General features: G+C 36.2%; 1 long non-coding RNA gene across 1 annotated transcript; it reads left to right on the top strand.

Moving 5' to 3' along the window:
• The first annotated feature begins 29,526 nt into the window (after nt 1–29,526).
• Nucleotides 29,527–93,241, top strand: LOC129058421 (uncharacterized). The gene is made up of 3 exons (XR_008523487.2): nt 29,527–29,677; nt 77,212–77,328; nt 92,584–93,241. It is a non-coding gene; the product is annotated as an uncharacterized LOC129058421 (long non-coding RNA).
• The last annotated feature ends 50,938 nt before the right edge of the window (nt 93,242–144,179 follow it).

Raw genomic sequence — 144,179 nt, 5'->3', positions numbered from 1 at the left:
CTTTTTCTCACTGTTGCTGGCAAGTTGTTGATCTTGAAAATGAGAAACTGCATCACAGCCTATTTTCCAGACTTTGTTAATATTTAAAATTATTTTGAGAGAAATTTACGAAATGAAACATGTCATAATATTTAAAGTCATGCAAATTTCACAACTTACCTCCAGCCTATGCATTTTAATTGTTCTATTCAGGGTTTACTGCTCAAAACCCCCAGGTCTTTGAACTTCTGCAACTGTTGCCTTTGGTTATTTCTTGGTGTTCTCAGGAAGTTCGTTACACATGCTCACTAACAGACCCTATCACACTGAACACCACGGTACCCACCTTTTCTGCAGAGCCTTTGCCTCCTTAGTGGGACATCAGTGTCAGCCTCGTGTTCTGTCACTGCTTCCAGGCATTGGCCTTGACTTACTCATTGGTCTGTCCTATCCAAAGTCGGGAGAATGTCTTTTTCTCCTTATTTTGAACCAAACTTTGGTGCTGGGGACATGGTCAGCACGTTGACCCATGTTTCACAAAGCCCCTGTTGAAACCAGATTTGTCATTGTTTCCCTTGGGAAAGAGACTCCTGCTTCTTCCACGACCCCTCTTGGCTTTGCCCAGTGGGGTTTTGGGCCACAGCAGTTCAGACTTGACAGAAAAAAAATATGAAATTTCAGGCCATGAAAACCCAAATGAAAGGAGAACCAGAATCTTCTAGTACAGGCAGAACTCATTATTATTAGTTGTCAATGTTACAAATACATTATTAATAGCCGTCTTTGTAACATTTGAGGTTTCAGGATAGCAGAAGAAAACTGTAAATCTTGTCCTCTCAACCTAGGTCTATTAGCCACTGCCTTGTAGTTTTTGGCCTCCTGACAATTCAGACTTGAGGGAAGAGACCAGTGGTGACAAAGATACATTTCCTTAGTTCACAGGAAATAGATCCAAGACTGCTTAAAGAACATAGATAATTGGTAGCTTCCATGAGTCTGTTAGCTTTTGCTACATAACAAGCCAGCCTGAAATTAATGTCTTAAACAAAAAGTATTTACTTACGGTTTTTTTGCAGGTCAACAACTTGGGTTGGCTCAGCAGGGAGGTTCTTCTAGTCTTAGCTGAGTGCATGCTGCTGGGTTATCTCTGGGGACTGACTCATATAGGATAACTTCTGCTGCTATGGCTCATTTCTGCTCCAGGTGGTCTCTCATTCTCCAATGAGCTTACCAGTGTGGTTATTTTTTTATTTTTATTTTTTCCCTTGGTGTCTAGTTAGGATTCCAAGAGAAATTGAGGAAGTATGCAAGACTTCTTGAGGCCTAGGCTTGGAATTGACGCATCATTACTTCTGCTGCATGCTATTGGCCAAAGCAGATCCATAGTCTGGTACAAATACAAGAAGAGGAGAAACTGGTTCCATTCTTTTTTTTTTTTTTGAGGTGCAGTCTTGCTCTGTTGCTCAGGCGATCTCAGCTCACTGCAACCTCCATCTCCTGGGTTCAAGTGACTCTCCTGCCTCAGCCTCCTGAGTAGCTGGGATTACAGGCTGTTTTGTATTTTTAGTAGAGACTGGGTTTCACCATGTTGGCCAAGCTGGTCTCAAACTGCTGACCTCAAATGATCCACCTGCCTGGGCCTCCCAAATTGCTGGGATTATAGGAGTGAGCCACCACATCCGACTGGTCCCATTCTTGATGGAAGAAGGTGCAAATTCAATCACAAGGCATGTGGATTCAGAATGGAGTGAAGGATTATGTCATTTTTGCATTTTACCCCAAGATATATCTAAATACAGACGCATATAATATTTCTGTGGATTTTTTTTTTTTTACAGCAAACAATTCTCAAATTTTGTTGTTGTTTTATTTTATAAGTGTAGACCTGGTACACTTCTTATCTCCAAAAGCCCACAGGATAATTTTGCCTGGACCTCATCTTGCAATTTACTGCATTACTGAGTATGGAGATTATAGAGATAGGTTCAAAAATAAATAAGAGTATAAACAATGAGCAAAAGAGAGGGATATGATGAAAAGTATTACATATAAAAGTAAAAGTTATGGAATTTTCATGTCTTACCTGGGCAAAACAAGGAGGGGAGGAGAGTGCTGTCTTAATTTTGAGAAGGACTGCTTGGGGAGCCTTTTGAATTATACAGATATGAGGCCACTGAGATGTTTAATATTAGAATAATGTAAGAAAATATGGTGTTATATATATTGATTTTCATGCACAGTTCCTGGTTCATAACTTTCATAACCCTTGTTACAGTCTTTTGTCATAAAGTTGGGTGAGTTAGGTTTCAGGGGAAGGCCTCAGGAAAGAGAATTTCTCTGACCTTCTCCTATCCTCCTTTCACCTGCCTCAAGGCAGGAATCAAATCTTCCCCACCTTTCTGATTGAAGGTTTTAAGACCCAGAGAGGGTCCTGCCCTATACCCTGGTAGAAGGAATGCTGATGTCATGAAGCTTCCATAAAAACCAGTGACGACTGGGTTCAGGAAGCTTCCAGATAGCTGACCACATGGAAGCTCCTGGAAGGTGGTGTGCCCAGGGAGGGTATGGAAGTTCTGCCCCCTTCCCTCCATACCTTGCCCTACACATCTCTTTGTCTGTAGCCTTTGCAATATCTTTTATAATAAACCTATAGACATAAGTGTTTCCCTGAGTTCTGTGAGCCATTCCAGCAAATCAAACCCCAAAGATGGGGTTATGAAAACCCCAACTTGAAACTGGTTAGTCAGAAGTTCTGGAGGCCTGGACTTGTGACTGGTGTGTGTATAGGGAGGCGGCCATGGGGACTAAGATCTCAACCTGTGGTATCTGGCCTATCTCCCAGTAGACAGTGATGGGCTTAAATTGGAGGCCACCCAGCTGGTGTCCATTGCTTAGTGTGTGGGGAAAACCCCCCACACATTTGGTCACAGAAGTCTTCTTCTGTGTTGATTGTAGTTGTTGTGGTGTGAACACATAGAAAAAATGGTTCGAGAGTTTTCTGAAACAAAATATAAAGTTTTTTTTTCATTCTATCATTGAAGGTATCATTGTAGAAATTTTAAAAAGTCATATTGATTGTCCATATATGGAAGAAGGGGCCTAGGACTTGAGGGAGAAGAGAAGAAAAAAAATCTTATATTTCATGGGTTTGCTTATGAATTCTTTCAAATATTCATTCATCCATTCGACAGGTATTTATAGTGCCTCTCCTGTATGCCAGGCACTGTGTTAGGTTCTGAGGTTTTAATATAGTTCAATCCCCCAGATATGATCCACACCTTCTTAGACCCTTTAGTTTTACCTCTATCCATGCTTGGGGGGTGAAGAAAATTAGAGAACAGGCCATAGAAAGTTAAATGTTTCAGAGAGAATCCCATGAGATCCTCGCGGGATAGAAGCCAGGGCAGGCTGTCACTCTAAAAGACAAATGGTGGCAGTCAGAAATAAACTGTGAAGTGCATCAAAACTTACTGGGATTCCTCAACATCATAAACAACAAAATTGAATAGACACAGATTGGATAATGACTTGGACTATTATAGTTTGTACATTAAAGGAAAAGTGATGCAGAAAACTGGTAGTTATTCATTTACTTATTTACCTGTTTCTTTCCTCCTTACTGACCCTCCCACCCAATTAGGAGACTTGAGACACTGTCTTTCAATTCTTTTGTTACACTATTCTAACGGCTAGCACACTGCATGCACAAAGTCTGTGTTAAAAATTGTTTTCTCTAGGAACAAATAAATAAAAAAATTTAAAATCACCTAGGCTAAAGCTTTTGTTTAGCTACTGGATGTCTTTGGATATCAAGGGGTTTTGGGAATTCAGAGAAGAACACATGGTGAATTTGATAATTTGAAAAATTGGGCAAGAATTTGAATAGCACAGTGAGAGGGATGGGCACATAGTGGGGTTTTTTGAATGTGCAAAGAAACTTCATAGGCCATACACTTTTCCTAGAAAAATCTCTCTCTAACAACAACAGCTAGCATTTATTGAGCATTTACACTGCAGAAGTCACTATCCCAAATATTTTACCTGAATTAACTCATTTAATCCTCCCAGCATCACAGCCTGACTTTTGTTCTATTATTATTCCCATTTCATAGATGAGAAGACTGAGGTATGGGAAGTAATATAGCTTATTGACTATAACACAGTCAGCATGCACCACAGCTGAGATCAGTGTGAAGAGCCCACACTCTCAAATACCACAAGATGTTGCCTCCTTACACAATACAGTGTGAACCACGGTGGACAAAGTTTCTCATATAGTAGCATGGAGCACAAGAAGTCACAAATACTCCTTGAAGAAGGAGTCCAAGGAAGTAGATCCTCTTAACCCTGAAAAATCTTTTTCACAATTATTCTAGTGTATGGCCTGAATGTTTGTGTCCCGCTAGAATTCATATGTTGAAATTCTAACCCCCAAGGTGATGGTATTAAGAAGTGGGAAATTTGGGAAGCTGTTAGGTCCTGGGGGCAGAGCTTTCATGAATGACTTTAGTGCTCTTGTAAAACAGACCCCAGAGATCTGCCTTTTCCTTCCCACTGTGTGAAGACCTAATGAGAAGGTACTGTCTATGAGCAAGCAAGCCCTCACTAGACCCACCAAATGCCAAATCTGCTGGTTTATTGATCTTGGACTTCCCGGGCTCCAGAAGTGTGAGAAATAAATTTCTGCTGTTTATAAATTATCCAGTTCATGGTATCTTGTTCTAGTAGTCCAAACTGACTAAGACATAGAGAAAAACTGACTTGATTTTCCAAAGATTGACTAGGAGTAATCAAAATATAAATTGACACTAAATTTAAAAGACTAGAATTTATAGACTTCTTGGTGGAATCCAGATATTGATTTAAAAGTTGTACTCTTTTTCTTTAGGGGAGAAGGAATGAGAGGAAAAGAAATAAGAAGGGATGTTCAGTGGCCTCTGGTTTGAAATAAGTAGTTTATTATTCCTGTTGGGTTACTCCACGGAGAGGTCGCTGTCTCTTTGCATCAGATGGTCCCAAATGGCTCCCATGCATATGCTGTGGGATCTGCATTTGGGCTTTCATGTGCATTTTCAGAGTGACAGAGGCTGTATTTATTTTTATTTTTAGTTATTTATTCTTTCCTAGGAAGTAGACAGTACACATTATGTTTTTTCCTCTGGATTTTATGAATTTGGGCTGATACATCAGTTCAGATGTTATCTTCAAAACATAAGCCCTAAGATCATGAATCACGATGTAGTACTACAAGGTAGCAATAATTTGATCAACTGTTTACAGTTGATTTCTCAGCAGGTGGCCCCTTTGTCACTCAAGAAAATGACAAAGCTTTGGATGAGGTTTCATTTCAGGGGCTTGGAGGTAACTTGGTGTCTAACACCAAGTGGCAGGAATGTTTTAAGCTAAGACTCAAGTAAGAGATTCCCCTGAGGCAGATGCTGATGCTTTGTTTAACAAAGCAAACTATGAGTCCAAATTATTCATTACCATAAATAATCTATTTAGTAAGATGGTATGAAGATAATAATAAAAACAAATATTGAATAAAGCTCCTTCCATGTCAACCTTTCCAGCACAAACAGTATGTCAGCTCATTGTTAGTCTGGAATAAATGGTTTAAAATAATGAGTATATCTCCTTATTTCTAGGTGAGATGCTAAGTAATTGGAAATATGTAGCCAGACTTCCCATGAAAGCTGTCTTACAAAAAAATGCTGGGTAAAGAAAGAGAGTTTATATTCATTTTTAATGGATTTGAGTATTGAAAATGTATGTATGTGGTTCTCTTGCTTAAATGTAATCATAATTTGTATTTAAACGAAAGGAATTATCAACAATATTTGCCAGTATTTTTCTAATCCTTTCTTACTTCTCTCCATTCTTTGTTGTTTATATCTCCCTTTTTTATGATATTGCACCTAGAGTCTGAAGGCAAGTTGCAAGCAGTAATCTGGTTGCACTTGTTTTTATATTCTCTTGATTTTATACCCTCCTTTGTGTTTCAGATTATTTGAGTAATTATTGTGCATAGCCTACTGCCATTTATAGCTATTCAAGAAGAAATATAAATCTGTTCCATTTTTGTATGCTGATTACTAACAGTATTTTAACAAGGTAGTAAAGTTCTTGATCCTGACATGTTAGCACAGTGAAAGGCTATTTGCTCGTCTTGTAATCATCTCAGAAAAAGCTGAACTTGTTTCTCCTTGGGAAAGAATGAATAGAAACATTTGATTTATTCTTCCCTTATGATCTTCATTTTATAAAATTGGGAGAAAATGATGATGCGATATGAAGGGAATCTCTGCAGTCATAAGAACAAATCTTTATGAGGAAAAGTGAATTGTTGTCTTTGTTCTTGAAAGTACAAAGTGGAAAGGGGTTCAGTAGGCTGCTGAAAGAAGGCCAAGAAACCTCTGTTGGGGAAAAAGAAAAGTCTGGAAAGTAAACTAAGTTCTGTTGGAAAAGGAAAGCATTCTTAATTCTTCAAAGAGGGTACAACTACGATCAAGGCAGAGGAAAACTAGTTTTCCTTGATTATAAAATAAGGGACAGAGAGAAGCAGGTGTCCCATGAAGATAATGATGCTCCAGGGAGGGACACTAGCAATGCATTTTCATAGACACATGCCTTTTTATTCTTATTCTTAGAGAAGGCTCTTTAAATTGTATAAACCACATAAAACCGGGATCTGCCTTTAGATGCAGTGTTTGAATGACCAGTGCCCTTAAAAACACAAACAAACAAGAGTTGACTTTGGATAAGGAGGCCAGACAAACTAGCGGCAAGTTCTAAGTACTGAATATATGCAGAGTACATTTACAAACTTTTGAAGTTCTTGTTTCATTAAAATTTACTTTATCTGTAAATGAACAATTTAAATATGCTCAGAAAGCTTCCCTCTGAAGTAATTTAAATTTTTAAAAGCTGTGAATTTGATTAGTCAATCCTTTTATTTTTAGAGCTGTCAAGGAAAAGATTTGTTCTAAGTGCCAAGAATCTGAGCCTATGGAATCTGTATTAAAGACTGTTTTAACACACTTTCAAAATGTATCTTTATTTTAGTTTTTTCTTTCACTTATATATTCATAGTTATGAAGTACATGACAGAGTTCTGCTGAAGATCATATATTTACATCACACATGGATTAAATCCTGATATAACAAGTTATCAGTGACAAGGTTATTACATGTGAGCCTTAATGCTCATTGAGCCTTTGGAGTTTTAAATGGATTTGTTCTGTAGGTTGGACAAAAACAGATAAAATTGAGTCTTCTGTTAAGTTTTACTTCTTTCTTATTGCAATTTATTGCATGCATTTTTGATTTTCTTTTTTTTTTTTTTTTTTTTAGATGGAGTCTTGCTCTGTTGCCCACACTGGAGTACAGTGGTGTGATCTCGGCTCACTGCAACCTCTGCCTCCTGGGTTAAAGTGATTCTCCTGCCTCAGCCTCCCAAGTAGCTGGGATTACAGGCACCCACCACCACACCCAGCTAGTTTTTGTGTTTTTAGTACAGACAGGATTTCACCATTTTGACCAGGCTGGTCTCGAACTCCTGACCTCAAGTCATCCACCCACCTTGGCCTCCCAAAGTTCTGGGATTACAGGGTGAGCCACCGTGCCCGGCCTGCATTTTCAAATTTTTAACTAGGAAATAGTACATGTTCATTATATAAAAGTCTGATCACTATAGAAATAAGTATTAAAGAAAGTTCCTATAATCTCATCCCTAGAGATAACCATTTTTAAACAGTGCAGTTTTCAGTTTTTCTATAATTTTTTAATATTATTTTGTAAAAAATTAAATCATGGTATAAATGCTAATTTGTAACTTGCATTTTTACTTATATCCTATTTAAGCATAGTTGTTTGTAAAAGTCAACTTTAATTTTCTAATGGCTATATATATATATAATATATATATGTATACCTCTGTTTAACCAATCTTCTGTTGTTGGTATTTCCTTAATTTCTCTCTATTACATTTTTCTAATGAATATCTTATGCATACACCTTCACTCACTTGTGGGAATATCTCAGGTTTATAGAATTCCCTAAGTGAAGCTGATGAGTCAAATGATATGAACCATCATACATTTTTTGGTAGATATTGTAAAATTGCCCTTCAAAATGGTTGTACCCACTTACGCTTTTAAAAACAATGTATGATATTGTGTATGAGTATTTCGGTTTCCCCATTTCAGTGACTGACAATTGGTTAGATTTTTAAAAACTCATTGTTTTGATTTGTTATTTGTGTATTTTGCGATATATATATTTTTATATAATTTCATTAGGCTATTGGTTTATTTAATTGAATTGCCTCTTTACAACTTGACACATTTTTTCATTACTGGACTTGATTTGTAGGAGCTCTATGTCTCTCTCTACAAATATATGTATATTTACATGTATGCATATATGAAATTATGGTACATATTGCAGTTATTTTTATACTTTTCATTTGCCTTTTAAATTAATTCGAATTATATTTTATAGATCTAAGTTTCAAATACTTATGAAACTAAATTTATAAATTCATTTTTAAAGATCTCTTCACAGTTGCAGAGTTTAAAAAATTCTGATTTTTTTAATTAAAAAAATCAAAATCAGATTGATATTTTTATATTGAAATATAATACTTTTGTGGTTTTTACTTTATCTTTTGCATTAAGACTTTTTATTCATCTCTAATTCAATTCGTATATGATATTTTCAAGTCTAGGCACTATTTATCTTAAATAATAATATTTGAACATTTACATTTACAAAATAAATGGAGATTTAACAAGATTTTTTTCAGTTTAAACTCTAATAGTATATCTAAAGTATAATTTGCCAAAGTCCAAGTTATATTTAACTTCTAAGAACTGCATATATTGCATAATTTAAGGTATAAAGAAACTCCCATAGTTTCTAGTTTTATTGCTGTTTTTTATCCTTCGTTTTTGACACTGGCACTTTGCCGTCAAAGACATAGGGCTATTTCACATATTTCAAAAGGTATTTTGCCTTTATAAGTTTCAGCAAGAAGGTGGAAATTAGAGATAAGTGAGGGTAGAAGATGGAAGAATAAAATATAACCATAAAAGTCTCATTAACCCAAGGAATTGCTGAGAACCAGCCAGGCAGCCAACCACATTATCGGCATCTGTCACTCCCTGGTAACATATGACATAGTATTGTGTACAGGTTCTACTAAGAGTGAAAGGTTACTTTTTAAAAACAATTCTATAAATTCACTAGAAATAAACAAGAGCAAATTATCTTGCTGCCAATTACCATCAAAAAAGCATCAAATTCCTATTGAAAGGGCTTGTTTAGGTCATTTTTTTCCCTATAGCTAATATAAGAAGCTGGGCACATTAAACATGAATTGTGTTTGGGAACTTGCAAAAAAATGCTTGTCTTCACAGTACTCTATTTCAATTCTCTTGATGGTTCAGCATTATTAAAATAAACACAAACACATACAGCTTGTCAAACACTTCTGGAAGTTTCTCCTGACTCAGGCCTTCAGTGGCAAGAACACATTGTAAACATTATAGGCACTCTTCATTTCAAGAAATATGTACTACAGGAAAGTTAAGTTTAGAGAATCTTTGAATAAATTGAGTAATGCTTTTCCCTTGACTTTGTATTTTCCAAGAGAAAATATTTAGGACACCTATGAAATACTGTCATTTTAATAATGGTGATGAGTATGATGATAATGTTAATAATGAAGTTGTTGGTAATTATAATATTATTCCATCACATTTGAGGAGTTCTGACATTACAAGACCTATCATTTATCAAAAATTCTGGTTACAATGCTGTGCAATATATAACTCCAGTATTTAATGGTATAAAACAACCATTTATTATGTTTATGGATTCTCTGGATCAGGAATTTGGAAAGGGCACAGTACAGATGACTTTCCTCTGTTTTGTAATGTCTGGGGTCTCAACTGGAAGACTCCAAGACTGAGAGGTGGTATGATCTGAAGACTCATTCACTCACATATCTGGTGGTTAATGATGGCTATAACTAAGGCCTTAGCACTTTCAGCTGGAACACTATTTTTGACCATTCAGACATCACCTGAGGTCAGCAGTTTGAGTTCAGCCTGGCCAACATGGCAAAAACCCAACTCTATTAAAAATACAAAAATTAGCTAGGTGTGGTGGTGCATTCCTGTAATCCCAGCTACTTGGGAGGCTGAGGTGGGAGACTCGCTTGAACCTGGGAGGTGGAGGTTGCAGTCAGTCGAGATTGTGCCATTGCACTCTAGCCTGGGCAACAGAGCAAGACTCCGTCTCAGAAAAAAAGAAAGGAAATGTATTGCTCACAGTTTTGGAGGCTGGAAAGTCTGATGTGGGTTGGTAACAGCATAGAGGTAGACAGAATCACAATGGATGTGACAGAAAGTGATTAGTCAAAAGCAGCACCTCATAGACAGCACCTGTTGCTGTGTCCTGACATGGCAGAAGGAGTAAAAAAGCTCCTTCAGGCATCTTGTATAAGGGAACACATCCCATTTTGTTTTATGGGTTCTGCCCTCATAACCTAGGCATGTCCCAAATGCCCCACCTCTTAATACTAACACATTGAAGATTAGATTTCATCACAAACATTTTTGAGGAACATAAACATTTAGATCACAGCCAACACCTACACGTGGGCTCTCCACGTGTCCTAAGCGTTCCTACAACATGGTGGCTGAGTTCAAAGGGAGAGAGTTTTAAGAGAGTAAAAAGCTGGCAGAAGCCATATTGTCTTTTATGATCTTTATTATTTTATTTTATATTAAGCCCCTTCGATTTTAGTCTTTATGATCTTGACAGAAGTCAAGTAGTGTCACTATTGCATTCATTGGGTTGAAGCAGTTACAAAAATTTACTCAGTTTCAAGGGGAAGTAGAATCAACTGTTTGATAGAGGAATACCAACTATAAGAACTATAAGAAGACATTGTGGTATGAAACTTTATAGTATACATTTTCTAGTCATTTTTAGAAGGTATATATAGCCTATCCATCTTTAGAAAATATAATTTTCTACAATATTATATTCTACAATGGACAATTAATGGACAATCTTTTGTTAAATACTATAAATGCAACATTTTGTTTAAACTTTACAACTATGACACTGGCTTCATCTCCAGTTTACAGATAAGAAACCTGAAGATCAGACAGGTTAAATAACTTAGTGAAAGTCACACATGTTAATAGAAAAGTCGTAATTTGAATTAAAGATGTTCTATTTCAAAGGTAATGCACCCACTTACTACATTAAAAGTGATCGTTTGTTGGTAAGTTTTCAAAAATAATTCTCAAAATGAGGAGTTATGTTAAGGAGTTAGATGTCAGGAATCCAGATATGCTTGGAAAACTTTGGGCAATAAATCAGAGGAAAGATGTATTGGAAAATAAGAAAGAACAGGAACCAGGCTCTACAGTTTTAGAACTAGTATTCTGGATAAATAGATTCTTTTTCAACCCAAAATAATAGTTATAATGTCCCAAAGGCAGCTCTAGAAGACTGTCCTGCTTTGGACTAATTGCTTTCTGTCATCTCTATTGTGATTCTGTCTACCTCTACGCTGTTACCAAAAAACAGCTGACTCAGTGACTTGTCTACTTTATTGTCTGAATTCCTGTTTGTGTCTCACAAACTCTGAAAGAGGCTCTGATTTGATGTAGTGGTAAAAATCCCACAAGGCCTAGAGGCCTTTACTGGTCAGCCTCTAGGGGCCGGCATCCACTCCTGGTCTATTCAGTGGTTGCCAGTATTTCAGATCACATGAGAAAATCCTGACCATCACTTCTAAAGGACAAGCCCTTAGCTCCGTTCTCAGATGGTGGCTTTTGGTGGGGTTAGCTGTCAAAGCATCATGGACTATTCAGTACTGAAACTTTAAATAGACGGAATTAAACTGTTCTATATCCTTCTAACCTCCAAGGAAGCAAAAAAGTTATTATGTCGTGTATTTTTCTGGACATACCAATTTATGGACATTTTTTGCCAAGAAGTTCTAGGCAGTAGTCTTTACTGGAGTGGCTTATCGTAGCTGCCTACAATAGACTCTACACATTGTTTCTGGGTATCACTCAGAGAAACCATTGTAAACCTGAACTAAGACCCATCCCAGGTGGCACTACAATCACCCAGATTCTCCACTAAAGGCCCTGCAAAAGTACTTACAAAATTACCTACTTGTGGGTACCGGAAGGAACCCCTATAGGAAGTAGCTGGATTGTGAAGCTTGAGGGTCACCAATCTCCTCTAATATCCCAGTGTGATTTTTTTTTTGAGATATGTAATTTTTTTTGAAACAAGGTTTTCCTCTGTCACCTAGGATGGGGTGCAGTGGTGCAGTCACAGCTCACGGCAGCCTTGACCTCCTGGGTTCAAGCAATCCTCCCATCTCAGCCACCTGAGTAGCTGGGACTATAGGAACACTCCACTATGCTTGGCTTATTTTTGTGTTTTTTGTAGAGACAGGGTTTTGCCATGCTGCCCAGTCTGACAGGATGAGTTACTTTTATTAGCATGAAAAAGGAAAAAAGCTCCCCCAAGAATTATTTCAAGATTCTCTCATTGCAGGTATGACTAGCTCCCTATTAGGAAAGCTAATAAGTTATTCAGATATTTTGGGACGAGGATAAAGCACACACTGAAACTAAATTCCGTTTCATCCCTTAGAGTGTCTGTGGGGTGCACAATTCTGGAAAGAGTTAATAAAATTTTGACTAATGGAGGATATATAAACTAAAGCCAAATAAATGCAGAAGCTGGAAATATTGGGAATGGGTTACTTAACAATAAATTGATTCTGTTGTTATTTTTAATTGATTAGGCTTGAAACCTCACTTCTTATGAATATTTTTTAAAAAGTTACCAGAAGAAAATAGAATAAAATCAATATTCAATTCGCTTGTCACAAATAACTTTGTTGCCTTCAGTTACTAATCCCATTTATCTCAAAGAGGTGAGCAGACATCGCTGAAAGCTCCCATTTACCAGTGACAGAAGACAGGCATAAAGCTGACTTTTCTATTTGTGGTTAGAGTCCAAAATGCTGAAATAGACTATAAGAAAATGTGTTTTGTTCCTAGAAAACAATGCAGCTTGTGTGACTCTTTATGCACTACATTTTTTTTTTTCCTTCTCCCTTCAGGGATTTTTCTCAAACTTAATTCTCAGCTACCTAATACTGAACAAATCTCAGTAAATTATACCACATGGTAGCTTGTTAGTGAGTTCAGAAAACTGGGATTCATATTTGACATATTTTTCTCACCACTTTTTCCATATTGTATTTGCCACTAAGTCCTCCTAATTTACTTCCAAAATGTACCTCAATCCATACCTTTTATATCCATCTCTGCTGCCACCTTTCTAATGCAAGCCAACATCATCTCTTATCTGAACCATTGTAGTAACCTCCAAATTCATCTTCTCATTTTCTCTCTTGACTCTTTCCAATCTATTTTCTGCAGAACAGCCAGAGAATTATGTTTAAATCATCAATTGAATCCAATGTTATTTCCCAGCTTAAAAACTTTAAGTGGTTTTGCATGACATTTAGAATGACGTCTAAACTTGTAATTTTTGGCTACAAGGCCTCAGTGGAAATGTTTTCCCTACTAAGACTATGTATGATGAACAATTTTGATTTGTGTCTGCTGATCCAGAAATCTAGGAGTAGAGCGATTTCAGGGCATTACCCACTCAATTCTCTTTCTACAGTTGGTTGCCCTAGCTTCTTTTGGGTGGGCAACTAGTAACTTCACATTCTCATACTGCTCACTCTCCTTTAGGCCCAGGAACAATAATAGTTTCCAGCTGTTGCTAGCTCTGGAGTTACTAAATCTTCATTTATTTTTTCTTTGCACTTCATGTCCACTTCTTAAGTAGTCTTTTATTAAACTTTTCACAAATTAGCCAGATTGCATGTGCAATCTCTTTTCTGCAAGGGAATTGACTAATAAAGTATCTGGTGGTAGGTGTGACCTAAGAAATTGTTTCTTGAATTGAATAGCTCCACACATTTGAGGAGCACATAGATAGTCTTCTTAGAAGTAGGGATAGGACAGTAGTAACCCATAATATAGAGTTTTTATAATTCCTCAAATTTTCACTTGTGTGGCACAGGCTAAAGAGCAGTTAGAAGGTGAGGGACTGGAAAATCCAGTGCTGTGGCATTTGGTTCTATAGTAACAATATTGATTATAATGATTGTGGATCACCTGGCTATTTCCATAGGCTCTAGAGATCATACATGGTAAAACGGACAAGTTTTAGATAATGAAAATACAATCCAGAACACAAAGAGGAAATCTGAAATGTTCAAGGGCATCTTTGAGGAAGCCTCTCATTTCCTGTAGTCACATGACAGATATGGCTGAAAACCATGCCTAGGATCTGACTGTAAGGATTGCAGAGTTACAGTATCAATTCAAAGCTTAATCTCCTGGGCGTAGAAGAATCTTACCTCCCAACCTCAGCTAAGTGAATAAGAATTCCCTTGAATGAAACTTTTAATGACTGCTATTGGTGTGAATTGTCTCACAAAGAAATGCCAATTCTCTTTGTTACCCACCTTCACTATCCTTCATTGCTTTCATGCCTATAATGGAAGTTGGATCTCAACATGGCACAGATGGAGACATTCAAGATCTACTCTGGAAAAATATAGGTTGTACGCCCAAAGGTTTGTAGGACCACCCCAGTTTGTGTTAGCAGGAATCAGGAACACGTATAAGATTGGATTCTGTGGGTGTTAGACCAAGGAGGATGAAAAACATTGTTTGATTGGACAATGTTGGATAAAATGATTGATATGCCCAAAAAGATCACAGAATTTAATGTGCTGGCTTATGCACCTACAAACGATTTAATCAATTAGGTTGTCTAAGTATAGGTGAGTCATTGGTGGCCTACCATCAATAAGGTAGAAATACTGCAACTTCCATGGCATAAAGTAGAAGGAGTTAAAAGGTCCAGGGAGATAGCCGTGTTGAATTCATTTAATATTGCAAACTGTTCAGATACTTCTCTAACCATACCCGTCCAGAAGGAGACAAAAACTCTCTTAATTAGGCGTTTAAAAATACCTTGGTGAAGGGTCATTAGTGTCCTTGAACAGCTCTGTGGTAGGTACCCTCTGTAGGCTGGAGATCATGGTGTGAATGCCCATTAGCTCATTCTCGTTAACTAGATAAATCCCAACTTTGTACTCTGTGGATTTCAATATTAGCTAACCATTAATACTCTGAATGGGAGATTTAAAGAGCAGAGATTAAAATCCCACCTCCAATATGCAACATCCTTGTAGTACTCACTCTCGTTTGACTGAAGGTTGTGAGTCAAAAGCCTTGAAAATGAAAAATAATTTTATTGATTTTAAACAATTTGGTGATTTTCTTCTTGTGTCTTTTCAGTCATAATAATTCAAAATTTTGTTTGTTTGTTTTTGCTTTTGAGCTTTTAAAACCTTTCTTAAAAACAAAGTGTATACCCCCCCACACACATGAGTGAGTATTCTTAGTGTATACATGTAAATTGCAAAGTATATATGTATATAAAGTGTGTATATATATGTGTGTATCTGTGTGTATACACTTTGCAATATTCATATATATAAAGGGATACTCAATCTTTTCATACACACACACACACAGAGATTGAATATTCCTTATCTGAAATGCTTGGGACCAGAAGTGTTTCAGATTTTGAGTTTTTTTCAGATTTTGGAATATTTGTATGTACGTAATGAGATATCTTGTGGATGGGACCCAAGTCTAAACACAAAATTTATTTATGTTTTATATAAACCTTATACAAATAGCTTGAAGGTAATTATACAAAATATTTTAAATAATTTTGTGCATAAAACAAAGTTCGCCTACATCTAACCATCAGAAAACAAAGGTGTCACTATCTAAGGCACTCACGTGAACAACCTGGTTGTTTGGCATCACCCTCATTCCTGAATCTGAATTTATATATGACTGATAAGCAATCCTTTTCTTACACTTACACATAAGTACATAAGGGTAAAAATATGACATACCATTAATACAATGAAAAAATAATATGTTCAAGGCAACTAAGCAACACAGTAGCATCTCCAGAATACTTGTATCAGCTGTGAAACAACAGCAACAACAAACAACAACAGGCTTTCGGTCTCCATATATGATGCTGCAATTTGATTAAACGGTTACTGGACACTGTATTTTATTTTTTTAAGTGAGAAGAAACATCAGAAAAGTTAAGAGACCAGGAAGGGAGTCTTCTAGGGATAAGGAGGCATTCTGCTGGATGGCTTTGTAAGTGTTTCCTTCAGAGTCATTCACCTCATTAACAATGTTTTTTTTCTTAGAAGTCTCTCTTTGATTTTATAAACGGACAAAATTTCTTGTTGTATTATGAATATACATTGCTTTTGTCCTTCAATAAGCCCATCGTACGTTTTCAACATGTTGTCTGTAGGCACATTTTTTGCAGTGTTAACAATGTTATCTTCATCATCACTATTATTATGGTCACTTTGATTTGGAACCATTTTGGCTATTTCACCCGTTAGTCAATGAATGAACAATGGGAGCCTCAATATCTATGTTAAAAATTTCTTCAAGATTCACTTCTTCCAGCTTACTGATGGACTCTGAAAGTAGATTTTTTTGTGTGTATGTAAGGAGGTCACACATTATGTTTTTTGTTTTTTGTTTTTTTTTTTTGAGACGGCGTCTTGCTCTGTCGCCCAGGCTGGAGTGCAGTGGCGCGATCTCGGCTCACTGCAAGCGCCGCCTCCCGGGTTCACGCCATTCTCCTGCCTCAGCCTCCCGAGTAGCTGGGACTACAGGCGCCCGCCACCACGCCTGGCTAATTTTTTTTGTATTTTTAGTAGAGACCACATTATGTTTTTTAACTTAACATATAGAATCCTTCAAAGTCGCCATCTTGCTCATCATCATCAATGAATATAGTTGCAGGCCAGAGGTTGTGCTGGGCACGTACAACTGTGTCTTTAGTGATTGTATTCCAAGCGCTGGCAGCAGCATATCTCGCATTCTTCACGCAAAGCTCCTTTTGAAAACCTCCCACGCCTTTGCCTCTGTTCACTCCTGCTAGCATGCTGTTTTTGTATTTACTCTTCATTGGTCACATAGCTGAATTAATGAAGTCACTTTTAGGAGAAGGTATATGGAATAAATATTATTTTTGATGAGCATTTCAGAAGGCAGATGAGTTAAGAAATAACAAAATCTTGCAGTCATCACCCAGTCCAGCTTCTCTGCAGTAAGCAGGAGTCACTGCTACAAAATATTTGTAAAACAATCAGAAAAGATGTCTCTAGTGATCCATGCTTTTTTGTTAGCATAGTAATGGGCTTGTAAGAAATTCACTCCTTGGAAACAGTGAGGACACAGCGTTTGCCTATCACAAGTTTACACTTATGTATACTTGCTGCATTAGCACATGTCAGTACAGTTATTCTGTCCTTGGGATCCTTAATTCCTGTAGGGATACCTCTAGCTTTAATCAGTGTCTTTCTTGGGCAATAATGCCCAAATATTGATTTTTTAAATCAGAATTATAGACTGGTTTTGGAATCAACTTTTTGCAGTGATGACCTTGGCAAACTCGTTAATGAGTTTCTTTTTGTTTGTTTGAGACGGAGTCCTGCTCTGTCGCCTAGGCTGGAGTGCAGTGGTGCGATCTCAGCTCACTGTCAGCTCCGCCTCCTGGGTTCTCGCCATTCTCCTGCCTCAGCCTCCCGAGTAGCTGGGACTACAGGAGCCCGCCACCCCGCCCGGCTAATTTTTTTGTATTTTTAGTAGAGACTGGTTTTCACCATGTTAGCCAGGATGGTCTCGATCTCCTGGCCTCATGATCCACCCCCCTTGGCCTCCCAAAGTGCTGGGATTACAGGTGTGAGCCAACGTGCCCGGCTGTTAATGAATTTCTTAATTGAATTTCCCTATGATCAGCAGATGCATTATTACCACAAATCTTAAAAAAATTAATGTCGTGTCCTTTTTAAAATTTCCACAACCAGACTGTTGAATAGTCGCAGCTTCTTTCAATTTTCAGTTCATCATGATCTTTGCTGTTTCATAGTCAGCATACCATTAAGTGGCTTGTGTTCATTGCAAAGCTGATAGATCAACTCTTTCATTACACAATCAGGATCTCCATTTTTAGCTTCATGTGGTGTTTTTCTACTTTTTATTAACTTCTGTTCATCAACTTCAGCACAGAGCTTCGGCAATTTATCCTTCTGTTTCTTCAGGTGATTTAGGCTGGTCATTCTGACATTATGCTCTTCTGTAATATGTTTCACACTTACACCAGTGTCTTGTTTCTCCAACAGCTTGACTTTCTGTGCTTCCTCTTTTGCTTATCACTGTTACCCATAGGGGTATCTACAGGTCTTTTTGAAATTTTCAATAATACTTTTACACCACAGAACAGAGAACAAGCAAAGAAACATAGTATTTTGTGTTCTATTTTGTGAGTATTGCTGTAGGTGATGGCCTCATCTGGGGTACCCTGGGGAAGCTGCTGTGGGCACATCCCACCTGTACATGTGCTATTTTATTACCCTTTGTGGGTGTGCTTGTGTAGGGGAATCTGTGCATGCACAAAAAAGCTGAAGAGGGCTGGGATGGTCTTTTTTCCCTTAGGGATGCTGAACAAACTTCGTTGTGTGTCTGCATTTTGACTGCAACTCTTCACATGAGGTCAGGCATGGAATTTTCCACTTATGATGTCATGTCAGCACTCAAAAGGTTCGGGATTTTGGAGCATTTCAGATATCAAATTTTTGGATTAGGGATACTCAACACGTGTGTGTGTGTGTGTGTGTGTTGGGGGGGTGTTTATGTATAATTTAATGAAAGTTAAAAGAGGAATGTGAATAAGCATGAGGAAAAAATTAAGGCACATGATTGGAAATCCACTGGTCAAAATGATTGGCTTATTACTTTTAGAATTGCCCTTAATTATTCAGAAAGAAAGGTGATGCGTTACTACTATCAGAGGCACTGCATCCTCCCCATAAATAATATTTAGTGGCTCAGTAATTGCTTTAGTCAATTCCTTAACTACCCTGAGATATGTGTTTTCAGGATCTGATAATTGGCAGGTGTTGACAAAAGAAAGTTGCTTTTTAAAGTATCCTGTTTTTTCTTTCGCTAAAAGCCTAGTAAACTAAAAGTGGATTTTAAATTTATAATTTTTTTTATTTCTGGGAAGAAAGAACATGCATAGTAAGAAAAATACTTAATACTATGATATTATAAATAGAGATTAATAAAATTTACCAAACTTGTGAGTGATGATTTTCTCAGGACAATAGATTTAAGGTCACAGGAAAATCTTCACCACCTTGCTGGAAATCAAGTTTTCAGAGGTAAATATAACAGCAATAACAACAAAAAGATAACTAACATTTGCTGAGAATTATACACTAAGCCCTGTGCATTAAGTGCTTTATATGGATAATCTTTTGAAATCCTTAGATCAAATTACTATCCATGTGGTATGGTACACAACTTCACAAATGAGGGAACTTGGCTTACGGAAGTTAAGTAATTTTCCCATGGTCACGCAGGCAGTAAAAATGACTAAGACAGGATTGAAACCAAGGCGATGTTCTTCAAATCCAGTCTGTGTTAAACTGTTTCCCACTTATGGTGCTTCAAAGGAATTACAATTATGGTACTGGGTGGGGACAGCAGAACTAAGAGAAATTTGGGGGTTAATATTCTGAAAGAAGTATAAAATTCGAGGTGAAAGAAAATTTAGAATCCATATAGTTAAACCATCTCCTTTTACTGATAAAGAACATGAGGCCCAAAGAATATGATGTAGAACCCAGATTGCCTGGGTTCACCTCTTACAAACTATGAAAATTTGGGCCTCTTGATTCTTCTGTTTTCTCACCTGTAAAATGGGGATGGTAATAGAACCTACCTCAAAGGGTCATTCTAGGATTCAATGTCCTCTATAATACATGTATCTAGCTTCACCCATTCTAATGTTTGTATATAGGAACAAAAGAATTCATTAAGTATAAGAGTTAGGAGGAATGACTAAATAAAAGATTACTTACACATGTCACTTTATTTTCTAATTGTTAGGGATATTAGAATAGAGAATAAGGAAGCATCTGGCCAGAAGCATATAGAGCAAAATCAAAAATCAAATTCAAATCATCAGCAGGAGTATGGGTTATATTTTCTTTTGGTTTCTTGGGACTAATGTATAGACAGGAGGTTTACTATCTATCAGAGTACACCACTTAAAAAGTAACAGAAAACTCTATCAACATTTGACTCTCCAAACTAAACAGTTATTACCTTGGTTAAGAAAAAATACTTAATAAGCAGTTGTTGGCATTGGTTTATCTATTTAATCATGCCAAGGTTGCTGTCTCTGCAATTTTATTGCCCTTTCTCTCGTAGTCTCAAGATGGTTATTGGAGGTCCAGAAATTATGACCTCAGTCAAGGCAGGAAGAAGGAGGAAGGGAATGGTGTTAACCTCTTCTGTCCCTTTATCAGGAAAAGCAAAAGCATTTCTAGAAAACCTCAGCACACACATGTGAATATCTCATTTGCCAGATCCAGGGTCACCATGTTATCCAAGTCGCTTTCTAGGGTAGACAGGCAATGCAGAGCGAGTTGTAAATGGATTTTGGCTAGTCAACAGTATTATTTTGTTTGATGCTTATTATATTTAGGCCACATTTATACAGAAGCTAGGGTATATATTACTGGAAATGGGTAAAGAAACTGCCACTTGCAGAGTAACGATGAACTTCAACACTGTATGTTAGGCACTTTATGGTCATTATTTTATTTATTCCCCAAAATACCCTTTGAGAAAATAAATAAACTGAGATTTAGGAAGATGAAGCCTCTTACAAAGATTTTATACATAATACTCTTTGAACCGAGGTCTGACCAACTTGAAAGTCTGTGTTTAAATTGAAACATAAAACAATGAAGAAAGCTGTAGAATAACAGCCACCAGTTAGTGAATGCTTACTAAACGTCAGGCATCACCAAAGCTAACACATTTAGAATCGAATTGCCACATTTATCCTTACAACAACAATCCTGTGAGGTATTCATATCTCATTTTATAGATGGATAAATGGAGTCTAAAGAAGTTGGCTAAATTGTCCAAGGTAACTCAGCTAAACCTTTAAGGCTGGAGTTAGTATCCAGGTTTTGTCTAAATCCAAGCAATTTGTTCCCAACAGTGAAAACAATTTTCCATTTTCATCTATACTTAGGAGAGTGTTGTCTAATCTGCCATCTTAACATGATGATTCTAAAAGTATACAAAATATAACCATGTAGGTGTTGGAAATGTCCAGTTGGATGTTTCCACACTTAACTGCTACATATGTCAGGATAAAGTCCCAGGCAAATGGTCTCAGGAGAAGGAAAATGGATGTACCTAATTCCAGGGAAGTCTGGCACAAGTACTCTATCTTACCGATGATCTGGAATAGCCTTGAGGTTATAAAAGACAGTTAAACAGAGGAAGTTGTGATGAAACAACTTGTTCTACTCCTATAAACAGTGTCATATAGTCTTCATTTAAAGCTTTTTTTATTATACTTTAAGTTCTGGTGTAGAACGTGCAGGTTTGTTACATAGGTATACATGTGCCATGGTGGTTTGCTGCACCCATCAATCCGTCATCTACATTAGGTATTTCTCCTAATGCTATCCCTCCCCTAGCCCTCCGCCGACCGACAGGCCCCAGTGTGTGATGTTCCCCTCCCTGTGTCCATGTGTTCTTATTGTTCAACTCCCACTTATGAGTGAGAACATGCGGTGTTTGGTTTTCTGTTCTTGTGTTAGTTTGATGAGAATGATGGTTTCCAGCTTCATCCATGTCCCTACAAAGGACATGAACTCATCCTTTTTTATGGCTGCATAGTATTCCATGGTGTATATGTGCCATATTTTCTTTATCCAGTCTATTGTTGATGGGCATTTGAGTTGGTTCCAAGTCTTTGGTATTGTGAAGAGTGCTGCAATAAACATATGTGTCCATGTGTCTTTATAGTAGAATGATTATAATCCTTTGGGTATATACCCAGTAATGGGATTGCTGGGCCAAATGGCATTTCTGATTCTAGGTCCTTGAGGGATCACCACACTGTCTTCCACAATGGTTGAACTAATTTACACTCCCACCAACAGTGTGAAAGAGTTCCTATTTCTCCACATCCTCTCCAGCATCTGTTGTTTCCTGGCTTTTTAATGATCCCCATTCTAACTGGTGTGAGATGGTATCTCATTGTGGTTTGGATTTGCATTGCTCTAATGACCAGTGATTATGAGCTTTTTTTCATGTTTGTTGGTCATATAAATGTCTTCTTTTGAGAAGTGTCTGTTAATATCCTTTGCCCACTTTTTGATGGGGTTATTTTTTTCTTGTAAATTTGTTTAAGTTTTTTTGTAAATTCTGGATATTAGCCCTTTGTCAGATGGATAGATTGCAAAAATTTTCTCCCATTCTGTAGGTTGCCTGTTCACTCTGATGACAGTTTTCATTTAGAGATTTTTAAATACAAATAAGACAGTAGGAATAAAAACACACAAGAAACCCCCAGCACCTTAACATCAATGTTTCTCAAAAGGTCAAACTTATCATTCTCTTTGGTGTGTTAGAACATTCCAGTACTAGCAGCTATATAGAAATGAGAAAAGCCAATTATGAGACATTGCCTTTGCTGATGATGTGATAATAGTTGTATATGCTTATCAGGATGTTTAGACTGGTCACTCTGTGGAGGTGAAAGGATAAAAATGATGTTTTTTTCCTGTATAAATTGATTTTATTTATTTATTTATTTTGAGATAAGCTCTCACTCTGTCACCTAGGCTGGAGGTCAGTGGCACAATCACAACTCACTGCAGTCTCAACCTCCCAGGTTCAAGCCATCCTCCCACTTCAGCCTCCTGAGTAGCTAGGGCCACAGGCAAATACCACCATATCCGGATATTTTTTTTTTTTTTGAGAGATGGGGTCTCCCTATGTTGCCCAGGCTGGGTCATGTACTCCTGAGCTCAAGGGATCCTCCCGCCTGGCCTCCCAAAGTGCCAGGATTATAGGCATTAGCCACTATGCCCAGCCTGTAAATTGACTTTATTTAATGGTTCTTTGAAGTCCTAAACTCCTTTACAGGCAGTCATAAAGGGTTTCCAAAAGAAATGTTTCAACATCTTCCACTGTGCAGACTAAAAACATTTGCCTTGAGGGCATCAAATACACAGGAAAAAAGAGCACATACAATAGCTGACCACAACTTCCAAAGGAAAAAATAATAAAACAAAAAAAGAATGAGATTTTATTGCCAGCACAACTATGATGAGTTTACAAAATATATTCTCTGCCATAGGTATCCAGCCTAAACATCTGAATAACCTTATATCTCAAGGTGTCTGTCCATTGATCTGATTGTTATTGATTTGGTCAGTCCTTGTGGGTGAACTGTCCCCTCTAATGATCAGGAGAAGTCACTTGATGCAACACTAATCCCAAAGAGGAGATGATTAGGCATTTTGAGTCCTTCTGGTTCCCTTCATTTAACAACCATTCCTTTCTGTAGCTTGAAGCTATAAATGCATGACATTACATTGCAATGTAACAGTTTTTTCCCTTGTTACTATAAGACAAACACACAGATATTGAATCTTTGTGTTTTTCAGAATAATTCAAATATATAGAACTCCACTCTGAGATTCTAACAATAATGCTTTCAATAATGGTGTGGCCTCTTTAGTCTAATGATAATAATTACAAATAGTAGTCATAACTAACATTTATTGAATTATTGTTAAGTACTAGACTCTAAATATTTTATTAGCCTTGGGAGGCCGAGGCAGGTGGATCACGAGGTCAGAGGTTCAAGACCAGCCTGGCCAAGATGGTGAAATCCCATCTCTTCTAAAAAAAAAATTACAAAAATTAGCTGGGCGCAGTGGCAGGCACCTGTAATCCCAGCTACTTGGGAGGCTGAGGCAGGAGAATTGCTTGAACCCGGGGATCAGAGGTTGCAGTGAGTTGAGACCACGCCACTGCAATCCAGACTGGGTGACAGAGCAAGACTCAATCTCAAAAAAAGAAAAAAAAAAAGTATTAGCCTAATTTTACTTAATCCTCTCAGCAACCTTATAGAATATGTGCTCTTGTTATTTTTATTTCATAGATGAACAAATGATTCCCAGAGAGATAAATAACTTGTCCAGGATTGCACAGCTTATAAGTGGAAAACTCACCTGAGTCCAGAGGCTCAATATATAATAATGACACTAGAGATTGTGCAGAATTTAGAATTTTAATTTTAAAATTATCAAATGACATTTAATTATTATAATTTTCTGATGAGAAAGTGGGAGTGATTATGGCCATTGCTTCTCAATTTATTGCAATGCCTTTTACTTAGCTGGTGCTCCAGTAAATGTTTGATGAACGAAGAAATGAACCAATAATAAAATACAGAGGAAGTGCTCGTGCTTGAGTCATTTACAATAATTGTATTTCCTTATTGTCTTCAATTATATTAAAGCATTGCCATGCAGATATTTGCTTATCTACGGAGTCTGATTTTAACAATTTGCATTGTTGCCTATTAGTACATGGATCATCCATGTTCCATGTTATTTTTTTCTATTGAAAACGTGTTTGTGCCACCTTTGGTTTCATTCACATCCTCTTGACAGATAAACTAGTTAAAGGGCATGGAATCAAAGCCCTGAGCTGACTGAGCAGAAACAAACATTCACCTGGGCAGCAGGATAACTCCTTCAAGAGGCAGTCATCTTCTCTGCTTGCTGTCTGGAAGAACAACTTTAGAACCTGCTGTCATGGAAATTTTTCCTTAGGAAATCAGGTCGTGGTCCCAATTCAACAGTGCGTCTTTTACAAGGATTTGGGACCAGTGCTCCCAGGTTTTACAAATAATGAGAATATCTATTTTTCCTTTAGGGTAATCAATGAAAATAACGGCTGTAAAAAATTAAACTGCTTTCTCTTTGAGATTTGGAGAAAGTGAATTTACAAAACTTTAGTATATAGTATCACATTCTTTGAAGAAAATGAATACAAGACTGATTACCATATCTGTTTCTCATTGTCTAAATTCCAAACACCTTGGTTTGGTATTCAAGGCTTCCAAGCTCTAGCCCCAATATTATTCTTAGTCTTAAGTCCACCTTCTTCTATACGCATGTTATGCAAGACCAAAATGGATTATACATTGATTCCTGGATATTTGCTATATTTTCAGTTCTTCAACTCTGCTTGCAGAAATCCTACTTATTCTTCTAAGATGTAACTTCCTTTATGAAGTACTGATTGATGACTCCAAATAAAGATGATCTGTTCTTCTTCTGAATCCCTTAATACTTTGTGCTTCTCTTATAATACTAAGTTCAAGATAAACCAAGTTCTATTTTTACTGTAAATATTTATATATTTGCCATTTGTAAGTTCCTTGAAGGGCAAGAGAAATAGCATATCCTTCTGGAAGGAGACTATGCTGGGGAGTGTTAAATTGATCTGTTTTGGAATTGTGGAATTAGGTCTGATGAAAAAGAATAAGAGAATAGAGGGTTCAATAGGATAATAATTGGCATTTTAGCAAGGCTAATTAAAGTTAATTCAATTTAAAAGAAGACCAAAATTTCATAAGTAAATGCTATTAAAAATTTGGTTATCTTTGGATGTGAAAGTAAGTTTATTTTTTCTTACATTTAATATAATTTATATTTGAGTATACTCTATTAGAATGAATAAAAAAAGTTCAAAGAATTTTCCTTTTAACTTTGCAAAACTATTCATCGATTTTCCTAAACATTCTCTAAATCTCTCGATATTCAGATTATTCCTTTTAAAATTGCAAATAGCATTATTACTCTTGAAGACATCTCATCTTCAACTATTAAATGTCTAGACTTGGCCATTTCCTAATTTGTTAGTGATTGTTCTTGTGACTCAAGTAATCTCCAATGTCATTCTCATTAATTTCATAATATTTTAAATATTTTACTAGAAATGTAATATCTTTTTAAAGTACTTAGTATTACGTTTGCATTTTAGGCTAATACTCATTGAAAGACTGGTAGGCAAACATGTTGAACTAAAGAGCTGTGGTAGATAATGTCCAATGGGGAAAAATGTTTGAGTACAGACTAACTGCAAGTGATCAGTTTACTGTGCATACTTTTATGTTATTCTCCCTACTAGAGCATTGGACAGTGAACACTCAGATGAGACTCATCTCCGTTATATGTTTGAATTGACTTTTTCTTCCTATTTTTTTCCTTGGCATTCTACTGGGGATCATTGCATATGAATGTGCAGTTTGTGTCTGTAGAAGGTGCCAAACTGAGGGCAACTGGGCAAATGCACAAATGCCCCTTGGAGAAGAGATACCTTCTTTGCACAATTCCATGCTCACCTGTGGCAAACCTAAGGCACCACATACACCAAAGCTGGCCCTGGTTCCATAATTCTCTTCCTTATTCCACTTCAACCAGCCATGTCATTTTGCAGGTTCTGCTACGTTCCATGCAAACTACCTCCACAGGGCCTTCAGACTTACTGTTATGTTCCCCCCGACCCTGCCCCACTGCCTTTTTGTTTTCTAAAACATTTGAAAGTAAGTTGCAGACATCATGCTATTTTACCCTAAATGCTTCAGCACATGCCTTATAAGAACAGCATCATGCTTCCACAGGAACATTAGTTTTCATATCTGAGAAACTGAACATTAATAATATTATTCAACATGCAGTTCTATTCAAAGTTCTCCAGTTGTTTTATGTGTTTCCCCTATAAGTTGTGTGAATATGGTTTTTAATATTTTTACTTTTTAGAATCTAACCAGGGATCACAATTTGCCTTTGGTTATCATGTCTTCTTAGTTTCCTTTAATCTATAATCATCTCTTTTGTTTTGTTTGTTAATTTGTTTGGCCTTTCATATCTTGACAGTTTTGACAAATTCAAGTAAACTGTTCTGGAAAATGTTCCACAATTTGGAACACATCAGGTTAAATATTTTGTTCAGGAATAAGACAGCAAGGTGGTATTGTGGCTTCCCATTGTATCATATCAGGAGGTACGTAATGGTAATTTGTCCCATTATTGGTGATGCTTACTTTGATCCCTGGGCTAAGATGCTCACACTATTGCAAAATTTCCCTTTTTTTCCTTCATAATCCATAATAATCTGTTGGGTGAAATGCTGACAATGTGGAGGTCATTTTACTCCATGTTTTTAAGTAATATTGGATGATTTGTTGCCTAAATCAATTCTGAAATTGTTTGCAAAATAGTTATTTTCTAATTGTATCATTTCTTCCACTTATAGTAGCTGGCATACTTTTTTTGAGGTTTTTTTTTTTTTTTTTTTTTTTTTTCTGCTATCCCCTCTATATTTAGTTGACTTAAAATGCAATATGTTATGATTTTTTTTCTTTAATGCTCAAATTGTCTCAAATTTGGTCAGCTGGATCTTTCAAGCTTGTCCTTATGCCTTTTTATTGTGTCCCCATTAATCATTGAGGACCTTCTTGTTTTCTGACATTATAAGAACATTTAAATTCATCAGTGATATTTCTTGCCCTCAGCCATTTTTCCAAGGAACTCAGGTTCCTTTGTGGGGAGAATGGTGTTTAGAAACTAAGGTGTTGGTACCAGATGAGCACATCAATGTTAGGGTGGGCATGACAAACTTCCACTTCTACTATATCTGGTCCATTTCCATTCCTCCTCCTCTTGTTCCCACTTATCTAATTTTGGATTTTATGCAATTAAAGCATTTCCTTCCTTTGTGTTTTCTGTAGGTAGGCAGTTAATTTCATGTGTTTCTACCCAAAATTCTATGTGATTCCTAAAGATTGGCAAGTGGTGAGAATCCCTCCGTCTTCATCTGACAATGAGAAAGCTCTAAAATTCCACACGTTATTCAAGTATTTCGCAGTCATCTCTGTTTGTCTTTCATCTGATTTTTACAGATGTTCTAAAGTTCCCAGAATAAATAGAGGTAATCAGTGAATCACAATATCCAGAAGATAAAGCAAATGCTTACCTGTTTGCTTTGCCATCTGCTCCATTTTAGATTGGATCAGTACATATTCAGTCTCCCCAAACGGCATGCACTTCTCAAATACCCATGGTGACTGGCTCCAATTCCATCTGGTTGTTTCTGATTATTTCATTTCAGCTGTTCAGATTTATAAACCCAGCAATTAAAAGAACTTAGACATGTTAATACTTATGTAGCCCTTAACCACCATGCCTCAAAAGAAAAATTAGGAAAGGTTTTATAAGACATTGTTTCATTGAAGGGACTGTTATTAGTTTAATGAAACATGCTACACATGCACATTATTTTTAAAGATTTCTTTCTTTCTTTTTAGAGTTGTCAAGCCTTCATTTACAAATAGAAGATTAACTATAGTTTATTTTCATTGTTCCAAATTTTACAATGGGGAAAAGCAACAATACAAATCCCAGATTTTTTTTTCCCTAGCAATGTTTCTATGGGAAGATTAAGAGTGTCTGCAACTTGTTCTAGAGTAATAATTTCAATTGGCTTAAGTCCATTAACTGCAGGGAAAAACACCTGGCAAGGCGGTTGGTAGCAGCCCATTCTTGTTAACCTTTCAGCCTTCACAATAACTATCAGCAGGCACTGAGTCAGGGCCTCTAATAAACTGGCATTAAAACTGCTGACAGCTAATAACTTTTTATGAGTTTCCAGAACTAAATAAAAGAAAATTCTGATTAATTAGAATCAAACAATTTTCAAATTCCATAACCCCAGAATTAAAAAAAATTAGACATATAAAATAAAGTAAATATTAATACGGCCTTTCAGAAGACATTTTTAGCATAAACAAAATAGATTTTAAAGTACATTATTTTAGCTATTTTACTCCAGTTTAACTTTCTGCTACCATGATCTTTTTTTTTTTAGTAAAAGAGAAAATAGCCAAGAAATTGAAAACTTAGCATACCAACTATAGAAATAAAGTTTTAACTGAATTATTTCAACATGTCAAATAATTTTGCAAGTGAATTGTAGAAACTCTTTAATCTTCAATAATTGTGGAAGAGTAGCACTCAGGGGAGACATTTTAAGGAGAGTATTTAAAAGCTTCACACACATCAATTTTCTTCTTTTTGACTTCCTATAAGAAAACCATTCTGCAGGTGGACTGTGTCTGTAACCTGTTCACCACTGGTTAGGTGGAAACTAAGGTGGTCTTGAGGAGTTGCAGGAGGAAACCAGAGTCGAAAAGTTACGGAAACACTATGGTTCTTTAAGAAAATAGACAGAATTTATTTTCTTTCTTGAGCCAGATAGCTGATGTTCAGTTGCTAGATGCAACTCTGGTAGAAAGAAGGCATGGGTTGAAATTGAGTAGGGAGTCAGTTTATATCACTGACGACTTTAAGCAAAAACAATTGAGAACCCTCATTGTACCAGAATGGAATGTGTGAGGTTTCTTAGGGGCTAGATTCAGGTAACTATGGTGATAGGAGGATAGAGAAGCTGTACCTATACCCATGGCTCAGCTCCTGTAGATGGAAGAAATAAAGTTGTTTCTGAGAATGGAGAGACACCTGAGACAGTGAGTGAAGACGCAATACAGTGAGGTGAAAACTTCTCTTAACTTCTAAGCTTATAACACAACCTTGTAGGGTGTGGTGAAAACCATAGATGCTATGGTTTGAGTGCTTGTCTCCTTCCAAACTCATGTTGAAATTTAATTGCCATTGTAACAGTATTAAATGATGGGACTCTTAAAAGGTGATTAGGCTATGAAGGCTCTACCGTAAAGAATGGATTCATGCTGTTATCATGGAAGTGGGCTCATTATTATGCAAGTAGATTCTTTATAAAACTATAATTTTGTCCCCCTTTTCTGTCTCTCACCCTCTTTTTGTCCTCCTCTTATGTTATGACACAGCAAGAAGCCCCTCACCAGATGCTGGTACTTTGATCTTAGACTTTTCAGGCTCCAGAACCAGGAGAAATAAATTTCTGTTTATTGTAAATTAACCAGTCTGTGATATTTTGTTATAACAGCACATGACAGACTAAGACAGTACCCATGGCTGTTTGCATGTGGGAGTTAAGATTCTGTAGAAACAAATTCAAGTAAATCTTCACCTTTTTAGCACGGAGGGAGCTTTGGAATAAGGAATTTGTTAAAGAATTCAAGTATTTGCCAGTGAGAGAAATGTAGTAGGATAATACTGTGAGATATGGACTGTAGTTCTTTATAATCTTTCTTCTGGAGAAGGTAGCTAAAATAGTCTACATTTATATTTCATGGAATAAATATGACCAGAATCAGAAACAGAGAGAGAGAGAGAAACAAAACCCCAACTTTTGAAAGGCCATTTGAAAAGACTTTTAAAACTCCTAGTTGGGTGAAAGAAAGACTTTGGAATTTCTAAAGCTTAAAGTTAAAATAAACAAAAAATCAAGTTGGAAAAACTCATGATCAGAGAGAATTAGTATTTCCCATCCCTAGTGACTCAATAAAATTTGCTTGGACTGAGAAGAAAGAAGTAATCAGAAGATAAGCAAGAGTGTTTATGTATGGCAGAGCTGCTGTGCTCTGCGTCTCCATACTTGCTTGAAAACTGGACAGGCATAGACAAATCCCAGATTTGAAAGCAAGATCCATTCTCTTCTTCCCAGTGAATAACCAAGAAAATCCCAAGACCAGACCTCTCCCTGATGCCCAGTAGCATGTGAGAGCAAAAGGAAGGCTTCAGTGTCATGTCTGAAATGAGAGAGCGTAGAGCAGCCCCACAGAACTTCTCACAACTTACAGTGGCAAGGGAAAGCAGCTAGTTGTTTTCTCTCCCTCTGAGATGTTGAAAACATCAGAGACAGAGAGAGAGAGAGAGACAGAGAGAGAGAAACAGAGACAGAGAGTGCACCACACCTGGAGAGTTCCTACAGGAGGAAGCAAGGGAAAACTTGAAGGCAACTTACATCGGTCATTAACTATTAGGTCCTAACATGTTTATCTCAGAAGATGCAGCAGGAGGAGCTCTTGAATAAGGAACAATAGCATCTCCTCATTCCCTTATATTGAGGCATCACCTAAGAACCCTCAATTTATGACAAAACCCCTGGAACAAAGGTGATTATCTTGACTTAAGATTTCATTTTGATCAAATGGGAACCAAAAATACAAAATTAACTTAAGATATAGAAAAACAAACAAACACTTTTTGCCCACCTGAGTTTTGTGGAATGACATTCATACCCATTACAGTTTATGTCTTAGTCCATTTTCTGCTGCTATAACAGAATACCACACACTCAGTAATTTATAAATTTATAATAAAATAAATTTATAAATAAAAGAGACTTATTTGGCTTATGGTTTTTGGGACTGGGAAGTCCAAGATCAAGGGGCTGCATCTAGTGAGGGCCTTCTTGCTGTTTCATAACATGATGAAAGATATCACATGGTGAGAAAGGGCTAGAGAGGCAAAAGTACTTGAGACAGATAGAGGAAAAGGAGGGCAAACTTCTGAGATAATGGCATTAACCCATTTATGAGGGCAGAGGTTTCATGATCTAATCACTCCCTAAAAGTTCTACCTATTAATACCATCACAATGGCAATTAAAGTTCAGTGTTGGTTTTGGAGGAGACATTTAAACCATATCAATTTGTATTTAAGTATTTGTGTGCCAGCTTTAATAAATCCTATTAGATGGTGAGTTTCTATAGGACAGTGGTTGCCTCTCTTTTTCTGATTTCCAGGCATCTTAAAAATATTAGGAACTTAATATATATTTGTTCAATTGTATTGAATAGCTTAATCCAAAACATTCCCACTAGTCAATTGTCTTGGTAACCACCTTATTCATATATTATTATTAGCCCTGGTGCTCAAGTACTTTTACTCATTCAGTGAGTCATCTGATATAACCAACTACAATGAACATTAGCTAATACAAAGAAGGCATAATAGAGAAGCAAACCATAAGGCCATCATGACTTGAGCACATAGAGAACCAGTTTCAACAACTGTTGTCACTACTTCTTGAAGTACTATCTTCACTTGGTTTCTAAAACACTCTATTCATCTAGTTTTCCTCCTATTTGTCTAGTCCTACTCAGTCTCTTTGCTGACATCTCCTTCCTTGATCTTATTCAATCATTAGGCTATAAAATTCTTCTGTACACTAATAACTCACACATTTATATACACATCTATCTGCTCCACACTTCTCTCTTTAGCTCCAGCTGCCTACTTGACCACTGTATCTAGGTGTCTAATAGGTTTTTAAAACTTAACATATTCAAACTTGAGCTCTATATTCTCCCCAAAGCCAATGCCTTTATCAGTTTTTTCCCATATTAGTAAATGACAATTTTCTATTTCCAGTATCTTAGGCCAAAATCCCTGTTGTCATCCTGGACTACTAATTTTCTCTTGGACCTCACATCCAAGTCCTCAGGGAAACCTAGCAGCTGAAACTTTAACTATATCCAGGACCTGACCATTCTCAATACATCTACTGCTGTCACCCAGGTCTAAGCCACCATCATCTCTTGCTTCCTATCTGACCTCTGTTTTTACCATTGCCCTTCTATAGCCTTGCAATGGACTCAATGTTTATGTTCCCCCAACATTCACATGTTGAAATTCTTACCCATAGGTGATGGTATTAGTAAGTTAGGCCTCTGGTAGATGATTAGGTCATAAGAGTGAATCTGCCTTTTATTAATGCCTTTATAAAAGAGATCCAAGAAAGCTTGTCTGCCCCTTTCACCATGTGAGGAAACAAGAAGAAGGTATCATCTATGAACCAGAAAGTGGGCCCTCACTAGAAGCTGAATCTTCTGGTGTGTACTTGATCTTGAACTTCCCAGCAACCAGAATAGTAAAAAATATTTTGTTATAGCAACCTGAGAGATAAAGACAAGGCTGTTATTAACACAGTGGCCAGAGTGAGCCTTTTAAATTATAATCAGATCAGGTCTCTCCTCTGGACAACTATTTCCATAGCTTTAAAACTCAGAGTAAAAGTCAAGATCCACACTATAACCTCTCTGCATGTGATCTGGCCTGCTGTTACCTCTCAACCCTCATGTCTTCCTCTGAGGACCTCAGCAACTCTGTCTACTTACTGTTTCCCCAGCCTATCCAACATACTCTCAAGACAAGGGCTCTGTACTTGCTGCTCTCAAAGAACATTCAATAGAATGTTCTTCTTTATTATATTGTCATGGTTATTAATATTTACTTCCCTCACTTTCTTCTGATTTTTATTCCAAAGTTTTGTGGGGTTTTTTTTGTTTGTTTTTTTATTCGTTTTGTTTGTTTGCGACAGGGTCTCACTCTGTCACCCAGGCTGAAGTGCAGTGGCTTGATCAAGGTTCACTGCAGCCTTGATCTGCTAAGCTCAAGAGATCCTCCAACCTCAGCTTCTGAGTAGGTGGGGCTATAGGTGTCCCCGACTAATTTTTTCTTTTTTGTAGAGGCAGAGTCACTATGTTGCCGAGGCTGGTCCCAAACTCCTTGGCTCAAGTGATCCTCCCACCTCAGCCTCCCAAAGTGCTGGGATTACAGGTGTGAGCCACCACACCCAGCCCAAAGTTATATTTTTATAAGGACTTTTCTGTCCATTCTATCTAAAATTTCAATACCTAAGTTCACATTTCACAGAGCTCTTTCCTGTGTAATAATTTCTGTTTTTTTTTTAGCACACATCAGTTATTTACATGTTATATATTTTACTTATTTATTTTGCTTATTGTCTGTATGGTGCTTGACAGTGTCTTGTTCACTATATTATATCTGGTCCTACAATAGTGGTTGACATACGGTAAGTCCTCGACAAATATTTGTTGAATGGTCATTGAGCAAGTAAATGAGTATTTACTAAACTATCAGCAGATTATTTTCTAGTTTTATTTAATAATTTATGGTCATATGAAATAAAACTATTCATTAACAAAATGTTTAGAGTGCATTCTATTATTTTTCAGTACCAAATCTAGTATTTCTCATCCATCATCCTGCAGATGGAAAAATATCCATTGTTAAATTGCTTCTGTAACACAAGTTTGCATACAATAAAAGTATAAAATATTTTTCAACCCAGAGTACAAGATAAAGTACTTTTCTCCTAGTAAATACACTTTCTAAACACAACGCTATCTGTAAAAAGTCCTGTTAGTAATTAACATAAAGGTTATTTTGCCTCACTATAAATGGTTTCTTAATCTTAGAATGGTTTCTGAACCAAATTACAGAATAAGCATTATGCTTTTGAGTGAAGGCAATGTGTCTGTAGACAATGTTATGTTTGCTTTCTTCTTTGGTTATAATGTTCTTTTTCAATAGAATTTTTAACCTTCTCATTTCTGCCCATGAAAACCCTGTATATTAGCTCACTAATTTTCAGGTTATAGCTCCAAAAATTACTACACCTTATATATTAAGGTGCAAAATTACTACACCCTTAATATATAGGGTGTGGTAACTTTAATACTTACTGAAGTATTTGCTTATTAGTTAGCTTTCCACAATTTTAGCATCAAGAAAGGGAACTGACAATGCTCTTCCTGAAGAGAGGAGAATATGATGTTGGCGAATACTGTAATAGAATTTGTAATCTACCTTCTAATGTTTCAAAGCCCCAGAGTGAGGAGGAAGTTCCTTGCACATGTAGATAGAAAACTAAGGCAGAGGGCCTGCAGCCTTGCTCAGCATTTGGTTCTCCAGTAGGAAAGTGATATTCAGAGCTTGTCTGGCCAACCTGAAGCAGCAGACCAGCACAATTCAGAGAGCAACTGGTTTGGTCTGATGGAGAGTAGATCTCATTTACATCTGTATGTTTCTTTCAATTCCAGAGTACATGGACATTAGACATGGACATTAGTTTAAGGACATTTGTATGGTGGGAACAACCTGAGAATAAAGATGAGATGGAAGGTGTGGCAGAGACTCAGGGGTTTGCAGAAGCAGGGAGAAGAGACGAAGCTGCATTTACTTGGAGGGGTAAGGGGATGGACCAAGCTGAGAAATTTTGGATCACGGGGTATGACCACACAATAAATAGGCTAACAATGGCTGAATGATCACCAGCTAACACACCCAAAGATTAGCTTGAAGCTACAGAGTCTCCTTCTCGTAGGTCCCAAGATCATTCAAATATCCACACCAAGAACACGATATACCCAGGGGTCAGCCAATTGTAGTCCACAAGCTGAATAGTGCCTGCTGCCTCTTTTTGTGTGTCTTAGAAGCTAAAATGTGTTGGTTATTTTTTTTACATTTTTAAATGATTGAAAAACAATAAAAATATTTTGTAACACTTGAATGTTGTGTGAAAATCAAACTATATATGAGGTATCCATAAATAAAGTTTTATTAAATCATAGCCACACCCATTCGTTTACGTCTTTACATCTTACCTTTGATTGTTTTCCTGCTTCAACAGCAGAATTGAATAGTTGCAATAGAGACCATATGGCCAATTAAGACTAAAATACAGTATCTGAGTATTTATAGAAAAAGTTTGTCCACTCTTGTAATACAACATGTTAGAAAGTAGCCTAGGGAGAAACAGAGCTATAACAGAGCCTAGGGAGAAACAAAGCTGGAGAATGGAGCTATAACCTGAAAATGAGTGAGTTAACCACAAAGAGACCCTTGAATTATTGAATCCACTAAATTTAACTAGATTAGACAAAAATTAGGATTAGCAAGGAATTGCAGATGATGCCAATTCTGCCATATGTTCCTAAATGGCTCAGTGGGACATCCTCAGTTATGTGGTATCTCAGATGGTGGGCGTCTCTTGGCCCTCAATAGACACAGCACAGATTTACTCACACCTTATGTGAATAAAATATTTTACATCAAGTTTCAGCACATAAAGATTTTACTACAGCCCAGGCTTATGAAACCTCTAGGCAAAACTGTAATACAGCATAGACAGAATACAAGAAAGAATATACATATATATTCTTTATATATGTATTCTTTTTATATATATATATTCTTTATATATATATATTTTTATATATATTCTTTATATATATATTCTTTATATATATATTCTTTATATATATATTTTATATATATATTCTTTATATATATATTCTTTATATATATTCTTTTCTTTATATATATATTCTTTATATATATATTCTTTATATATATATACATATATATATATATATATACTTTCTTTCTACTTACATATCTGTTGGCAACCCTATTTCCATGCCTGCTAAAGTACCAACCTCACTCAGGCTGTTTTATCGATGTCTTGTGTCACTCTGGGCTGTCCTCCCTTGTTCTCCACAAGAGAGTGGAAACACCTCATTTGTTTACATTGAAATATGAGTGTTTGATGGTTATGAATGTGTTGTGTCTCACATTTTGAAAACAATGGTTTATTAATGCAAGAGACACATTCCTAATGGAAGAACTGGAGCTATAATATTTAGTTATGTGCTTTCAGAATTTAAGCTGTAGATTCATGCTAACACAATAGGTCAATTTTTAAGGAAGCACATGTATATATGTGCTATTTTGCTTTATTTTTTGAATTTGCATTACATACTCCAATTTTAAAGGAGAGGAAGTGGAAATACATAAAAATATGTTTTTATGTTTTTATGTCATAGCTAAACTGGGCCATGTAACCTTGAGCTATGATATAAAAAAACCATATTTTTATGTTAATTGAAGACACATCTGGATTTATAAGACAACTGGGAAGGAATATGGAAGTAATCACCTATTCTTTAAACTTAATCTTCAACTTAAAAATTATTTAGAGGTTGTCATTTCTCTTATTAGTTAAATAACAACTGTACCATACATAAAAACTACCCTCCCTCATTTGTTATTTTCAGTGTTAAGTAGAACTTTTTATTTTACTCTATGCCCTCAAATAACTCCGTGAATAGATATTACAATCTCAATATTACAGGCAAGGGTAGTTGTACTAGTGAATTTAATCATTCACCCACCTCAAAATTATATCGCTTGTAAACAACAAAACCAGGATTGAAGCACAAGCTTGTATAACTTTAAAGCCTGTGCTCTTAAGAATAAGTTTAAAATCCTAACCACTACTTGACCCTACTTTCTGTGTTTGAAGTACATTTTTTGCAAACCATTTAGGTTTTGTTTTGTTTTATATTTGCTGAGTTTTCTGTACATGTGTCTTTAAAGACATTTGTAGCCTATTCCTTTGTTTCTCTAACCCTCAAGGTTAAATGGCCCAGTTTCGCTATGACAGCATTCTTCTTGGTAAAGGAGATATGGCAAGGTAGCAACTGACTGTGCAGAGTTAACCTTGAAGTTATTTGATGTTAAATCAGTTTTACTTAGGGATGTTTTTTTCACCACTAAGGTCTCTTTTATTCTGTCATGCAATTTGCTGTCAAACTAAATGATGCATTTAAATTGAATGACCAAAGATAATGACTGTAACAAGGGAGAGACCCGTACAATTGCTGTTGTAATGTCATTCTGATCTGAATGACCCTGTTATGTTGGAGTCATGATACAGTGGATGTCAAGTCATGATAACCTACTACTGTTTCTCAGCCAAATAATGGAAGTTTCTCACGGGGTGGCATTAAAAATAAAGTTGCCCAAAGGGTATTTGTTATTAGAGACGTTCAGAAATGATGGCAACACTAACTGGAAGTAGAATGTAAGAACAATGTACTCAATTTGATTATCAAACTGAACGACATTAAGATCTGTTTCTTACTAGAGTTATATAGTATGGTAAAATAATCAGAACAGTGTGGCCAACAAATTGGCTTGGCTACACTATGAAATAGAAAGAAAAATTGGCAAAATGTCTTTTTCAAAGACAATTGGGTTCATAAGTTAGATTTTCTGTAGTGGAAAAAAAGCAATTGCACAGCTTCTAGACTACATGACAATCTAGCAGAATAATATGCCCTCACTCTCTCCCTCCTTTCTTCCCTCCCTTCCTGCCTCACTCCCACCCTTCCTTCCTTTGCTACAGCATGAACATCATAGAGGCTAGTGTTATTTGGCTTAATTGCACAAAGAGGGCTCTATGATTTTACTTTTATCTTTCAGGTTTCAGTCATTTATATTTAGCACTTATATATACTTGATGTATTTAATCTCCAAAAGAAATAGACTATATCCCACAACTCCTTTCTGAGATTTCTTTAATGCATTGTTGCCCATGTTTTTTCATACCATAAGCCACAAGAGAGAGACCAGGAAGTTTTGTTTCTTAAAAATTTGCTCAATGACATTCTATGCATTTTCTCAATTATTTTGAAGTAGAAAGTCTTGTAATCTTCCTCATAACTCTTCTTTTTTCCCCATTTAACATATGATATAATCTTAATGCTCTAGTTCATGGATTTCACCTCATGAATAGGGAGTATATTGAGACTAGATTTTGATTTTGTGATCTTTATATGGCCTTGGATATTTTTCCCTTATAACAAGAATAACGTTTTTGTTTTATAAAAAAAGACACATTTAAAGTATATCTTTTTCTGTATCAAAACTCATTAAATAACCTAAATGGTGCCGGGAAAACTGGCTAGCCATACTCAGAAAACTGAAACTGGACCCCTTACTTACACCTTATATAAAAATTAACTCAACTTAAACATAAAACCCAAACCATAAAACTTAAATGTAAAACCCCAAACCATAAAAACCCTAGGAGAAAATCTAGGCAATACCATTTGGGAAATACGCATGGGCAAGACTTTATGATGAAATCACCAAAAGCAATTGCAACAAAAGCTAAAATTTATAAACAGGATCTAATCAAACTAAAGAGCTTCTGCACAGCAAAAGAAACTATCATCAGAGTGAACAGGCAACCTACAGAATGGGAGAAAGTTTTTGCAATCTACTCATCTGACAAAGGTCTAATATCAAGAATTTACAAAGAACTGAAACAAATTTACAAGAAAAAAACAACTCCATCAAAAAGTGGGCAAAGGATATTAACAGACACTTCTCAAAAGAAGACATTTATATGACCAACAAACGTGAAAAAAAGCTCATAATCACTGGTCATTAGAGAAATGCAAATCCAAACCACAATGAGATACCATCTCACACCAGTTAGAATGGGGATCATTAAAAAGCCAGGAAACAACAGATGCTGGAGAGGATGTGGAGAAATAGGAACTCTTTCACACTGTTGGTGGGAGTGTAAATTAGTTCAACCATTGTGGAAGACAGTGTGGCGATCCCTCAAGGACCTAGAATCAGAAATACCATTTGGCCCAGCAATCCCATTACTGGGTATATACCCAAAGGATTATAATCATTCTACTATAAAGACACATGGACACATATGTTTATTGCAGCACTCTTCACAATACCAAAGACTTGGAACCAACTCAAACGCCCATCAACAATAGACTGGATAAAGAAAATATGGCACATATACACCATGGAATACTATGCAGCCATAAAAAGAAATGAGATCATGTCCTTTTGTCATGGGTGGGTCTTTGTTCTTAGAGCTCCCAAGGTGGTGGCGGCTGCTCCCAAGATGGCAGCAAGTCTTTTGTTCTCTGACCTGGGATTCCTGGCCTGACGGATTCCAAGGAATGGAACCTTGGGCCATGAGGTGAGTGTTATAGCTCTACTGGAAGTCGTGGGTCATGGAAGAGAACTGTGGAACCCAGCGACTAGAGTTCAGCTCCATTAGGAAGAACCTGGGCACTTAGCCCTGCAGGAACAATGACGAGCCTTTAGCGTGATCTGGAACTGCACTGGGTGCCTCACTGGATCAGAAGCGCAGCAGACACCCTGTCGCATCCGGAGGGGTGGAAGTCAGCAGCAGGTCTGTGATGGCAGTGAACAGCAGTGGTGGATGGTAAGTGAAAGCTCAACTTGAGCTGGAAAAACACAGACCAGAAGAGTGTGCAGTTGCAAGATTTAAGAGTGAAAACAGAGCTCCCATACAATGGGAGGGGACCCAGATGGGGTTGCCCACCCCTGGCTTGAATGCCTGGGGTTTATATCGCAATCACTGTCCCTCACACTGTGCTCTCAGGCAATACATGACTGACTATTTCTTTATCTCATGCTTTTAGCCTAATTGGTGTTTTAGTGAGCCCTCTTTACTATCTGATTGGCCAGGTGTGAACTGAGTTACAAGCCCTGTGTTTAAAGGTGGGTGTGGTCACCTTCCCCAGCTAGGCTTAGGAATTCTTAGTCGGCCTAGGAAATCCAGCTAGTCCTGTCTCTCACTTTGCAGGGACATAGATGAAGTTGGAAGCTAGCATCCTCAACAAACTAACACAGGAATATAAAACCAAACGCTGCACGTTCTCACTCATAAGTGGGAAATGAACAATAAAAACACATGGACATAGGCACAGGAAGGGGAACAATACACATCGGGGCCTGTCAGGCAGTTGTGAGGAGGCAGAGCATCAGGACAAATGGCTAATGCATGCGGGGCTTAATACCTAGGTAATGGGTTGATAGGTGCAGCAAACCACCATGGCACATGTTTACCTATGTAACAAACCTGCACATTCTGCACATGTATTCCAGAACCTAAAATAAAATAAAATAAAATTTTAAAAAACCATGATTATAAGGAGGAAATCTATTGAAAGAAAATACATATTGCCAATAAAAATATAGAAATCTTTCTGATCATTAGGGAAATGAAAATTAAAGCACCAATTAAGAAATATTTTTTAGGCTATCATATTGGCAAAAATTAGAAAATTGATAAGATTGAAGAGTGCCAAGTATATGGAGAAATTCATGTCCTGTTAGTGAGAACAGAAAAGCTCGCCACAACATTTTTGGAAAGTAATCTGACAATACCTATTAAAATAAAAATGTATGATCCATTTGTCCTAACATTCTCAATTATGGGATTCTAAAAACAAACAAAAAACTTATTTAGTAACCACTTTGCATGTCCTTTGGTCAATTATATATCCTTTTCTCAACAATGGATTATGTAATTTGTTGCTACTTACCTGTAATATTAATCACAACTTTTCTTTTCATTTTGATATTTATAATTGTTATTTTTTATAATTAAAGGAAAATAACTGAAGTATTATCAACAAAACTTAAAACAATTTATAAGAAAAAAATCCTATATATAGGACATTTGAGAAAGTGGGCTTAAATATTTAATAGTAACTAGTGAATTGCAACTAAATGTCAGAAAAACAAAGAAGGAAACATGTATCTCTTCTATTTGGTGACTTCTTTGAATCGATGATATTCCCAATCTTGCTTAAAGAACTAAAGTAAAATTTAGCATAGCTCCTCCTAATTTTGGCACAGCTGGTCTTCTCTACTCTCTGAAAAGTAAGTAGATTAAAAAAAAAAAAAAGGAATTCCCACTCCTTCCTTAGAGCTCAGTGTTCTCCATTCTTTTCCCATCTCTTTGAGCTCTTCTCTGGCTTTGTCTTTGCCTTCTGCATGCATAACAATCACAATAGGATTCCTATTTAAATAAACACAAATTTTTTTGTCAGACTGAGGGCAGGCCTCTTAAAGTGAAGTCTCTTAGTGAGGAACCCAAGAATATACCTTGCAGCAAATTTTCTCTGAGTGAGCCTTATGCACAGTAAAGTTTGAGATTTGTTACCTGAAATGATGAGCTACTTCAGGGTTCCTGCATACATCTGTTTCAGACACACCAAATTTATCCCTGCTGTTGAAAACGGCGTTGAACTTCTTCTGGTCTCTATGTTTTGAGTCAGTTCCAATCTCATTCCTGACTCTCAGACTTTTATCTCCCCTTGGAGGACTCACAAATACCTCAAAGCCCCTTGAGCCTACTCTTCCTCCTGATTTTCCTCTTTCCGTGATTGGTATTGCACCTGACAGCTGCCAGAACCAGAAACTGGGAGGTAACCCCGATTTCTGTTCTTTCCCACTGTATTCATTCACTCATGAGCTCCTGTTTATTCTGCCTTCTAAATATCCACGTTCCACTCAATTCTCAATAGTACCACTGTCACTAGCCTTAGTCTGGCCCACATCATCTCTCATTGAAATTATATTATAACTGTAATTTTCATATTTCCCCTGTCTCTATTAAAGTCCCATTGTAACTGAGTACCCCCATTTTTCTAAGAGGAAGAGAGTGAGTTATTTTTTAAATTAATTTCTTCTCTCTTTCCTTGTTCTCCCCTGTTTTCCACTTCCCACTTAGCTCTTTAGAAATGCGATTATAACTTTACTTTCCCTTCACCAGACACTGGCTACATGGCAAGCTTACCTAACTATGGGCTTACTTAGAAGCTCCAGAACTGAAACTCTCTCTGCCCAGGAGATTGCCTCAGCTGATGGCAGTCAATTTACATCCTCAAGGATGCCCATGACAGAACTCCATCCCACCTGGAGAGTATCTCAGATTATGGCCACTTTAAAACCTAGCACTACCTGTGGTGATGCCAGCTGGACCACCTGGTAGATAAGGCACTGAAGTGAGTCATATACGCCCCGCATCTGCTTGTTTCCTCCCTGCATGCCATTCATGCCAAGTTCCCCTTTAAAAGCTGCTGCATTCTGCCCCCAAAATGAAGTGGTACCCTTAAAGGCAGGAGCCTGTACTACTTCCCCTAAGCTAAGCTTTGGAATAAAGTCATTTGTACCAGACGTCACTCTTGTTAACGGGAGTTAACAAGTGGTGAGTGACTGAACCTGCCTTTTGGTTATACCATGGATCCTTCTTCTAAGGTGCTAATTTAATTCTGTCACCTTAATTACAAGCTTTCAATAGCTCTCGTTTGTTTTTAGTTTAAAATATAAATCCCTTACTGTGGCTCAGAGTGTCCTGCATAATTGAGAGGTGCAGCCAGCTGAGCTTCTGGATCGGGTGGGGACTTGGAGAACTTTTGTGTCTAGCTAAAGGATTGTAAACGCACGAATCAGCACTCTGTAAAAATGCATCAATCAGCGCTCTGTGTCTAGCTAAAGGATTGTAAACGCACCAATCAACATTCTGTAAAATGCACCAATCAGCACTCTGTAAAATGGACCAATCAGCTCTCTGTAAAATGGACCAATCAGCAGGACGTGGGCAGGGCCAAATAAGGGACTAAAAGCTGGCCACCAGACCCAGCAGCGGCAACCTGCTTGGGTCCCCTTCCACACTGTGGAAGCTTTGTTCTTTTGCTTTTCATAATAAATCTTGCTGCTGCTCACACTTTGGGTCTGCACTACCTTTATGAGCTGCAACACTCACCGCGAGGGTCTGCGGCTTCATTCCTGAAGTCAGTGAGACCACCAGCCCACAGGGAGGAACAAACAACTCCTGACGCTCCACGTTTAAGAGCTGTAACACTCACTGCAAAGGTCTGTGGCTTCACTCCTGAAGTCAGCCAGACCACGAACCCACCAGAAGGAAGAAATTCTGGACATATCTGAACATCTGAAGGAACAAACTCTGGACACAGCATCTTTAAGAGCTGTAACAGTCACCTCGAGGGTCCGCGGCTTCATTCTTGAAGTCAGAGAGACCAAGAACCTACCGGAAGAAATAAATTCCGGACACATAATCATTATCACTCTAATTTGTTTCTTACTTTATAATGGTCCTATTAAATGTTTTATAAGTTTCCATGCTGTTTCTTGCCTGGTTTTTTATGTAGCATACTTTTTCTTCTTGGAGCCCTATTTACTATCCTCTTTAACCTGATCATTTCTCCATATTTAGGTCTCGCTTCCTCTGGAAGTGAGCCTTTCTTCCCACGTCTGGGCTGTGGGCACAGCAGCACAGCAGTGTCCGAAACAAGAAGGAAGAAGGAGTGGTGTCAGCCAGCACTATTCTAACATATTATTTCTTTCACAGTGTTTTTCAGAATTGGGGTCAAATAGCCACCTGTAGAGGCAAGGGAGGCTAGGAACAAAAGCATCTTTCAAAGGGAATGAGATAGCAACATCAGTTCAAACAGATCATGATTCATCACTCAGACCAAACAAATTATAGTTGAGAACATAGCTGGGATCCTGTTATCAAGAAAGAAGGGAAAACGGCCTAAGGGGAGGCAATCAACAGTATTTACCAGGCTTTCCCTTGCAGATTGACATCATAGAGAGTTGCCTAGCTGGCCTACTCCTTCATCCAGCTCTGGTTGTGCATACAGCCCCCCCCCCAACCTCAGGGCTGTTTCCAAAGTAAGAAGTAAATGCCCTCAGGGGTCTGCCAGTGAAGGTTAATGTCTAGGCATCTTGTGTTTGTTGCCTGTTAAGGGAGCCTCTCGCTACTTTGCATTCTACTTGTTTCTGGAGCTGAAGCAACACTGCTTAAAAGGATTAATTTGGCTGGTGCTCCAGAGAATTTGGAAGGTAAACAACTGTTTCTTTTTTGTCAATATGGCAATTAAGAACGTTGAGATTAAAGAAAGAAAAGTAAATGCAGCTTTTATTTCTACAGTAGACTGATAGGCTAGTGAGTCACTGAATAGGTAATAAGCCCTAGAAGTGTTTTGGCTTAACAAATCTAGTTCAGGGATAAAATTCTCTCTTCCCTCAACTATCTTGCATCCCAGAATATCTGAACTCTACACAGAAAAGGTTGACAGTTTCGAATTTGGATTTTGTGTTGATTTGATTGCGGTGTAAAATGTTTTATGCTAGAGACACAAATCTGCATGAAAATTTGGTTTCAAATAAAGCTGATTTTTTTTTTCTGTAGCCAGAAGTGTTACTTTTTATTTTATGGTGACTAAGAAAAATATAAATATACACATACAGGTTATTAGTGTAAATGATCCAATGGAGGTTATTAGTGGGTGATACAAAATCATATTCCCACTGAGAGAATACTAGATTCAGCTATCAATTTACCTATCAGTGACCTTGGAAAATTGCTTAGTCTTTCTGAGACTGTTTCTCCCTTCTTTAAACAGCAATGATACTGCCTCCATCTCTACTGGGCTGCTGGGGATTTTTTCTTATATTTGATTGTACCCATTATGACCAACTTAGTGCCAGACATGTGATAGATATTCAGTAAATACTTATTTAGTAAAATATAGAATTAAAAATCAAATGAAATAAGTATGTAAAAGTATTGTGGGTTACTATACAAATACAAGCATTATTATTGTTAAAGAACAAAATTTCAATAAATTGAGTTTTAAAGCTCTAATTGGCTTTTATTAGCAATTCATGAACCCGGCAGTATTTTTCAGTCCACCAAGTAGAAGCAGCTCTGCCAGGAGTGGCAGAAGGATTGGCTTTTGTAAGGCAGATTTAGTAGAAAACAAACAAACAAACAAACAGGAAAGGGTGGAAAGTGGATTGGTTGCCCTCAGGTACTTTCCTTGTATGGGTTAAAGCCGAGAGGACTTCCCTATTTTGCTTGCTCAGATTTACTGATCCCATTTTGTTTGGTTGCTGAAAATCTTCTATTATTTTTTCTTTGAAAACTACCCTGTTTGGGGATTTGGTTCTCATCTTTCTCCTAATTTCTCAGAAGGTCAGATTCATACAAATAAACAATTTAGTTCTTGGATAGGTAATATGGAACTTCAGCACGAGTGACTCCATTTTGGGCCTACTATCTTTTTATTAACCTTGTTATTCTCTCCCATGATATGGAAATACATTTTATCCATAAACTATTCAGATCATTTAAAAAGCAACTTTATCATGATAGCTTTCTTCAAAGACCACGCCACTGGGTAGGAGTAGCATTTGATGTACTGTGGTTTTTATTATCAGTCATTAGCTAAATCAATCAAAAACTAAACTTGCTAAAGGGTGACCACGAAGAAGAGAACTCATTTATGGAAACTTAATTTCAGAGCAAGATTAGGATGGAGTTTTTCTCATCTATTTCAGTTTCTGAAAGACTTGGGGTAACGTGGCCCTTGAGGCATGATGGGAAGTACCACCGAGAAAAAAGTGTCATTGCACTTGCTATCTCTTCAGCTGAGAATTACAGAACATCCACCTACCATTACCCATCTAATCGTGCATATCAGTAATCTTACATGGTTAAACCTATAGGAAAATTGGGGTAAGGGTGGTGGTGTCAGCAGAACTCAAAGAGGAAAAAGGGACTTTTTTCAGGGGATTTTATGCTGTATAATTCCTTTCAAAATGTTAGTAGAAAAGAGAGAACCTTAAAATGCAAGCTTGATTTTAGCAGTAACTGTTACTTCTCTTAGTTGCTCTTTCAGAGCAAAAACAGCCAAATTTAATTGACAACAAGTATAAAGATACTGTAATGAGGATTCTAAATTACTATGAAGAGGTCTGATGATAACCAAATGTTCAATTTTTAACCATTAATAAATAACTAATTAATTTTCACAAGAGTTATAGTCAACATTGTAAATGAGGATAATGCTATCATCCAGAGAAAATGACTTATATATAGAAATAAAAATGGATAACATTTTGAAATACTATCTACTTCAGTCTTCCTTCTTGATAATTGTCTTTTAACTCTGCAGCCTTCATGATTAAACTAGGAAATGAATGTGAGATCTATTGCCCTGGGGCGGGGGTGGAGGGGGAAACAAAATGAAAAAGAAAACAAAAAAGAACTCCAAAGAGAGTCAAATTCTTGACTTTATAGCTCCTAAGTAGGCTTTTATAATATTATATTTGAGATATTAGTCTGAAAGCTGAGAATGTTTAAATAGTAAAAGCTAGACACTATTGAGACATAAGAGGCTTGTAATGGAATGGCAGAGGTTGGTCTTGAATATGCTCATTCAAAATAGAATTTATACCAAGAACCAAAGGGTTGGGAGGAAATAAACAGTGAACTATTTTCTTTACCCTAAGGAAAATAAAAGTACAACTAGTTGAACTGAGGGAGATAATTGAATTTGATGTGACTGGGATTTAGATGCTGATGGAATCCTGAAAGTGGCCATTGCCACATGTCCCTGAGCAGTTGAAAGTTATTCTCATAGATCTGTAAGTACTAGCTTTGGTTTTTGTTTTTATTGTGTGCCTTAAAAAAACCACTATTATCAAAACAAAAAAAAAATCACTCAAAATTCTACCCAATAATATATATTTCAATGCTTATTCTACTAGTCATTTTGTCCATGCATGTTCATTTCTGTCTGTTTCTATGTCTATAGCTGTATCCATATTTTTACCTACACCTGAAATTCTATTTTGCATGTGTAGCTGCATCTGTAGCTATAGCTGTACTTATATCTGTATTGAAAAGTAGTATGTCCTAGGAAATTCTAGGAATATAGTGACAGCTGGAAAACAAAAATCAAAAATCCACGAAGTTAATATTTATAATGAAACTAGGTAACAAAGTATTTTTCTAAGCCTCAAAATACAAGCAGATAGAAATATGTCACCAATAGCCACAAACTCTGCATTATACCAATATCTTCATTAGAAAAAACAAGAAGGAAGCAATGAATGACTAAAGGACTTGAGAATACAAACTTCCAAATTAGCCAACGTGAAACTGTCAGAGAACAACAGCTACAAAGGAGGAGAGTTCTTACCTATTTATATGATGAGTGAATGTAAGGTTTACACTAAGGTGTAAGGAGCTGGGGCTGTCTAGACTTTATAAACTCTTGAAACTGATCAACCTTCCAAGATAGAGTACCAAACTTCCAAGAATAAAATCAAAATTGATCAGGCTGGAGACAATAGCAAGGAAGGAAACATGGTGTCCCAGTAAAAGTGAGAAAGAAACAACCAGAAAAGTTCAGTAAGAAGCATTATAAATTTTAATGCTACACAGAAATACTAGAAGAAGGAGTTCTGTGCAGTTAAAAAATGTCATTTGAACAAAGATCCCTTCTAAAAATTCAAGAATACAATTTCACATAAAAATAAACAACAAAAAAGTGTTGAGGTTAAATCCCATTAAAACTTACCAATATACAAAGAGAATAAGGAGCAGAATAACATCTGTACTGACAATGAAAGTATGCCATAACGACATGCCTGTAAAACAGATCAAAATTATAACCTGCTATTTCAAAGCAACTTCAACATCATTCAAATGTGATACAAAGTATAAATGAATAACACACATGAGAATTAGGAAAAATCAGAAATTAAGTGACAGAACTCAAGAAAGAATTAGACATAAGGAAAAATCATATTAAAAAGAGAAAATAAACATAGTTAATAATGTCTTAAGAAAAAGGAAAGGTTAAAAATTAAAGCCAAAGGAAAAAAAATGGAACATTGAAGATAAACAAAAAAGATACGCAACACAAATAATAGAATTATCTGAAGAAGAAAACTAAAGCCAGAAAAAAGAAGAAATACTCAAAACCATAATTATAGAAAGCTTATGGGGTTAAACAAAGATTTGAAACTTATTGAAAGAACACATCATATACTCGTATGCTCAAGAATGTCAACCCAGGAAGACTAATGTTAAGATATATTAGAGAAACTCCTGAGCTTGAGAGAAAAAAACATAAACTTTTGAGTGGGTAAAAAAAGTTATCACTTACAGGGAAAAACTACATTATCTTCCTAATTTTCAGCAGTAGTGCTTCATGCCAGAAAAAGAATGAAGAGATATGTTTAATACATCAAGGAGAGAAATCATAAAATGAGAAACTTATATGCAGCAAAATTGTCAGTAAAACAGTTACAAACTCTTAAATATACAGGAATTCAGAGAAAATTGCTCTTGTGAGTCCTTCTCAGAGCAATCTGCTGGAGAGCAAACTTCAGATGACTACCATGACATTACATGTGGAATGGTGATGAGAATATGTACTTATAAAACTAGAAATAAAGAAGAGTTAAAAAGGAGAAAATACATCTGGAGTACAAGCTTAGAAATGCAGAAGGAAGAAGGGATTAGCTTATGTAAAAATTTTAAAAATTGTTTCTAATAATTATTACTGGTGTTAGCTTTGTTAGTATTAATATTCTAGGATCATTCTGTGTATAATGTGAGATAAAGCAAGGGTATCTTTTCTATATTTGAAAACCAAGATTCATAGTGTGGAAGAGAAAAGGTCCAAATATAATATAGAAGAGGTTACATAATATCAATGTGGTTATAAATATATGCATATATTTATACATTATATATTTATATATAAAATTAAAGCTAATTATTTATATGTATATACTGAGTATACTGGAAACAATGACTAACCCAGGAAGAGTGCATGTTTCTGGTGACCAAATTGCCTTGAAATTCCAGGGGCTTCATGGAGAAATGGCTGATTCTACATATAGGGGTTGAAATGCACAGGATAAATTTGGAAAATCTTGTTACACTGGGTAACAAGACAGCTAACAGAGACTCCTTAGGGTGATGTCAAAAAGAATTATGTGCTATCTTGAAGTATCTCCAGCTGACCAAATGTAGGACAATTTGAAAGTCAATAGAATAAGAGATACAATGTTGTGAAACCCATATGGTATGTTTACATTCATGAGTTTAAAATGATGTAAAAATTAATTAGTCAACTTTTGAAAATGTAAAGGGATTAATACATATCTTGAAAAATAGTATGCAACGGGAAATAGGCATTTATATTGCCTTCTTGTATAAACTGTACGCTTGGGTAACCAAATGGTAGATAAGAGAAGCATCTGTGTATAATGTTATTTCAGCAATTAAAAAATATAAAATTAGAATATCAGCATTTTATACCATAAAATATGCTCCAGCATGAATGATTTTTACCCAGAATGTGAGGTGAACTGGTGGCTTCTCTCACAGCTTACCAAACAGGACTTTCTTCTCTGTCTGTCTGCATGTATGAAATATATACATGCTGGAATAAGACTCTCATACTGTCTTCTCATCTTTTAAAAAAATTAGTGTATCATGAACATTTTCCCTCTTTTAGCATCCATTTAGCAGACATTACAACATTTACAATGACTATATAATAGTCTAGTGTATGAGTATGTAATATCAGGTTCATAATTTAAATAACATGCTATTTTTATTCAAAATTTACTTTGTTGTCTTATGTACTTGTTTTCTATTATGTATATGGCTTCCACAGCTCCTTTTGCAGTAAAATTTTTTTTTGTAACCATAGGTTTTTTTTAGCCAAGTATAATTATTAGTTAAACATATTTTTAACAATTTGGACACAAATTATCAAATTGTCCTTCAGAAAAGTTATTAGCCTACATGTCCATCAGCAGAGTGCAGTCCTCCATATGCCTGCTGTTTCTTTAAGTACAGTTGGCCCTTTGTATTTGTGGGTTCCAGATTGGGTTCAACTAACCACATATTGAAAATATTACACACATACACACACACGCACACACACACACACACACAGACACGCACACATTCAAGAACTGAGTTAAAGATTAAATATTAGAACAAAAGATCCTCCTAGTGCCCTTATCTACGAGGGTTTAGGAGCTCTTATCTGAGGACCTGGGGCGGGAGACAGATCGATATATATGTTTCTTATTATATCAGAATATCACACGTTTATTATTTCTCTTTAAGTCTTTAGTGTTTGTGTTTGTATGCCTTTAATGAAAGCTTAATGAAACTTTCCACTATTTTAAATACTGCAAAAGCTGGTAAAACAGAAACTTAAAAAATGAATATGGAATTAAATAAAATACATCATCTTATCTAGCCTCATTTATTTGCTAAAAATAATTTATCAGTCACTAAGGAAAATCAGCTTTTTCAAATTTTCCTATGAATGGGACAGATACTGCATTTAAAAAAATTTGTAAGATTAACCAGCTGTACATTTATTCTGATGAACTGGTCCAATTAGCCTCTTTATCTGCTTGTGCTATTAAGAGGCAGAAGTTAAGAAAAAAAAATCCAGCTTTGGTTTAATATTTTTCTGAAAATTACTAAACACATTTGAGAATAAACAGCAGATTGCTCCCTTGATATATACTTAAAGTGGATTTTGTAACCTGCTGTGGAAAGGTAGATTTCTAAAATGCAGCCCCTGATATCAAGGTCTCTTATTATGGCAGTGGTGCCACTGGGATTGGACAACAATTCATTTTCCCGGCAGAGATTCATTTAAGTGACTCCTAAGTACCTGAGTGTTGAATTTACCCCAGCCTCTTAGGAGCAAGGGGATATTGAAGGACCTAGATGTGTGTATTTATTTTTTTAAAAAGGATTAAATACCAATTTTTAACAGAGGGTGAGATCCGATAGTCTCTTTTTAATCTTTGCGCGTATTCCCTGGTAGAAGAGCTCAGTTTTTGCCTAATATTTTTCTTAAAACAACAGTCCTTGCTATTTTAATCTGTCACTCCCTGGAGCAAAAGAGCATGGCTGAGCATCCAAGGTTACATTTCCTGTCTCTTATCATATAACTGAAGCTTCTCTTCAATATAGTATTTTGAACCTAATACAACTTTCTTTCTGTGTATGGAAGGCCTGTAGTTCTTCATATTCTTCTCTTTTATCTTCCTGTTTTCATTCCTTTCATCAGATCCAGCATTATATATTAAACAAGCTAATTAGTTAAAAGGCATTTCAGGAATATGTTAGAAAATGTAGAAAGTGAGGAAGGTGCATTGGAGATTTATTCAGCACCTACAGTTTATGTGAAAGAAGAGATAATGGAGATCAGTGAAATTAGGACTTTTCAAGGTTCATAAAGCAGGTTCACAGCTGATATTTTTTGTAACTCTACTCAGGTTGTGGATTAGTTTACATTGTAATTCTTGTGACAACAATGAAAATAATTCCCTAGTTTATTAATGGCATCAAAAAGACGAAGTTAGCGATACAAATCCTCTAAAGTTGTATGCAGAAAATACGTATTGCTGTTTGCATAATCGGTTTTCTAGAAGCATAGATATAAAGCTAAATAAATGGAAACATATTTCAATATTGTTGCATTGATATTTATTCTATAATACACTCGTGTTTGCTTTTCACTACTCATATTGTATGTACTTAGAAATCCTTGAAAAACAGAGTTTAGAGAGAGCTTTAATTAAAATAGTAATGAGCACTTGATTACCAAAATTGATTTTAATCATAAGAAAATATCATCCTTCTTCCTGATCTCTTGGCACCCTTGCTGTGCTCACAGATTCTTTCTTGGAAAGGTGGACTTTTCTTTTCTTTTCTTTTTTGAGATGGAGTTTTGCTCTTGTTGCCTAGGCTGGAGTACAATGGTGTGATCTCAGCTCACCACAACCTCTGCCTCCCGGGTTCAAGCTATTCTCCTGCCTCAGCTTCCTGAGTAACTGGGATTACAGGCATGTGCAACCACACCTGGCTAATTCTGTATTTTTAGTAGAGACGGGGTTTCTCCATGTTGGTCAGGCTGGTCTCGAACTCCCGACCTCAGGTGATCTTTCTGCCTTGGCCTCCCGAAGTGCTGGGATTACAGACATGAGCCACTGCGTCCTGCCGACTTTTCTTGTCTTGACAGCATATGCCGCTATGGTTTTCCCCAAATATCCTGTGGGACTTTTGTTCTGTCCCCTGTGTTCCCTCCTATTTTGCTTTTACTCTTAAATTTAGCAAACTCCAAGTGTTTTCACTTGTTTCTTTTAATTTCTATCCCTGTACTCTGTTTTGTCCAATATTTTCACAACTTCAAGAGTCATCTCTGTTTACATGATTTCAAGTACTATACTTTCAGCTTCAACATTTTTCCAACTACTGATACTGCCTGTTAAATATCTTCACTTTGATGTTTGCTGGTATAGCAAGTTCAATATGGCCATATGGGGACTCATTATCTGCTCAACATCCTACAGTTCACTTGCTCTCCTTATTCTCCCCTTTCTGTATGATACCACATTTCTCTCAGCTCCTTCTCTTTAGTTGCTCAGGCTCAACACCAGGAATAATTTTTTCCTGTATCAATTCCTTATCCCTGACCTTCAGAGAATTGTTTCTATGGTCTGAATGTTTATGTGCCCCAAAATTTCCATATTGAAACCTAATCTCCAAGGTGATAGTATTAAGAGGTGGTGCCTTTGGGAGGTGATTATTTCATGAGGGTAGATTCCTTACGAATGGGATTAGTGCCTTTATGAAAAAAAAAAAAACTGAGGAGCTGGTTTCCACCATGTGAGGATACATAGAAGGCGCCATCTATGAGAAGCAAGCCCTCACCAGACATGAAACCTGCCAACACCTTGATCCTGGACTTCCCAGCCTCCAGAACTGCGAGCAATAGATTTTTGCTGTTTACAAATTACTTACTCAAAGGTATGTTATTGTAACAGACTGCACGGACTAAGACAGTTTTCATCTTGGCAGATTTTACTACTGAAATGTTCTCTCATTTATCCTCAGTCTTGTATTGCTCTCTGAAATCTTCATTTATGTCTTCATTAACTCTTTACAGACTTCCAAAAGAGTTACCTATTGGTTTCCCTGCTTTTGAAAGTCTTAGCAAATTACCCTGTAAACATATGTGATGTTAATCTGCTTAAAACATAGCCTCAGATCACATGCTTAAAGGCTTCCAATGGTCTCTACTGACATAAAGGTTTTCATCAAAACATAGTAGATTTTGTGGGAAATGGCTTCAAACTACATTGCCATTGTTTTTTCTTTCACTTTTCAACAAATACTCTACATAAGGGCTTCTCAGATTTAAGGTGCATACAAATCAAATGTAGATCATTCACTGTCCTTGGAAAGTTTTATTTGCTTTTTTGGTTCTGTGCTGTTCACTGTTTGCAATACCTTGCTGTTACATCTCCCTTTATTATAAATCAAAACACATCTCACAGTCAACCTATCCATCAAATCTCATTTGCATGCATTTTATTTTCCAAATTCCCAAACATCTATAGGTATATTCTTTTTTTTTTATTTTTTGAGATGGAGTCTCACTCTGTCACCCAGGCTGGAGTGCAGTGGCATGATATTGGTTTACCACAACCTCCACCTCCCAGGTTCAAATGATTCTACTGCCTCAGCCTCCCGAGTAGCTGGGATTACAGGCGCCTGCCACCACACCCGGCTAATTTTTGTATATTTAGTATAAATTTCACCATTTGGGCCAGGCTGGTCTTGAACTCCTGACCTTGTGATCCACCCACCTTGGTCTCCCAAAGTGCTGGGATTACAGGCGAGAGCCACTGCACCCCGCCATCTATAGGTATATTCTTTATGACGCTTAACTATATTACCTGGCCTGATAGTTTCTCAAATAGAATGTAAAAATTTTGAAGACAAGAACTATACTTCTGTTCACTCTGTATCCCCCATAGATCTTGCACAACACTTCACATGCAGTAGGTAGGTGCTTAATAACTATTGTTTAAATTATTCTACACAGTTGAGCCACACCGATAAAACAAACCACTAGTAAACAGATTTCAGTTCATAATTAATGTTTGTGATATTTCCTGTAAACTGGAAAAGCTTAGATTCTCTTTAGCAGTGGCCTTTTCAGAAATGTTTGTGTAAATTCCAAATATCAAACTCTACACTATTGTGAAACTATTTCAGACGTCAAGTCAACTTAGTGTGTGAAACTAAAAAGGAAAATGCTAAGTATTAATGAATATAAAGAAGGTTAAATATTTTTACTTTTTATTATTTTTTTACAAGAAAACCTAAATTGGTAAAAATAAGGAGGAGGAGGAGGTTACTGCAGTGAACTGGGTTCTTTTAACAATTTATTCCACGTATTGTTTGAGAAAGGCTAAGTGTTCTCAATGAAGTGAGATCGCCACATGTTGTCTCAGTGTGTCACCACCACTCAAGCACAGGGAGAATTGTGTCCATTGTTAAGAAGTGGAAATTGCCAGAGATGAAGACTTAAAAGAAAAAATGCCCCTGGGGTTCTCATTCAGCCATTCAGATTTCTTATGCTGTTAATACGTGCCAAGCAATGTGTTATGGATTCAGAACTGAAAGCCATAATCTTTTTCCTATAATCAGCTAAAAAATCTAGTGGGAAAGATATAAAAATAAACAATCACTAATAAAACAATGTGACAAGTAGTGGTTAATTAGGGAAACTACAGAGTCTAAAAGAATACATAGGATATGTTTGGTAGAACAAGCGGGAGAGGACATTTCAAATTGAGCAGTGTTTCTGAGAAAAGTAGTTTCTTCCTTCCTTCCTTCCTTCCTTCCTTCCTTCCTTCCTTCCTTCCTTTCTTTCTTTCTTTCTTTTCTTTCTCTCTTTCTTTCTTTTTCTTTCATTATTACCCACCTAAGGAAACTTTTCAGAGCCTTGTTCTAAACACCAGCACTTGCTCCCAATAAAATGTCAATACCACAGATATATTGAATGTCCCTTTATATATGGTGGTCTGTTGAAGAGCTACAAACCTCTGTAATATCTACAGTTTTTTCATCCTCTAACAACTAATTTTTATCTGTTTGTGGCAACATGACCCCCACTGAGAATGCCTGACATCATAGTACTAGCATGCCTAGATCTTGTCAACTAACTTCATTCCCCTAGGGTCAATTTTGGCAACCTTTTTGTGCCAGAGTGGCCTCACATTGTTTTCCCTTCCTTGATTTCAGCTATGTTTTTTAAATCTGATTATGGCTTAAAGATTGCAACTAACTGGCATTTGGGGTTATACCTCTGCATTTAGTAGGCGGAGATACTTCTGCAAGTAAGAGAAAAGTAAAAACAGTGGTTTCCACAAGAGTTTGTTGCTCACTCTGGGAGTATGACTCCTCTGTTCAGTGCTGTCTGGAAGGATCCCAGACTACTTTCAGTTACACTGCTTTGCCAACTCTAGGAAGTGGCCCTTGTCCAAGTTGGCTTCTACAGCCTATGTAGCAGGAGGAAGGAACATAGAAGTAGGGAGATGGTCATGTGAAAGCCGCCTCTTAAGGGAGGTATCTAGAAAGCTGCCACATTGCACTCTGACTCATAGCACATTTGGCCAGGGTTTAGTCACATGCCCACACCTGGCTACACAGGAGATTGGATATTGTCATCTTTATTCTGGTGGCCATGTACCCAGCTGAAATGGAAGAATGAGGGAATGGATATTGGAGGACTACTAGTGCTCTTGTTAGTTTCCTTGCAAAAGACTTTTGCTTTAAAGAAATTATTTTTGCTAGACAAATAAAAGTGTAACATTTACTGAAATTAAAATAAAATATATTAAAATGATCTGCAGTCTAACACGTAACAGATTAAACTGCTTTCATAGTTTTCCATCATAAAATTCTTATCTAGGCATGATTTTTATATTGTTACAATTAGCAGTCAGATATAATTGTTTCTTTTTCAGTTTGTGTTATAAGTAGTATTCTAGGTTGTTATATAATTCTCATAATTTTAAGGGCTTTAGAGATGCTGCAATAAACATTTTCATGTATATTAACTTTTCCTTGTTTAGGATAATTTTCTTAATCTATGTGTCTACCAAAAGTAGGGTAATTGGATCAAAGGCTATGATAATTTTGCATGTCTTGAAACACAAGAAAAAAATATTTTTCCAAAAAGAATCTTCCAATTTTGTCATTTTGTTTCATTAGTGATGGTTTATTTTTCTTCACTTTTATTAGTTAGATATGACACTGTCTGCTTGATTACCAAATATTCTTATTTTATGGATTTAAAAAGCCACATTACTTTTATTTCAGTGTGTTCTTTTGATAGCTGGCAGAGTTGAACATTTATACTTATATATTAAATATTATCTTACTAACTTTAATTCCAATTACTGATATACTTTCTTCAAATGTTAGTATTTTTTAAATACCAATTTGTACAAGATTTCTATACAATATAGATATGGTCTTTGGAATGTAAAATTTGCTGTAGATATGTGTCTAAATCTGTTTTCTAGTTATTAAAAATCATTATTATTATCATTCCACTGATCTTTCTTCCCTCATATTCTCTGTCAAAATGCATTCTTCAGGAAATAAAAAATTAAAGGACTAGTCAAAATACATGTCAAACCAATGAAAAGCAAATGTTAGCTCAAACATTGCTTAGCCAAGGAAATGTTTATTTTAATAAATTTTCCTCTCTGATTAGTTTTCTCTTGAACACTGCTAAAATAAACACACACACACAAAATCAACGTTCAGGATTTTCTGATTATTTGCTGTGATTGTATGGTTTAATCCATTTGAAACTAGAAGAACATAGTGCTGTTCACACTCCGCTGGAGGAAACACAATTTCACAGTTTGGTTCCCAGGACTGCCTTGCAGGGCTGCTATCGTAATATGTTTCTGGCTCTGGACATGCAAGCACAAGTCTCTCACTTTGGCTTCTCAATGGGGAAGGCGAGAAACACTAGAGGAAACAGCAATTAGATCAATATATAATAATACAAAAGCTACAGAATTGTTCCCCGCACTCATATGTATGTTACTGAAGTAGTATGACTCTTTCCCACTCAAACAATGATTTATTTTTTCAGGAAGACTGGTTCAGATTTGTGCAAGCTGAAACACAAGAAGCAGCCTGAGAAACTAAGGAACTGAATATTCTGTATGTAGAGCATTATTAGCTGGGTTTTTTGTTTGTTTTTAACTAGAAGAAAAGAAATGACCAAATTCAAGAATTTAATCAGCCATGAGATTTGTGCTGAAAATTTTTTTATGGATAAGATAAAAAAAATCTGTTACTAAAAATTGTTATGAAAATAAACCAGTTTAAAGGACATAATCTCATAACATGCAGGGTAATGGGCATTATTATTTATGTTTTTGTGACTCTTTTTTTAAAAAAAACCTGTCACTGAGCAACCAGAAGAGTCTAACGTTGCTTGAGCAAGTGCTACTCCAGTGCTGTGGAGACATATGACATCAGACTTCTCACTGACACTGCTTTCTACCGGAGACAACATGATATATGAGAAAATGACCTGGCTTTCAGCTCAGCTAAATTTGGGGACACATTGCAGCCCATTCACTCCCTTCAGTGTCCCTGGGTAAATTTACTAACCTTTCTGTCTCTCCCTATTGTACGATTTCTAAAAGGTGATATAGATACCTTGCAAGGTAGGTGTGAAGATCTGTGATAATCTATATAGAATATCCACTGTAATGGCTATAATGAAGTGGGAATTCAATAACTGATAGTTGCTACTCTTCTCTCTAATCCAGTTTATCCTACATTTTTTTTTCTTGGAAATGTATGGCAAATATTTCTTAATTTTGTTTGCACCTCCATGGCCATTTTTTTTCTATGCCCATGGAAGACACAGTTAATTGATTATAGTGCTGTATTCTACCATGTTTAGATAGTCTTTGAATCTGATTATCTTATAAATTTGCTGAGGAAGATACTATATTATGTATTTTCTTTTTTTGTAAGTATTGTAATTTCCAGTATACATTGCATACAAGAAAAGACACATTCATTGAATGATTTCTCCATTTGGGCATTTGAATCATATTATAGTTTAATTTTGTACAATACTGGAAAAATGAAAGAAGTAGAAATTAATTTGTGCCATAATATTGAAAAAAATATATATTTCCCCAGGTTAGTCTAGAACTCCTGGCCTCAAATGATCCTCCTGCCTCAGCCTTCCTAGTAGCTGGGATTACAGGTGTCTGCTACCAAAAGAAAAATGAATTTTCTTTTTAGAGCTGATACTGAGTAGAATCAGTTTCTATTATAAATAGATTCATAACTCTAGCCTGACTAGTTAACTCTCACCTGATTAATCTCTGCTAGTTTCAGGAAGAGATCCAGAATTTAAAGGGCAAAGAGTCCCCAGCACTTTGTTGTTTCTCTTCTGTGGAGGTGCTGAATGCTCTGAGAACGTTCAGAAGCAAGTGAGCTTGTGGAAACCACACCATTAGGGAACGGTAAAAGTACTGCCTTAAGCACTAGGCCTGCACTGCCCAAAAGTGGGACAGCAGTTGGTGTCAATCAGAAGCAAAAGTTCCCAAAGACGATTTCTTCAAGGAAGGTGGGGAGAGTTGTCATAGACAGTGCTATGGTTTAAATGTGTCCCTCCAAAACCATGTGTTGGAAAGTTAATCCTCAATGCAACAGTGTTGGGAGGTGGACTAATGGGAGGTGTTTAGGCCATGAGATCTCCACTCTCATGAATGGATTAATGCTAATTATAAAAGGGTTTGAGACTGCGAGTGTAATCTCTTGCTCTCTCCCTCTCACGCGCCCTTCTACCTTCTGTCATGGGATGATGCAGCAAGAAGATCCTCATCAGACATGGCCACTTGATCTTGGACCTCCTAGCCTCCAGGACCATGAGTCAACTAAGTTTCTTTTTTTATAAGTTACCTGGTGTCTGGTATTTTGTTATAGCAACACAAAATGTACTAAGAGAGTTTAAATAATTGTCTTTTTTCTGTTATTCTTTATTTGAGAGATGGAACCCACATATTGAGTGAATAGTAAACAAATCTCCCTTTAGGAATGAAAAGAAAAACATTTAAATTCAGGACAATCTCTCTATTGATGTGGTAGGCAGAATTCTGATATGACCCTCAAAATTACCCCATACCCTAGAGTACACATCCTGTATTATTCACTCCTTTTGACTGATAATAGAATGAATGTCGCTCCTGTGATTATGTTCCATTAGATGAGAAAGGTGAGGAAATTTTGCTGGTAGAATTAAGCCTGCAAATAAGGTGATTTTCATATAATCACATGAAAATTATCCTGGGTAGGCTTGATCTAATCAGTCAAGCCATTAGAAGAGACCGAGGTCTTCCTGATGTTGGAGAGATTTGAAGCAACAATGATGTTCTCTTCTTGGCCTTAAAGAAACAAATTGTCATTGTGTGGAGAGGGCGCTATGGAGGGAAAAGTTGGTGGCTTTTAGAAGCTAGAACAATACATGGCTGACAGCCAGCAATAAAGCAGCAATCTCAGTTTTATAGCTGCAAGGAAATGAATTTTGACAATAATCAGTGAGCTTGAAAGAGGACCCTGAGTCTCAGATAAGAACATAGTCCCAGCCAACACTTTGATTTCACTCGGTTAGATGCTGAGATGATGATGCAATTAACCAGTGTCCAGATTCATCAAATCTGTGAGATAATACATTTGCATGATTCTGAACCTCTATGTTTGTAATGATTTGTTATATAGCAATGGAAAACTAATACTCTTGGCTAAGAAAAAAATTTGAATCCCTTATTTTTTTTCCTCCCATAAAGGAAAACATTACTTGTATTTCTTAAAGCCAATTATTTCACTTAGGGGTTTCTTTAAAATTTAATTTTAATATTTATTTATTTATTTTAAATGGAATCAGAATCTTTATTACAAATGTCCCTTAAGAACACAGGAAGAAAAGATAGCCATGTAAAAAGGGGTTTTTTTCCCCAAATATAAACATATTTTATTTTATTTTGAAGTTCTGGGATACATGTGCAGGACATGCAGGCTTGTTACATAAGTAAACGTGTGCCATGGTGGTTTGCTGCACCTATCAACCCCTCACCTAGGTATTAAGCCCTGAATGCATTAGCTATTTATCCTGATGCTCTGCCTCCCCCCAACGCCCAGTGCTGAAAGGCCCTGGTGTGTGTTTTTCCCCTCCCTCTGTCCATGTGTTCTCATTTTTCAGGTCCCACTTATAAGTGAGAACATGTGGTGTTTGGTTTTGTTTCTGCATTAGTTTGCTGAGGATAATGGCTTCCAGCTCCATCCATGTCCCAGCAAAGGACCTGATCTTGTTCCTTTTTATGGCTGCATAGTATTCCATGGTATGTATGTACCACATTTTCTTTATCTAGTCTATCGTTGATGGACATTTGGGTTGACCCCATGTCTTTGCTATTGTGAATAGTGCTGCAATAAACATACACGTGCATGTTTCTTTATAATGGAATGATTCATATTCCTTTGGGTATATACACAGTAATGAGACTGCTGGGTCAAATGGTATTACTGGTTCTAAGTCTTTCAGGAATAGCCACACTGTCTTCCACAATGGTTGATCTAATTTACATTCCCACCAACAGTGTAAAAGTAATCCCATTTCTCCACAGTCCTGCCAGCATCTGTTGTTTCTTGACTTTTTAATAATCATCATTCTGATTGACATGAGATGGTATCCTATTGTAGTTTTGATTTGCATTTCACTAATGATCAGTGATGTTGAGCTTTTTAAAAAATATGTTGTTTGCTACATAAATGTCTTTTATTGAAAAGTATCTGTTAATATCATTTGCCCAATTTTTAATGGAGTTGTTTGTTTTATTCCTGTAAATTTATTTAAATTCCTTGTAGATTCTGGATATTACACCTGTGTTAGATGGATAGATTGAAAAAATTCTCTCTCATTCTGTAGGTTGTCTGTTCACTCTGATGATGGTTTCTTTTGCTGTGCAGAAGCTCTTTATTTTAATTAGATCCCATTTGTCAGTTTTTGCTTTTGTTGTGATTGCTTTTGGCAATTGCGTCATGAAATGTCTGCCCATGCCTATGTCCTGAATGGTATTGCCTATATTTTCTTCTAGGGTTTTTATAGTTTGGGGTTTTATATTTGTCTTTAATCCATCTTGAGTTAATTTTTGTATAAGGTGTAAGAAAGACGTCGAGTTTCAATTTTCTGCATATGGCTAGCCAGTTTTTCTAGCACCGTTTCTTAAATAGGGAATATTTTCCCCATTGCCTGTTTTTATCAAGACTGTTGAAGATTTGAAGGTGTGTGGCCTTATTTCTGGGTTATTTACTCTCTTCCATTGGTCTATGTGTCTGTTTTGTACCAGAACCATGTGGTTTTCGTTACTGTAGCCTTGTGTATGATTTCATGTCTGGTAGTGTGATGCCTCCGGTTTTGCTCTTTTTGCTTAGGATTGCCCTGGCTATTAAGGGCTTGTTTTTTGGTTCCATAAGAATTTTAAAGTAGTTTTTTCTAATTCTGTGAAGAATTTCAATGGTAGTTTAATGGGAATAGCAATGGATCTATAAATTACTTTGGGCAATATGGCCATTTTCACAATATTGATTCTTCCTATCCATGAGCATGAAATGTTTTTCTATTTGTTTGTGTCCTCTCTGATTTCCTTGAGCAATGGTTTGTAGTTCTCCTTGAAGAAGTTCTTCACTTCCCTTGTTTGCTGTATTCCTAGGTATTTTATTCTCTTTGTAGTAATTGCGAATGAGAGTTTATTTATTATTTGGCTCTTTGCTTGTCTACTGTTGATGTATAGGAATGCTTGTGATTTTTGAGTTGATTTTCTATCCTGAGACTTTGCTGAAGTTGCTTATCAGCTTAAGAAGCTTTTGGGCTGAGACTATGGGGTTTTCTAGATATAAGTTCATATCATCTGCAAATAGGGATAGTTTGACTTCCTACCTTTCTATTTGGGTGCCCTTTATTTTTTTTCTTGCCTGATTGCACGGGCCAGGACTTTCAATTCTGTGTTAAATAGGAAGGTTAAGATAGCATATCCTTCTCCTTTACCAGTTTTCGAGGGGAATGTCCAGCTTTTGTTCATTCAGTATGATGTTGGCTGTGGGTTTATCATAGGTGGCTCTCATTATTTTGAGACATGTTTCTTCAATAACTAGTTTATTGAGAGTTTTTAATATGAAAGGATGTTAAATATTATTGAAAGCTTTGACCTGCATCTATTGAGTAATCAGGTGATTTTGTCTTTAGTTCTGTTTATGCACTGAATCACATTTATCGATTTGCATATGTTGGACCAACCTTACATCTCAGAAATAAAGTCTACTTGATTGAGGTAGATAAGCTTTTTGATATGCTCCTGAATTCAGTTTGTTAGGGATTTTTGCATTGAGGTGTATCAAGGACATTGGCCTAAAATTTTCTTGTTCTGTTGTATCTCTGCCAGGTTTTGGCATTAGGATGATGCTGGACTCATAGAATGAGTTAGAGTACCTCCTCCTCAATTTGTTGAACTAGTTTAAGCAGGAATGGTACCAATTCTTATTTGTACATCTGGTAAAATTCAGCTGTGAACCCATCTGGTCCTGGGCTTTTTTTGGTTGGTAGGCTATTTATTACTGACTCAATTTCAAAGCTTGTTATTGGTCTGTTCAGGAATTCAGTTTCTTCCTGGTGTAGTCTTGGGAGGGTGCATATGTCCAGAAATTTGTCCATTTTTTCTAGATTTTCTAGTTTATGTGCATAGAGGTGTTCATAATAGTCTCTGATGGTTGTTTGTATTCATATGGGGTCACTGGTAACATTCTCCTTATAATTTCTGATTGTGTTTATTTGCATCTTCTCTCTCTTCCTTTTTATTCGTCTAGCTAGTAGTCTATCTATTTTATTAATTTTTTCAAAAAAATTAGTTCCTGAATACATTGATCTTTTGAATAGTTTTTTGTGTCTTGATTTCCTTCAGTTTAGCTCTGAGTTTGGTTATTTCTTGGCTTCTGCTAGGGTGGGGATTTGTTTCTTATTGAACGCTTTTATCTGTAGCTGTTGAGGAATCAGATGGTTTTTTTCTTTAGTTCTGTTTACTCTTATTTCTCTAGTTCTTTTAGTTGTGTGGTTAGGTTGTTAACTTGAGGTCTTTCTAACTTTTTGATGTGGGCATTTAGCACTATAAATTTTGTTCTTATTACTGCCTTTGATGTGTCCCAGAGATTCTTGTATGTTGTATCATTGTCCTTATTTGTTTCGAAGAACTTCTTGATTTCTGCCTGAATTTCATTATTTACCCAAAAGTCATTCAGGAGCAGATTATTCAATTTTCATGTGATTGTAGGGTTTTGAGTGAATTTCTTGGTCTTGATTTCTAATTTGATTGTGCTGTGCTCCAAGAGATTGTTATGATTTTAGTTATTTTGCGTTTTCTGAGGAATGTTTTACTTTCTATTATGTGATCAGTTTTAGACTATGTGCCATGTGATGATGATAAGAATGTGTATTCTGTTCTTACTGGGTGGAAAGTTCTGTAGATAACTATGAGGTCCATTTGGTCCAGTTCTGAGTTAAGATTCTGAATATCTTCATTAATTTTCTGTCTCAATAATCTGTCCAATATTGTCAGTGGGTGTTAAAGTCTCCCAATATTATTGTGTGGGAGTCTAAGTCTCTTTGAAGGTCTCTAAGAACTTGTTTTATAAATCTGGTGCTTCTGTGTTGGGTGTATACATATTTAGGATAGTTAGGTCTCCTTGTTGAATTGAACCATTTACCATTCTGTAATGCCCTTTTTTGTCTTTTTTGATCTTTGTTGGTTTAAAGTCTGTTTTGTCTGAAACTAGGATTGTAAGCCTTGATTTTTCTGTTTTCCATATGCTTAGTGATTTTCCTCTATCCCTTTATTTTGAGCCTATGTGTATCATTGCATGTGAGATGCGTCTATTGAAAACAGCTTAGCAATTGGGTCTTTGTTCTTTGTCCAGCTAGCCATTTTGTATTTTTTAATTGGGGCATTTAGCTCATTTACATTTAAGGTTAGTATTAATATGTGTGAATTTGATCCTGTCATCATGATGCTAGCTGGTTATTTTGCAGACTTGTTTATGTGGTTGCTTTCTAGTGTCACTGGTCTTTGTACTTCAGTGTGTTTTTGTAATGGCTGGTAATGGTTGTTCTTTCCATATTTAGTGTTTCTTTCAGACCTTGTAAGGCAGGTCTAGTCATAATGAATTCCTTCTGCATTTGCTTGTCTGAAAAGGATCTTATTTCTTCTTTGCTTATGGAGCTTAGTTTGGAAGGATATGAAATTCTGGGTTGGAATTTATTTTCTTTAAGAATGTTGAATATTGGCCCCAAATCTCTTCTGGCTTGTAAGGTTTCAGCTATTAGTCTGATGGGCTTCCCTTTGCAGGTGACCTGCCCTTTTTGTCTAGCTGCCTTTAATATTTTTTCTTTCATTTTAACATTGGAGAATCTAATGGTTATGTGTCTTGGGGATAATTTTCTTGTTAAGTATCTTACTGGGGTTCACTTCATTTCCCAAATTTGAATATTGGCCTCTCTAGCTAGTTTGGGGAAGTTCTCATGGATAATATCCTGAAATATGTCTTCCAAGTCGGTTCCATTCTTCCCATCTCTTTCAGGGACATCAATGAATCATAGATTTGGTCTTTTTACATAATCCCATGTTTCCTGGAGATTTTGTTCATTCCTTTTCTTTTTTCTCTATTCTTGACTGCCTGTCTTATTTCAGAAAGCCAATCTTTAAAGTTTGAGATTTTTCCTCTCTTGGTCTATTCTGCTTTTAGTACTTGTGATTGCATCACGAAATACTTGCAGTGTGTTTTTCGGCTCTGTCAGGTTGGTTACATTCTCTTCTATACTGACTATTTTGTCTGTCAGCTCATGAATTGCTTTATCATGATTTTTAGCTTCCTTGCATTGGGCTTCAACATACTCCTGTAGCTCAATAATTTTTGTTCCTATGCATATTATGAATTCTATTTCTGTCATTTCAGCCATCTTAGCTTGGTTCATAACCTTTGCTGGAGAGGTGATGTAGTCATTTGAAGGAAAGATGCAACTCTGCTTTTTGAGTTTTTATTGTTCTTACACTGATTCTTTCTCATCTTTGTGGGCTTATGTACTTTCAATCTTTGAGATTGTTGACCTTTGGATTTTTTTTTTTTTCTTGTATCCTATTTGATGACCTTGAGGGTTTGATTTTGCTATAAGGTGGGTTTAGCTGACTGGCTTTATTTCTTGTAGATTTTAGGGGGCCAATATTCAGCTACAGAGTCTTAGACTATGTGCTCTAACTCTGGGGGACTTGTATTGGGCCCCAACTTTGTTCTCTGTTTCCTTGAGGTTTGGAATCCCCTGTGCTGGATATCCAAGGTACTGCAGCTGTGGCAGAGTGCTAGTGGGTACCAGGGTGCCTGCCTTCCTGTGAGCATTCACCACAGTGGCAGAGGTGAGGAAGCTGTGGAGGGGTGAGTAGGGAGCCCCTTCTGGAGACTGTACATGGACATGCTAGAGATGGTGTTGGCTCAGGGGCTGGGTGCTGGCTGGCTCAGGTCTGGATGCCTTCTCTGTTCCCTGCAAGCAGGAGTGATTGCTCAAAGAGGGTGAGGATCTGCAATTCTCTATGTAGTGTTAGTGCAAGGGCAGGTCACTAGGAAAAGTCAGAATTTGCTGGCTTTGTGCCCGGCAAGGCTCAGTCTGCAATGGTGGTCACAGAAGTGGAGGCGTGGCTGGATTTCACTTGTGTGCACTGTTGGGCTAGGTAAGCAAAACCCACCTGTGCAGACAATCACCAGCAAAGTGACATGTGCTGGGAGGGGGCGGGTGGTCTGGTGCACACCACTAAGGGCTGCCTCACTGGATCTCTCCACCAGTCAGGCATGATCTGCCAGCACAGGAGCTATCTTTATGTTCAGTTTATGTATGTGCTTCACAATTGATTCATCCATATTAACTTAAAAAGACTACATATATGTTAGCTAAAGAAAGTAGATAATTAAAACAATTATTTAGATGAACAAAGCAGAGCAAGTGATCATCTGAGACAAAACATTTTATATTTGAATTGAAATGAAAAACAGTTATGTATATAACTTTTCAATTTTGTGTCATTTTTGGAAAAATATTATTTTTTTAGTCATTTAAACTGTAACCCCTAGAGTCAGTTTTGAGCTGCCTGTACGATAGCCCATGCTTATCTCTCTACTAAACTTTCCATGTAACCTATCACCAAGCTCTGTAATTTCTATCTCCTCAATATCTATACATCTAATTCTTTCTTTGCTTTGTCTTTGTCTTTTTCTCCAAGACAGCCAGCCCTTCATAGGAATATCTTAACAAGTCTTCTCTTCAATTAATTGCCCCACATATAAAGATTAATTGTGCATTTTACTTCAAAGCATTAAAATATTTTCCATTGTTGATTTATGAAAAGGGTCCTCTGCTTACTAAAGTGCTTCTGCAGTGTGGCTTCCTACCGTGTGATTAGCAACATCTCAACTTCTTCTTTCCATGAACCCAAAAGGAACTCAAATCCACAATACAGCCAAACACATCCTTTCTTTTTCAGCCTTTGTCTTTTTTGTTATAGTTTCTGCTAGATCTTCATTTTCAAATTCATTCTTTCAAAATCTTACACAAATATCAGGGTCCTATTAATCAAGCATCAGAGTCCCATTCATCAATGATCAGGGTCCCATTCACAAAGCATTTACTTCAGGAAGCAATCCTTGATCTCCCCTACCTGATGAAGTCACTCCTCTGAGCCCTGTTAGCACTCTCTACCCCTCTATATCACTTATATCCTGGTTATTAATATACATATTTGTAGGGTTATCTTATTAACGACCTTGTACTCTCCTGACACTGTGACTATCATCTTAAGAGTAGAGTTTCTTATTTATAATTTCATTCTCCACATTGCCTAATTTTGCATCTTACAATGCTATTTACTAGTTTTTCATATGTATGTGAGAACTAAATTGAATTTTTATTTTTGACAGATAGTAAAAAAAGCATTTCGTTTATAAAATGAAGCATATAGTTGAAATAAGTAGGAGTGAAAGAGGTATTTAGTTATGATCAAATACATTAAGAAAATTTGCTGTTCTAGTTTTTAATGTACCAGAGTTCTATTTTAGTTAGATTATTTTTCTCTTTTAACCCTTCTCTCCCTTATGTTCTTTCATTTTTGCTATATATGTATTCATATAGACACAGAGTGACTATTTCTCTTCCCTGATATCAAAGAATTTTTTTTCTATTTGATTTTTCCCTAGGGTTAGGCAGAGTGATTTAGAATAAACCAAATTTGACATGAATCCTTACACATTTCTACAAATGTCAAAGTTTTAAATTGCATAACTCTGTATAGAATTTATGAAATCTTGAGTTACTCTTGGATTCTGCTTTGAGCAACAAAACATACCATGCTTAAAATTGAGTTCATCTGGAGAACACAAAGTAATGTCAAAAAATACTACTCAGCATATCACTTCCTCAGAAATATCTCAGTATACTCAACATACCTATCTATAAAACAGCAAACTTCTAAGCTGTGGAAGTGAATAAAATTGATATTAGTCAGTGACTTCCCTGTGGGAAGAAGGGTGGCAGTGTAAATGCAGAGTAAAGGCTGTATGAAGTCTATATATGTTTGGGGATATTTTCAGCAGCTGTTCTTTCAAAAGTCATTTCATTTATGGCTTTTTTGGTGATTTTGCACAAAATAACCTGGATACATTTAATCTTTACATTTTCAGAAGAAACCTGCTTAGTTTGGAGCATGTTCACTTCTTTTGAAATGTTGATGTTGAAAGCTGCATATAGATCTTTTGAGAGGCCACATGCTTGAGATTCTATTTTTAAATTTTCATGACAGCTTTTACACTCTCCTGAGCATGCTGGATCTAAGTTTCTACTGAAGCATGTAATTACCAGCAATGACTTAGCATCTGCCATGTGGTGCCAAGTAATGGTAAATGGAAGCAATGTCAGAAAGAGAAGATTGGCAAGTTGGAAATACTGAGATAACTCAGAGACTCACATACTCTGGCAAACACTCTCACCATTGCTAGCAGCACAAGAGAACTTTATTTACAAGAAATGCTTATGTAATATTTAAAGCGCCCTACGTCAGAGAAAATAAAAGGGCTACTTTGCTGTTGTTGTTGTTTGGAATAAAGACATAACATCATTGACTGAATGCCCTACTCTTCCAAAACTATTTCTTACCTAACTTGTCATTTTATTTTACTACCTCCACTATTTGGTTTGCTCCTTTGGATGAGAATATTGTCTATAGAAGGTAACTCTCAAAACATAGCTACGAGATAAAGACCTAGGAATGGGGTTGAAGATGAAGCTGTAATTTAGCTTTTAGGGTATACAGGAATCACCTATAGAGACTTTTAAAATTACAAATTCCTGGACTCAGCCTTCAGAGATTCAAATTCAGTAGGTTTGGAATTAAGCAGAGCAATCTTCATTTTTCTGAAGCACTGAGACCTTGGACCAGATGGGAAAGATATCACTCTAACTTGAAAAAAGCTATCTTTTAGCCTCTGCCTTAGTCCATTGGTGTTGTTATAAAGGAATACTTGAGACAGAGAAACTTATAAGAAAAGAGGTTTATTTGTCTCATGGTTCTGTAGGTTGTACAAGAAGCATAGCACCAGCATCTGCTTCTATTCTGGGATTTAGTGTGTTTCCACTCACAGCAAAAGGTGAAGGGGAGGTGGTGTGTGCAGAGATCACATGGCAAGAGAGGAAGCAAGAAAGAATTGGGGTTGGAGGAAACATCAGGCTCTTTTTAACAGCCAGATCTCACAGGGACTGAGGAACTAATAGAGCTACAGTGAGAATTCATTTACTAATTACCATGAGAACAGCACTAAGCCATTCATGAGGGACCCACCTTCACGACCCAAACACCTCCCCTTTGCACCACCTTCAACATTGGGAATCAAATTTCAACATGAGATTTGAGCGGTCAAACAAACCAAACTATAGCAGCCTCTGTCTATTTCCAGTATAAACTGTGGACAAGCAGAATTCTAGAGTCTCCCAGGAGCATAACAGAACTGCAAAATCACAGATTCGCACCATCTATGGAATCAGAATTTGCATTTTGACAAGATCCACAGGTGATTCCTATACACATTAGAATGTGAGAAGCACCACTTCAGTAAACACATAGGATTTAGTTCCTGTTGTGTAGTTAATTAGATTAGCTGTTACATTGACTAGAGAAGGGAGAGTAGGAGGTAGAAAAGTAAATTTGGATGGAAAGGTGAGCATTAGTTTGGAAGATGGTGGTGGAAGGCTTGAGGCAGTTTGGTGGAAACAATATGGGAACAGAACTGGCAATTAAGCCTTGAGAGGCAGATTTCACAATGATTCCAGGGGCCCTTCAGCCCTGTGTTAAAAAGTGCTATCCTGTATTTCTTATCTTAAGTTTGAAAAAATTTTATTTAGGCCAGGTGTGGCTCACACCGATAATTTCAGCACTTTGGGAGGCCAAAGCAGGTGGATCACTTGAGCTCAGGAGTTCAAGACAAGCCTGGGTAACATAGCAAATCCCTGTTTCTATAAAAAATACAAAAAAAGTTAGCTGGACAGAGGCTGAGGCAGGAGAATCACTTGAGTCTGGAAGGTGGAGGTTGCAGTGAGCTGAGATCGTGCCATTGCACAACCTTGGGCAACAGAAGAGAAACCCTGTCTCAAACAACAACAACAAACAACAAATATTCTATTTAAAGTCCTAGTATTCGAAGTACAGTAGAGAGAATATAGTTAATAATAATTTATTGCATATTTCAAAATAGCTAGAAAAGGATAATTGGAATATTTCCAACATAAAAAAGGTAAATGTTTGAGGTGATAGATATCTAATTACCCTGATTTGACCATTACATATTGTACATAGATATTTATTAAATATTTCACGTATCTCCCAAATATTGAAACTATTATATATCAATAAACTTAAAGCACATAACAATATTACATACATGTAATTCATGTATATTTTGGATTCCGCATGAAGCAGTTTTGACAAATTGCTGTTATGGTCTATTCATTGTGCTTTAGTATTTGACTGCTAGAATAGATAGACAGTTTTAAACCCTCCCTGTTTTGAAAATGTGTACAGATTGACACAGTCATAGTTACTGAATAATTCAAGGGGAAAATATCTGATATTCCTCAGGTAGCCACGATCTTGAAGCCTGGCTACAGATGCATTTTTCCTGAACCAAATGATCTCAATTAAGATTAAAGTTTCAAGCGAAACATAGGAGCTGTATTCTCTGAATGAGTACAAAATGTGGTGAAATGAGTTCAGCTATTTTGAACATCTACCATGCAGAATGAATTTGATGGTAATAAATTGAATCACATAACCTAATGAATATATTTCTTGTCACTTAGCAAGATAACTGTTACCAGCTAAATACTAAAAGCTGTGTATTTAATTGATAAAAGCACATTTATTACATTAGAAATACATAAAGTTACTCTGTAATGTGACTACCATACAGAGTTCTGTCTCATTAATTCCAAAGAGACATTGTGCAAGTTTTATGGTAATTTTGACAAATTAAGTTTCTTAGTGTTTTTAATTTGGATTTCATAATCTTTTTTGCCAAATAATTATTTAACCTCACAAATGCTAGCTTTGTAATAATTAATTGGTATTTAATTATCATATAACCAATGAGATTATAATCTCTATATGAAGTTTCATTTCATTTAAAATAAATGCTCATTTTCATGTAAATTTTTTTCAGATTAGTATCAGTGACAGTTTTTCACATGAGATAGTAAACTTGGTTTACTCTCTGAGCAAGCAAGTAATCATCTTTCAAGATCAGCAAGGAATTTAGGTTTTGTTCTTTCTGAAAATTGCCCTAAAGTTGTATTGTCATTTTAAAACATAAGTCCATGTCACATACTTTGGTCCCTTGAGACTCTAACTATAATAATTTTTTGGTTTAGGACTTTACAATTAATGGAAAAAGATAAAAATAATGGAAAACTTAAGAGGTGTAATTCTGGGTTCAGTGCACTAATCTAGACAGTATTCTTGTCCCTTAATAAAACATGGCAAGAATCACACATATTTATTTATTTTTTATGTATCACTCTTCTCTAAATTTCCATAATGAAAAGAATCACCTGAAGTACTTGTTAAAAATACTGCTTCCTGGGGCTTTCTCTGAAGATTCTGATTTACTGGGATTGAAATGAGGCCTTGGAATTTGTATTTTTTCCAAGGACCTAAATAATTTGCATCATCAAGAGAGGCTAGAAAATACTGTTCTTGTGTTAAGATCTAGAAAAAGGAAATTTAGAATCACTTGTGCCTGAACAAGGATATATAGATCAGTTCTCCCAACCCTGATTGCATTTTAAAAATTCTGATGGCCGAGGTACACTTAGACAGATTAAATCATAATTTCTAAAGTGGGATTCAAGTATCAGAATGAGTAACTGGGAAACTGCCTCATAGAAGGGTGTGACAGCTAACCAAGTGGTTTCAGAGAATCTGAACAGATTTGAAAGTGAAAGACTGGGAAAATAAACATAAGATTAAAAATGCATATTTTTCAAGGTGATAAAATTACTATAGTCAGGGCTACTGCTTGCTCATATAGTCCAGAGATTTACTGAATTAGGAATCTAAGGCAGTGGTTTTAAAAGTTGACTATGCATCAGAATTATGTGGAGGGCTGGTTAAAACAGTATGGTTGGTCCCAGCCCCAGAGTTTGTAATCGGTAGGTCTGGGATGAGTCCCAAGATTTAAGTTCGTAATAAGTTTCAGTTGAAGCTGATGCTGCTGGTTCAGATAACACACTTTGAGAACAAATGTTCTAAGGGAAGTTACAGTGAAGATGAGATATATGGAATGCGCATGGTGGGAGTATATTAGATAAAGCCTAGGACTGGGTAAGATGTTATTCTGATAGAACACCTCCTGCCTAGGATTACAATAAATATAGCCAGTCCTTATTGAGTGCCTACTATGTGTCAGGTCTTGTTCTAAGCATTCTATATATATTGAATCATTTAATCTTTACAGTAATCCTACTCAATGGATATGCTGTTATTGTTTGTATTTTATAGCTGCATAAGTTGAAGCACAGAGAAGTTAAGTAATTTGTTCAAGGCAATGCAGATAGTAAATTGTAGGGCTGAAGTCTGAGGGATCTAGCTTCCAGTCCATGCAGTTAACCACCGTTATACTGAAGAAGGTGAAGATGAATAAGATTTGTTCCAACAACAGATGTTCTAGGTCTGCTTGTAGTATCTACCTTTAGTAGCTGTTTTCAGTCATCTCCTGCCCTCCAATAATTCTTTGGCTTGCATATTGTGCCTACCCATAAGGCCAATGGTAACAGCAGGTTTGCCAACATTATTCCTTTACTCCATTTCCAGGAAGAGATCATAGAACTTTTAAGGTGAAGGATCACAGATTATCTTTACGGTTTACCTTGGTTACATTCACATGTAACCCTAATTTGCTTTTATGGCATAAAGTTATAATCCACCCTCAAAGTACTTTTAGAAATATACTCAAAGTTAATGGGTAACTAACTTTAATTCATTATAGTAATACTACAATGAATTGTAAAGGGAGAAACTATCCAAGTCTAAATGTATTTTAAATGAAGAAAATAATACAGATTAATTTCTTTGTTGACAGTGGAATTAAATTGGAAATAATTAAAATAAAATAACTAGGAACCCTCCAAATATGTGGAAATTAAAATACCCAGGAATCCTCCAAATATTTGAAAATTAAAATACACAAGAAACCCCCAAATATTTGAAAATTAAAATACCTAATATCAACAACATGTGTGATAGCTGAATCAACACTGGCATCCATGTGCCAGGAGTTCCGCAGGATTTTAGGAGCATTCCATAACTAGGAAAGGGTGGAGTATGGAAGCCCACCTTTGTAATTAAAATAACCTGCTGACTTCTATTTCTGACTGAGTTTGAATAATTGTACCATACTGGTTTTCCACCATAAACAACTAGAAAACCAGACAAAATATGTAAAACAGGTGTTTCAGACATTGGACAGACGGCAGCACACTACTGTTACCCCCAAAAAAAAGAAAAATAAGACAAACTCTATGATTTCCCCATCTTTCTGTCTGAAGGCACTTTCTGGAAAGTACTGTGTGTGTGTGTATGTGTGTGTGTGTGTGGTTGGGGGTGGAGGTTGTGAGAGCCAAGCAGAATATGGTGCACTTACTGAGTTGAGAAGATAGAGATGGAGTTCAGATGACTGAGTCGACGAGAATTTGCAGGGCAGAGTACTGGAGAGGAAGGAGCTATGTGGAGAAGATTCTTCTTGATGCTATTGCAAAACGCTAATCTGTACTAATCTGGAAATGCCTAAGTAAAATGATATGAGGCCAAGCAAAAACTACTTGGGAGTTGCCACTTGAATATTCCCCAAATTTACACAGGACTGAGAGATGTTCCAGTTCTGACCAGCCAGATTGGAAACACATAAATGAACATATGGGGTGTTCAGTAAAGATCCTTGAAGAGTTAAGCTCACTCATAGTGATAAAATCTGGAGTAAAAGGATATACTAAACTTGTCCCAACAAAGGTTAGAAGCAAGCCTCAGAAGGATAAAGCTGAACCACAAGTTATTTGACTGCCTACCTACAAAGTTCAACACTTAAAGACATCGAGGCTGGGCGTCGTGGCTTACACTTGTAATCCTAGAACTTTGGGAGGCCGAGGTGGGTGGATCACAAGGTCAGGAGTTCGAGACCTGCCTGGCCAATATGGTGAAACTCCGTCTCTACTAAAGATACAAAAATTGGCCGGGCATGGTGGTGGGCGCCTGTAGTCTCAGCTACTCAGGAGTCTGAGGCAGGAAGGAGAATCGCTTGAATCTGGGAGATGGAGGTTGCAGTCAGTTGAGATGGCACCACTACACTCCAGCCTGGGCGACAGAGTGAGACTTCATCTGAAAAAAAAAAAAAAAAGGAATAAGACATCGAAACCAAGAATGAATTATCAACTTTTCATCAGAAACAATGCAAGTCAGAAAGCAATAGAATAACATTTAAAAAGTACTGGGCAGTGCAGGTAGGGGACCAACAAAACACTGTCAATTTAGAAATCTATATCCAGTGAAAATATCCTTAATAAATGAAAGCAAAATAAAAATGTTTTAAGTCAAGCAAAATGTTATCTACTTTATTACCACAAGACTGGCACAACAAGAAATGTTTAAGGAGATTCCTCAGGGAAAAAGAAAATGATGCCAGGTGGATAACAGATTTATACAAAGGAATGAAGACTGCCAGTAGTTGTAAATATGTAGGTAAATATATGAAACATATTTTTTACTTTAAAACAATTCTTGAAAAGATAATCTACTTTTTAATACAATAATAGAATTAACAATAATTGAAGGCAACTGCAGAATCAGTGTAAAAACTTGCTATACCCATATCTAACAAAACACATTCTAGAAGGTTTTAGGAGGTTTTGATTTCTTGGATACTTTACAATTTGAATTATAATTTCTCTGGCTGTGTATGGTATAATAGAGGGATTTATAATCAAATGTGGGGATCTCTCTGTTCTTGCTATTTTTATTATTTCTCTTTAAGTATTTGTTTAATCCAGAGTTTGCCTTTTGTTTTTCCTGTAATGGGCCAGATAATAGTATTTTAGGAGTTGAGGAGAATGCATTCTTTATCACGTCTACTCAAATCTGTCATTTCAGTCTGGGTGCAGTGGCCCACGCCTGTAATCCCAACATTTTGGGAGGCCGAGGCAGGGGGATCACTTAAGGCCAGGAGTTTGAGACCAGCCTGAGCAAAAAGGTGAAACTCTCTCTCTACTAAAAATACAAAAATTAGCTAGGCATGGTGGTGCATGCCTGTAATCCCAGCTACTTGGGAAGCTGAGGCATGAGAATTGCTTGAGCCCAGGAGGTGAAGTTTGCAGTGAGCCAAGGTCACGCCACTGCATTTCAGCCTGGGTGACAGAGTGAGACTGCCTAAAAAACAACAATGAAATTAAAAAAAATGTGTGTGTGTACATATCTATATCTGTCATTGTAATGAAGTCATAGACAATATGTAGATAAATGGGCATAGTCAGATTTGGTTTATGGGGCTGTAGTTTGCCAGCCTCTGAACCTCATTATAGATACTGTGATGAATTTTATTAGGTAAAAGAGGGGCATAAAGGAGTGGAAGAATCAGAGGAGATTAATATTCTTTAAAGATTCCATAGGTGGTTATTTTACATTCTGTATCTTATATTTAAAATTTCTGATGTCACTGGAGGAATCTAAAGCTGTTTTTCATGGTTTCTTCTGACTTTTATACATGGTAGCCTCTTATGTACTTGGTAAGTTTTGATGTGAGCTCTACTTAATATGGGGTCTTAATTTGGGGTCTAGATTGAAGGTATTATATTAATTGCATTATATTAATATATTTTCAATGAGAATTTGCATTTTCTTCTGCTGGGCACCAGGGTGTGTAAAGAATCTGAGACTATTTTATTTTTGTCACTTTGAGTTTTTACCAACTGTGGCATTGGTAAACCCTAGAGAGAGTAGGTTTGTAATGGCAAACACCGAGAGGAGATTTTTCGTTAGTATTTTTACTGTTCTCATCATCATCATAAATCTTTTCCATCTAGAGCCCTGGAAAGTGTGTTACTTACCTCTTCTCTTTACTGTTAGATGAATTTTTTCCATCTGCTCCTTCAATAAGTGAAATCAAGTTCCACAGCACCATTTTGCACAGTCTCAAAGCCTAGACTTCTGATTCTCATGTGACTGCTAACTTTCTCATTCTCCAGACAACTTTTTTTTTTTTTTTTTTTTTTTTATGTTCACATTTAATTTTTAATTTTTTTCAAATTCGATTGCATGTGCTTATAAGAGAGAAAGAGAACAGCAAACAAGAACAGCAAGCAAGAGAAAAAGCAATAACATCCTAAGTAATGTTGATGATTCTGTCTACCATTTTTCCCAGTGAGTGTACACACCAGCAGAAGATATCGGTAATAATTTGGGAGTGTCAATTTACCTGACTCTCTTGTGTATCTCTCTGTTGCTGCTGAACATACGCACACATGGAATACTAGTGTAATTTGTTAGGTCTTCTTAAACTCCAATACTATTAAAATGATAAACCCTCTTACAAAAAATATTCATATGTCATATATATACAATTGCATAAAATCACAGAAGATGTATAGGTTTTCTGAAGATAATATCTGAACTGTTTAGAGTCATGTTTTGAAAACTTAATTATTAGACAATTTAAAGTTCAAGTGAGCTATTTTGGTTAAAATAAATTTAAAAATTAAAATTCAGTACAAGAATTGTAATTTATGAGTATTGTTTCATAGAAGACTATATTAGTTCCTTAAGGTATAAATGGGATTTTGTGGATATGTTGGGATGGGAGAAATATAAATAGTGATTAGATGTTTTCCACTAATAACTGGAAGTGGCATTACTGGCAATAAGCAAAATATGCTTTGGTTGCCTTGCTAATTATGTGGTATTTCCTGCTCTAGATAAATTGATGGTTTGAAAGAATAGTGATCAAGGAAAAGTTTATGCAATGTGGTTCCTTTATCCATTTTTCCTCTATTGATGTCTCTGTGAATTGTTTCTTTTTAACACTGGGTACTTGGGATTATGTATAGGTGAAGTATGGTTTTATATAAGCATCTTAAGTCAAAAGAGAAGTATTTCAATGGATTCAAAATAAGTCCAATAAAATATTTAGGACTGTGTATTATATGTTTGAATAATCTATAAGCATTTTCTCTGTTAAACATTTTCTTGAGGTCCCTGTCAATATAAATATTTTAAGTGCCATTAATTAGATGAACATTTCAAAATGTCTCGATGATACAGATTTGGAGACAAGATGACTGACTAGACATGGAAAGGAAGAGCTTCTCCCACGGAAGGACCAGACCATCAAGAAGACTGGTGCACTACAAACAGATCTTCGGAAAGAAGGCATTGAGAGTGAGTAGAGAGGGGACACAGACCCCACATTGAAAAGGTTGCTGAGCATCAGGACTCACTCCTGGCCGGTTTCTGGGGAAGGAATGAGTGAAAGAGGTGTGGAGTAGCCCATTCTCATCATGGACCTCTGGAATCCTAGCTGCAGGAGACCCCATGACCCCCACAGACATTTGAGTTGGCAGGGAGAAATGCACAGAGAGTTGGCAGAGACAGAACTCCAACCTGCATGGAGCCCAGAAGGTTTGGCACAGTGAAAGGCTGCAGTAGATCATAGCCATAAGTGCCCAAGCCCCAAGACTCATTATACTTCTCTTGTTGGCTTTAGCCTTTTTTTTGGCTGCCAGAACTGGACAAAACAGAGGTGTTTTTCATGTGGGACAGGCCAATCTGATCTGAGTAACCCCCTGTCTTCTGGCTTATCCCAGAGTCTGCCGAGCCACAAGAACTTGCAGCATGGCCTTGGCTGCTCAGCTGAGTCACTTGCCAGCAACCACTGCCATAGCCTTTTTGCTGGCAGACCCTGCCTATCAGAGAGCTTTTGCAGGCTACCTCCCTCATGCACCTGCCCACAGCCCTTCCCCAACTGCTTTGTGGCATGTGCTCACTCACAGCTTCCCCCCACTGCTTTATTGATGCATGCTTGCCCACAGCCTCCTCCGGCTGCTTTGCTGACACATGCACACACTAACTCCACCACTGTCCCACTGCTGCTTCACATGTGTGCATGGGGACCCCAACTGCTCTTCTGCCACCCACTGAAGTGTGTTTGCCAGCAGCCCCCATCAGAGTATTGTTGCCAGCAGACTGGGAACATCTTGTCCCCTCCAGCATGGCAGATGCTTAACCTTATGGGGCAAAACAAAAACAGAAACAAAAAAACAAAAAACAATCCAAAAACAAACAAACAAAAAAACTGTGAGCCTAGTCCTAGTCCCCAGAGTTAGAGTACTCAGCTCATCAGCACAGGAGTATTGAGCTGAGCCTTCAGAGTTGAGATCTGAAATTATTCAGAAATAAAGCCAATCAACTAAACTCAACCTTATAACATAGTAAAATCCTCAAGAGCACCAAATAATATAAAATTAAAAAGCCCTATCCAAAGGACAGCAATTTGAAACACCAAAGGAACATCAGTTCACATAGACAAGAAAGAACTAGCACAGTAACTCTTCAACTCTAAAAGCTAGAGTGTCTTCTTACCTCCAAATGACTGCAATAGCTCCCCAAGAATTGTTCTTAACCAGACTGAAATGGCTGAAATGACAGAAATAGGATTCAGAATCTGGATGGCAACAAAGATAATCAAGATTCAGCAGAAAGTTGCAACCCAATCCAAGGAATCTAAGAAATCCAGTAAAATTATACAAGAACTGAAAGACAAAAATAATCATTTTAAGAAAGTGCCAAACTGATCATCTAAAACTGAAAAACTCACTGCAAGAATTTCATAATCCACCATGATCAAGTCAGCTTCATCCCTGGGATGCAAGGCTGGTTCAACATATACAAATCAATAAATGTAATCCATCACATAAATAGAACCAATGAAAAAAACCACATGATTATCTCAATAGATGTGGAAAAGTCCTTTGACAAAATTCAACAGCCTTTCATGCTAAACAGTCTCAATAAGTTAGGCACTGATGGAACATATCTAAAAATAGTAAGAGCTATTTAGGACAAACCCATAGCCAATATCATACTGAATGGGCAAAAACTGGAAGCATTCCCTTTGAAAACTGGCACAAGACAAGCATGTCCTCTCTTACCAGTCCTATTCAACATAGTGTTGGAAGTTCTTGCCAGGGCAATCAGGTAAGAGAAAGAAATAAAGGGTATTCAGTTAGGAAAAGAGGAAGTTAAATTGTCTCTGTTTGCAGATGACATGATTGTATATTTAGAAAACCCCATCATTTCTGCCCAAAATCTCCTTAAGCTGATAGGCAACTTCAGCTAAGTCTCTGGATACAAAATCAATGTGCAAAAATCACAAGCATTCCTATATACCAATAACAAACAAACAGAGAGCCAAATCATGAGTGAACTCCCATTCACAATTGCTAATAAGAGAATAAAATATCTAGGAATACAATTTACGAGGGATGTGAAGGACCTCTTCAAGGAAAACTACAAACCACTGCTCAAGGACATAAGAGACAACACAAACAAATGGAAAAACATTCCATGCTCATGGATAGGAAGAATCAATATCATGAAAATGGTCATACTGCCCAAAGTAATTTGTAGATTCAATGCTATCCCCATCAAGCAACCATTGACTTTCTTCACAGAATTGGAAAAAAAATACTTTAAATTTCATATGGAACTTAAAAAGAGCCTGCATTGCCAAGACAATCCTAAGCAAAAAGAACAAAGCTGAAGACATTACGCTACTTGATTTCAATCTATACTACAAGGCTACAGTAACCAAAACAGCATGGTACTGGTACCAAAACAGATATGCAGACCAATGGAACAGAACAGAGGCCTCAGAAATAACACCACACATCTACAACCATCTGATCTTTGACAAACCTGACAGAAACAAGCAATGGGGAAAGGATTCCCTATTTAATAAATGGTGTTGGGAAAACTGGCTAGCCATATGGAGAAAGCTGAAACTGAATCCCTTCCTTACACCTTACACAAAAATTAACTGAAGATGGATTAAAGACTTAAACATAAGACCTAAAATCATAAAACTCTAGATGAAACCTAGGCAAAGCACTCAGGACATAGGCATGGGCAAAGACTTCATAACTAAAACACCAAAAGCAATAGCAACAAAACCCAAAATTGACAAATGGGGTCTGATTAAACTAAAGAGCTTCTGCACAGCAAAAGATACTACCATCAGAGTGAACAGGCAACCTACAGAATGGGAGAAAATTTTTGCAATCTATCCATCTGACAAAGGGCTAATATCCAGAATCTACAAAGAACTTAAACAAATTTACAAGAAAAAGCCAAATAACCCCATCAAAAAGTAGGCAAAGGATATGAACAGACACTTCTCAAAATAAGCCATTTATGCAGCCAACAAACATATGACAAAATGTTTATTATCACTGATCATTAGAGCAATGCAAATCCAAACCACAATGAGATAACATCTCACACCAGTTAGAATGGCAATCATTAAAAAGTCAGTAAACAGCAGATGTTGGAAAGGCTATGTAGAAATAGGAACACTTTTACACTGTTGGTGGGAGTGTAAATTAGTTCAACCATAGTGGAAGACAGTGTCGTGATTCCACAAGGATCTAGAGCCAGAAATACCATTTGACCCAGCAATCCCATTACTGGGCATGTACCCAAAGAATTATAAATCATTCTACTATACAGACACATGCACATGTATGTTTATTGTGGCACTGTTCACAGTAGCAAAGACTTGGAACCAACTCAAATGTCCATCAATGATAGACTGGATAAAGAAGACGTGGCACATATATACCATGGAATACTATGCAGCCATAAAGATGGATGAGTTCATGTCCTTTGCAAGGACGTGCATGAAGCTGGAAACCATCATTCTCAAAAAACTAACACAGGAACAGAAAACCAAACACCTCATGTTCTCACTCATAAGTGGGAGTTGATCAATGTTGATCCATGAGAACACATGGACACAGAGCGGGGAGCATCACACACTGGGTCCTGCTGGGGGGTGGGGCCTAGGGGAGGGATAGCATTAGGAAAAATACCTAATGTATATGATGAGTTGATGGGTGCAGCAAGCAACCATGGCATGTGTATACCTATGTAACAAACCTGCACGTTCTGCACATGTACCCTAGAACTTCAAGTATAATAATAATAAAAAGAAATGAAAATCCTAACTTGCTAAAATAATAATAATAATTTCATAATACAATCAGAAGCATCAAAAGCAGAATAGGTCAAGCTGAGGAAAGAATCTCAGGACTTGAAGACTGGCTCATTTAATCAACTCAGACAAAAATAAAAAAGAATTAAAAAAGGATGGAAACCTCCAAGAAATATGGTATTATGTAAAGAGACTAAACCTATAATGCATTTGTGTCCCAGAAAGAGAGAGAGAGAGTAAGCAACTTGAAAAACGTATTTGAGTATACTGTCTATGAAAATTTCACTAAACTTGCTAGAGAGGTTGACATGAAAGTTCAGGAAATTCAGAGAACCCCATTAAGATAATATAAAAGATGAAATATCCAAGACACACAGTCATCAGATTCTTCCAGGTCAACATGAAAGGAAAAATATTAAAGACAGCTTGAAAGAAGGGGCAGGTCATGTACAAAAGGAGCCCCATCAGACTAACAGTGGACTTTTCAGCAGAAACCTTACAGACCAGAAGTTATTGGGGACCTATGTTCAGCATCCTTAAAGAAAAGAAATTCTAACCAAGAATTCCATTTTCAGCCAAATTAAGTTTCATAAGCAAAGGAGAAATAAAGATCTTTTTCAGATAAGAAAATGATAATGCAAATTATTATCAGCAGCCCTGCCTTACAAGAGGTCCTTAAGGGAGTGCTAAACATGAAAACAAAAAACCATTACTTGACACCACAAAAACACACTTAAGTACATAGCCCACTAACATAATAAAGAAACTACACAATCATGTCTTCATTGCAACCAGCCAACAACACAATGTCATGATAAAATCCTCATATATCAATATTAACTTTGAATGTAAATCAGATAATGCCCCAATTAAAAGCCACAGAGTGGCAAGTTGGATAAAGAAGCAAGATCCACCTGTAGGCTGTCTTCAGGAGACCCATAGGCTCAAATTTAAGGAATAAAAAAGGTCTATTAAGCAAACAGAGAAAAAGGAGCCAGGGTTGCTATTCTAATTTCAGACAAAACAAACTAAACCAACAATAATTAAAAAGGACAAAGAAGGCCCTTACACAATAATAAAGGGTTGAATCCAAAAAGAAGACTTACCTATGTTAATACATATGCACTCAACACTGAAGCACCTAAATTCATAAAACAAGTTCTTAGAGACCTATGAAGAAACTTAGCCACCCACACACTATTACTACCACTAATAATAAATAACCACACACAGTAGACTTCAACATCACATGGAGAGTATTAGAGAGATCATTAAGGCAGAAAACTCACTAAGATATTCAGAATCTAAACTCAACACTTGACCAAGTGGACCTAACAGACATCTACAGAACACTCCACCCAACGACAAAATATATATTTTCCTCATCTGCACATGCATATACTCTAAGATCATGCTTAGCAATAAAGCAATTCACAACAAATTAAAAAAAAACTCAAATCATACCAACCACACTCTTGGACTACAGTGCAATGGAAATAGAAATCAATACCAAGAAGATTTCTAAAGACCATACAATTACGTGGAAATTAAATAACTTGCTCTTTAATGACTTCTGGGTAAATAATGAAATTAAGGCAAAAATCAAGACATTCTTTGAAATGAATGAAAACAGAGATATAACATGCCAGAGTCTCTGGGACAGAGCTAAAGCAGTGTCAAGAGGAAAGTTTATAATGCTAAAAGCTCACATCAAAAAGCAAGATCTCTAATTAACAATTTAACATCACACCTAAAGGAACTAAAAAAATAAGGACAAACTAACCCCAAAGCTAGCATAAGACAAAACAAAACCAAAATCAGAGGTGAATTGATGAAAATTGAGACACAAAAAACCATACAAAATATTAACAATATCAGAAATTTGTTTTTTGAAAGAATAAATAAGATTGGTAGACTAATAAAGAAAAAAATAAGTTGGATGCAGTGGCTCACACCTGTAACCCCAGCACTTTGGGAGGCGAGGTGGGTGGATCACTTGAGCTCAGGAGTTCTAGACCAGACTGAGCAACATGGTGAAACCCTGTCTCTACAAAAAGTACAAAAGTTAGCTGAATGTGGTGGTATGCGCTCCCAGCTACTTGGGAGGCTGAGGCAGAAGAATTGCTTGAGCCCAAGAGGCAGAGGTTGCAGTGAGCCAAGATCATGCTATTGCACTCCAGCATGGGTGACAAGAGTGAAACTCTGTCTCAAAAAAAGAAAAGAAAAAGAAAAAAAGAGAAAATATTCGAATAAACACAATGAAAAATTACAAAAAAAATTATACCAACCCTACAAAAATACAAGAAACTCACTGAAACTATTACAAACTCTTCTATGCACACAAGCTAGAAAACCTACAAGAAATAGATAAATTCCTAGAAACATGCAACCTCCCAAGATTGAACCAGAAAGAAATTAAATTTCCAAACATGCTAGTAATGAGTTCTGAAATTGAAGCAGTAATAAAAATATCTACCAACCAGTAAAAGCGCTGAGCCATATGGATTTACAGCCAAATTCTAGGAGACATATAAATAAAAGTTACTACCAATCCTATGGAATGCATTTCAAAAAAACTCCTCTCCAACTCATCCTTTAAGACCAGCATTATTCTAACACCAAAACTTGGCAGAGACGCAACAACAACAACAAAAAACATCATGCCAGTATCTCTGATAAATATAGACAAAACAATACTCAACAAAATACTAGAAAATCAAATCCAGCAGCACATCAAAAAGCTAATGGACCACGATCAAGTAGGCTTTATTCCTGTGATGCAAGGTTTGTGCAACATACAAAATCAATAAGTGTGATTTGGAGCTAAAAACACAAGCCACATGATCATTTCAATCGATGCAGTAGAGGCTTTTGACAAAATTCAAGATTCCTTCAGCTAAAAATCCTCAAAAAACTAGGAATCAAAAGAACCTCAAAATAATAAGTCATCTATAACAAATCCACAGCCAACATCACAACGAATGAGCAAGTTTTGGAAACATTCTTCTTGAGAACCAAAACAAGACAAGGATGCCCACTTTCACTACTCCTGTTCAACATAGTACTGGAAGTCCCAGTCAGAGGAATCAGGCAAGAGAAAGAAATAAAAGGCATTTAAACAGGAAAGAAAAAGTGAAATTATCTTTTTTCACAGATGGTATAATTCCATACCTAGAAAACCCCACAGTCTCTGCCCAAAGGCTTCTAGAACTGATTAACAACTTCCAAAAAGTTTCAGGATACAAAATCGATGTACAAAAATTAGTAGCATTTCTATACACTAAGAACATCCAGGCCTGGAGCGGTGGCTCATGCCTGTAATCCTAGCACTTTGGGAGGCTGAGGCAGGTGGATCACCTGAGGTCAGGAGTTCGAGACCAGCATAGCCAAGACGGTAAAACCCCGTCTCTACTAAGAATACAAAAGTTAGCCTGGCGTAGTGGTGGGCACCTATAATCCCAGCTACTTGGAAGGCTGAGGCAGGAGAATTGCTTGAACTTGGAGGGCAGAAGTTGCAGTGAGCCGAGATCATGCCACTTCACTCCAGCCTGGGCAAAAAGTGAAACTCTGTCTCAAAAAAAAAAAAGAATATTCAAGCTGAGAGCCAAATCAAGAATGCAATCCCATTCATAACGGCCACAAAAAGAGAAAAAGAGTAACATACCTAGGAATACAGCTAAACAGGGAGGTGAAAGATCTCTACAACGAGGATTAGAAAACACACTGAAAGAAATCAGAGACAAAACAAATGGAAAAACATTTCATGCTCATAGACAGGAAGAATTAAGATTGTTAAAATGGTCATACTGCCCAAAGAAATTTACAGAATCAATGTTATTCCTGTCAAAATACTAATGTCATTTTTCATAGGATTAGAAAAAGGTATTCTAAAATTCATATGGAACCAAAAAAGAGCCCGAATAGCCAAAGCAATCCTTAGCAAAAAGAACAAAGCCAGAACCGTCACATTACCTGACTTCAAACTATACTAAAAGGCTACAGTAACAAAACCAGCCTGGTACTGGTACAAAAGTAGATACATAGACCAATGGAATGGGTTAGAGAACCCAGAAATTAAGCTACACACCTACAACCATCTGTTCTTCAACAAAGTTGACAATAACAAGGCTTTCTATTCGACAAATGGTGCTGGGATAACTGGCTAGCCATATGCAGAAGATTGAAACTAGACCCCTTCCTTTCACCGCATACAAAAATCAACTTAAGACAGATTAAAGACTTGAATGTAAAACCTAGAACTATAAAAATCCTATAGGAAAACCTAGGAAATACCATTCTGGGCATAGGCTTTGGCAAAGATTTCATGAAGACTCCAAAAGCAATTGCAATGAAAACAAAAATTGACGAGTGGACCCTGATTAGACAAAAGAGCTTCTGTGCGGCAAAAGAAACTAGCAGTGGAGAAAACAGACAGCCTATAGAATGGGAGAAAATATTTGAAAACTACGCATCCACTAAAGGTCTAATATGCAGAATCTATAAAGAATTTAAATAACAAGCAAAAATCAAACAACCCCATTGGAAAATGGGCAAAGGATATGAACAGACACTTCTCAAAAGAAGAGGTACATGCAGCCAACAAGCATATTAAAAATGCCCAACATCACTAATAATTAGAGAAATGCAAATCAAAACCACAATGATATACCATCTCAGATCAGTCAGAATGTCCATTATTAAAAAGTGAGAAAACAACAGGTGCCTGGCAAGGCTGTGGAGAAAAGGGAACACTTATACACTGCTTATGGGAATGTAAATTAGTTCAGCCAGTGTAGAAAGCAGTCTGGAGATTACTCAAATAACTTTAAACAGAGCTACCATGCAATCCAGCAATCTCATTTTTGGGTACATACCAAAAGAAATATGAATCATTCCACTAGAAGGATACATGTGCACTTATGTTCATTGTAGTACTTTTGTTTACAATAGCAAAGACATGGGATCAATCCAGATGCTAACCAATGGTGGACTGGATAAAGAATATTTGGTACCTATACACCACGGAATACTATGTAGCCACAAAAAAGAATGAAATCACGTGCTTTACAGCAAGATGGATGCAACTGGAGGCCGTTATCCTAAGTGAATTAATGCAGGAACACAAAACCAAATACTGTGTGTTCTTGCTTATAAATGGGAGCAAACTATTGAGTACACGTGAACACAAAGAGGGGAAGAGTAGAAACCAGGGCTTACTTGAGGATGGTGGGTGGGAGGAAGGTGATGATTAAAAAACCACCTGTTGGGACTATGCTTAATACCTGGATGATGAAATTGCACACCAAACCTCAGTGACACATAATTTACCCATGTAACAAATCTGCACAAGTACCCTCTTAACCTAAAATAAAAGTTGGAAGAACAAAATATATTTTACTAGTAGGTATGGACAGTCAAAAAACTTTCTATAGCTATTGTCAGGAGTCAGCAAAGTTTTTCTTGAAGGGCTAGAGAGTAAATATTTCAGGCTTTGCTGGCCATGAGTTCTCTGTTGCAACTACTTAACTCTGCCATTGTAGTGTGGAAGCAGTGATAGACAATATGTAAATAAATAAACATGATTCTGTTCCAATAAAACTTTATTTACACAAACTGGCAGTGGATTGGATTGGCCTGATGGTTGTAGTTTGCTGGTCCCCGGTCTAAGTAATTACATGAGTAGTAACAATAGAGTTTAATAATTAGGGCAAGTACGGAGTGCTATGAAACACAGATCACTTTTATTAGAAGGGTGATCAGAGAGGAGACACCTGAGGAAGTTTTAAAAAAAACACAAAATGTCTTGATGATAGATTTTTAAAAGGGATGGAGTTTTATGGTTAAGTGAATTGGCAATTTATTTGGTTAGACTGAGTGAAATAGGTTTCCTGACAGCATAATTTTTCAAAAAGTCTAAAAAGCAAATATATTATTATATTTCTAAAAGACCACATAGCAAACTGCATTTTCTAGTAATTCAAACATCACATCTTTTTCTCTTGGTGCTTCTTGTTGGACTATACATTTAGAACATATCTGTGTCTCCTTGTACTTTTATTTCTATTTAAGTGTGAAATAAATTTAATACATATGTATGCCATAAACATTTATTTTTTTCTCATCATTGAATGTATAGTAATTTAAATAATTAGTGGTTAAAATAGAAACTGTATACACAGAGTAAAAGCAGAATAAGTTAACTTTTTTTTTCTTTTTATTCTTACCATTTATTCTGTTTTTAATTTTATTATTATTATACTTTAAGTTTTAGGGTACATGTGCACAACGTGCAGGTTTGTTACATATGTATACATGTGCCATGCTGGTATGCTGCACCCATTAACTCGTCATTTAGCATCAGGTATATCTCCTAATGCTATCTGTCCCCCCCCCACACCTCACAACGGTCCCTGGCGTGTGATGTTCCCCTTCCTGTGTCCATGTGTTCTCATTGTTCAGTTCCCACCTATGAGTGAGAACATGGTGTTTGGTTTTTTGTCCTTGCAATAGTTTGCTGAGAATGATGGTTTCCAGTTTCATCCATGTCCCTACAAAGGACGTGAACACATCATTTTTTATGGCTGCATAGTACTCCATGGTGTATATGTGCCACATTTTCTTAATCCAGTCTATCGTTGTTGGACATTTAGGTTGGTTCCAAGTCTTTGCTGTTGTGAATAGTGCTGCTATAAACATATGTGTGCATGTGTCTTTATAGCAGCATGATTTATAATCCTTTGGGTGTATACCCAGTAATGGGATGGCTGGGTCAAATGGTATTTCTAGTTCTAGATCCCTGAGGAATCGCCACACTGACTTCCACAATGGTTGAACTAGTTTACAGTCCCACCAACAGTGTAAAAGTGTTCCTATTTCTCCACATCCTCTCTAGCACCTGTTGTTTCCTGACTAAGTTAACTTTTATTATAAATCTAAATTATCAGAATGGTTACTGTAATAAGCAAATGTTGTCATCCTGTACCTGCTCTTTGCTGTTCATCATAAAAGTCCTGAAACAAATTTACATGTGACAGATACTGGGACCAAAATGCTCAGTGCCAAATTCCAAAATCTGGAATTAAAACCTACAGGTAAATGTGAACAACATGTTTTCCTTCATGGGTTGGATTGGATAGTGAAAACTGAAGTTTGAGATGCTAATTATCCCTTTTAATACTATATCTTCTTCAGTAATAATGTGTAATTTATTATTTGTGAAAGAATTATAAGGTTTAATAAAACTCAGCAATTAAAATTAAATGAGATTAAATATTTTAATATACATTGCAAAAATCTTTGAAAAAACTGTGACCTTTATGCTGACATTTGCAGTCATCTAGTGGTGGCCTTTTGAATATCTTAATTGGTTTAGTATATGGTACTGTGTGTATTAGTGTTTGGAACATTTCAACCAACTTTCCACTACTGAGAGTATTTATCTAGAATCTTGCACAGACGAGTATGTTTTACGGACATAATGTTACATCTTGTAAATAATAAATTTTAAAAGCAAAAATAAAGCACTTGAGTAGTGACTGGTATAGAGGGCTGACACTTTCCGCCTCCATGTCTCTGTGTCTGGGCTGAAGAGGAAGGTTGTCTTTCTGTTTGCAGCCTTCTGTAACTGTCTCCTTGCTCAAAGCTCCATCAAGCCTCCTTTGGTCTTCATAAATGATACTCTTTTGGGATTCGTGGGTGTTATTTAGCACACTACTGCAGTTTGCTTGCCTTCCTTATTTACTAGAAAACTATGAATTACAAACATGGTTGGTATTGTAGCTTTAATGAAGAGAAAATGAAAATAATCCAGGGATATTTATCTCTGCAAAATCACTTTTTTGGCTTATTTCGGTTTACTCTATGATTCTGTCTATGGATTTTTGCTAGGAAGAAAGTGAGTAATGTTTTTACCCTTGGAAGAATATCAGTTAACTAGTAATCTTCAGAACTCTGATACTGGTAAGGCTTAAGTCCTCCGGACAGCACCTAATCCTAGGTCTGGCAGCTCTGACGGTAACTGTCAGTTTGCCATTTCATTCCTGCCTCATATATAATCTAGAATACACACATGCATGTCAAATACATCCTGTAGTTTTACCTTAAATTTTAGAAGAAAATTGTCTAATGAATAGCCTTTGTAAAGCCACAAAGTTAGGACTCCAATGTAGACAATGGGCTGGAAGTCCCACTTAAAACTATTTTAGCATACATATTTAATACATATTATATAAGTTGTAATCATATCTCAAATTATTTTTCTCATACATTTTCTAGTATCCAAATACATAGAAAGGAATGGAGTATGATAGTAAAAATTATTTTCTTGCTTATCTAGCATGTTCAGTTAACAATATATAACCAAAAGAGCTAAAACAAAAGGCTATATGTACCTTTTCTGTGAATTTTTTTTGCTTTATTACAAATAAAAAGAGAATACCTGTTTTGAGTTGTTATTTTCCTAATACAGTGGTATTTCCCAAGTCTATGAATAGCTCCTTGTAAAGATGGTTTGCCTCTCAGTGACTTCACATTAATAGCTAACAAAATTGTCATTCAATTTTCCCTCACAGCTATGAAATAAAGGTATAAAAATACAATTTAAATTATTTCTCACAGTAATGTACTGTGTGTATCTTTTGAAAATGAAGGCTCTGTCTAGAACTGCTTGTAAATATATAACACTACAACCATAAAAATGCATTATTTGTAGAAAATTATTATTAAATTAAATTGTTCCAAATATTGTTTTCAATAAATGCTACTTAGCTAAAACTCCACCTCACTGACTGAAATCACATCAGTGGTAATGGAAGGGAAGAGTTGCAAACTACATCTTCAGCATCAACCCCCAGGAAGGTCAAGAGCCCAACCTTGGATTAACAGGAGGAGGCCTTCATAACTTACGAGACTCAAGAAAACACGCAAGTTGCCTGATGGTCCTAACAGTGATGAAAATCATCTACTGAAGTGGATATTATTGTAAATCTTTGTCTACATGACAGATTTACATCTCCTTACCTCTGTAAAATTCACCGTTAATGGCACAACACCTATTAAGCTGAGATATTTCTAGGTGTAGTACGTCATGGTATTTTCCTGTACAGTTTACATTATTCTTGGCATTTCACTGCCTGTCTCATGAGATGGCCAAGAAGGAAAATATAGTAACTTGCACTCACTTCTCAAGGACAAAATGCCACATCTTACCAGAAGAAACATTCAGAAAGTGAAAAGCAAACATTAAGAATCATAAGTTTGAAAAATGTGTCTTGTGAGAAATCTGGGGGCTTAGGGGAAAAACATTTTGTTTCATGGAATACAATTTTAATACATTACCAACTTTCCAGTTTTTAGGTTTTTCGAAAAGGGACAAATAAACATTTACAAAAGGCTTATTCTTAGAGCTGGGTATATACAGGAGAGAAAATAGGATCTTTGACATAAACTCAATCTTAGAGCTTGCACTTCTACTGTGCTTGTATAGGAAAACCCTGGGGCCTCCAAAACATTTGGGTAGCACTTTCTGACAACACATGCTGAGCAGGCTTTGTGTACCCAAGGCAATTAAAATGTCCAGGCAATCTCTTGAGATAGTCAGCACATTGAGAACCTGGCATACTGAATAACTTCGATCTTATTCACATAAAGCCAGAGAGAAAAATAATTTCATCTCTTATTGTACACTCTTTCTATTTTCTCTCTTAAGAGAAACAAGTCAACAGTTACAAGCATATATTAAAAGTTTTGACTAATTGTTGCAATGTTTTTGGCCATATTGTAGGGTAGTAAATTCTATAAGCTAATGTCTTTGCACCTTATGTGGGCTAAAAACACATTTAGAAAACCGTATTGTAGCATTCTACATCTGAAAGAAGTGGGTGACATTTTTCTTCCTCAACGTTCATCAGAGAGGGAACTGCCAAGTGACTAACCCAAGGTCATATTGTTAGCTAATAGCAGAACTGGGACTGAAGAAACAGGTGTTATTTTTGTACTCCAGAGAAACTTCTCCTGAGCCCAGGTAAAGTACAACCATGTTTTTTTCTCATGGAGCTAGCTGTGGGTAATATCATGTAATAAAAATCATTGCTTCTTAGCTTTTGCTCCTTTTCACTTTGGCAAAAAGAAGCAGAGAATATGAATTATTAAAGTTTTAAGCGAATTTTTAGAAAGAGAAGTTATATTTCTTTTGTATGTAGTGTATATTGCTGCTTGATCCATTTCTTTACTTGCAGCAACATCCCTTTCATTTTATATTAGCAATAAAGGGCTCTGTGGGAAAGCCTCATGTGCAACAATAGGGTCATTACACAACGCTTTGGATGTATGGTGTTTATTGATGCTACGAACTATTGGAAATAGCCATATAGATCTTGTGGAAGAGCCCTCTTTAAATGGCTGGTAATGGTTTCACATAATAGAGCCTCAGAAAATATTCGTTATTTGATTTGCTTCTTTTGTAGATAATTTTTGTGAACCTATATCTGAGATAATCCAGTCTGGAACATAAATAGCCTGAAAAAAATTAATATACTGAAATGTTCAACATGCATCATTTATTTATAGGTTTTTCTACACAAGGATTTTTCTTGAGGCCATGCTGCATGGTTTTACTATCACTGCAAAGCAGAGCAGAAAAGTTCCTATAATCTTAACTATTAGCAAGTAGTGTGTGCTTCTTTTGACTTACCAGGAAAGTACAAGAGCTTTCTGGTTAGACCATTGTCTATGAGATAACTTCCCGGCTATCAGCAAGTCATATTAAACCCACTAAGGCAGAGACTCTTTGGCTCTGCTGGGTGGAACATTGTTGTTATGGAGTGAATGTTTGCATATACCCAAATTCATATACTGAAAGCTCAACTCTCAATATGACTGTATTTGAAGACAATTATGAAGGTAACTAATGTTAAATGAGTTCATAAGGGTGTGCCCTGATCCAACAGAATTAACATCCTTATAAGAAGAGAATACTATTTAGTCATTAAAAGGAATAAAATTATGTTTTTTGCAGCAATATGGATGGAACTGGAGGCCATGATCTTAAGTGAAACAACTCAGACATAGATAAAAAAGAAAAAAAACACTTCATCTTCTCACTTATGTGTGGTAGTTCAATAATGTGTACACGTGGATATAGAGTGTGGGATAATGGACGATGAAGACCCAGAAGGATGAGGAAGTGGGAGAGGGATGGATGATTAGAAATTATTTAACAGGTACAATGTCCATTATCTGGGTGATTGATATTCTTAAAGCCCTGACTTCCCCACTGTGCCATCTGTGCATGTAACAAAATTATGCTTGTACCACATACATTTATACAAATATATATATTTATTATTTATATATTTATATGTATATATATTTATATTTATGTATATATATGTATATTTATATATATACATATATATATTTTTTAAAAGAAGAGATACCAGAGAATTCACCTTCTGTCTTCACCATTTGAAGATCACCACAAGAAACCAACCCTGCCAGACTTCGATCTTGGACTCCAGCTTCCAGAACTATAAAAAATAAGTATCTGTGGTTTCAGCCAGCCACCCAGTCTGTGGTATTTTGTTATGTCAGACAGAGCTAACTGACATAATTACTATTTAAAACAAAGTCACAGTGTGATAAATCAACAAACATTTTTTGAAAACAACTATATGCTTAAAGCTTTTAAAAAATTAAACTGTTGTCTCTTTAATATAAAAATATTCTTGGGAAATCAAAAAAATAACACCTGCAAACTATAAAAATTAATGCATGATACTCTTTCCAATAGCTCAATTCCTTCGTAGACCAACTAAAAAAAAATTACAAGTTTAAATAGAGTTAATTATTTAAGGACTGATCATGTCATGCGAGTTCTATTATGCTCACTCAGATTTCTTTTAGTTTTGCCCTTTGGACCAACCACATCCTTGCAAAAGGCCTCACAAATAGCTACTGCTTCCATAACAGCCATTCAGAGTCAGTAATGTTGAGTTTCTCCAAGATGTGAAATTATGTTTTCATAGCAGAAAACACTAATTTAAGTTGAAACATGTTGGAAAATGTCATTTCCTTTGCAAACCAAACAAATTAAGAGGAAGAAAAATATCACTTAGTGGAATTCAGAGCTTGTTGTGAAATTTTGAAAGAGTTCTAGAAATTTGGCAAAACCTAAAGTATTGCTTGGCATTTATACCCTGAGATGAGTATTTTAGGCATCCACATTAAACTTGTTGATAGATATATACTGAGAATGTGTTAACTTGGTGAGATTTCTATTTCTTGCTATAAATACTGTCTTAAAAGCTAAAGATTTGTCTCATATATAACCTATTCAAGTTACTGTGTCATGCAGATGAAAGATTTATATTTACTACATATTAAAACAATCATGGTCATATGCCCAAAGGATTCAGTATACCCAAGTTTTTATAAAATTAAACATAGAAAACCAAAATTTACTTGTGTGATAGATTTCAAGGTTACCACTATGTTACATTTCATCTACTGATTGAAGAAAAAATGGCAGGTCATGAAAGTTAAAATGCAGGAAGGCTACTAAAAAGTTCTTTTTTCATTTTGTAGAAGATGTGTGTTTAAATGCTATATGTAGTTAGTTGAGCCACTACTAAATTTAGTTATACATCATTTTATATAGGTTGGGCTACTGGGTTCTGTTAATATCTCAATTTTTATATAAGATATTGGAAAAGTCAATTTGCAGCTCAGACAAGATGGAATAGAAGGAAACATGACAGTCTTTGTGGAGATCATATGGAGGTAGAAACCATTGTTACTCAGATGATATAAATCTATATTTTGAAGCCAAAGTTCTAAATTTAAAACGTTTTTATTACAGGTATTTGAATTCTAATCCTATAGAGTAATCTTCAACTACTACAATTCCTGAAGGTTTCTCCTCTCTATATTTGCTAAATAAAATATAATATATATAACATCTAGTATAGTACTTGCAAAAATGTAATTTCCTTTTCCTTCTTCTTAACCGAGGACCAGGGGTGGGGAAAAGTAACACTTATACCTGCTTTGGCTGCAGTATGGTCATTGATCAACTCTTAAATTTGGTGGTTATACAGAAGGGAAAGCAATGGAAAGAAGGCAGGCTAGGACTAGTATCTATGATGTAGGAGAAAGAGCACCTGATTTCAGAATGTTTTGGATAACAACTTTGGAATCAAAACAATTCCTAGCATGCAGTAGAAATAGACAATGATTTGTTGAATAAACAAACTGATAGATACATAAGGATAATTAGTGTCAAGATATGCTTAGTGTTGACTAAGTAAGCCAGAAACGGAAGACAAAGAGTATATTGTTAGGCTGCCATGACACAATGCCACAGACTGGGTGGCTTAAATTACAGAAATTTATTTTCTCACAGTTCTGAATGCTAAAAGTCCAAGATCAAGGTGCCATTGGCATTGGTGTCGGTGAGGCCTCTCTTTCTGGCTTGCAGGCAGATGGCTTCTTGCTGTGTCCTAATACGGCCTTCCCTCTGTGTGCACATGGAAGAAGACCAATCACTAGGTCTCTTCCTCTACTTGTAAGGATACCAGTCCTCTCAGATTAGGGCCTCACCCTAAGACATCATTTACCCATAATCACTTTCTTAAAGGCCCTATGTACAAATACTCACATTGGTGATTAGGGCTTCAACATGTACATTTTGGTGGTACACAATTCAGTCCATAATATGGAAAGACACTGAGATTATAAGGAATGTGAAGTATATCCTTTGGGCAGCTGTTGTCTAGTAACCACTTTAATTATCTTTATATCCTTCACCTTGAAGACTAGTTTTAGAACCACAGGTTTACTCCAATCCAATAGCTGCAGTGTGAAGATACAAGGAATTTTAAGTCGTTCAATGTATGTATAATATGTTTCAAGCTTTCAAATTTGAGAATACAAATAAAAATTCTCTTTAGGGTGGCCTACAGATTTTGTTTTAGTTAAATTCCTTCACAATATTTCCCCAAAACAACAACATATAAGCCAAAAACACACTTGCCTAAATTCAGTGTTTGATTAAATAAAACCTATCTCATAGTCGGTTTGAACTTTACTTGAATATGACTGATTCAAAGGAAAAGAACTGAGTAGCTGTGAATTTTATATTCCCAGCTATTTAGCAATACTTATTGATCAATTGAAAGATTTTATAATTTAATACAAATTCAATTTTATATGAATGATGCAGCAAAATTTTAAGGCATTACACAGTAACTTTGCTATATTATTTATAATTTTCTCTCTAATCTTCCCTTTTATTTTTGAATTAAAAGAACATTGTGGCTACAAGGTGCTTAACTTTGTATTCTAACAAATTCTCTGGGCCACTTAGTTTTGTTATTATTCACAAAACATATATTATTTATGTAAAATAATACACCTTGAACACTTCAGATTATATTAAACTCCAAAGCCATATCTGGTAAAGATGCTTACCAGGGTTACATAAAAATATTGCAATTAGCATTTCAGGATGAGTTGAAAACATGTGATTGCTTGAAGTAATTTGTTGAATAAATTTAGAAGAAATAGCAATGTTGCTTCATATGTGGCTTTATTTTCATATTTTCTTCTGAATGTGTTTTGTTGAATTATAATTTTAACCTATAAATCTTGCAGATAAATTATTGTTGTTCTTAGACTATTCAGGTAGCTGGATTATTTCTAATCTAATATTGTTTGTTTTACATGAGATATGTATTTTTATAAAAGCATATGTAGTTTGTTGTCACACATGACAAAAGTAACAGGGCATGGGATTACTATCTAGAGGATTAAAAAGAAGTTTCTCTTTCTTCAACATTGTAATATATTTAATTTCTTCTATTTCTTTTTTCTCCTTCCTCTTTTCCTTTTTTCTTCCACTTGCTAATAGAAGTAGCTTAACCTTGCTAATAGTAGTTTTTTATTTCCCATTTCTCACATACCAGCATCTAAAGTGCACGTATTTCCCTGAATCATTCGCAAATCATTTGCTTTTAAGTGTTCTTTTTTGTCTCCTTCTCTTGCACACACATGCAAAGGAATATGTAGAAATAGCTAGGTACTTATTTTCAGGTCATTTTCAAGCAAATTTTGAATAATAGCAGAAGATTGCTCTTTGACACTAAATAGCATGTGAGTTGATTTTCTTCTGTCTTCGTGAATAGGGGGATGATGTTAGCTGAACATGAACTCTCACAGTTCTCTGACATGCATAAATCTTTTCATCTGTAGTTAGTGTAACCTCCTCCCCAATCCTACCTTTTGATTAACCACTGAGCTATGGTGTTTTTGCAATGCTGTCAGAATTACAGTTTTTGAAATAGAAATTCTAGGATATACACTACTTGGATGTATGTGTTCGAGACCAGAGGAGAGTTTCTACTGCTTTTCCTTTCATTGTAGTTTGGTGGTTTCCCAGGAGATTAAATGACAACACAAGAGCGTATGGTTTTAGAGGAGATGCTGCATTTTACTTTAAAATTTTTATTTTATTGCTTAATTTAATTTTACTTTTACTGTGCATAGGCCACTCTGGGAAGTAGTATTTGGTCAGAGCCATGATGTTATGTTCACCCGTGTGAGCTTTGTTCTACGAGCTCAATTATAATGATAGGAGCCCAGTGATTACAGCTTCAGAGTTTCTAGAAAGCTGAATTTGTGGGGCATGTTGCATGACAGCATCCAGAATATATAAATATTATCCGGTTTCCTTTAAGTGCTCTGCTAATTTTGCTTCATGATGCTCAAAGCTAAGACCACTATAATTATCGAATTTTAGATCCACTAGAATTATAGGACTTTTATACCTGGGAAAAATTTGAAAACATTTACATTAAAATTGTTCAGTGTTCTATGGAAAGCCATACCCATGAGATGTTGTGGTCATAAAGATACTTTGAGTAATAAAGGACAGAAATCAAAGTCAAGGAAAGAAAAGATTGATTGAAAGAAAAATTATGTAACTTACAAAGGAAGGGAGGGCTGCTTTGCAGATCTCAGACACTGGAACTGGAGACTCAGTATTGGCAAGATTGTTTCTTGCAATTTTAGTTGTACCTTTCTGTGGGTGTAGGCTCCAGTCTTTTAGATTCTTCTACATGAAAACATTTCTCCAAAGAGCAAGAGATAAAAGGAATTTTCACCAAAATCTCCACATAGAAAAATACTGAGGAAATTCTCTTACTGGACTGGTTACAGCCATGTGATCATCAGGAAAAATCTTTGGGCCAGAAGGAAGAGGTGCCAAGATCAGTCATGAGTGGATTATGTATTTGTGTCTGTGGCCAGAAAGGTAGGCCAAGATATTTGGCAGTTCAATGAGAAAGACAAAGTTCTAGTCACTAAGGGGAGGAAGGTGGTTATAGGTAGCAAAAATGTCAAATGTCTATAAGAGTCCACTCTGTGAATGTAAGGTACCTACATCTATTTTTCCATGTGTATAATTTTTTGTTGTTGTTCTACAGTAATTCTAATTAATTCTTATTTTTATTTATATTATTTTTGATTGACAAATCATATGGCTTATATTTGTGGGGTATAACTTGATGTTTTGATATATGTATGCAATGTGGATTGATTAAATCAAACTAACATATCCTTCAGCTTACTTACCCATCAGTTTTAAGATGAGACATTTGAAATACACTCTTTTAGTTATTTTGAAATATATAATACATTATTATTAACTGTAGTCACCCTGCTGAACAACAGATCTTCAAACCTATTCCTCTTGTCTACCTAAAACTTTGTACACTTTAATCAACAACTCCCCATTCTTTTCCTCTCTACCTACCTAGCCTCTGGTAGCCAGTATTGTATTCTCTACTTCTATGAGTTCAACTTTTTAAGATTTTACATATAAATGAAGTCATGTCATATTTGTCTTTCTGTGCCTGGCGTATTTCACTTAGCATAATGTCATCCAGGTTCATCCATGTTGTCACATATGATAAGATATCCCTCCTTTTTAAGGCTGAATAGTATTCCATTGTGTATATATACACTACATCTTTTTTATCCATTCTTCTACTAATGAACATTTTGATCAATTCTATATCTTGATTATTCTGAATAATGCTGTAATAAAAAATAGAAGTGCAGATATCTGTTTAACACATTGATTTCAATCTCTCTGGATATATATCCAGAAGTAGAATTACTAAATCATATAGTTATGCCATTTTTAGTTTTATGAGGACCCTCCATACCTTTTTTCATAGTGGCTACTAATTTACATTCTGACCAACAAATGCACAAGAGTTACTTTCCTCTGTACCCTCAACAAAATTTATCTTTTATTTTTATTTTGATAAAAGTCATTCTAAAAGGTTTAAAGAAATATCTCATTGTAAGTTTAACTTTGTTTCCCTAATAATTAGTTATGATGAGCATTTTTTATGTACCTGCTGGCCATCTGTATGTCTTCTTTTGAGCAACGTCTTTTCAGTTCCTTTTTCCATTTTTTAAAATGGGTTATTTGTTTCCTTGTCATTGAGTTGTTTAAGTTTCTGATGTATTCTGCATATTAATCCCTTATCAAATATATGGCTTGCAACTATTTTTTCCCATTCTCTGTGTTGTTTCTTCACTTTGTTAGTTATTTGCTTTGCTGGGTAGAAGCTTTTTAGTATAATGCCATCTCATTTGTCTCTTTTTGCTTTTGTTGCCTGTACTTTTGGAGTTCTTTCCAAAAAGTCACTGCCCAGACCAGTGTTTTAGAGCTTTTCTCCTATATCTTATTTTATACTTTCAGGTTCCATGTTTAAATTTTAATCCATGTTAAGGTAATTTTTATATATGGTATGAGACAAGAATTCAATTTCTTCCTTTTGCAGATGTATATCCAATTTTCCCAACGGCATTTATTGAACAGACTGCTCTTTTCCTATTGCATGATCTTGGCATCTTTGTCAGATATCAGTTGACCATAAATGCATGAATTTATTCCTGGGGCTTTTATACTGTTCCATTGGTCATGTGGGTCTGTTTTTATGCCAGTACCATGCTATTTTATAATATGTTTTGAAACTAGGAAGAGGGATGTCTTCAGCTTTGTTCTTTTCAGTAAAGATTTTTATGACTATTCAGACTTTTTGTGGTTCCATACAATTTGATTACTTTATTGTATTTCTCTGAAAAATCACATTAGAATTTTGATAGGGATTGCATTGAATCTGTAGTTCATTTTGAGTAATATGAATATTTTCATGATACTAAATCTCCCACTCCACGAACATGGAATATCTTTCCATTTATTTGTGTTTTGTGTAACTTCTTTCATCAATGTTTTGTAGTTTTCAATATACAGGTCTTTTATTTTCTTAATTAAATTTACAACTAAGCATTTGATCTTTTTGTTGCCGTTGTAAATGAAATTGTTTTATTCATTTTGTTTTTGGATAGTTCATTATTAGTATATAGAAACATTGATTTTTGCATGTCACTTTCGTATCCTGCAACTTAATCCATTTATCAATTCTAAAAGCATTTCTTTTCTATTTTTGGTGAAGATTTTAGAGTTTTCTACATATAAGATCTTGTCATCATCAAATAGAGACAATTTTACTTCTTACTTTCTTATTAGGATGCATCTTATTTCTCTCTCTTGCCTAATTTCTCCGGCTAGGACTTCTAGTAGTATGGTGAAAAGAATTGGTGAGAGAGAGCATTATTGCTTTGTCTCTGATGGAAAAATGTTCAGCTTTTCACTATTGAAAATGAAATTAGTTATGAGTTTGTAACGATGGCCTTTATTGTGTTGAGGCACATTACTTCTATACCTAATCTGTTGAGAGTTTTTATCATGAAAGGGTGTGGAATTCTGTCAAATGCTTTTGCTGCATTTATTGAGATGATTATATAATTTTATCCTTTATTTTGTTACTATGGTGTATCAATTCTTCCTGTAAGGGGCCCCAGAATCATGGGGAAGCTGAACGTCTACTTTCATCTTACTTCTCCCGCTGCAGAAACTGGAGGTCCAGGAGAATCATCTGTGTGGCACTGTGCTGACTTGAAGGAGGGATAGCACGGTGAAAGACAACCATTTCTTTTACTCTTTGAACATGGCTTTTCTCAAATTTCTGCAGTTCAAGGCAGTGTGTCTCAGCCTCACTTCCTAATTCTGAGATATTCACAAAGAAATCCCTTGTCTGTAAATAGTTGCTGGTTTGAGGGCAGTGAAGCCACAGTATTCCTATTCCACCATTTTTCTGACACCACTCTCCACATGTATAATTTCAAAAGGATTCCTGTGTTATGTTCAGTTGCTTTACGTGTAATCACAAACTCTCCTACCCTTTCCCATATAGGTGACAAGCAAAAAAAGAATCCAATTTTACATCTAGAATGTCTGGGCAATGCGATATCTTCTCATTCAAGTTTAGATGTGGTTAGCTGACTCCTGTATAGAGTGGTACTTTTGACCACCCAATACTCACAATGTACAATGAAGAGCCAAACTTTTTTTTTCCAGGCAAGGCAGGGCTTCTCACAGTGGCCCTATTGATATTCTGGGTTGATTAATTATTTCTTCTTGGGGATTTTCCTGTGTATTTTCATATGTTTTGTAACATCCCTGGCCTCTATCCATTGAATGTCAGTAGTACCCTTCCACCAACCTCGTGATATAAACAATGTCTCCAAACATTGCCAAATACCTTCTGTGGGGCAAAATCTCCCATAACCAAAAACCACTGAAATAAGGAGAAAATATGAAGAAATATAGAGCTGTCAAGAGTCCAAAACCATTACATAATTATTAGAGTGGAGCTGTTACGGTGGCTAGCCCTGGAGTCAAATTCTTTCGGTTTGGATTCTTACCCTTACAAATTTTCTAACTGTGAGCAATGCCCTTAACTTTTGTAAGCATGTTTTCTTTTCTTCAAACCAACATAGTGATAGGAACTATCTCATGAGTTGTTTTGAGGATTCAATGAGCCCTTAATACAATGCCTGCATACAATGAGTGCATGTTCCATTAATGTTAGCTTTCATTATTATCAAGCTAGGCTGGGACACTGAGGAGTATCCACATATTTACTCACTTTCCTGAAAGTGGTATGATTTATTTGGTCAGAAATTTTGGTGTCCTGGTTATACCCAAATGGAATTTTGAAAAAATTTAATTTTGCAAGGTGACATATCTGCAGGGGTATTTATGAGGCTTCACCAGCTGTGGGATGGTCTACCTCTGGAGGAAAATTCTGTCATAACCATGCAGATTGCCTCTGCAGTTAAATAATAAGGCACCATTGTTTACCAAGCCTGTGGTTTCTTTTTCAATACATCTTTCCTCCCTCTCTCTCCCCCTGACTGACTTACTTCCTTTCTTCCTTCCTTCCTTCCATTCTTCCTTCCTTCCTTATTTTCTCTTCTCCTCCTCTTCTTTGTTCTTCTCTCCTTTTTTTTTCTTCCTCTCACTTTCTTAAGCTCTATGTATAGTTGCCTGTAAGTTTCATTTGATGGGAATTCTTCAGCATTAAATAAAATAAAAAATTGTGACTTTGGGATCTATGTATATGGATCTCTTCTTTGCAGTTTCTGTTTCTTAGCAACAGGTCCCACACCCTCTCAATGTGTCAGGTCTCAGCTCAATGCCTTTCGTTTAAGCCACTGCCCAAATAGAATAAAGCAGTAGGCCAGAGTGGTAAGGCACAGCTTCTTAAATGCTCAAAGCCTAGAGTCTGTATTTTCTTTGATGATGCTTTTAGAGAAGAGTTAACATCTTTGCCAGATAGGGAGTTCAGAACAACAACAAAAGGAAAGCTCAAGAGCAGCTTGATAGAAGAGACTACCCCATTATATTGGTTGTTTTGGGTTTCAGTCTTAGCTAGTGCAGTGTTTCTCCCTTCCTAAACTTTGCAAACACAAATTTTGATGTAAGGTAGATAACTTTTGCAATTCTCTAGTATGCATTAATTATAAGGTTTAGAAGTCACAGCTTAATGGCCACACATAGAAAATGTATTTTTTAAAAAGCATTAATGCTTGTAGTGGCCTTTCTCTTTTCAGATGGACAAAGTTGGATTAAAGCTTGTATCTCTCCTATAGGAACTTACTGAATCCTGGGAAACAAAAGCAGTATTCCAATACTCTAATACTTTTCTCCCATTGAAGACTGAATTTAGGAAGGCACATATTAAAGACTATCAATTGCTTAATAAACTGCTTCCCTGACTTAGAAAAATTATGTTTCCAGCGTTGGATGGAAGGATCTTCACTGTCCCCTAGTCCAACTTGAACAAGCTACTTCTATGTTTTAGGGCTTATAACTTTTTTCCTTCCTCTTTTGGTATTGTTTTTGTATTTAATTGACATTAGTTTAAATTAAGACAAAATTTAAACTAATGTCAGCAAAAAGATATATACATCATATATATAAAAGTATAAATATATATACAAAAATATAAAAAGCGTATATATATTTTAAGGGATGACTGCTGGGATATCTATAGGAAGCAGGGAATCTGCTAGGATCTTAAGAACTGAAATCAGAAACTTGATGTATTCATTCAACAAACTTCTATTGAGAACCTGCTATAGTATGTGCCAAACTCTGAGGTCAACATGGAGCAAAAACAGTCACTTACTGATTTCCTAAAACTTAAAGTCTGTATTAATGAGGTTATCTGTTTCCAATTCTTACTACGGCTTCTTAATTGGTTAGCGGATTCATTTTCTTAGATTTCTTTATGTGGCAGTATATACAATTCCTAACATTTCCTGAGTTACATCCTTTCAATTTCTCAACTTGAAGAAAGGGTAGTTTTTCTCTGGTCCTTCTATCAAGAAAATCTTGGAGGGAGGCACTCCTGGATTAATCACATTAGGATATGAAAATAGTATACTATCAGTGGCCATGTTTGGGTCTCTCTGTAACAATCTCTCTATAGAGTAAAACTTCTGTCCTTTACTGAGGTTGAGGAGGAGCAATAACCTGTTTTTATCTCTTCCAGCAGCTCCGCTCCAATTCCTAAAACTCGACCCCCCAATCCATTGTAGATTTAGCTTTCAGGTCCCTCAAATTGTTTTCCAGCTCCCAAAATGCTGCCGCTGTTGTGCCTCAATTTCTTTGTCCTTGAGCATGATTCTTTTAATTTTTTTAAAAAGCAGTTTCCTCTCATTTTATTGCACATTTAGAGATTTATTGCATTTCTCGTACATGTGTAAACTGATATGTTATCTGTATGTTTCATGTAGGTGTACTTTCTATGAAGCCTCATTTGACTATTGCTCTTCAAAACACCTACCACTGATGTAGACTCATCTCAATTTTATGCAGTTGCCTTGATGAAATCCCACTTGGTTAGATATTTACTTAATCAGTGTTGTTCTTGGGATCAAAAGCTATGTATTTTTCAGATATACTGATTTGACCGAATTCAGAGAGAAAACAATTATTTCCTTATAAGTTGTCAGTTGCCTTGAGAAATCTATTGATAATTTCATGTCGTCATCACTTTGTAGTCATCTGAATACCTAGACTATTGATTTATAATGGGATTGGCTAGATTCTTCTCTATTTTTTTTTGTGTGCCACTAACTTCAGAGGTGGAGAATGTTATCACTGAAAGGACCACATTTCTTCACACAATAAGATCTTATATCTTTTAATATTGGAAAATGTGTCAAAATTTTGACAATGCTAACAAAGATTTTAGTGAGAGGAAAGAGAAAATATTTTAATTCATGTTGAAATACAGCAAGGAAAATTTGAATTAAGGAGTTTGTACTGTCAAACACTGATGTATACTGGCAGAGGTTGCCTTGTATTTTCTGAATAAGACATACCTAATTAACTGTACTAACAAATACTAAAAATATCAGGTGATGGCTTTAATGACTATCTAATTTCTCTACTTCTATTTCTCCGTCATTGTGTAAGGTTTTTTTTTTTTTCTTTTTTTTCTCATGGCTCACAGCAGCCTCGACCTCCCTGGACTCAAGTGATCCTCCCACATTAGATTCCTAGGTAGCTGAGACTACAGGCACACATCACCACTCCTGGCTAATTTTTGTATTTTTTTTTTTTTTTTTTTAAAGATGGGGTTTTTCCACATTGTCCATTCTGGTCTTGAACTTCTGGGCTCAAGCAATCCACCTACCTTGGCCTCCCAAAGTGCTAACCACTGCACCCAGCCTCATTGCTTAGCTTTTAATTATGCCTATGTCTCAGTGTTTACATATTGGAATTATGAGGTTGGTGCAAAAGTAATTGCGTTTTTTGCCAAAAACTAACAATCTAATGCTTGTGGGCTTTTAAAAAATATTGAGGCTCTGACCCCAATGCAGAAAAATTAAACTTATATTTCTAAGAATAGCATCTGGACAGTAGTACTTTATTAAGCTCTACAGGTGATTATAATATGGAGGCAGGATTGAAAACTACTGATCTCTCTTTATGTCATATAAGAACATGTAAATGAATATATATTTCTGCCCCTTTGATGGTATACTTGGCTTTGACTTTCACTATAACTTAATCTCAGGATCTGTGAGAGACATAGGTTCTAAATATTGATTATTATTTTGCTTAGAGACCTAATGCCAGAGAATCTTAACATTTAAGCATGTTGAGTTCTAAAATATGAACAGGATTGTAAAGAATTTCATTGTTGTCTAGTACTTAAAATATAAAACCTGTTTTGGGCTTTCTCTGTAACCAAGCCAGAAGATTGTATGGAGACTTAGTTACTCAAGGCTGGATTATTTTGAATAAATGTATAACCATTCTTTTATTTTCTAGGTAAGTGCTTTCAATACAATATGTCATATCTTGTATTTTTCTCTCTACTATATTGATTTCAGCTTCTCCAGATAAGATTATTTTTTCTTATCTAACATATGCTGTAGGTTTTTTTGTGAACGTCAGGGCAGTAAAAGTGAGATTGCTGATACTAAGTCATGAAGAGTTGAAGGTTTTGGAATCTGGATAAATTTTGGGGAGTATTAAACATCATGGAATGTCAAAAAAGATAGCGATCTCTAAAAGAAGGACTTTCTTGATGAAAGCTGTTCTTATGGAATGTTGATTGTTACAGTGATAGAAGAAACAGAAATCATTTATCCAATATTCAACTATTTATTTAAAAAATCAATTTGTGCCTACATGTAGCAGACAACACATTAGACATTTTAAATGGGGAGCCAGATTGAAAGAGATGATATGTTAATAAGTATGGAAATATATATGCATTAATTTGTATGTGAAAAATATTTGATTACTGCTGAAGAAGAGATAAGACACGATCTAATAATATTTCCATATAAGATGGTTTAGAAAAACCTCCTAGGATTCTTAAAGCCAGAATGGTTTCTGTCTTTTCTATATTATCTGGGTCCCCAAGATGATTAAAAAATAGGTAGAAAGAGAATGGCTCTGGCAATTACTTAGTCTTTGAATTCCTAAGAATCACTGTTTTTTAACCTTTGCTTTTGAATTCTCCAGTAACTTCCACTTTTGAATTGCTCCTAAATCCTAAACTTTGCCTTGTTTTTCCTGATTGAAACTGTGTTTCTTCCACTATTAATTTTCCACATTTCTTGGATGATTCAAGCCTTTTCTTTTTTTTTTTTTTTTTTTGGTGTGGATCATAAGTCGAAGACCAGGAGTGATATCTTTGTATGTTATGATCAATTTTGAAATCATTGTGAAATGATCTTTATCTCTATTGACCTTATGATTCTTGTAAACCTTCAGCTACTGCAGTAATTTCTACAGATTTTGAAACCATTTCATAATTTGACTTCAGAAGCAGCTTGCTCATTATTTTCACAAATGATTATTTATATAGAAAACTAATAATAGATAGAAATTTAATTGTTATATAATATTATTATGCTGTAGATTAATATTAGAATTATTCTTTAAGAAAGTAGTTCTCAGCCAGGAGAAATTTTGCCCCACAGGGGGTATTTGGCAATGTGTGGAGACATTTTTTTTATTATCGTGACTAGGAAGTGCTACTGGCATCTAGTGGGTAGAGGGTAGGGATGTTGTTAAATATTCTATAATGCATCGGACAGCCTAAAACAAAGAATTATTTCCAGTCTGAAATATCAATAGTGCTGTACTTGATAAACCTCATCTTAAAATAATTCCAAAAACAAAACCATATTGTTGAATTTTTAATGTCTGCTTGAAAGTCATGGTACTATAATTTTTATCTAGGGAAAAGATAATTTAAAAGCATTTATGCTTTGGGTCTTCTTTCCTTTACACATTAATGTATTCCTTCTAAAGCTCTAAATTGAGTAGGTTAAGTGATTTTCCTTCTAAAATGTTTAACAACCTATAACCACGAATGCATTCTCTTAAGTGCAAGTGCAAGCTGTCTTGTTAGCAAGTTATGCCAGATTCAGTTATTAAGAAAATGAATACCCTGTAGATAAAATATGTTCCCATTTCAAAATAAATTACACATTTAAGGGATACTGCAGCAATTTAAAAAATATGTTTTTTGGCACAAATCAAAATTCTATTTCTATGTTCACCATACAGTTTCGCGTCTAATATCTAAGCTTGATTGCTGGATTTGTAAAGGAATGTCAATGAACGTGAATACGCATGCTCTCTAGAGTGCTAAATGTTAAAGCTGATATATATGTATCTGTATTTTACATAGAATTTACAAACATATTGCTTCTAGATTTTACTGGTACCTAACATAATGCCTTTCAAGGAATATTTTGATATTGTGAGATATACTTAGCCATATATGTATTTTTGTAAGGAAAATATTTTGTTGTTGAATATATTAATATACATATTGTACCTATTGTGATTATATGTCATATAGCCTTAATTTCTAGCCATAAAATAATAAAAGAAAGCAAAGACATTTCTTCTAGAAGACTTCTCTGATTCCTCCAGTCTTGAGTACATCCATAGCATCCCAGTTATGCCACTATTAATCTACTACTAGATTGTTTCAATATGTCTGTGTGCCATCTCCTGCAAATGACTAGAAATTTTTATTTTGACCCTGGATCTGTCACACTGCCTGGCATAAAGTAAAACATTCATGCTTTATGTGATGTTTTAATGTGATAGTTTCTGAAACAGAGGTAAGTTCCGTGTTAATGGCAAACCCAGTTTGTTGTTCTGTTTGTTATTTTTTAAAAGTCAGTCTTGTTCCAGAGCTATGTAAAGATTTCATCATATGAATTAGAGATGTACATTTTGCTTATCTATATTAATCTTTTCTCTCTATTCCAAAAAGCATCCCATTTTTGTTCAGATAGCCATGCATCTTCCCACAGCCCACATGACTCAAATGAAATGGCCACTTTCGTAGTTACAGGGCCTGTGTAGTTTAGGAGGTCAGTATTGGGAAATCCATCCTCCTTTCCAGAAAATGGTTTAGGAATTCATAATTTAACTCCCAGCACTTGGGATTTGGGGGAACTAATTATTAATAAGCAGAAATATTCCCCACTGTTAGGAGACAGGATATTTTATTTCTCTTCTTCACCGTACATGAACAAGCAGTCTGCTGCTTCAGTAGCTGCTGGCAGCCATCTTGCTGCTATGGAGAAAGTCTAATCAACACAGAGAAGGGGAGAGCTGAGGCAACAGCAGAGGGGCAGAGCTGGATCTGTGACTATCTCACCCGGAGTTTATCCTATTTTTTGATTTAGGTTATGTGAGAAAGCGTCTTTCTATATTTTGTAAGACTTTTTTTTTATTACTTGTAGCCTAAGTAATACAGTGTTAGAAATTCCCAGTCCTCTCCTTTTATTAAAAAAATCATTCGTATCTGTTGACTTTTCTCTATAATTCAGGCTATAATCACCCATCACACATTCAGCTATTTTCTCTTCTCTCTACTCTGTCTTTCTGCACCTCAAAAAATTTCTGTGCATTTCTTTTCTTTTATCCTGAGGCCTACTGACAATGGCTTTTACATTCTCAACATTCCCCAGGTGAATTAGCAAGAAGTCTTTGCAGCGAATACATTTCCTCTCTAAGAGAAATTCCAGCACTGGCTGTTAAGACATTATAATTTTTACATTTTCTCAATCTTTCTGTTGTGACATATTAAAGAATACTAAAGGAGATATAATATAGTGGTTAGCAGCTCAAATCTGTAGTTAGTCTGTTTTCAAATTTTGACCTCACTAGTTAGTGACTTGGCAAGTCATTTAATCTTACTAAAGCCCAGTTTCATCATCTAGAACAGCAGTAGGCAAACAATGGCCCATAGACAAAATCTAGTATACTATCTTTTAAAAAATGTTTATTGTAATACAATCACACTTACTTGGTTATGGATTGCATATGCAGCTTTTGAGCCAAAATAGCAGTTGAGTAGCTGTGGCAAAGACTGACTGTTAGGCTAGCAAAGCCTGAAGTATTTATTTGGCTCTTTCCCAAAAATGTTTGCTAACTCCTGATCTAGAAATTTGGCTAAATAAAAGTCTCATAGGATCATTGTGAGGCTTAAATGAGATAATTCACATAAGTAGTTAACATGGCAACTGGAATGTATAAACCTGCAATAAATGTTAGCTGCCATTATTGTTAATAATAGTAATGTTCAGGAAAAGATCAGTGTTGGTAGATCAAAAATTATTTGAACCAGTACCCTCACCATTTTTTTGTGGTTGAGGAAAATGACTGCCATGAGGACACATGATGTAGTTTTATTGAAAAATATTTATTAACAAGGGGAAGAAAACAATATTTATTTCTGGACTCAGTCCCCCAGGTGAGGTATAAATATAATTACGAGACTGCATAAATATATTTATACCACCCTGGTGAGACTATGATACTTTAAGTCTTATTTTTCATCCAGGGGAAATAAATGTTATTTTAAAAATCATAACTCATTGTTACTGTTAATTCAATAATAACAATTGTGTATGGGGCTGCATTAGGGGAGAGTATATCACCAGTGTTTGGCCAGACAGCAGAACAATTAATAGAATCCCCATTTCCCCTAAGAGGTTTATTTGTCATGTCAAAGTTACTCTGGTCTGGTGCAACACAGATGGTGTTGTGACAGCACAAAATGATGAGTGCCACATTGTTCTTTCTAATGATCTTCTTCTGCTCAATTCATCTTGTTTTGCAGTCTTGAATCTCTGCTACATGCCTGTTTTTAAAATAGAGGACATCCGGTAGAGGAAGTCAAAGAGGATGCTGCTTCTTTTGCTATTTTTCTGATTGTTAAGTGGGTCCAGAAAGTACTAAAACATACTATGAATAAGAAAATGAAAAAAATATCACCAGCATTATCACATAAATGAATAAACAGTAAACTTTTCTCAAAAACAGTAGAATATATCCTAGTTTTATACAAAATAAATTCTGCTAAACTAGCTTAATTATCTCTACGACATGGTTCTGGGTATGATAATAAAGGAAAACATACATATTAAAATGGACACGTTAAATTATCATTCTCTTTCTTCATCCACTGTTGAAAAGATATACAACAGGTTAGAGAATCAATAAAAGGATCAATAAAAATAGTGTAAATATCAATAGAGAAAACAAGGTAGTTCATATAATGAGGAATCTCAAATTCAAAAACTGACATTGTAGTAATGTACTATTAAAATATACTTTGATTAAAATGGATGGATCTGTCAATTGAGTTGACTATTCAGGAATACATTAAAATTACATTCAAATTTACACTGCTCTGAAATTCATTGTATAACTTTTCACTTTTTTGCACTTCCATAATTTCTTCTTGTTTAGATGTTGAGGTGAATGCTAAATATTAAGAGAAGTTTCCTTCATCCTGTAAATCTCCAAACGGTGTCCTGGGAATAATAGCTATAAAAGATAGAATAGTTTTCGTCAACTTTTAGAACCTGTAAAACTCTAAACAACATTCAGCATACATGTAAACCATCAATTTTAAATTATTTATGTTTTAAAATGTTTGCAATAATATTTTAAATTGGTAATTATACCAATTCACTATTTGTGAGGAGGAGAATGTCATTTGTAATCTTTCACCAATGTATCAATATTAAACTTGATAAGCGTTACTTGAGTCATAAATTATAATCCTCATCCAGCCAAAATTTTTTTTCTTTCTTTTTTTTTTTTTAGAGACAAGGTCTTGGTCTCATTTTGACCAGGCAAGAGTGCAGTGGTACAATCACAGCTCACTGCAACCTCAAACACCTGGGCTTAAGGTATCCTTTTGCCTCAGCTTCCTGAGTAGCTAGAACTATAGTCACATGCCACCATGAACAGCTAATTAAATTATTTTTTGTAGAGATGAGGTCTTGCAATGCTGGCTAGGCTGGTCTGGCACCACTGGCCTCAAGTGGTTCTCTTGCCTTAGTCTTCCACAGCCAAGTTTTTAATTCTGTTTTTAACTAAAGCCACAGCCAAGTTTTTAATTATGTTTTTAACTAAAGCAGAAAATCTTGTCACAATAATACTTTGTAAATGGCTTTAATTGTGTATCATTCTGGATATTTGAATCAAACTTCCTTCTAAGTCAATGAGGCAGTTTGTTCCAGACTCCAGATTCATTAATTCCTGATTCACTTTTTACTTTCAACTCTGAAATGTCTGTTCTATTGCAGCATTTTGATGTTGTTTGCAAATCTGTCCAATGATATATATTTTTAAACCTATTTTTTCTCCAAAAATGAGAAAACATTGAAATGCTAGGAAAAACTCTCAGTAATCTCATATTAATACTTTTGTTATACTTTTGTCTTCAATGATAAAAATTAGAATTTTTTGGTGCTGAAATGATGGCTTTAGGCTCTGCAAGATACTAAATGTGTTCCTGAGATGTTCCACTAAAACAAGCTTCATGTGATCATTCAAATGGTCTTTTCTGGCAACACTGGTGTCATAAAGTAATGTTTTTCTTCTCACTTCCTATTTTAACTTGGTGAACACCTTCTCCTTTTACTGACAACATACTTCACTGTGGAAAACTAGTCACCCATTTATTGCCGATTTTTTCACCAACACGCTGAAAGATGTATATATTCACTGGACGAAATGTGATTGCAATGAAAGATTTCACCATGTTCTTCAATACCAAATCAATAATATAGATGTATATTATTGACTACCAACTGAACTCTAGATACGACAATGTGCAGGATTGGCATGCAGGTATAACCTGTTTTTATTTGTTTTATTTACTTGTTTTCATTGTAGAGTGGTGTTTGTCCTTGTTAGACACAGAAGTGCTGTTCTGTTAAGATTAATTTCAGTACATGTTTTCTAGTGTACACTACAAAAGAAAAATATTATCCCCATAGCACATTTTTCAATAATAAACCACACAAAAAGACACCATACACTTCTCCCTTCCACTGCACGTAGCAAAAAGCTTATTCATATGCTTGCATATGCATGGTCTTGTCTACTGAAAAATGAAATATGTTCATCATGTTTTAGTAATTGCTCTTCCACATTATATGTCATGGATATGTGTGTGCAAATTCTGTGTTGTGCCTTAAAAGAAGGCATTCCCTTCTCTTTGTCTGGGAAATGTTGAGAATAAGAACAGATTTCATGGGCCTAGAAATAAAATGGTGTGCTGGGGAGGGTAGAGGCCTCTTTCTAGCCTTGAATTATATGTGACTGAGAAATAAACTTTGATCTTGTTAATCAATTTTATTTATTTATTTGTGTTATAGGAGCTAAGTTGAGCTCTAATATAAACTAATCTCCTAAATTAGAAAAAGATTACATCTATGTTAATAAATCTGGTTGTATCTATATCTATAGTTATTAGAAAAACTGCTTAATATTTCTGAGCTTCAGCTTTTGAATCTGTAAAACACAGATGATAACACCTACCCTACATAGTTGTTGTAAGGATTAAATGATAGGAAATATGTGAAGTGCTTTAGCAAAGTTTCTAGTGTTATGCATAAATACTCAATAGAATTTAACTGTTATTATTGAATTTGATATTTTGGTGCTTGGGAATATAACTAAATTATTAAATTATTTTTTGTGTGAATAGCAATTATATTTAATTAAGTCCTGTTGCTTTAACTCACTTGATGTTGGGATACATTAGCCTGATTCTAGATCTGTCTAGTAGATACATCACCAGCCAGACAACTCATTCTTTAGCCAGTCAACTCATTCTTTAGCCAGTGATCATGGTTCCCTTAGCTAATTTCTGGTTTGAATATGTTTTATGCATTAAACAAAATAACGGTTGTAAATTGATTGGCATGTTGTAACATGTTGTAAGTCCTTGATAATTGAAGACTATTATTATTTGATTTTTTTTTTTTTTTTGTTCTGTTAGCTGTTACATATTCTTCAATTAATGGTAAGGAAAAAATGATCCAAAGATTTAAAGTGATTTCTTTAAAGTTCTTCCTCTAGGATTTGGAGTCAAATGGCCGACTAGCGGCAGCCAGGAAGAAAAATCTCCCACAAAGAGACCAGGCCATGGAGAAAATTGGCACACTCTAAGCAGATCTTCAGAGGGAGGGCATTGAGAGTGGACAGAGGAAGGACAGAGAACCTGGGATGAAGGGGTTGGAAGCTGGGACCATGCATGGGGCTGCCGAGCACCAGGACTTGTCCCTGGCCCCCCTGTGGCTCCTAGGGAACTGATAAGTTGAACAGGCCAGGAGTGGCCTGCTCTCACCAGGGACCTCCAGAATCCTAGCTGCAAGAGACCCCACAAGCTGCCTGACACTTGGGATGGCAGGGAGGGGAGTTTGGAGAGGCAGCAGGGGCAGGACTGTAGCTTGTGAGGAGCCCAGAAGGTTTGGCATGGGAAGGGCTGCAGTGGAGCATGGCCAGGAATGCCTATTTGCCAAAGCTTGTCAAGCTCTTCTAGGTACTTTGGCCTTTGGTAACTGCCAGACCTGGACAGAGAAGGGCAGTCTTGCCTGTGGGATGGGGGCATCTGATCTAAGCATCCCCTTGTCTGCTGGCCTCTCCTGGGCCCCAGTCTTCTCACCCCCACTTGCATCTCAGCCTTCGTTGCCCAAGCAGGGTGCTTCCTGGGACCCATCATTATAGCTCCTTCACTGGAAGACTACACCTAGCAGACCATGCCTAACCTTTGTAGACTTCCAGCAGACCGCTCCCCACTGATGTGCAACTACCAACTTGCAGCCTCCCTTGACTGAACCTCACCCCATCACTTTGCCATCATGCACTTTTCCATGAGCCCAGCCCCTCCCCATGAACCACTTTGCAAGCACATGTGCATAAGCAGACCTCCCCTCCCCTCATCTCCTGCCATGTGCACATGCACCGTGTTGCCCCACTGCTGCTGGCACAAGTGTGCACACATGGACACTGTTGCCTCTTTTCTGACAATGCTTGAAGGCCAGCATACTGCCCCCACTGGTGCCCTGGCCCTGCCAACATGTGGGCACTCCACTGCACCATCACTCTTATTTGTGTGTGTGCAGGTGTGGGTCCTGCTGCCATCATCCTGAAGAAGGGCTGTGGCTGGTACCCCACATTAGAGAGTTGTTGCCAGGGGACCAGAAATATTTTGGACTCCACCCAGCGCTGTGGGGGTCTAACCTCAAGGGGCCAAAGAACAAATCCAGGAACCCTGTACCAGCCCCTCAGGGCTAGAACACACAGTTTAGGAGTGATGAGCCCTCTCTCACCCCTCCCCCTCCGAAATCTTCCAAGATGAAGCCAGTTGATTGAACCCACCTTACACCACAATTAAACCCTCAAGGGCATCAAAGATAAAAGGAAAAAAACAAATCCAAAACCCATCCAAAAGACAGCAACTTCAAAGATTAAAGGACAATCAGCCCGCGCAGATAAGACAGCACCAGTACAAGAACTCTGGCAACTCAAAGAGCCACAGTGCCTTGTTAACTCCAAATAACTACACTAGTTAACCAGCAATCGTTATTAACAAGGTTGAAATGGCTAAAATGACTGACGTATAATTTAGAATCTACATAGGAATGAAGATCACTGAGAGTCAGGAGAAAATTGAAACCCAATCCAAGGAGTCTAAGGAATCCAGTAAAACAATATAGGAAATATGAAACAAAATAGGCATTTTAAGGAAGAACCAAACTGAACTGATAGAGCTGAACAACTCACTACAAGAATTTTGTAATACAGTTGCTAGTATTGACAGCAGAATAGACCAATCTGAGGAAAGAATTCCAGAGGTCGAAGACTGGTTCTTCGAATAAACTGAATCAGACAAAAATAAAGATAAAATAAGACAAAGAATGAACAAAGCCTCCAATAAATATAAAATTATGTAAAGAGACCAAATCTATGACTCATTGGCATCTCTGAAAAAGAAAGAGAGAAAGCAAGCAACTTGGAAAACATATTGGAGGGTATTGTTCATGACAGCTTCCACAACCTCCCTAGAGAGGCCAACATGCAAATTCAGGAAATGCAGAGAACCCCATTGGGATGCTATATGAGATGACCATCCCTAAGACACATAATCATTAGATTCTCCAAGCTCGATGTGAAAGAAAAAATATAAAAAGCAGCTAGAAATTAGGAGCAGGTCATGTACAAAGGGAACCATCAGGCTAATAGCAGGCCTTTCAGCAGAAACCTTACAAACCAGAAGAGATTAGGGAACTATATTCAGCATTTTTAAGAAAAGAATTTTCAACCAAGAATTTCATATCCAGCCAAACTAAACTTCATAAGCAAAGGAGAAATAAAATTCTTTACACACAATCAAATGTTAATGGAACTGCTTACCATCACACTGGTATTATAAGAGGTACTTAAGGGTTTGCTAAACACGGAAACAAAAGATTATTACCTACCACCAAAAAAACATGCTTAGGTTCGAGGCCCACTGACGCTATAAAGAAACTATACAATCAATTCTACATAATAGCCAACAGACAATATAATGACAAGTTCAAATCCTCACATATCAATATTAACCTTGAGTGTAAATGAGGTAACATCCCACCTAAAAGGCAAATTGGATAAAGAAGCAAGACCCAACAAGAGGCCCACCTCACATGAAACACCCACAGGCTTAAAGTAAAGGGATGGAGAAAAATCTATGAAGAAAATGGAAAACAAACAAACAAACAAACCAACAAACAGGGGTTGCTATTCTAATTTCAAACAAACAGACTTTAAACCAATAAACATAGAAAAAAGACAAAGGGCGTTTCATAATGGTAAAGGGTTCAATTCAACCAGGAGACTTAACTATTCTAAATATATATGAACCCAACACTGAGGCACCCAGATTCATAAAACAAATCCTTAGAGATCTGTGTGAGACTTAGATAACTACACGATAATAGTGGGAGACTTCAACACTCCACTGACAGTATTAGATACATCATTGAAGCAGAAAATCAACAAAGACATTCTCAGCACGTGAACTCAGCACTTGACCAAATGGACCTTGCAGACATCTACAAAACTCTCCTTCCAACAACAGAATATACATTCTTCTCATCTGCACATGGCACATAATCTGAAATTGACCACATGATCAACCATAGCAGAATTCTCAGCAAATTCAAAAAAGTCAGAATTATACTAACCACACTCTTGGATCACAGTGCAGTAAAAACAGAAATCAATACTAACAGGATGATTCAAAGCCATTATGTGGAAATTAAACAACGTGCTTCTTTTTGACCTTTGGGTAGAGAATGAAATTAAGGCAGAAATCAAGAAATTCTCTGAAATGAACGAAAACAAAGATAAAACATGCCAGAATTGCTGGAACACTGCTAAAGCAATGTTAAGGTGAAAGTTTATAGCACTAAAAAAGTTAGAAATATATCAAATTAATAATCTAATAATCTAACATCACACCTAGAGGAACTAGAAAAACAAAAGCAAACCAACACCAAAGCTAGCAGAAGACAAGAAATAACCACAATCAGATTTGAACTGAAGGAAATTGAGGTGGAGAAAATAAAAGTATCCACAAAACAAGAGGTTTGGTTTTTGAAGAAATAAATTTGATTGATAGATAGCAGGACTAATAAAGAAAAAAGAGAGAAGCTCTCAATAAACACAATCAGAAATGACAAAGAAGACATTACCCCTAATTCCAAAGAAATACAAGAAACCCTCAGAAACTATTATGAATGAACACCTCTTCACACACAAACTAGAAAACCTACAGGAAATGGATAAATTCCTGGAAACATACAACCTCCCAAGATTGAACTAGGAAGAAATTGAAACCGTGTACAGAACAATAACAAGCTCTGAAATTGAATCAGTAATAAAAGCCCTACCAACCAATAAAAGCCCTGTACTAGAGACATTTGCAGCTGAATTTTACCAGATGTATAAAAAAGAGCTGGTACCGTTCCTACTAAAACTATTCCAAAACACTGAAGAGGAGGTACTGCCCCCTAACTCATTCTATGAGGCCAGCATCCAAATTCCAAAACCTAGCAAAGATAGAAAAACAAAAAAACAAAAAACAAAAAAACAGGAACGTTTCAGGACAACGTCCTTGATGAATATAGACATGAAAATCCTCACCAAAACAGTAATAAACTGAATCCAGCAGCACGTCAATACACTAATCCTTCAAGATCAAGGAGGCTTTATCCCTGAGATGTAAAGTTGGTTCAATATACACAAATCAATAAGTGTGATTCATCACATAAGCAGAACTAAAAGTTAAAGCCATATGATCATCTCAATACTGGCAGAAAAGGCTTTTGATACAATTCAACATCTCTTCTTGTTAAAAGCTCTCAATAAACTAGGTATTAAAGGAAATATCTCAAAATAATAAGAGCCATCTATGGCAAACCCATAGCCAACATCATACTGTGGGGCAAAAGCTGGAAACATTTCCATTGAGAATTGGACAAGACAAGGATGCCCACTCCCACCACTCCTATTCAACATAGCACTGCAAGTCCTAGCCAGAGCAATCAGGCGAGAGAAATAAATAAAAGTCCTCTAAATAAGAAGAGAGGAAATCATACGATCTCTGTTTGTAGATGATATGATTTTATACCTAGAAAACCCCATAGTCTCCATGCCAAAACCCCTATGTCAGATTAACAACTTCAGAAAAGTTTCATAATACAATATAAATGTACAAAAATCAGTAGCATTTCTATACAATAAGAATGTCCAAGCTGAGAGCTATATTAAGAATGCAATCCCATTCACAGTAGCCACAAAAAATAAAACGCCTAGAAATACAGCTAATCAGGGAGGTGAGCAATCTCTAAAACAAGAATTACAAAATACTATTGAAATAACTAGGAGATGACACAAAAATGGAAAAATATTTAATGCTCATGGAAAGAAAGAATCAATATTATCAAAATGGCAATACTTCCTAATGGAATTTACAGATTCAACGTCATCACTATCAAACTGTCAAAGACAGTTTTCACAGAGTTAGAAAAAATTAGTCTAAAATTCATATGGAACCAAAAACGGCCTAAATAGCCAAAGCAACCCTAAGCAAAATCAACAAAGCTGGAAGCTTCGTGTTACTTCACAGTAACCCAAACAGCATGCTACTGGTACAAAAAAAGACAGATGGACTAATAGAACAGGTTAGAGAATCCAGAAATAAAGCCACACACCTACAATCATCTGATCTTCAACAAAGTTGACAAAAATAAGCAATGGAGAAAGATTCCCTATTCAATAAATGGTGCTGGGATAACTGGCTAGCCATATGCAGAAGATTAAAAACTGGACCGCTTTCTTACATCATATACAAAAAACAATTCAAGGTGAATGAAAGACTTAAGTTTAAGACTTAAAACTATAATATCCCCAAAGAAATCTAGGAAATACCATTCTGGGCATAAGCCCTGGCAAAGACTTTATGACAAAGATGTTGAAAACGATTGCAATATAAACAAAAAATTGACAAATGGAACCTAATTAAACTAGAGTTTCTGAACAGCAAAGGAAACTATCAACAAAATAAACAACAACCTACAGAATGGGAGAAAATTTTTGCAAGTTATATATTCAACAAAGGTCTAATATCAAGAATCTGTAAGAAATTTAAACAAATCAGTAAGCAAAAAACAAACAACCTCATTAAAAAGTGGGTAAAGTACATGAACGAAACACTTTTCAAAAGAAGACATACATGCAGCCAAAAAGCACAATAATAAAAAAAAGCTCAACATGACTAGTCATTAGAAAAATGCAAATCAAAACCACAGTGAGATACCGTCTTATGTAAGTCAGAATTTCCATTATTAGAAAGCAAAAAATCAACAGATGTTGGCAAGGCTATGGAGAAAAGGGAACACTTACACACTGCTGGTGGGAATGTAAATTAGTTCAGCCACTGTGGAAAGCAGTTAAGTAATTTCTCAAAGAACTTAAAACAGAACTGCCATTTTACCCAGCAATCCCATTTTTGGGTATACATACAAAGGAATATAAATCATTCTACTAAAAAGATACATGCAGTCATATGTTCATTGCAGCACTATTCACAATAGCAAAGATATGGAATCAACCTAAATTCTCACCAATGGTAGACAGGATAAAGAAAATGTGGTACATATACAACATGGAATACTACATAGCTATAACAAAGAATGAGACAATTTTTTTTTGTAACAACTTGGGTGAATCCAGAGGCCATTATCCTAAGCAAACTTCCTGACAAATAGAAAATCAAATACTGAGTTTTCTCATTTATAAGTGGGAGCTAAACACTAAGTACCCATGGACACAAAGAAGGGGACAGTAGATTCTGGGAATTACTTGAAGGTGGAGGGTGGGAAGAGGATAAGGATCAAAAAGCTACCTATCAGGTACTATGCTTATTGAACCTGGGCAACAAAATAATCTGTACCAAACCCTTGTGACACTCAGTTTACCTATATAACAAACCTGCACATGTACTCTTGAAGCTAAAATAAAAGTCTAAAAAAAAAAGCCAAAGTTTGTTCTCGATTCTATGTATTTTTGCTTTTGAGAAAAGTAGATCAGATCAAACTAGCTTAAGAAAGATTTTGTTTAAAAGATTCTGTGGTAGCTAGCAATGTCCAAAGGCGAAGCTGACCACTCAGTTTGTGTGCGTATGTGCTTCTTGGCACCTGCAGTGTGGAATTATTTTTCAAGCAATTAACTTTTTCTGTATTTCATCTTTTAAAGCATTTCATCATATTATTTGAAGATACAGATAATTATATAGATTTACTGTAATCAATTACAATTAAAAATATTATGAGTTCATGTCTTTTGCAGGGACATGGATGAAGCTGGAAACCGTCATTCTCAGCAAACCATCCCAAGGACAGAAAACCAAACACCACATATTCTCACTCATAGGTGGGAATTGATCAATGAGAACACATGGACACAGGGCGGGGAACATCACACACTGGGGCCTGTCAGGGGGAGGGGGGTTGGGGAAGGGATAGCATTAGGAGAAATACCTAATGTAAATGACGAGTTGATGGGTGCAGCAAACCAACATGGCACATGTATATCTATGTGACAAACCTGCACGTTGTACACAAGTACCCTAGAACTTAAAGTGTAATTAAAAAATATATAATTCAGATTTTAAATTTCTTGGGAAAGGCCTTAACATTTTCATATAAGAGTTTCATTAATAATTCATGTTATAGTAGGCATAGTGGTTAGGAGCTGGACTCTAGAACTACATACCAGTGTTTGAATTCTGATTTTGCCATATACTAGATTTGGGACTGCAGAAAATTAAATTCTCTGAGCCAAAGTTTTCCAACTTAAAATCAGAATACTAAGAATACCTATCTTGTAGAATTGTTGTGAGCATTAAGTGAGTTAATATATGCAATGTACACAAAAGAGAGACTAATGTTATTATTGTTATTACTACAGAAACACAGTTTTAAAAATAATTTTGTCTTGAGAATGTAAAATATTTTATGTATCAAGAAAATTGATTCAATATTATTTAATATAAAGGATAGTACCTTTTGTAATTTTTTGAAAATATTTAATCTTTCCAATATAGCTCTTCGTGTTCTAATTGCACAGATGTCAGAGCTTTTAAGCCATACTTCATATTTCTATTATGTTCTTTTTGCATATTCTATCTTTTTCTCTTTATACATTAATGGAGATATTTCCAACTAATCTGTAAGTTTGCTAATCTTCATTTCAGCTATGGCTAATATGTATTAAATAAATTTGTTGTCTCCAATTTCAGTTATTGAAATTTTAGTTTTATAATTTTCATTTGATTCATTTATATAGATTCTAAAATTCTGCTGATTTGCCCAACTTATATTTAATTTTCCTAGATATATTAATAACAAATATTTTAAATTCCATATTTGATAATTTTAACATAAGATTCATTTGTGGGCATTTATCTATTATCTATTTTTTCTTTACTTTTTAGTATTCTGTTCTTATTGTCTGGTATGATAGGTAATTTTTGATTGAATTCTGAACATTGGTAAAATAAATTTGGGTGATACTTGACATTCTGAATGCAATTCTCTTCCTCAGGGAGGCCTTCCTATTGCTTCTGGCAGACTATTAGGGAAGATTCAGATAATCTTAATTCAGTTGTAAAGACAGGACTACATGTGATTAGCTCTTCTTTCTGCGATATAGTAATTTAGGAATCCCAACAGGAAGCTTGACATGTTTATCAAGTGATCTTCCTTGGCAGTTCCTGAGCTTCAATGTTATGCACCCTTCCATAAGATTAGTCCAAGTCTGCTTGGCTTCTCAGACACTGCTTTCTGCATCTCTGCAGCTTGGATCTAGACCACAATTTCTTATAAATCAGCAAATGCTATAGCTAAAATGGGCCAATGTACACCTCAGGCTGTTGCTTCAGAGGCTGCAAGCCCCAAACATTGGCAGCTTCCACATGTGTTTGGCCTATGGGTACACAGAAGTCAAGAATTGAGGTTTGGGAACCTCCACCTAGATTTCAGAGGATATATGGAATGCCTGGATGACCAGGCAGAAGTCTGCTGCAGGAGCAGAGCCCTCATGGAGAACCTCTACTAGTTCAGTACAGGGGAGAAATGTGGGGTTGGAGACCCCACACAGAGTCCCTACTGGGGCACTGCCTCCATTAGGCAGTGAGAAGAGGGCCACTGTCCTCCAGATGCCTGAATGGTAGACACACTGACTGCTTGTGCTGTGCACCTGGAAAAGCCACAGACACTCAACACTGGCCAGTGAAGGCAGCCAGAAGGGAAGGTGTACCCTGCAAAGCCACAGAGTGGAGCTGCCCAAGGCTGTGGGAGCCCATCTCTTGTGTCAGTATGCCCTGGATGTGAGACATGAAGTCAAAGGAGATCATTTTGGAACTTTAAAGTTTGACTGTCCTATTGGATTTTGGACTTGCATGGGGCCTATAGCCCCTTTGCTTTGACCAATTTTTCCCATTTGGAACTGGTATATTCACCCAATGCCTGTACTCCCATTGTATCTAAGAAGTAAGTAACTTGCTTTTGATTTTACAGGCTCATAGGTAGAAGGGACTTGTCTTATCTCAGATGAGGCTTTGGACTTGGACTTTTGAGTTAATTCTGGAATGAGTTAAGACTTTGGGGGACTGTTGGAAGGGCATGATTGTGTTTTAATATGTGAGGACATGAGATTTGGGAGGGGCCAGGGGAAGAATAATATGGTTTGGCTGTGTCCCCACCCAAATCTCATCTTGAATTCTAGCTCCCATAATCCCCACGCAGGGTGGAAAGGACCCAGTGGGAGGTAACTGAATCATGGGGGTGGGTTTTTCCCATGCTATTCTCATGAGAGTCAATAAGTCTCATGATATCTGATGGTTTTATATAGGGCGATTCCCCTGCACACATGCTCTTGCCTGCCACCCAGTAAGATGTGGCTTTGTTCCTCCTTTGCCTTCTGCCATGATTGTGAGGCCTCCATAGCCATGTGGAACTGTGAGTCCATTAAACTTTTTCTTTATAAATTACCCAGTCTTCGGTATTTCTTCCTGGAAGTATGAAAATGGGCTAGTAAAGGGGAAAAAAGTGCTAAATACCAGGCTTGTTTCTATGCTTCTTTTTTGGGGGGGATTTTGGTCTTTAAATTCTTCTGCTATGGAAGCTCTTCAATACCTTCAAACACAGATTTAAAAACATTGTATTTAGCTTCTCTGAATGTTCTCAGTGGGATGGTTCATATAAAAATACCAGTCATCATACTTATGTGTGGAGAAGTTAGTACCTTCATTCTAGAAGAATCCATTGTCACATTGTCAAAGTCCTCTACCTTTCACTTGCAAAAGCTGAGTTTATTTTACTTCAAACATTTCTCTCTTATACACACACATAGGTTTTCACCTGTTTAATTTTTTCTAGCCCTTAATGCTAGCTCCCAAATTTTGGTTACTTTTTCAGGAAAATCATCTTGTTACTATTTTATATGGGAGTTATAATGTCCCCAGCTCAAATTGAGTAACTATAGTGCCAGTTTTACAAATACACTAATAAAAAGGAAAGCTGTAAGTCTTGATATGTAATTTGATATGAAAATGAACCATTATTCTTGCCATATAAAGCCTCTTTAAAATTCCATAATGTACTCAATATGGATCTCCACAAAACAAATGCCTTGCTTATCTTCCCTTTCCCAATGTAAACTGCAGAAACACAATTTTAAAAACAAAACATTTTGATGTTTATTTAAAATCAAAATTGAGCAATAATGATAAAATTAGAGGAATAACTACTTATTGAATAAAATATTGTTTGAATAAAATACTGTTTTCTGTATGGGATCCAAATAGTTTTACACCTCTCTATTCTTCCTTGCTCCTGATTATTTAGCTATATACTTTTGCCACAATTAGCAGGATCTAATATATACTTTTTGAAACTTTCCTGTTTTCAATTGTCTAAATAAAAAAGGTGCTTAGCTAAAAAAGGTCAGTGCTGCTTTCAAATGACAAGTGGTCTTTTGCTTTTAATGTAATTGAAACTTAAGCATCATAGATAAACACAACCTTGTGCATGCTGTGATGAAAAACTTGCTGGTTCAAATCTCTTTTACCAAGATATTGTTTTTAAAAATTGACCACTTTATCAGGGAGATGGAATCAACCTTGCTCTATCTTAGCTGGCGCTGAACCTGGATCACTGGTCCTGACTTACCCTTTACTTCTGTTGTGTTTCATTTGTCTCTTTCTGCATTTCTTTTTCCTGCATCAGTTCTCGAGACACTCTCAATACATTGACACCTCTATTAAATTGGAAGTTAGGGTTAGAGATGTAATCCCTTTTTTCATTAAAGTCTCCTTGACACCTATATAAATTTACCCATTTTTTCCTCACAAACTTAATCTGAATCAAGATTTTGTAAGATGCAGACTTTGCCAGGCCACACAAGCTCTTGTTTTAACTTCCTCTGGGGAAATAGCAGCTTGAATAATTGACTGATTAATATAGAGGCTAATTATGTGTTTAAGAATCAAAAAGATCTTCTCTAAGGTGATCTTGTGTTCATCTTCTGTGTAACTAATTAGCAATTTTTCTGGATCAAAAAGTATTTCTCAATTGTTACCTGACCTAAAACATTTTAAGATATTTTATTGTAGAAGGAGAGATGGCATGTAGACAGATAACGATAAGCCAGAGTGGGAAAAGTACCCTAAAAGTCATAAAACAGAAATGCTTTAGAAATTTAGAGGATAAAATGGTTATTCTTTACAATTCTCCCCACCCCAAAAAAATAGCAAAAGGGAATACCTGACTTGGCAATTAGGCTTTTGTGAGCCACGTTGGAATGTGATCCTTGTGTATGTAGAAGAAACATATTAATGAATCCAAATCATTGATGCACAAATAGGTTTAGATCCCAATTCTTCCTAAATAGGGGGCTGCTTATCTTTCTGCTGCTTTTCTGCCCCTTCAATATTTTGGGTGGAAACGTATTTAAAGTAAATTTAATAAATGTGAGAGAATTTGGCACTTTAAAGAGGACAAAAAAAAATTTTAATGTGAGTTGCTTGATTTTGTGTACAATTATAAAATTAAAGGTTTTACTTAATTTACACAGAAGCATTCAGGAATTCACCTGTGGGGGAAGGTGTGGTATACCTGCTTTCTGCTACAGATAAGAGTTAGATGCATTACAACACATGCATTCCTGCTGTGGTTCTTTCTCCCTTTTCTTTCAAGTATTAATGAAAGTAGTTTCTGATCCAGAATGGCTATTTGTCATGGACTACATTTATTTCTGTGTCTTAGTTCTTATTATGGAGAACATCATTGGAAAGACATCATATTTTCATAGATGACTAATCTATGATTAAGACAGATCACTCATTGCTTCATAAGTAACATCTGGCATCAAAGATAATTCCATTGACTTGAAATCTCATAAAGTGTAACATCATTAAATTGAAGAAAATACTGTCATTATTTCTAGTTATAATGAAAGATTTCTAGGAGAAAGTCACATGAAGGTACTTTATAATTTTCCCCAAAGATCTATAAAGTGTCAAACATATTTTTTGGAGTTATCCTAGAAGTTTGCTTCCCCAGGACAGCACGTCCTTGAACAGTGAGGAAGTAGTGGTGAGGTACAGAATATGCTTTGCAGAATGGCCTCCAATTTGCTAACAGTTGTTTTGCTGATCTATAAGCACAGATACTAAAAGAAGAGAAAATTGATTTCTAATGAAAAATATGTTTCCGTAGCCAATATGGTTGATAAACATTATTGCTTTCCCTCCAGATAATAAATTTTAGTGAAAAAATTCTGCACAGAATTACATCATTGATAGGTTTGAATTGATGAGAAAGCTTTACGTTTTCTGGGAATAAATCAAGAATTCTTTGTTGTTTCCCAATCTATAATGATGTCAAGTCAATGCTAGGAACTCTCCTGAGTTTGTATTGGATAATTGTTTCTTTAACAAACAAAATAACAAAAATCACAGTTAGTATTGGTATATTCCTAAACTATTATACAATAACAATAAAGACTCAGAGAATAATAAAACAAGGAAGAATTTGTTTAAAGAAAGTCCTATCTGGAGCTTTAATTCAGAAATTAAATATTTTCAATAATTTCTTTACTCTAATTCTGATTGCTTGATTTGAAAAGTTTTGCTCATCTATCTTTCCTAGGGTGCAATGAAAAAATTCCATTTATACTGTTCTTTGAAAATAATGTAATTTTAAAATAATTAAAATAATATGTACTTAAGGTGAAAAGGAGTATGAGTTGGTGGGTATTATATGCTCTTCATTTATAGTATATATAAAATAATGTATCTATAAATTGAAAAATCTATAGATGCTATGCCACATTAAAACATACATACACACAGTTTTTGAAAGCATTCTGTATTTTTAATTTGCATATTTTTAACTGATAACTTTTCCTCCTCTAAGAAACAGGTGGGATATAATCAGAAAGCAGAAGGGGGCTGAATTTATGGTAGATACAAAGTTGTTTCTGTGAACACTACCTTGAATTCTGATTAAATTATCATTTTTAAATATATTTTAAATAATTAATTTCAGAAAAGCTATCCCCATTAATATATATTTTCCTTTGTCAAACATTAATCTTCCTTTAAATCTTGGTTACCTTGTTTGTAAAAGAAAACCAAAAGCAAAATTCTAAAAAAAAAAAAACCAAAAAACCACAAACACAAAAACTGCCAAATACACTCTATAGTGTTCAAATGATCATAAATGACAGCCTTAAGAAAGACTAAAAATGTATTTACTAAATAGATTCTCCTGAAACTATGTATGTTAATGTGTATGTGTGTGTGAATTTAAAATACAAAAGCATTTATGGAATATGTGGTTTGCTTTTTAAAAACTTCATGATAATCTTTGAAGAAAAGGGAATTAACATTTTTAAAATACTAATTGCCTGGTACTCTGCCAGTTGCTCTACATTTATATTTTTAAATCTTTTTCATAATTCTATAATACATTTTTACTCGTTAGGCCATTGAAGCTCAGAAAAGGTAAGTAAAGCATTCAGGGTTACACAGCTATTGCATGCCTGAAATATGTTGCAAATATATAAATACCTAACTTAAAAAGACCATGTTCTTTCCATTACATCTCTCCAGGGACATCACTGTTTGTTCAATTATCACAGTCTTAGAGAAGTCTACTTCTTGTGAAAATATTGATCAGCTGTCAGCAACAGTTAGACCTAAAGTTAGCTTTTAGTTAAGTAGATTTTCTACATAAGGCAAAACTGTCTGGACTGAAAACATTTCTGTTAAATGGGAGAAGCAAGACCCATTTAAAAGTAAGAAAAAAGTGTAAAGGGTCTGTTATTTTACTCTGTTTGCAAAGTAATAAGTGAGTCTGCAGTTTCTCTCTCTCTCTCTCTCACACACACACACAAACACACACACGCACACACCACTCAAGAACATAATATTTCTGGGTCAGAGAAATCATTTTTTGCTTACGGCAAAAAACAGCAGCTAGAGCAATAACTTGCCACAGCCTCTCATGTTCCAGTTCTCACAGGGTGCGATGATAAATGCCAGATATTTATCTGCCTGTGCAATGTGTTGCTTCACAGGAGAAGAACCCCAAACTTAGGAGACTGTGAACTTTTATTGGGGTAGTCTGGAGAGAGATTACTCATATTACCTTGGAATATAAGCAAATCTCTAGGATAGCAGAGGAAGGCATTTCTAGATTTATTACTCTGGAATGTGAGGAAAAAGTCTCTGGGTGGCAGTGGGAGAGGAAAAGCTGTTACCTTTACTATTGTGGAATGTCTGTAAATTTTTCTGGAGGAATACATCATCACTAGCTTCCATATTCAAACATATCCTTTCCTCAGAAGGCCTAGAATACACAGGAATTCAGGATATTCATGGAAACTTGCCTCTCAACAAAGCCTTGGCATCAATAATTCCCATGTTTTGCTGGACCACTTCTATAACCTCTGGTTTGAACTGTAGCTTATATATTTAATGAGCTATTCTTTATTTTTATTTCTTTCCTTTCTATATTTTGTTTTTTTTTTTTTCATTTCTTATTTTCTTTTTTTTTTTCTTTTATTATTATTATTATTATACTTTGGGTTTTATGGTACATGTGCCCAATGTGCAGGTAAGTTACATATGTATACATGTGCCATGCTGGTGCGCTGCACCCACCAACTCGTCATCTAGCATTAGGTATATCTCAAAAGAAGACATTTATGCAGCCAAAAAACACACGAAAAAATGCTCACCATCACTGGCCATCAGAGAAATGCAAATCCTTTCTATATTTTGGTGAGATTATTAGCCCCAGAAAACACTCGAGTCCAAGTAGTCTAATTAAAAGCATGATGTTTGGCAGCAGGAGCAAGAGATACAGTGAGTGAAACAGGGAAGGAAGGAGGGAAAGCCAATATAAGCTTATACTTTCAAATTTCCTCCTTGCGGTCCTTCAGATATTCCATGTTCTGAGGGCATGTGCCCTTCTGTCTCCTTGTAGCTCATGATGAATGGTAGCTAGTATGGAATTGTATTACATCACATCGGTCACATATGTTGTTGCTTCAACTTCTTTCTTGCTTCCATGCTCCCACATCAAGCATTTTCCCCTTTACCTTGGCTTCAGGCTCTGCTTTCCAGAGTATTTGGCCAAGACAAGTGTTTTGAAGTTTAAGAAACACTTCCATAAACATCATCTTACATATATCATTTTTAAATTAAGATATTTAAAAATCAAAATGATATCACGAACATAGTTGCTTCTTCCTTCTGCTCATCCCATTCACTGATTTGCTTTTCCTTTGATTAATAATTGCCTTATTTTTCAATTTGCTGTTTTATACATACCTATAATCAATTTTTCCCCAACTTTTTCTAACACAATCTACTAAATACAATAATCCTATTTCCAAGCACCCCAATATTAAATAATATTTCAGTCTTATTTCATTTTCTTAGAAATCTCCTCTCCCATATCTCTATCAATTTGCTCTCATCTGGAATATTTAATCTCTAGGACTAATGCACAAATGTTATCCTGGCATGTTTCTTAGTTTCTCTCCTCTGTTAGATATCCTTTTTCTTAAATCATTTCTTCCATTTTCTTGGTTTACATTTTCATTTTGCTAGCACACATTCTTTAGCTTTCTTAAAATGATCAATATTTTGAGGCCCGTTGAACTAGGCATTTATAAGGCTCATCTGCATTCAAAGTTGGAGAGACAGATCACTTGGATTTGGCTCAAATTGCTTTTACTTTGATTTATACCAAACTAGAAAAGGATATCAGAAAATATATGGGATTTATATATGGGGTATAAGTGCGTAAGTGTGTACAGCCCAGATTCTACTTAAAGTTTTGTGATCAATGCAGCCTGCACATAGTACACAAACCTCAAGATCCTAAATACTACAAACTGCATGCTTGCTGCTTTTTATTCTATTAGCTTGGTAGGAGGGGTCATGTCAGCATTCAAGGGTCTGACTAATGCTTTCCTGTCTTGTAAGTTACTGTAGCATTTGGCCAGGATCAAAACTCTTTGTTTATGTGAAAATGTTTTTATTTTCCTTGAATTCTTGATTTATAGTTTGGCTAGAGAGAATATTCTGAATTGAAAATCATTTTTCCCCAAATTTTGGATGCAACTTTCTTTTAACCTCCAATATTGCTCTTAAGTAAGCGAATGTCATCGTCACTTTTACTCAATTCATTGTGTCATTTTTTTCCTCCGCTCTTACAAATTTGTGGTCTTCCCTATAACCCACTGAGTTACCTAACTCACGAGCCTTCTCCAATCTCCTGCCCATCTCCACGACATTGGTAGAAGTTGCAGGGGTAGAAAGGCAGGGAACTTTCTGGTTAGATGCAAATTTATTACCTGCCGTTGGCTCTCTTCAGGAACTTTAATAAACATATTTTATTTTAAAGTGACAAATCATAATTATATATATTTATGGGGCACTTTTCATACTTCAATAAAGTGTCTTTAGGTTTCTCTCTCTTCTATTGTTTTGTATCACCAGGACTGTTCAATTCAAGTAAGACCTATATTGATCAAAAGAATATACCTGATATAGTTGGCAATGAAATCTAGAGATGAATCATAGTCAGGAGTTGAGGGGTGATGGACTGATGCTCAGCACTGAGCTTGTTTAAATAGAACAACTTATGCAAAGTAAAAATGAAAATTACGGTTAAAGAACTGAATGCAAGTTTATAAACACTGATAATGTGGAAATAATCAACAAAAATCAGTAAGTCATGAGAAGTTTAATAATTCCTATGTACCCACTCTTTAAACTAGTGCGTAATAAATGAACAATATCCTAGTCTAGTCATTAAAGAAATAATGGTTTGAGTATGTCCTAAAATTACATATGTAATCTACTTCAAAACTAATTAAATAATTAGAGATCATCCACTGTAAGAACTCGATTATGATATTCTCTTTGGATAAAAAAGTTATCAAATTATTAATGTTTCTTCTCATGTTCCCCTCCTTTTAAGGAAGAAGTATTCACTTCTTGTTATATTTGCTGCTGTAACTGTTATTCAAAACAGTTTCTTTCTGTTTCTTTATTCAAAAAGAAATTATTCAAGACAGAGTCATTGAAGAGACATTGCAGTTAAGAGGATAGGCGTGGCAGATGCTAAGTATCACTTGATATAGATAGAAGAATAAGGATATCATGAAACATTACATGTATTAATTTACTTTTAGAGACCAATATATATTCTAATTGCTTTTACATTATTTTAAATTATTATAGCTTTTTTATTGATATTTCCTGAATGGAACTTCATGCTGTGATTGGGCCACAAGGGAGCTTAACTTTAGGTGGTAAGCCTTTGCAAATACTAGCCTATGCATTTTGTAAAATTACACTTACCAGTTTACATATATTCAGTGTTTTAAGAGAAAGAAAAGTGTAAGCAAAATGCTTTATTAACCTCTTCAATTGAAAAATAAAATAGCAATGTTAGCCACAAATAAGTTAACTATCATTCTTTCTTTGTTTTCCCACTTGCCATTCATAGATCTTAGTAAAAACAATTTATCTGTGCTATAAATACAGGTCTATTTATTTCTTGTACAATTGTAGGATAGAATTAATGAAGCTTTAGAGTTGTAAGGGACCTAGAAGTTTAAGTGACTTGTCCAAGTTCCCTCAGGCAGTTAATAGCAGAGAATGACTTAGAATTCAGGTTTTTGGGCTGATGATTTTCTTTGCACGATAGTATGCTGTCTCTAAAGCTGTGAATCTCAAATTTTGATGCATAATATTCATTGGGAACCACTAGACAATCTTTCAGAACTGGGGTCAAATGCAGAAATAAGTATTCTTAAGAAGTACTCCAGTTGTCATAGTCCACATTTTGGGTATACATTGTCTTAAGGTTGCTTCTCTTAAAGCTGTTAGTGGTCACTTGCTTTCACAAAATATTTATATCAAATTGTTTTCAGGCCTGATTAATGATAGTGGGGTAGTGTTATTGTAAACTTTTCAAAAGTTGAAAACTGGTTATTATCAAAATAATTATACAAAGTGGTTATTTCACAGCATGGTTGACTTGGATTAACCTCTTTGATATCTGTACAAATCTTTAGCAGTTTAAATCATTTAAATCTCAGTCCTAGAAACTCATCTCAAATTCCTTTTCTATAGGCCGTAACAACTTTTAGGGGAATAGAATTTCTGTATATCTCATCTTCAGCATTATTTCATGTTTTTCTTCATCTGCATTATAAAACTTTATGAACCTGGGCTGTAATACAACAATGTAGTTTACAGTCCATTGGTGTTGCTGCGGTCAGTCTTCTGAGATGCCTTTGTGGATGTGATTCTGCAGATAATGGGCTGTTTCAGTTCTGCTTGAGCTTTCATTGCTATCTCCACCCCAGCAACAGCTGTGTTTTACTGTTTTCCTTTGGAATACATAAATAAAGGGGAGGACATGGGTATTCTTTTTAATATTACTTCCCAATCAATACTTGTTGTAACTAAATAGAGTGTTCTCAGAGTATGCAAGGCTAAGTAAGGTAACTGTACTATATGACCTGAAGGTCATGCTTTGAAAGACATTATGAAAATTCATGGCAATTTAGCATATTTTCATAAATTATATATATATATACACACAAATAGAACACATATGAATTATATATGTTATATACATTTAATTATATAAATTATATATGGAACATTCTCCATGACAGTTCTGAATCACATTCTGAAAATTTTCTGTCAAATTCTAGTAAGCTTGTTTTTGGCAAATTAACTGTTTTAGTGAAACAATCGTGTTCTTTCATAAGAAAATGGAAAATAAAACAACACAAATAAAGTCATTTAGCTTAGAAGAAGTTATAGAATTATCCAATTCAGAGGTTGACAAACTATGACCTGTGTGTCCAATCTGGTCCCCTGCATGTTATTATAAATAACATTTTATTGATATACAACTACTATCATTTCATTTATCTATTGTCTGTACATACCCAGGTTATAACACTGGAGTTCAGTTGTTGTGAGAGATATCATATGACCTATAAAGTCTAAAATATTTATTATTTGACCCTTTATAGAAAAAGTTTGCGAATCCTCATCTAAAGCAATTGTTTGAAGCTTTTACAGAATTTCTGGAAAGCTTTTGAAAAAATACAGAAGTCTGGATCCCATACTTAAGGATTGATATGGTTTGGCTGTGTGTCTCCACCCAAATCTCATGTCAAATTGTATTTCCCATATGCTGAAAGTGGAGCCTGATGAAAGGTGATTGGATCATGGGGGCAGTTTCTAATGATTTAGCACCATCCCCCTAGTGCTGTCTTGTGGTAGAGTTCTCACAAGATCTGATGGTTTAAAAGTGCGTGGCAATTCCCCGCTTGCTCTCTCTCTTTGCTGCTTCCATGTAAGACGAGCCTTGCTTTCCCTTTGCCTTCCACCACGATTGTAAGTTTCCTGAGGCCTCCTCAGCCATGTGGAACTATGAGCCAATTAAAACTCTTTTCTTTATAAATTATCCAGTCTCAGGTAATTATTTATAGCAGTGTGAAAGTGGACTAATACAAGTATTTAAATTTACTTGGTTTGGGAAGGTGCTTAGAGCTTCCTACCTAATTCAAACGTGTAGTTAGAACTGAAAACCACCAACTGACTTCTACAATAAATGACCTTATTCACAAAGTACATTGCATTTTTCTGAGAGGGTAGGAGGCCAACCAGAGAGACTCAGACTTGTTAGTTATGGCCTCAGATAAAAACAAAGGCATATAACTTAACTAAGGTGACTTTCATTTTTTTATTGATTGATCAAATAGAATTTTCATGAATTTGCATTCATTTCATGAATGACTTGAGATGATTCTAGAGAAATTGAGCACCATGTAAAATAGATAATTGTGGTTCAGAGGAAGGAGATATTACTTTGAGTTGAAGTGTCAGAGAAGACATCACAAATGAATATCTTTAACCGTGCCTAGAAGCATCAAATACTGGTAGGATTCAATGATGCAGACATGGGTACTGTAGATATTATATTTGTTGCATTTTTTTTCTTCTCTGCAAGTCTGCCCTGAAGGCCAAGGAATCAGAGTTTTTCCACTGTGGCTTACCTCGCCCATTCAATTCAACAAAATGTATTAATCCAGGCACTCAGCACTATGAAGTGTTGAGCATATCACAGCGAACAAGACAAATGTGGAGCTTGCTCTATAGAAGATCTCCATGCAGTAACAATATGGCATAATAAATGCTCCAGTGAGAGAAGTACAGGGTACCTTCAGGTCATATAGTACAGTTACCTTACTTAGCCTTGCATACTCTGAGAAATCTTTTTAGACTAAATAAATTCTAAGTTGGAACATTTTGAAAGATTGGTATGGAATAGGGTGAAATAGGAACTAGTCAAAGTAGAAGGATGAGAATAATAAATAAAGAAATGATAATAATTTGCCTGGGTGTGGTGGCTCATGCCTGTAATCCCAGCACTTTGGGAGACTGAGGTGGGCGGATCACGAGGTCAGGAGATCTAGACCATCCAGGCTAACATGGTGAAACTCCATCTCTACTAAAAAAGACAAAAAAATTAGCCAAGTGTGGTGGTGGATGCCTGTATTCCCAGCTACTCAGGAGGCTGAAGCAGGAGAATTGCTTGAACTCAGGAGGTGGATGTTGTAGTGAGCCAAGATCATGCCACTGCATTCTAGCCTGGGCTACAGAGTGAGACTCCATCTCAAAAAAAAAAAAAAAAAATGATAACAATTTGGGAGTGATTAGCACAGAGTACAAGATGGGTGATATTGTGGACATGGATTTGAAGAGTAAGTAAAATTCACATTTGAAGGGCTCTTATTTATATGTTTATTTATTTTAAATTAATAAAAATATTTTATTGAATTTCAAGAACTCGGTATTTTTTTAAGATTTCAAATCTTTGCACACAAGTTTCCACTACACTTTCTAAAATAGTGGAAGTTAGGACATCAAGAATGTCACTTATCTTCTTGTGTCATGTAGCACAGACATCCCAAGTCCCAACACTGCCCCCTGACTCCCTTTCTGGCCATGAACCAAAGAGGAATACAAAAGGGAAGCTCATGTATGATCCAAATTATGTAGTGCATTCCAAAGTATATGTGGCATGATTTTGGGGTTGATTTTCCTCTCACTTCAGTATAGTATGCTCATGGACAGGTGATCTCTTTAAATATTCTATCCATTTCCATCATTGTCCTCTGCTACAATAATAGAATAGTTGGTAGTCATGAAGGGCTTTTTAAATGCCATGTTGAGGAGTGTGGAGTTTCTACAAAACAATAGGAAACCCTAAAAGTGTGGAACTGTGGAATGACAGAATCAGACAGCAAATGTATTATTATGCTGATATGTGGGGGAAAGATTTAAGAAGGAGCAGGCCTTGAGATAAGAAATTCAATTATGTGTCTGATATAGTATTTTATGACGCTGGTCCAATGAAGCACAGTGGTGACAACAGTGAAAGAGATAAGGAGACGAGTTTCAAAGATAATCTGGAGGTGCAATAGATACAGGATATGGAGATTGTTTATGTATTGTATGTAAAGAAAGAATCATCAAGGATGACAGAAGATCTGGCTCCATCTTTGCCCAAAAAAAATAATTTGGATTGTGTAATACTGACTTATGGAATTTACTACTTCAGTATTATATCTCTCTTGCCTCCAACTCTGCTACTAAAATAACCATAAAAAAAGCCCTCTGGCTCTACTGAGACCACCAATACAAAGTCAATTTGCTTCATGACCCTTGAGGAGAGGATTGATTTGGAGGATTACATTTTGTAATTCACTGGGGGCTCATGCTGAAATGAACTGTGACACATTCACAACTATCTTAATATTGCAAAATGTAGAAGGAAAGAATATTTGCATACCTCTGTCTGCCAGCCTTGGATGAGAAACCCCTTTCGCCTTAAAAATCCGTTCATCCTTCCAAATGATCCCATTTAATGTATGACTCATATTCATTCAACTGCTGTACTTGAAACATTTAAAGGATCCATGGGCCATTTACTTCTTTTAGAGATTGTTAGCAATGGTATCTTAGGGATTTATGCTTCCTTTACCATGTTTCATGAACTGTGAGGTGGGTCTTTGCTATCATTTATCTTAGTCCTGGAAAAGCAACAGCAAGAATAAGAGAAAAATAGTGAGGGAGGCAATGTTTGTATTTATTATTTGTACACTGAGCATTGGCAAAACAGTATTCTGCATTCAAAAGGTAAATATTCAGCAAGGGATGTATCAGGCATAGAATTACCAAGTGAAATGAATAGGTTTTATCTGTATTCACATTGATTCTAGGTTAGTCATACATCATCTTCATTTAAAATAGCACATGGCTTGCTATGAAAGCAATGTGTTCCTGCATTCTCTTTGTATAACTCACTGCACTTTGACTCCATGCATTGTAAAGTTTTCTCTCTCACTTTCATAGCCAAACATTAAATGTAAGTCGTTGTGGGGATTGGAACTAGCTGAAATTAGCTATCCTGTTTTAAAAATGTAATTTATTCTTTCCTTTGCTGTCTTTTCCTACTAGACTATAAAGTCCTCTGTAATATCACAAATTACTTCCTCTCTGTATGCTAATTTCTTATCCGGTTCCCAACCACAGTAGTTATTTGATCTGTACTTAAAAATTTTATTAAATTCCCTTTTCTACCCACTCTCACACTGAACTCTCTTAAAGGCTGTCTGTGTCTTTAGGTGTCTTATGTTAAGCCATTTTTCTTTCTCTTTACAATGTTACTTCTCTTAACACCTAGTCTGAAGCTTTTTCAGAGTCATTACACTTTTGGAAGGTTTTGATCTACCTGAGTTTGAAATGTTGCTACCACTAACACATCTGTACTTGGCATTTCCAAAAGCAGTAAAAGATTTCAGTAATTTTTGTGTATAATTTCAGATTGTAGGAAAAAATTTATCTGACGGAAAGGTAGGTGGAATTCTCTAGCCAACATTTCTTTATTGGGTGCTCTGTGTCCTCTGATCCTAGAAGCCCAGCCTCTATGGCTCTGTGACTAGCAGGTATTGGTAGATCAATGGCTAAGACCCCAGGACCTGCTAAAAGCCTAGAAATAACTGACAGAAATTGCTGTCTTCTCCTGCCTCTCTAAACTTTAAAAAGCCAGAAAAGAATGTGATCTTTTGGGATGGGAGGGCAAGATGGCCAACTAGATGCAGACAAGTGAAACAGCTCCCACGGAGGGACTGAGACAACTGGTGTGCTTTATACAGATCTTCAGAAGGAAGGCACTGAGAGTGGGCAGAGGGAAGACATGGAAGCTGGGCTGAAGAGGAAGCCGGGAACCCCACAAGGGTTGCTGAGCACTGGGGCTCATTTTTGAACCACAATAGCTCTGGGGGTACAGGTTAGTTGAACTGGCAAGGAGCAACCCGCTCTCACCAGGGGGTCTGGAACCCTGGCAGAAGGGGACCACTCTACCATCATGGACACTTCAGGTGACAAGGAGAGCTGCTTAGAGAAGTGGTGGGGCAGCAAGCTACTGATGTGGAGCCCAGAGGGTTTGGTGCAGAAGCATCTGCAGTGAAGCATGGCCAGGGACAGCCATGCACCTAGTCTCAACTTGTTCTCATAAGAGACTTTAGTCTTAGGGAACTGTTGGACCTGATCTCTGCAGAGTGGTCTTGGACATCGGACAGGGCTAGTCCAGCCTGAGCACTCTTTGGTCTGCTGGCCTCTTCTGGGGACACAGCCTGGCCATGCTTGCTTACAGGGCAGTCTCGGGTGCCCTGGGGTCCCACACCATAGCTTCTGTGCCAGTGGACAGTGCCTGACATGTGGAGAGTTCTAGTGAGGTGGCCCCTAGTGCTGCGCACCAGCTGCAGCTTTTTCTTCCCCATACTGCAGCTTTCTCCCAGCCCACAGCAACTCCCTACATCGCTTTACTGGCACATATCTGCATGGCGGGTTTTGCTTTGCTTGCTCTGGCAGCACAAGTGAGTGTGCTGCCCCCACCCCCACCCCACAGAAGGCCATTACTGATGGAGCCTTGGCAGGCACAAAACCACCAAGCCTTGCCCCACCAGCTAACACTGTGCAGAGAACAGGGGATCCTCCCACTCTCTGAGCTATCATTCCAGCTTGCAGAGCACAGAGAAGGCAACCAGACCTGTACCGTCCAGCATCCTACCCGAAGCCGACACCACTCCAGTGCAACAACACACGTAGTCTCCAGCAGGGGCCCCTTGCTCACCACCCCCCAGCTGCCTTGCCACCCCCACTTTTGGTGAATGCCTTCAAGGAGACAGGCAGCCCTGTATCTGCTAGCATACTGTTGAAGCTGCTGCATATCAGCTCCCCCAGTGCAGGGAACCCTAAACCTTGAGGAGCCGGAGAACAAAGTTGGGGCCCAATAAAAATCTCCCAGAGTTACAGCATACAGTCAAGGAGTTGGGAACTAAGTGTTGGCCCTCTAAAGTCTCCCAGAAACAAAACCAGTTGGCTGAATCCACCTTATACCACAATAAAACCCTCAAGGTCATCAAATAGGATAAAAGAAAAAAACACCCATCTAAAGGTCAGCAGTCTCAAAGATTAAAAATGGATAAGCCCACAAAGATGAGAAAGAGTCAGCATAGGAATGCTGAAAACTCAAAAAGCCTGAGTGCCTTCTTTCCTCCAGATAACCTCATCACCTCCCCACCAAGGGTTCAGAAACAGGTTGAAGCTGAGATGGCTAAAATGACAGAAGTAGAATTCAGAATATAGATAAAAGTGAAGATCACTGAGCTACAGGAGTACATTGAAACCCAATGGAAGGAAGGTAAAAATCATAATATTAATAAAACATTGCAGAAGCTGACAGATAAAGTAGCCAGTATAGAGAAGAATGTAACTGACTCGATAGAGCTGAAAACCACACTACAGGAATTTCACAGTGCAAACACAGGTATTATTAGCAGAATAGACAAAACAGAGGAAATAATCTCTGAGCTTTAAGACTGGCTTTCTGAAATAAAAAAAGGCAGACAAGAATAGAGAAAAAAAATGGGAAGGAATGAACAAAACTTCTGAGAAGTATGAGATTATGTAAAGAGATTCAATCTATGACTGATTTGTGTACATGAAAGAGATAGGGAGAATGGAACCAACTGGGAGAGCATATTTCAGGATATCATCCATGAGAACGTACCCAACCTAGCTAGAGAGGCCAATATTCAAATTCAGGAAATGCAGAAACCTCAGTCAGATACTTTACAAAGATAATCCCCAAAACACATAATCATCAGATTCTCCAAGATCAAAGAGAAAGAAAAAATGTTATGGGCAGCTAGAAAGAAAGGTCAGGCCACTTACATAAGGAAGCCCTTCAGATGAACAGTGGACCTCTTAGCCAAAACCCTACAAGCCAGAAGAGATTGAAAGCCAGTATTCAACATTCTTAAAGAAAATAAATTCCATACCAGAATTTCGTATCTGGACAAACTAGGCTTCATAAGCAAATGAGAAAGAAGATCCTTTTCAGACAAGCAAATGCTGAGGGAATTCACATCTACCAGATCTGCCTTATAAGAACTCCTGAAGGAAGCAGTAAATATGGAAAGGAAAGACCATTATCAGCCACTACAAAAACACATTGAAGTACACAGACTAGAGACACTATAAAGCAACCACATAAACAAGTCTTCAAATTAACCAGCTAATATCATGATGACAGGATCAAATCCACACATATCAACACTTACCTTAAATGTAAATGGTCTAGATGCCCCAGTTAAAAGACACAGAGTAGCAAGCTGGATGAAGAACAAAGACGCATTGGTAGGCTGTCTTCAAGAGACCCATCTCACATGCAATGCACATGGGCTTAAAATAACACTGGGGCCTGTTGTGGGGTGGGGGGGAGGGGGGAGAGATAGCATTAGGAGATATACCTAATGTAAATGATGAGTTAATGGGTGCAGCACACCAACATGGCACATGTATACATATGTAACAAACCTGCACCATTGTGCACATGTACCCTAGAACTTAAAGTATAATAATAAAAATAAACAAATAAATAAATAAATAAAAAGATGGAGAAAAATCTACCAAGAATATGGAAAACAGAAAAAAATCAAGGGTTGCAGTCTTAGTTTCTGACAAAACAGACTTTAAATCAGCAAAGATCATAAAAGGCAAAGAAGGCATTATGTAAACATAAATTATTCAATTCAACAAGATCTAACCACTAAATATATATGCACCCAAACATGAGCACCCAGATTCATATAGCAGGTTCATATAGACCTTCAAAAGACTTAGACTCCCACACAATAATAATGGGAGACTGTAACATGCCATTGACAATATTAGACAGATCTCTGAGACAGAAAATTAACAAAGGTATTCAGGACCTTAACTCAGCACTGGATCAAATAGATCTCATAGATATCTACGGAACTCTCCACCCACAAACAACAGAATATACATTCTCATCACCACATGGCACATACTCTAAAACAGATCACATAATCAAAAGTGAAACACTCTTCAGGAAATACAAAAGAATTGAAATCATAACAAACAGCCTTTTGGAACACCGAACAATGAAATTAGAATTCTAGACTAAAAGATTCACTCAAAACCCTACAATTACACGGAAATTGAATAACATGCTCCAGAATGACTTTTGGATAAATAAGGAAATTAAGGCAGAAATCAAGAAATTATTTGAAACTAGTGAGACAAAAGATTCAACTTACTGGTGTCTCTGGGATATGGCTAAGTCAGTGTTAAAAGGAAAATTTATAGCACTAAATGCCAACATTAAAAAGTTAGAAAGATCTCAAGTTAACAACCTAACATCACAACTAAAAGAACTAGAGAACCAAGAGCAAACAAACCCCAAAGTTGGCAGAAGAACAAGAAATAACCAAAATCAGAGCTGAATTGAAGGAGATAGAAACACACAAAAAATTCAAAAGCGCAACGAATGCAGAGGCTGGTTTTTTGAAAAAAATTAATAAAATAGACCACTAGATAGACTAATAAAGAAGAAAAGAGAGGATTCAAATAAACACAATCAGAAACAACAAGAGGGATATTACCACTGACTCCACAGAAATGCAAACAACCATCAGAGAATATGATGATTACTTATATGTACATAAACTAGAAAATCTAAAAGAAATAAATGAATGCCTGAACACATACACCCTCTCAAGACTGAACCAGAAAGAAATTGAATCCCTGAACAAACCAATAATGTGTTCTGAAACTGAGGGAGTAATGAATTGCCTACCAACAACAACAAAAGGCCAGGACCACAGATTCACAGATGAATACTACCAGATGTACAAATAAGAGCTGGAGCCATTTCTACTGAAACCATTCCAAAACATTTAATGATAAGGCACTCCTTCCTAACTCATTCTATGAGGCCAGCGTCATCCTGATACCAAAACCCGGCAGAGATACAACAAAGAAAAAAAATTAGGCCAATATCCTTGATGAATATCAATGCAAATATTCTCAACAAAGTACTAGTAAACCGAATCAAGCAGCACATCAAAAAGCTTGTCTACCGCGATCAAGTAGGCTCTATTTCCGGGATGCAAGATTCATTCAATATACCCAAATTAATAAATGTGATTCATCACATAAACAAAACTAAAGACAAAAAACACATGATTATCTCAATAGATGCAGAAAAATTCAATATCTATTCATGTTAAAAACTCTCAATAAACTAAATTTTGTAGGAACATACCTCAAAATAATAAGAAACATCTATGACAAACCCACAGCCAGCATTATACTGAATGGGCAAAAGCTGGAAGCATTCCCCTTGAAAACTGGTGCAGGAGAAGGATACACTCTCTTACCCTTCCTGTTTAACATAGCATTGCAAATCCTGGCCAGGGCAATCGGGCAAGAAAGAAGAATAAAAGACATCCAGAAAGATAGGAAGTCAAACTATCTCTGTTTGCAGATGATATTATCCTATATCTAGAAAACCCCATATCTCAGCCCCAAACCTTCTTAAGCTAATAACCAACATCAGCAAAGTCCCAGGATAAAAAATCAGTGTACAAAAATGACTAGCATTCCTATACACCAACAACAGGCAAGCCGGGAGCCAAATTAGGAATTTACTCTCATTCATAATTGCCACAAAAAGAATAAAATACCTAGGAATACAGCTAACTAGGGAGGTGAAACATCTCCATGAGGAGAACTATAGAATACTGCTAAAAGAAATAAGAAATGAAACCAACAAATGGAAAAGCATTCCATGCTCATGGATAAGACAAATCAATATTGTAAAAATGTCCATACTGCCCAAAGCACTTTATAGATTCAATGTTATTCCTATTAAACTACCATTGAGATTCTTCACAGAACTAGAAAAACCTATTTCATAATTTATATGCAGTCAAAAATGAGCCCTAATAGCCAAGGAAATCCTAAGAAAAAAGAACAATGCTGGAGGCATCATGCTACCTAACTTCAAACTATTTTACAAGGCTACAGTAATCAAAACCACATGGTACTGGTACAAAAACAGACACTTACACCAATGGAACAGAATAGAGAACCCAAAAATAAGACTGCACACCTACAACTATCTGATCTTCAAGAAACCTGACAAAAACAAAAAATGGGGAAAGGATTCCCTTATTCAATAAATGGTGCTAGGATCACTGGCTAGCCATATGCAGAAGATTAAAACTGAACCCCTTCCTAACACCATACACAAGAATCAACTCAAGATGAATTAAAAGGCTTAAATGTAAAACTCAAAACTATAAAAACTCCAAAAGACAACCTAGGCAATATCATTCAGGACATAGGAGCAGGCAAAGATTTCATGAGGGAGAAGCCAAAAGCAATTGCAATGAAAGCAAAAATAGACAATTGGAATCTTATTAAACTAAAGAGCTTCTGCACAGAAAAAAAAAAAACAACAGAGTAAACAGACTACAGAATGGGAGAAACTTTTTGCAAACTATGCATCCAACAAGGTTTAATATCCAGGATCTATAAGAAACGTAAACAAATTTACAAGAAAAAAACCACTCTTTTAAAAAGTGGGCAAAGGACATGAACAGACACTTTACAATAGAAGACATGCATGCAGTTGATAATCATAGGAAAAAAAGCTCAACATCACTGATCATTAGAAAAATGCAAATCAAAACCACAATGAGGTACCATCACACACCAGTCAGAATGGCTATTACTAAAAAGTCAAAAAATAGGCCGGGTGCAGTCGTTCATGCCTGTATTCTCAGCACTTTGGGAGGCCGAGGTGGGCGGATCACCTGAGGTTGGGAATTCGAGATCAGCCTGACCAACATGGAGAAACCCGATCTCCATTAAAAATACAAAAAAAATTAGCCAGGCGTGGTGGCACATGCCTATAATCCCAGCTCCTCAGGAGGCTGAGGCAGGAGAACGACTTGAACCTGGGAGGTGGAGGTTGCGGTGAGCTGAGATCATGCCATTGCACTCCAGCCTGGGCAACAAGAGTGAAACTCCATCTCAAAATAAATAAATAAAAGTAAAAAAAAAAAAAAAATAGCAGATGCTGGTGAGGTTGTGGAGAGAAAGGAATGCTCATACACTCTTGGTGGAAGTATACATTAGTTCAACCATGGTGGAACACAGTGCAGTGGTTCCTCAAAGTCCTAAAGACAGAATAATGCTCAACCCAGCAATCCCACTAATGGGTGTATACCCAAAGGAATATAAATCATTCTATTATAAAGACACAGGCATGTTTATGTTCATTGAAGCACCATTCACAATAGCAAAGATATCAACTCAAATGCCCATCAATGATAGACTGGATAAAGAAAATGTGGTACATAACACCCTGGAATACTAAAAGAGAATGAGATCATGTCCTTTGCAGGAACATGGATGGAGCTAGAGACTATTATCTGTAAGAAACTAATGCAGGAACAGAAAACTAAACACTGCATGTCCTCACTTACAAGTAGAAGCTAAATAATGAGAATACATGGATACGCAGAGGGGAAGAACATACACTGGGGCCTATTGGAGGGTGGAGGATGGGAGGAAGGAGAGGATCAGGAAAAATAACTAATGGGTACTAGGCTTAATCCTGAGTGATGAAATAATCTATACAAGAAGCCCCCATAGCACAAGTTTACTTATGTAACATACTTGCACAAGTTTCCTGAACTTTACATAAAAGTTTTTTTTTAAATATTTCTTCACTGATCTCTATAGGAAAGAATCAATCTCTGTCTTCAGAAGACTTTTAGGGAAAAATCCAGGAAGCTTCTCATTTACAGCAATAATCAAATGGCAAACATGATAGTGCTAATTACTGGTGTAGCAATAGGTATTTGGAAATGGGGGAGAGTCCTAGGAATGAGGGATATTGTTAATGCTTAATATCAAAGATGGAGCTTGAGCAGGGAAATGAGGGATGAATAAAACTGGAATAGGCAAAGGGATGAAAAGAGTTGGAGTGGTGAGGAAGGGAGGGAAGACAGTAGCTACTTGAAATAGAGAAAATGGCCTAAACAAACAGATTAGCTGGGATCAGGTTATGGTGGAAACCCCACATAGTGCAATCATGCACGTGTGTCCCTCCCTATTTTCTGATTGGTGTCTGCCTTTCTGGATCTGGGTATAGGTTTCGTTTTCACCTCTCTGCATTTGATATTGATTTGGTAAACTAAAAGTGTATTTCCTCTGTTCCTAATTTTAATTTTAATTTTTATTTGCTTTGCTCACTTCATCCAAGGTCCTGGGCTCTTGGTGCTAAACCAGACCTAGTTTTTGTTTTCATGTCTCTCCTTCATTCAACTTGCTGCTTTCTTTGGTTGATTTATAAATGTATATCATGCCCTGATCTCTAATGATGTAGCAGAAGGCATAAACTGAAAATAATGATTTACTTTCAGTTTTAAATATTTCTTGTACTTGACTATTTATTTTCTCTGATATATATGGCCTCCCAATAACCTACTTTTATTTCTGTTTATTGCAAATGTTCAAAAGAAAGATAATAAATGGATAAAGTATAGTATATATAAACAGTGGAATATTATTTAGTCTTAAAAAAGAAGGAAATTCTGTCATTTGCAACAACATGAATGAACCTGAAGGACATTTTGTTAAGTGAAATAAGCCAGGTACAGAAAGAAAATAACTGCATGATCCAACTTATGTATGGAATCTAAAAATGTCCAACTCATGAAGCAGAGTAGAATGTTTTTATCAGGGACTGGAGAAGGAGGGGTGATTGGAGAATTGTTGGTCAAAGGATAGTTAGGCAAGATGAATATGTTCAAGAGATCTAATGTACACCATGGTAATTACAGTTAATAACAAATGTATACTTGAAAATTGCTAAGAGAGTAGTTTTTAAGTTCACATAGCACACACAAAAATCTTAAGTAGGTGAGGTATGTTAATTAGCTCGATTTAGCCATTCCACAATGTATACATATTTCAAAACATCTTGCTGTATACCAGAAAAATATGATTTTTACTTGTAAATTAAAAAAAGAAGAAAATAAAGATTATAGAAAACTACCTACGTTGTTTGTCAAGGCTTCTAGAACCTTTAGTTATCAGAAGACAGCAACAAATGGAATCATCTTCCAAATGATGAC

The sequence above is a fragment of the Pongo abelii genome, chromosome 2 (assembly GCF_028885655.2).
Source record: "Pongo abelii isolate AG06213 chromosome 2, NHGRI_mPonAbe1-v2.0_pri, whole genome shotgun sequence".
In the NCBI taxonomy this organism is placed as follows: Eukaryota; Metazoa; Chordata; class Mammalia; order Primates; family Hominidae; genus Pongo; species Pongo abelii.
The sequence above is the reverse complement of the archived record's forward strand: the minus strand, read 5'-3'. Positions and strand labels throughout refer to the sequence as shown.